The sequence below is a fragment of the Homo sapiens genome, chromosome 9 (assembly GCF_000001405.40).
Source record: "Homo sapiens chromosome 9, GRCh38.p14 Primary Assembly".
Classification (NCBI taxonomy): Eukaryota; Metazoa; Chordata; class Mammalia; order Primates; family Hominidae; genus Homo; species Homo sapiens.
In genome coordinates, this window is record NC_000009.12 from 61,881,050 (window position 1) to 62,025,228 (window position 144,179).

Below are 144,179 nucleotides of genomic sequence, written 5' to 3' on the forward strand. Positions count from 1 at the left end.
CTCTGCCGTGTTTCCTGCTGGCTTTGGGGGATGGGGAAACAGGGGTCTGGACCAGGTCAAGGCTGTCCTCAGAGTTTATGATGCTTATAAGCCAGGCCTCCAATAAAGTTATGCCTTCACTGTACCTCTATTCCTTGGCCAGGCACTTCCCTGCCTCAGGTGAGCTCTCTTCTTGGAAATGAACCATTCTTCGGGCTTTTTCTCAAACAGGAGCCCTCTGCCTCCCCCAGGAAAGCTGGTATTATGTCCCTACCACAGTGGCAGAGCTAGGACTTGAGCTGAGGAAGTCATCTGATATGGATCAGAATGGGGATGTAGAAGATTCTGGGAGTTCTTCCGAGGAAGGGCTTGAATTGGCCCCACCCAGTCTGGAGTGGAGGTAGAGGGATGGATGAATTCACTTCTTAAGGACTGAAAACCTTTTTACCATCCTCTTCCTCCCCAGCCATAGCCAATTACTAGTTGTCCTAATTTGAAGGCTCTGTTGTCTGGACTGGAGGATTTTTACCCATTTTCCAGCCCCTCTCCCGGTCTCATTTATTTGGGCAGTGTCACATTAAAGGCATTGTCAGACTTCCTAGTCCTTCCCAAAGGCCTGACCCAACTCCTTCCCAAATGGTGAAGCACTTCTGCCTCCCTCCCTTTACACCTGTGGACCTACCACACTGGGGAACTCCTAGGTGAGTCCCAGAGAAAGCCCAGGTGAAAGACTATGAGCCTGTCGGAAGGGATCAGGGTAGAACCCAAGTTGGGACAGGCAGGGGAGGCAGTCCCAGTCTTTAGGGGGGTCAAGTAATTCCCCTTTACAAGCCAAATGAAGAAAAAAAGTTCTAAGGGGAGCATATGACTCCATAAAATAAAGGACATAATTGGGAGTGATATCTAATTTATCTATTGAATGCCTCCTACGTACTCTTTTATCACTTAGATGGACAGAATATAATTGGTGTGCTGTGCGCCATCAATCTCAGAGCCTGGGCTTCCTGTGCTGGCTACACATATTACTGTCAGATTATGACACTGTAATACCAAGATCAATGACATTTTAAACGTGCTCCAGTTATGGGCAATTGCTGACAATAAAAACAGTGACAAATTGATGAAACTTGGGCAGCGATTATCTGGTGTCAAAAATAAACCATAAAGAATCTGATTTCCAAACAGAGAGAGGTGCCTGGGACACCAGCTTAGGGAGGAAAGGCCCAGCGAGAAGAGAACTTATCCTGCTCACATGATCTTGGCCACTCAGGAAGCCACCTGCTCTGGAAAACTCCCTCTAGGCTGACCTGCAAGACCCCAGCAGGAAGATGGAGAGGTGGTCTTTGGTTAAGGCTTGGGTTCCCCTTAGAGAGAATCGTCATCACTGAGACTCTGGGAAGTGTCTGTGTGTGACTGCCAAGGTGGGCTCCACACAAACTCACTGAGATACTGGTGGGTTGTCTTTCATGTCCTGCCCACACTGAGGAATTAGGGCAGACTGGTTGAGTCATAGAATCACACTTAGCCAATGTTAAAGCTAAAAGAGACCTTGAGAGTCTCTCTTCATGGAGGGTCAGGCTCTGTCCTCCAAACTGTCCCTCAGCAGAGGGACCTGGATCTTCCCTAACTTGACCCAGGCATTATTTCCCCAGGCTAATCCCCTTCCCCACCCATTGCAGGGAACTCCAGGCCTTCAACCAGCAGAACTATTTTGGCGTACATTAAGAAGGTGGGCCTCCTCCAGCTCCTCTTTTTTTTTTTTTTTTTTTTTTTTAGATGGAGCCTCGCTCTGTCGCCCAGGCTGGAGTGCAGTGACAAAATCTCCACTCACTGCAAGCTCTGCCTCCCAGGTTCATGCCATTCTCCTGCCTCAGCCTGCCGAGTAGCTGGGACTATAGACGCCCGCCACCACACCTGGCTAATTTTTTTGTGTTTTTAGTAGAGATGGGGTTGCTCCATGTTGGTCAGGCTGGTCTTGAACTCCTGACCTCAGGTAATCCACCCACCTTGGCCTCCCAAAGTGCTGGGATTACAGGTGTGGGCCACCATGCCTAGCCTCCAGCTCCTTATTTTTAGTGGATTACCTTAATTTGTAGTATTCCTTTCATACATTTTTCTCACTTTAATAATCACAGTTTTAAAATATGAATACTTTAGTAGCATTGTTAATACTACTTTATATAATAATACTTTAGTAGTATCGCTAATACCACTATTACAAGGATAACTACTATTGGGAAGCATTTATTGTGCAACTACTATATGTAAACTCTGTTCCAGGTGTTTCATGTGTATTATTTTTCATCCCCAGAGCAGCCCTGTGAGGTGGGTATTGTTCTTCACATTTTAGAAGTGAGGAAACAGGCTTAGAGTCGTAGTGATGTGCCTAAGATGACACAGCTGATAAGCAGTGGAGCAAGAAAGGAGCCTGAGATGTGGCTCAACATTCATCTTTTTTCCATTGCCCCTTTCACAGACCTTTATAGTCCCATTTATAGACAGGGCTGAGGGCCTCCCTAAAGAACCTATAGCTAGTCAAAGGCAGAGCTAGACCTAAGCCTAGCTTTTCTGACCCTTCTCGTATTAGACCTGCACCGTATGTATTTTTTTTTAAAGACTGGTCAAGTGCAGTAGTGAGAAGGGGGAAGGAGCAGAACAAGGAGTTTGATCTGTAACTGACTGTGAACAATCAATTGAGATAAGGCACTACCTTCGGAACACCCCCGACACTCTTTCCAGATGCACCACAACAGTCCTTTCCCCAGGTCACCACCACTCACTCAGCCAGGGGCTTCAGCCTTGGCCTCTAAGAGTCAGCAGGGGGTCACAGTTGGCTTTGAAACCAAGCAGACAGGTGTTTGAATCCCCACTCTGCCACCTTACAGCTGTGTGGCCTTAGGCAGGTGGTTGTGAGAATTTAAATGGCATAAGCATATAAAAGCATTTGGCGTAGAGTCTGGCACATAGTAGTGCTCACTAAATGGTAGTCATTAAAGATACAACCTGGGACAGTGGCAGCTAGTTTAACAAACCACCACACCCCATAGCACCTCTCACCTGGGTGCAAGTTCCCCAGGCCACACTGCAGTAGCTGCTCGCTGAGGGTGTCCCCGGATATATAAGAAGCCTCTCTGAGGGCCACAGAGGTTTTTTGATGGCAGATGGTTTAAAACATCATTTTTATATTAAGTTGTATAAAATATACTACGTTATAAAATGCAAAGTTTGCATCATTTTAGAGCTAAAACTTAAGGCCACAAAAGAATCTGCTATTTTCTTATTAATAAAAAATCCTATTTTTATATAATGCAAATAATGAAGATGAAGTAACCTATTATTTAATTAAACATGTCTTTTTTTTAAAAAAAAAAAAAAAAAAGAAATAATTGGTCCTTGCTAATGGCCCTTCAGGGCAATCCCCCAGACTGCTGGGGTCCAAGTTTACCCTCCTGCCTCTAATAACAAAGGGACTTTGGCAGAAAAGTTTGAGAAACCCTGTCAGGAAGAGAGCCTACACAAGGACCAGGAAATCTGACTTCTTCATTCTTTAGAAGAACAAAACAAATAGCAACATTGTGTTTTCTACCTTCCTAGTGTTTTACCTTCAAGTTTAGCATTAAGAACATGAAATGTTTTGTGTAAATTCGTGATTCTTATTTCTGGTTCCTTTCTGTTTAATAATTACTAGCTGAATCATTAATCATCAACCAAGTGAATGGTCACACTTTATAGAAGGCTACAAGGTGGAACACAAGATTAGTTGGATTCTTAAGAAAGAAACTAAAAGCTGCTTGCGACTTAGATGCTCTTAAGTTTTATGACTGTGGTGGGAATTTGAGCATCCAGGCCTTGCTTCTGATGGTCCTCTCATTCCAGTGCCCCAGTTCTAATCCTCTGTGGGTGCCCTCGGTAGTCACAGCCTTGGGGCTGCCCAGGGCTCAAGGCGTCCATGTTTTTAAAGTGCCCAAAAACGGCTTTTGATTCATCAGAAACTCCACAGGACACCCACCTAACTGGGGCTCTGATACCTAATTCAGCAGCACCCACCACCAAGTCTTTCTAAGTTTTATTTTTTTTAATATTACATGCAATATATGTTAATTATAAATAAATGTAATAATTCAGGTAGGTGAAAAGGAGAAGGAAAAATGGCCCAAGTAGTTTCCCCACTGAGGAAGAACCCTGGTTAGCGAGGCAAGTCACGTGACTTTCGGAATCATGTTGAATCTACACCCATTTAAGGTGGAAGTCTATATAGCCTGATTCTTTGATGGTTTAGAGCTCTGCTCAGTTTAGAGTTCAGGGAGGTGGTATCTACAGGGTGTATTGCTCTGATAAAAATTAGCAGCCTGCCCAAGTTCAAGGTATGAGGGGACCGATCACAGATTGGTTTGAGAATCATTATGTTGGCCCTTTGGTGACTCTAAGGATTAGATCCAGAGTACAAGGGGCCCACACTTCCAAGGGATCCCACCACACCTTCAAATAGCAGACTCATGGAAAGGGGATTCAAAGATTCTCCCCCTCCAGCTACGGCATTGCTTTACAATATTTAAAATTCCTTGACTAAAGAGCAAGTCTAAATTGCAAGTACTCCTAGGACAGGGACTGGCTTAGATCCATGACAGCTCCCTCTCTGAAAGAAGGGCATGCCTTACTCCACCAGACCAAACAAAACTAAAGTGACTTCTCTGCTACCCCCAGAGAGGGGCACTGGGGATGGTAAAAGCATTTCTGTCCCTGCACCCAGGGATGAAGTAGAGAAATGCCACTTAACCATAGCCAGGACCCAAAGAATTGTGAGTGGAAAGAGTGACAAAAACAGAGAAGGACAGAACTGTAAGCCACCGCACTTCATTTAGGAAGTTAGTGCTAGGGTAACAGGAAGGATCGGGTGGGCTTTCAGGGGAGTGGAACCTGTTAGAGAAAGAACAAAACTGAGTGGAGACGCAAGGCAGGAGACCATTTATAGGTGAATTAGCAGCAGAGGGTGGGTGGTGGCTGTGCCTGGGGCAGGGGTGGTGGGGTGAGGAAGTGGGGGTGGCAGTGACTTTGAGGGAGCTCTTGCAGAAGGTAGCTTTTTGAGGTGAAGAGCCAGAGCTCTGGGTCTTAAGAGTTGGAAAGCAGGTTATATTTCACATCCTTCCCTGAACAGAGAAATTGAATTTGGTCAAGAATAAGTCCTAAGAAGCAGTTGTGAGCACCCCACTTTTCCATCTTGTTGATGAATATGGAGTGGGAGCAAAGTTGAGTGTGGGCATCTGACAAGGTCTTTATGATCCTAGATGCACTTACTATACCTTCCTCCTCCTCCTCTGCCTTGGCTAATGGGCTGTGGGTACCCACCACACAGAGGGCTATAAGACACTCGCTGTGGCTGATGGAGAAGCTGGGCCCTGCCCTCCTGGCCTTCTGAGGAAAGTGATTATTGTTTTTGGCTTGTTTTTCAACTATCCCTTTGCCCCCAGCAGGACTGAACCTTTCCACTCTTACCATCTCTGGGTCCCTTCAGATCTTTTATAGCCTTGAACTATCCGCTACAAGATTTTTTTCTGTCCTAAGAACGGAAGTCTGGTCTGCTTCCTAACATTAATCCCTTCCACACAGCACAGCCTCGTTTCCTCTAGATCAGAGAGATGGCTTCTGGATTCATCTTTCCCTGCAATCCAGCTTCTCCTCCTGGGGCCCTCATAATGGAGACTGGGATCATCATCCAGGCTTTTGCACTGGGTTAGGAATTTGGGAGTCATCCTGGATCCATCTGCCCCTGTCAACCTTTCTCTGTCAACAGATATTTACTGGGCATCTCCAACAGCCAGGCCCTGTTCATGGTGCTGAAGAACAGCATGTATAAAACAACCCTGCCCTCACAGGGCGATCACCAGTGACCTGTGGTGTGGAGTCTCCTTTTACCTCTGTCTCCTCCTTCCCACTGTCACCATCCTTGGTCCTCCTCTGTCACCTGGAATACTCCACTTGGTAACCAGCATGATCTTCTAACACTAGTTTTACCCTTGTCAGCACTTTGCCGAAAACCTCAAATAAAGACTTTTTTTTTTTTTTTTTTTTTTTTTTTTTTTTTTTGAGACGGAGTCTCGCTCTGTCGCCCAGGCCGGACTGCGGACTGCAGTGGCGCAATCTCGGCTCACTGCAAGCTCCGCTTCCCGGGTTCACGCCATTCTCCTGCCTCAGCCTCCCCAGTAGCTGGGACTACAGGCGCCCGCCACCGCGCCCGGCTAATTTTTTGTATTTTTAGTAGAGACGGGGTTTCACCTTGTTAGCCAGGATGGTCTCGATCTCCTGACCTCATGATCCACCCGCCTCGGCCTCCCAAAGTGCTGGGATTACAGGCGTGAGCCACCGCGCCCGGCCAAATAAAGACTTTTTTAAAAATGTGCGATGGAAAACTAAAGTTATAAATTATATCATAACCATTGGACCTCTTTTTAAAATGCACTGAAGCCTTATAATGTTATCCATGGATATATATCTATGATAAAAATAGAAAAAATATATGATGGTGGTGCTTCTGAAAGGGAGGGGAACGGTACTGGGGAAGGGACAAAGGGAACTTCAACTTTATCTGTAATGACCTGTTTATTTTGAAAACTCAAGAGCAAAATTGACAAAATTTTAACAGTAACTTAACAAAACCTCAAGTCTGGATAGTGAGTTCAAGAGTGTTACTTTATATGGACAGGCAGTGACTCATGCCTACAATCCCAGCACTTTGAGAAGCCAAGGCAGGAGGATCTCTTGAGCCCAGCCATCCTCCCACCTTGGTCTCTTGAAGTTTGAGACTAGCCTAGGCCGCATAGTGAGACCCTGTCTCTTCAAAAAAAAAAAAAAAAAAAAATTGAAAGCAACTCAGGAGGCTGAGGAGGAAGGATTGCTTGAGTACGGGAGGTCAAGGCTGCAGTGAGCTATGACTGAGCCACTTCACTCTAACCTGGATGATAAAGCAAGACTCTGTCTCAAAAAAGAAAATTAAAAAAAGTGTTGCCTGTAATCCCAGCACTTTGGGAGGCTGAGGCAGGTGGATCACTTGAGCTCAGGAGTTCGAGACCGGCCTGGCCAACATGGCGAAGCCCTGTCTCCACCAAAAATACAAAACATTAGCCAGATGTGGTGGGATCAGTCTGTAGTCCCAGCCACTCAGGAGGCTAAGGCAGGAGAATCACTTGAACCCAGGAAGCGCAGGTTGCAGTGAGCCAAGATCTCACCACTGCACTCTAGCCTGGGCGACAGAGTGAGACTCCATCTCTAAAAAAAAAAAAAAAAAAAAAAAAAGGAGTGTTACATTAGTTGTCTATATGTAGATACACTTGTCAAAATTTAAGCCATAAAACCCTCAGTGTCCCTCACTGTTCCCACCCCCTTAGCCTGGCATACTGGGTCTTTCACAAGCTTGTGTCAACCTCCTCTACAGACTCATCTCTACACTGAGGGACTTGCAGTTTCCAAGTCCTCTGGCCTTGGGACCTTTGCCCATGCTGTTCTCTTCTGAATGCCCTTTCCTGCTTTGCTAATTTGTTCTTGCCCTTCTGGATTCAGCTCCTGGGAGGCCCTGTGGATTGAAGTCAGATGGCTCAAGTAGGCAGCTGGTTAGGACCCAGGAGACAGAAACGTGTCTGAGGAGGACAACACTTTCTTGTCCTGGTTTCTATTCAGCTGCAACTAGAGAAACAGATCACCTGTTTCTTGTTCAAAACTAGGATCAGTGAGAGGAGGGTGGAAAGAGTAAGATCCTCCACAGTGCCCTCCCACCTCCCAGCCTCCCCCTACATAGCCTAGCCCCAAGGCAGAAACTTCCCAGCAGAAAAAGGAAAACTGATAACCTCATTCCTTGGTCTGGCTCTGTTAGGATTATCATCTGGTTTCCCCTGCTGGTGTTGGAAGAACTGTGTTGGTGCAGGCCAGTGCTATCCTGTGACTAGAGGGAAGAAGCTCTGCCTGGGCCTGATTTGGCCACAAGCTCCTAGTAAGATGCTGAAAAGGAACACAAACTCTCGGCCCAGGACACCCTCCCCATGCCATCCCACACTTGACTTCTGCGCACCTTGTGAGCAGATCAGATTTGGTGTTGCTTCTTCCACATCATCCTCACATCCCCTTTCACAGACTCGGATAGATCCCCTCATGGGAACCTATGGATCTATGGCATATCTATGGATATGCCACCCCATGGCAACTGTCCTTTCCCCTTCATAGCATACATCACCCTGAATTATAGCTGCCTGTTTATGTATGTGTCTTCTGCACCAGGTAGTACTCTCTGATGGGGCAGGGATTGGGTCTGTCTTGTTCACAGTTGCATCTCCAGCACCTGCAACTCTGCCTGGCTCAGAGTAAGTGCTCAATACTTTTTGTTTTTGATTGAATGATAGAATGACGAGTGAACTCTATTTCCCACTAGACTGTGAGCACCATGTTGACAGGGACCATGCCCTGATCATCTCTGGATCCTTAGGGCCTATATAGTGCTTGCCACATAGGAGGTGCTCAGTAGACACTTATGGATTTGAGTGAATGGACTTCAGTTTCTCCACTTACAATCTGAGTAAGAGGAAGATATTCTTTGCCCTCTCTCCCTCCTTCTCCAGCCACATTGGGGGTTGTGGTTGATGCTGTGAGGTCGTTCCTGCCTTATTCAACTTCATGTCCAAATCTTCTATGGCAAAACACAACATGGTGGCCAAGTCTCAGAGTCCAGGCATCCCTCCCATAGCCCATAGCCAAGTATGGGAGAAGGGTGCTTCAGGGTCTCTCTCCATTCACTTTAGTCTCCAGCATTAGCCAAGATCCCACTGTCTACCCTGAATTCTTCCTGCTATTGCACAAGGTTTCTTTCATCTTACTGTATTGTCAGGGAAAATATAGCCAAGATTATCTGCTCCTCAACCTGAAGTAAAATATAGATTCTGCCTAATTTTAGAACCGGTGTTAGCCAGGTGTGGTGGCTCATGCCTATAATCCCAGCATTTTAGAAGGCCAAGGCAGCAGGGGAATCGCCTGAGTCCAGGAGTTCAAGACCAGCTGGAGCAATATGGCAAAACCCCATCTCTACAAAAAAAGCAAAAAAATTAGCTGGGTGTGGTGGCACACACCTGTAGTCCCAGCTACTCAGGAGGCTGAGGCAGAGGATCATTTGATCCCGGGAAGTGGAGGTTGCAGTGAGCCAAGATCGTGCCACTGCACTCCAACTTGGATGACAGAGCACGATCCTGTCTCAAAATAAAAATAAAGAATAAAACCAGTGTTTCCACATCTGGAACTTTCTTTTCAAGTTTATATCACCTCTCCTTCCAAATCAGGTCTCCCCTCTTCCAGGAAGTACTCCTTGATTAAGCCAAAAATGTTTTAATTTTCACCACTTGTCCTATTACTCTGCATCCCCACAGCACTTGTAGTTTGTACTTATTCCCTATCCTGTTTAAGTGTGTTCATCATCCTAACCATACTGCATAAGCAGGCACTATTTTAAGTAGGCTTGATAGATTATCAGAAATTGACAAGAAAAAATACACACCAAGAAGAAAGTAGAAGAGGATTTTTTTCTTTTCTTTTCTTTTTGCTTTATCATAGAATTTCTTGTCTTGGTGCTTACAAGCTGTGTAGCACAATGAGAGGAGAATGTGATTTCTGCAAAACATTTCAGGAAGCACAAAGAAGTATCTGTAAATACCCAGGAATAATGACCATGTCTTTTATTTGTATTATTTTTCTAATTCCTCCACTCTATAGGGTTTGCCCAAAGTCCTTGATTTAAGCCCTTGAGTGTTGATTGGCTGACTTAGCTTTGGATTGTGGTCCACTGAGATCGCTGGATCTTTTTAAGCTTTAGAGTTATGCCCTGCCATGTGGATGCAGGTGGAGGAAGGACTTCTCAGTGTGACCCATGAGAGGAGTAGCTCTCCTGGGCCCCAGGCCCCAGGCTGCATGTGTATGGGAGGGAGGAGGAGAAGCAAGGAAAGGAGGAGAGACAGAAGTATATACTGAGCTGGTATTTGGGGGAAGGGTTGGCGGGTTGGGAGAAGGGAAGAGAGGAGTCTGGGCCAAGGCCAGATGTGTCTCCCTGGGGAGTCCTCAGAGCGGGCAGCCGGACGTCGCTCCATCCTTCCCGCCTGACGGATGGGTCTGCTGCGCAGGCACAAGCTGTCGGGCCAGGCCCTGCCAAGGCAGAACAGTGGCGCTTCTGTGCGCGCTGCTCCGCTCCGCTCAGGAGGATGGGGCCCGCCCGGGAAGCCAGGGAGTGATGGAGAAAGCAGACGTCCCAGAACAGGAGCCGCGGGGTCACAGAAGCACAACTGCGTCCCGAAACAAGGAGCCACAGGATGAGGTGGGAGGGGACCGGGAATCAACGCGGGGGAGCGTTTGGGGGAAGTGCTGGTCGAAAGAAGAGAGGCAGAAGGACGCGCGCTGAAGGAGCCTGGGGATGAAGAGCTCGATGATTTGGCCACAAGCCCCCTCACCTTTAAGAACAAAGCTTCCTGCATTCAGTTGCAGAGTTTTGTTTCCCGGTCAGATGCTCAGAGACCTTCCAACCTGTCCCCCACCCCTCAGCCTTGCCCATCTCCACGGGCATCTTCCGCGCCCTCGCCCGGGACTCGGAGCCCACCACCCTCCGCCTCCGCCTGGCCTGGCCCGCTAGATCCCTGACGCTCCAGTTCGGAATCTGGGATCCGCAGGCTCCCAGATCCGCCGCTGGCCCGGCTCCGACCCGCCCGTCAGCCGCCTCCCCCTCAGCGTTAATTAAAACTTGCGAGATGGAGAGGCTGGCGCGGGCGGCTCCGTTTAATTTGCAGCATCTTTCATGCTGCTGACGATCGTAAAGGGCTTTAATATTGAAATATGGGCCATTTTCCCAGCTCCAGCCCTCGCCGCGCGCTCCCCGCACCCCCACACCCAGCCACCCCGCGCTTGATGAAAGAGCCCCTGCAAATCCATTAAGGAGAGATAATTGAAAACTCCGGGGTAATATTTAAGACCGCGTGCCGACGCGGGGTGGAGGGCCTGACTGCGCCCGCTTTGCCCCTCAGTGCTGGTGCGTGCCAGTCCCTAGCGCTCTAGGCCCACCAAAGCCCCGCGGACGCCCAGCCAAGGCCCGCCGTCTTAGCGGTGCCTCCTCACTCCCTGCACTCAAAGGGCTGGCTCTGCGCTAACCTGGCTCTTCCGAAGACTTGCCTGGAGACCCGAGTTCCAAAAGGAGCCACAGGGCATGCTGTGTGACAGATGCATTAGGGCCAGAATGCACGGGGGCCAAAGCATCTTGTCCCACTCCTTCAGCTTCGGTTTGATGTACCAGCATCAGGCACTGCTCAAGCTTCTGAGCACAGCATCCCCTCTGCCTGCAAACTTTTCCCTCCAGCACTTTCTACTTGGGGAATTGCTGTTCCTCTTTCAAAACCAACCCAGTTCCACCCCAAGTAATGGTGCAGTGGGGTATGGAACGTGGGTGGGAGTATAGACACGCCAAGATCCTGGTGTGACCATTGTTGCAGTTGCATGATGAGGACACTATACTGCTCTGTTTTCATATGTTTTCAATGTTCCACGACAAACATGTTTAGAAAGCAGCTGAAGCATCTTCTTTTATGCCTCCCTCTCCCATAAATACAGACTACCTGTTATCTTGTACATTGATGTTCCTTAGCACATCGTGTTGCCATTATCTGTTTAAAGTCTTTCTGCCTACTCAGCTGTGACATCTTCAGGACAGGGATCAGGTCTAATTTCACTCCTTAGCCCTTGCTCCAGGCCCAGTGCAAGGCACATAACATGCGCTCAGTAAACATCACTGAATAGGCTGCTCTCTGGGTACCTAGAAGTCTCTAGGGCTTAAGGTTAGGATACAAGCACACGGAAGGAGGGTAGGGCAAAGCGTGGAAGAAGGGTGGGGTCTGTGAGGCTGGGTTGGGGATCATGTCTCTCTCCCACAATGACTGGCTTCAGGATGTTCCCAGAATGGGAAAAGGGTAGAGGACCCTGTTCTGCACTGTGATTTAGGAATCCTTAGGTCTCTACCTGGGACTTTTGGGGATGTTTCTCCACTTCACTCCATTTGGCTTACTCTCCCAATCAGGTTAGACACACACACACACACACACACACACACCACCACCACCACCACCACCACCACCACCACCACCACACACCTTAGACAGGGAAAGAGTGGGAAAGAGGGAAGCAGAAGAGATTATTTGAAGACCTACTTGTGCAAAAGGCATGAGTAGTTCAGGCATTTCCATGGATACCCAGCTAACCCCCTACCACAGGGCCTTTCCTACTTACCCCTGTTGCACAGTCTTCCCCAACACTGTGTCCAACACCCATACAGGGGTTATACTCACAGGATGGCACTATCGAGGAAGAGGGGGCTGTTCTGACTCAGCCCCCCTAAGCGCACATTGGCCCTGAAGCCACAGTTGCAATGATGCCCTCTCTATGGCCAGAATGAGATCCAAACCATTCCAAAGTTCCATTTCCAAATAAGGACTCCTCGTTAGAACTACAAAACATCAGAGCTGGAGGCAACCAAAAGAGCACTGTGTCCCCTCTTAGTATCTGTGGGGCAACTAAGACTTAGAAAGGGTCTGTGATGTGCCCCAGGTCACAAAGCCATTGGTAACTGGGCGGGCGGGGTGGCTCACGCTTGAAATCCTAGCACTTTGGGAGGCCAAGGCGGGTGGATCATTTGAGGTCAGGAGTTCGAGACCAGCCTGGCCAACGTGGCGAAACCCTGTCTCTACTAAAAATACAAAAATTAACGGGCAGTAGTGGAGCATGCCTGTAATCCCAGTTACTCAGGAGGCTGAGGCAGGGGAATTGCTTGAGCCTGGGAGGCAGAGGTTGCAGCAAGCTGAGATCATACCACTGCACTCCAGTCTGGGTGACAGAGTGCGACCCTGTCTCAGGAAAAAAAAAAAAGCCATTTGTAACAAAACCAGTGCTAGAATCCCAGAAAGTTAGTGGTGGAGTTGGAATTAGAATCCCAATCTCTTGACCCACTTAAATATATACAATTGGTATTCGAAGTGCTTTTCACAAACATTATCTCATTTAATTCTCTCTCTCTCGATAGGATCTCACTGTGTCACCCAGGCTGGAGTGCAGTGACATGATCATGGCCCACTGCAGTCTCAAGCTCCTGGGCTCAAGCAATGCTCCCACATCAGCCTCAGGCACATGCCAACACACCTGGCTAATTTTTGTATTTTTGTAGAGACAGGGTTTCAGCATGTTGCCCAGGCTGGTCTTGAACTCCTGGGCTCAAGAAATCCTCCTACCTTGGCCTCCCAGAGTGCTGAGATTACAGGCATGAGCCACCGTACCTGGCCTCACTTAATTCTCACAAACCTATGAGATAGCGTCACAATTCCCATCTACAGATGAGAAAAATGAGGCTCAGGGAGAGCCATGATTTGTCCAGTGTCATACACGGGTGCAAAACAGATCCAGGATTTGAACCCCAGTTTGACTGGCTCCAATTCCAGTGCCCTTTCCACTCACTTCTCCAGTATCTCCCCCTACACCCCACCCAGCCAAGTCAGACCAGTTTCCCAGACACTCACCCTTCATCCCTGGACATCTCCAGCCAGAGGTCTTTTTTCTCCTTAGCCCAGCTTCCCCCACCCAGGGCAATGTTCTTTGCCCCAGATTTGGAGGTGGGGGTGTGGTAGTCTCCGCGGTGGTTCTGGGTACAGGCCTCCATGAACTGAAGCCATGCACAGCCTGGCCTCCTTTGCGTAGCCCTACTCCTGTTCGTGGCCACGGAGGCCTCAGCCATAAATCCCCAGGTCTCGGCTCATAACCATTAGCAAGCGATTGGGCTCATCAGGACTCCTTTATGAGACTCGGGTCAAATAAAATGGATTGCCGGAGGTCAGGAACAAGGGATCTCCTTGCCTTGCCTTGCTTCCGAGATGCTCCCACCGCCCAGAGGTTGGCAGATTCTGTTTGACTCACAGCTGTAGGTGGAAGTGGGGGCATTGTCACAGTGGGATAAAGATGTATCCCCTGGTACTCCACACCCATGGAAGGAAAAGCGCTTGGAGATGCACATCCTCATATAGCCCACAGTCATTAGGGCTGGAGGAACACACACACAGAGGCACATATACACACTCAGACCCCCATCTCTGATTCAAATCCACTCTTCAGCAACCAACCCCCCAACCCCACCCACCTCACATCATCTGATGTCCTCACACTCCATCCCTCCTGTGAGGTATTTCCTGAAACACTGCTTCTCAAACACCACTGTGCATACAAATGACCTGGGACCTGGTTAAAATGCAGATTCTGACTCAGTAGATCTGGGGTGGCACCTGAGCTCTGTTTTCTAACCAGCTTCCAGGTAAGGCCAGGGCTGCTTCTCCAAAGATTTTAAGCAGTGGTCCTCCCACATTAGAAGGGCAGGGGCTTTCAAAATGTAAAAGAGATAGGAGAGTGCAGTTTGGGAAAGCTCCTCTCCCACTCCCATCCCCCAAATGCTGCTGTGCACACCCAGGTGACTGAACTGTTTCTAGAATGCTGTTACCTCACTCTTTACATGGCTCCCTCTCATTCTTCAAACCTCAGCCCAAGTGTCACTTCCTCAGAGAAACTTTCTCTGACCACCCAATTTATTTTATTTTATTTTATTTTATTTTATTTTATTTTATTTTATTTATTTTGTTTTTTTGAGACGGAGTTTTGCTCTTATTGCCCAGGCTGGAGTGCAATGGCACGATCTCAGCTCATGGCAATCTCCGCCTCCCGGGTTCAAGCGATTCTCCTGCCTCAGCCTCCCAAGTAGCTGGGATTATAGGCATGCGCCACCACGTCTGGCTAATTTTTGTATTTTTAGTAGAGACAGGGTTTCTCCATGTTGGTGAGGCTGGTCTCAAACTCCTGACTTCAGGTGATCCGCCCGCCCCAGCCTTCCAAAGCGCTGGGATTACAGGCGTGAGCCACCATGCCTAGCTGACCACCCAATTTAAAGGGTCCCTGCTCCACCCTGTCTGTGATTACCCACTTCACAACAGGTCTCAAAATTGCATGTATCTATTTGCTAACTTGCTTACTTATTTTTTTGTCTGTTTCACTCTCTGAAATGTATGGTCCTTGAGTTCAGGGATTATGCCTGTTCCATTTATTCATGAATTCTTGGCAACCTGTGCCCAGTGCATAGTAGATACTCAGTAAATATTGCTGGATAGGCCAGTCACAGTGGCTCATGCCTGTAATCCCACCACTTTGGGAGGCTGAGGGGGGCAGATCATTTGAGGTCGGGAGTTCGAGACCAGCCTGGCCAATGTGATGAAACCTCGTCTCTACTAAAAATACAAAAATTAGCTGGGCATGGTGGCACAAGCCTGTAATCCCAGCTACTCTGGAGGCTGAGGCAGGAGAATCACTTGAACCTGGGAGACACAGGTGGCAGTGATCCAAGACTGCCACTGCACTTCCACCTGGGTGACAGAGGGAGCCTCTGTCTCAAGAAAAATAAAAAATAAAAATAAAAATAAAAAAATAAAAGATTATCTGAAAGAGTATCTGAATCCAGGACTGAGGCTGTAGGTAATCTGAGAAAGTATCTTGGAGGAAGGAAAATTGGAGGAAAAGAACATTGTGTGAAGGACTTAAGAAAGGTGACTCAAGGAAAGTGGGAAGGCAAGGGTATCCAGATAAGATTGGCCCCATTGGTCCTGGGTTGATATGACAGGGGTGAGGAAGGGTCCTGGAGGGAGAGATCCTGGGGGTAGCAGCAGATGCCGCAGGGTCTCGGAAACCATGGCAGGCACTAAGAAGACACGTGGGCTTCCCTCCACCTCATGGACAAGGACCTTCATTTATTCATTCTTTCCTACACTTGACAAATTCTTACTGAGATCTTATTAGGCGCCAGGCACTGTGTTTGGTGCTGAATATTCAGGAATGAGCACAATGGGTCTGGTTCCTACCCTCCTAGAGATTACAGTCCAGTGGGAGAGACTGACAGTAAACATATTAATATGTTACAGTTGGGCCAAGTCTACAAAGGATAGGGTATGATAACATGTATGATGGGTGGTTCCCTAGGGAGAAGTTTCCCTAGGGAGTGACAGTCACCCAGAGTGCTGATGGGTGGAGGTCTTTTTTGCCAGCCCCCTGCCAAGCTTTCGTCCTGGACTTTCCTGCATTCCTCTGCACTGTCCCTTTAAGAGGAGCATCTCTTCCCTGAGCAAAGGCAGTTCGGGCACACAGCCTGAGCCTGCCAAGGTTGTGGGCCATAAATCAACGCTGGCACTCCCTTGGCAGTGGGCTCTCCTCTGAGCTGCCCAGATGGCAGGCAAGCCTGGGGCTCCAGGGGCAGCCAGGCACTCAGGAGGGGGGAGGCGGGCAAGGTGTGGACACAGCTGGGCCCCAGGCTCCTGATGGCAGCTGCCCACTTCTGTCTAAGGGCCCTAGGCCAGGGAAAATGCCAAAGTCCTTCTATTCTAGTCCCAGGGACCTTCTGACTCCCAAGTCAGTCTAGCATGGGGCTGTTGAGATTATTGTTCCCACCCCAGCCAGGGACCAGGGCCTCATAGGCATCCTCTGAGACCAAGGGTCTTGGATGATCTCTTGGGATCACAGTCTGCTCTAACATTCAACCTGAAAGTTCTGCCTGTGGTTTGACCTTCTTTCCTCTTGCTGTAGCCAAGGTGTCTTCTTTTACCCTGCATGAAAGATGAAAGACAGTAGCTCCCCATTTAGTGGGGGCTTTGGGACTGTGTGATATCTCCCTCCGCCTTCACTTTAAGCCTCCCAGAAAAGCAGGATAAAAAGATGCTTCAAAGTCAGTTGGAGAGATGGAACTCTGCCCTCTTGGGGGTTGCCATCCCTCTGCCACCCTCACAGGTGCTGTGACAGAGGGAACATATGTTGCTCCTACCCCAGAGGATGGAGACAACATCTTAGCAGCCACAGCCCCACAGAGCTGGGCTCAGCAGGCCTTGACAGAACTGAAAAGGCATCCTCTCTCCTGGGCCTGGGCCTGGCCTAAGCCTGGGTTGTGGGCGGAGGGGTGGAAGCAAAGCCTGTAGACCCCTTCCAGAAAGGAATCAACAGGCTTGACTGCTCTCCCCACGCTCACTCCCAAACAGTAGAACAGTGGAAAATTCATGGGTTCCAGAACAATAGAGATTTCCTGGGATGTCCTTGTCCTCAGATTCTCTGTGAGAAGTCAGAGTTTACAAGTCCTTAGAGATTCTTTCTCACACACTCATCATACAGATGAGGAAACTGAGATGCAGAGAAGTTCACCCAGGTCTTTTTCAGGTTGTTTTTACTACACCACATTTGCCACATGAACAGAAACTCCCAGAGCTACCACTAAGCAGGATGTATTAGACTCTAAAGGTAGTAGCATAGATGGAGGTTAGGTAACAAGTAGAACTTTCTCAGAATAGTAGGTCACAGAAGAAGATGAGAAGCAAAGTAAAGAAAGTGCATTCTCTAAAACAGTGGGGTGGGGGTGGGAGGGATGGAGCCAAAGAATCAGGTTAGAATTTTGCAAAAAGATAGAAATATAGAGAACACAGGAGAGGGAGCTGGCATAGAGCCCAGAGCAAGGACAACTGGGGTGTGGAGCTTCTGGGGTTCTTCATTCAGGACCCCTAGATTTCATCTGTCCCAGGCTTCTGGGTATCACCAGTAGTTTAAAGTCAGGACTCATCTGGGCTGATTCTCTTGGCTTTCTCCTTGCTCTCCCGGGATGGCTTATCTGGCTGCCAGAGTCATTTGCCATCTCTGATTTGTGTTTAAATTAAAGTTCCCACAAACAGAGGTTTAATGTGCTGTTACCAAGAACTCCCAGGCCCCCTGCAGCTCTGGGAAGTTGAAGGGGCTGGGGAGAAGAGGTCAGTCTGTGTGCATCCCATCAAAGCTGATCCCACTGGCATTGGACCTGGAGTGGACAGCCCAACTAAGTGTCTCCGTCCTTGCTGCTCCATCCAGAATGGTGATGACAGGGGGCAGGGCAGGGAAAAGCATGCTCACAAAGGGCCTGGGACCAACATGCCCGTTCAGGGGCTCCTGGGTGGCTGTTCACCCTTTTTCAGGATGGTGAGGAGAAGGCAGGGGAGGTGGGCAATGAGAAGAGGGCAGGGGGTGGAAAATAAGGAGAGAGCAGGAGGCTCCATTCTTTAACACTTGTGTATGGCGCTCACTGTGTGCCAGCACTGTTCCTGGGCACCTCACAACTACAAATTCAACCTTCTACACAACCTGTAAGGCAGGTGTTGTTATCATTAGCCCCATTTTTATAGATGGGGAAACAGAGGCATGCCCAGTATCACACAGCCAGTAAGAGGCAGATCCAAGGAGTCAAGCCAGTGCCATCTAGCTCCAGATTCCCAGTGCTATGCTGACACTTAAGCCAAAATTTATCTGTCACCCTCCCAATCCCTTGATCACAAGGTGAGGCTTCTCTTTGCCAGAGCAACTGAGACAAAGTGAAGCTCCCATCCTGCTCCCCAGATCTTTACCTCTCTGGGCCACAGTCTTCTCATCTGTAAAATGAGGATAAGATACTAGGAGGGGTTGAGGGTCTGGGAAGGTTTAATGAGACAGCTTGTCAGTGACCAGCACAGGGTAGGTCCCCAGCAGTGGCTGTTTCCTTCTCTGTAGTCTAACCATAAGCCTTCCTGCTGTGCCTTCCTGCACTGCCTCTTAATTCTGCTTTCAAAGGAGCTAGTGGCAGTGACCCTCGCCCCTTAAAGAAACTCTCAGGAGAGCATTGTTCCTCATTCATTTGTCCAAATTCTCTCTCTTCCTCTGGGAAACCCTGAAAAAGAGGGATAACAAAGCTGAACTGGAGCCCCAACCTGCTCTGTCCCCACCTCCTCTGCACCCAGGTGAGCCAGTCAGGGTGGCAACAGAAAATAAATGACACATTCGAGAGGGTTTCACTGAAGGGTTTAGTGATGTGGCAGTTTCTAAAGGCATAGACCAGATGAAGAAAACTAATAAGGGCTAGTGTGGCACCAGGATAGAAATATCTCTACCAAAGCCCAATGCCAACTGGGCTCACGGGACACAGGAGAGAGGCCACTCAGCAAAACTGTGACCAAGGAGGAAACACAACCACCACCAGAGCTTCAAGCAGGCAAAAAGGGGGGCTGACAGGGAATGGAGGAAACAAATACCCTGACTCCTCTCTCCCCCTTCTCAGCCGGGAACTCTATTGGCCGAGAGATCAGGGGGCCCATGTGACACAGTCTGCAGAGGTCAGCCTCCCTGGGCAGAGCAGCACAGAGAACACAGTGGGGCAAACATAAAACCATCCCCGTCCCATCCCACCCGTGAGTCCCTGCTTGATACCAAAGCCTCCTCTCTGCTGCTTTATTGCCACCACTGTCACTGCCTGCAGCCAAACAGTGACTGACAGGGAAGGAGAGTCAAGACTCCCACAAGCAAATACTCCAGCTCACAAGGAAGGTGGGATCCAGGCAGAGGGCAGCTTGAGGGAAGAGGGCTGTGTCTGAAGGGCAGCAGAGCAGGGACTGCCCACTCCCAGCATGGAGAGACAAAGAGAAGGACTGCACTGGGGGTGAGGATGTCAAACGATGATAGTAAATGACTCTCTTTCCTCAGCATATGATACAAATCACTGTGGATCTCCCTTCCTCCTCCCCTCTCTAGACCGGGAGCCCTTGTGGGGAAGGGATTTTGTCTTGTTCTTCCTTGATATCTAGCACAGTGCCTCTTAGGGGCATAATCAGAATTTATTGAATAAATAAGCAAATAGATATGTAAATGAATGAACAAACCCATTTGCAGCTCATATGCACAGCCCTGGGCCCTGGTCAGGGAGCACTGTTGAATGAATGGCATGCAGCATTCCTACAGAAGTTTTATTTCAATCAGTTCCATCACCTACCACCTCAGGTTTCCTTTCAGCCACTGAGTCACGGGCCACACAGCCCACATTTGCCTCCACGCTGGCCAGAGGCTGTGCTTTGATAGCACCCACTCAAATGTACAGTGACCTCATCTAGCTCCTCCTGATGGAGGAATGAGGGGAGTAGCAAGTGACTTCCTTTCTCACAGCAGCCTTTCTGTGAGCTCTTTCTTTTTTTTTTTTTTTTTTTTTTTTGAGACGGAGTCTCGCTCTGTCGCCCAGGCTGGAGTGCAGTGGCGCGATCTCGGCTCACTGCAAGCTCCGCCTCCCGGGTTCACGCCATTCTCCTGCCTCAGCCTCCCGCGTAGCTGGGACTACAGACGCCCGCCACCACGCCCGGCTAATTTTTTTGTGTTTTTTTAGTAGAGACGGGGTTTCACTGTGTTAGCCAGGATGGTCTCGATCTCCTGACCTCGTGATCCGCCCGCCTCGGCCTCCCAAAGTGCTGGGATTACAGGCGTGAGCCACCGCGCCCGGCCTGTGAGCTCTTTCTTGAGAGAAATCTTGATCCATGGCAAACCGTCTGTGGTATTCTCGGCTGTAGCCCTTGGTGGGAGATGGGGGGAGGGAATGACAGTGCCAAGGATGCAGCTGAAGGATCGTCACCCTGGGAGCCACAGCTCTGGCTTACTTTTTCCAATGGGCCATAAAGACTGAGGGAGGCAGGCGGAAGCAGGGGCACCAGACTAACAAACTAGAGTTTCAAGTGTAGTCCCCAGGCGATGCCCACCTTGCGAAGTGGTTACAGATGCTGGGGCTGGGCTCAAGATGCCTGTTCTACCACATGCTGGCTGTACAACCTTGGGTAAGATACTTGATTACCATGCCTCAGTTTCTGCATCTTAAAAAATGTGAATAACAGTAATGCCTACTTCACATGGTGGTGAAAAAGTAGATGAGTTAATAGTTATGAGATACAGCCAGGCCTGGTGGCATGGGCCCATAGTCCTGCTACTCAGAAGGCTGAGGTGGAAGGATTGCTTGCACCCAGGAGTTCAAGACCAGCCTGGGTAACATAGCAAGACTGCTCCCCCACTTTTTATTTTGAGATGGAGTTTCACTCTTGTTGCCCAGGCTGGAGTGCAATGGCATGATCTCAGCTCACTGCAACCTCCACCTCCTGGATTCAAGTGATTCTCTTGCCTCAGTCTCCGGATTCCAGGGATGAACCACCACACCCAGCTAATTTTTGTGTTTTGCATTTTTAGTAGAGATGGGGTTTCACCATGTTGGTCAGGCTGGTCTCGAACTCCTGACCTCAGGTGATCTGTCCACCTCGGCGTCCCAAAGTGCTGGGATTACAGGTGTGAGCCACTGCGCCTGGCTGCAAGACACCCATCTCTCTAAAAATGAAAGTTTTGAACTATTTAGGAGAGTACATGATCCATGGTAAGCTCTATATAAATTTTGTTACATAAAATTAAGGTTCTAGTCCCATAAACTTTTTTCTGTAATAAGCTGCTCAGCCTTAGATAAATCTCATATTTGCTGTGAGAAGTGAACAAATGCATGTGAAAACTGTAATGTGTTTATAATTTTTATTATTTGTCATCAAGATCATGTAAGAGACCTGATTTAGTAGAGGGTGAAGGGATGCGAAAGAGGCTGTCAGTCATCAACTTTTGATTATCTGCCTTGTTAAGGTCCCCTTCTTGTCAACATAATCAGCTCTTTGGCTTGTTCAAGTCTTTTGTTGACAATATCCAGGCCTCTCATGGTTCCTCCCACACACAACGGGCTGCACAGCAAGGGCTGGAAGGAAAAAGCCTTTGAAGGCAAAACGGGTCCTTCCCTTCCTTAGCCTTGAAGCGGGAATAACCACTAGACAGAAGGCTGTGAGGGAGGACTCAGGCACTTCCACTGTGGCTGCTTTGCCTTTGGGCAGGAGGGGAAACTGATCAGCTCCCTCTGTGGTAGGGCCGCAGGAAGAGATGTTGGCATTTGTTATGAAGTGCTAGGCATAAAAACACATACATGGCCGGGTGCAGTGGCTCACGCCTGTAATCCCAGCACTTTGGGAGGTCGGGGCGGGCGGATCACAAGGTCAAGAGTTTGGGACCAGCCTGGCCAACATGGCGAAACCCCGTCTCTACTAAAAATACAAAAATTAGCCAGGAGTGGTGGTGGGCACCTGTAATCCCAGCTACTCAGGAGGCTGAGGCAGGAGAATCACTTGAACCCAGGAGGTGGAGGTTGCATTGAGCTGAAATCATGCCATTGCACTCCAGCCTTGGCAACAAGAGCCAAACTCCATCCCAAAAACAAACAAACAACAACAACAACAAAAACAGAAAACAAAAAACAACAAAAAAACCCATACACACATACTTATCCCAGTGTCCAGAGCAAATGTTCTGCCACTTACTGCTATGGGTGTGATTTCAGATAGCTACTTAAACCCTGAGTTGCGGTTTTTCTCATCTTCAAAATGGAAATATTGATGCCTAATTCAAAGGGTGAAAATTAATGAACTATAGAAACCCCTTGGTGTATGTCTGGTCCAATAAATGGTAGCTCTTTTTAGCTAACATTTTGTAATATCTGCCCACTATCTCCTCCAAGGGATGGAGAAGTAATGCTGACTTCCAGACTAGGAAAGGTAGCGGTAGCAGAAAGTGATTTACAACTCGACATTTTTCACATTTTCTTTCCAGAGCACATAGTAAGTTCTTGTTGGTTCATTCATTCATTGAACAGTGTTTAGAAGTTTGAACAAGCTTGAACAACTTGCCATCATTTTGTTCACTTGTATTCATCTTACTCTCACCACTAGAACTGCAAGGTCCATGAGGGCAGAGGCAGTGTCTGTTGCTGGGTGAGTGACTGGATTGACCTCAAAGCATGTCTGAAGACTGAAATGGGCCAGGCAAGGAGATGGACACTGGAGGCCTGGATTCTGGGCTCAGTCATACCTCCAAGAACATAACTTTCCCTCGACCCTGGAGTCTTCACAGACCTTCCTTCCACTGTGAGGCACTGGATAATCACTTGAGACCAGACTCAGGGAACTCCTCCCTCATGGGAAGACATTCATTCATCCACTCCATGTCTCTGAAGCCCCAAGAGAAGGATCTGAATCCCCTAGTCTGAAGAGTCAGCAAGTTTCCAACACAGCAATCATGATAAAAAGGGAGAATTGATAAAGGAGGGAGCAGCCCCAACTCAGTAACAACAGAGGGAGGAAAATTCCAGCTAGTACATATACTTAATATGAAAGCAGACATGTGCCAAGACCCTGCTTTCATGGATATTAGGTGTTCCCAAATATAAGAAACACCCATTCTTGCCCACAGGCCTCACTGGATACTATCCAAGATGTCTAGACAATAAGAGGAAAGAGAGAATCATAATATCCAAAAGGTGGAAAAAACCCAAATGTTCACCAATAGATGAACGGATAAACAAAGTGTGATATATCCATACAATGGAATATTAGTCAGCCTTGAAAAGGAATGAAGTACTGATAAATGCCACAACATGGATGAACCTTGAAAACACTATGCTCAATGAAAGAAGCTAGTCACAGTAGGTCTCTTATTATATGATGCCATTCATATGAAAGTCCGGAATAGGGAAATCTACAGAGACTGAAAGTACATTAGTATTGTTAAGGGCAAGAAGGAATATGGGGGGATAGGGAGGTGATAGCTAAAGGTTACAAGATCTCTTTTTGAGGTGATGAAAATGTTCTAAAATTAACTATGGTGATGGTTTGGCATACCTGTGAATATACTAAAACCATTGAATTGTACATTTCAAATGGTGAATTGTATGACACATGAATTATACCTCAAGAAGGTTGTTTTTTAAAAAGACAGCGTAAGGGGTAGGGGGAAGTTGAGATGAAGCAGGAAAACTGTGATCAGAAACAAAGCTCAGGGGCTGTCTGGCCTGGCTGCCCCAAGTCAAAGCCTGCATTTCATACAGGCAATGTTAGGGTAGCCCCCAAGCCATGATTCAGAAAGATAAATTGACCCCAGAAGATATAGGGCTGGGTCCCTTCTCCCCTGACAGCTCCCTTTCTGTGTTTTTTCTGGCACAAGAAACTCTGTCATCTTGTATAAATAGGAGAAATTTATGACAGTTTTCCCTCTTCTTCTCCCTGGTGGGCTACTAGGAAAGGTCCCGGGGGAGGAGGGAGCCTGAAATTCCAAAAATATAAATGTGGAAAGACTGGAGGGGGTTGAAGAGTCTCTTTGCCTGCCTTGACTCTGGCCCCAGCTCTCCTTTCCCTTTGCATGTTTGACCATCTGGGTGATGCAGAGGGTAGAGAGCTGGTGCAGCCCGTTCTCTCTGCAAGCCCAAAAGAGATGGGTCCCAAAGCAGATATCCGACAGGAGGGGCACAAGGGAAATCAAGAAAATAGGCTTGGCTGTCCCATGAAATAATTGGAGGAGACACAGACCACTTGCCCTCCTTCCTGGATTTGGCTATTTTTGTACTTCCCTGTTTGTTGAGGCAGCCTGATACAGTGGGAAGAGAACTCGTCCTAGATTTAGAAAGATTGACAGAGAAACTAAGTGTGTGACCTTAAGCAAGTCATATCTTCTCTCCGGGCCTCACCTGTAAAAAGAGGGAGGGGACTGAATTTATCAGGGGTTTTCAAATGAGTTTAACTCTGGGGTCCTTCCTTCAAATAAAACCGTATGTAGTGACCCAACATGAACACGAGTAGTAGCCTGCTGAGCTTCTTGAAGGTAGGAATGGGAGTCAGGGCCCTGTGGTGACTGGTGAGAGGCTTGTCCAAGCACAAGATGATCTCCATGGCCTTTCCAGCCCTGTCCTCAGGAGGGATTTGCCCCCATGGTGAAAAGGCTCAGTTCTGTACACCCAGTGGGCTTGAAATCCAGCTCCACCCCCTCTTGTGTGTCCCTCAGCACATAACTTACCTTCCTTGAACCTGTTTCCTCTTGTTTAAATTGGAATAGTAACACATATCTCAGAGGATTGTCACATAGATTACACTAAATAATGTGCATAGAGTCCTTTGCATACTATCTGGCCCAATAAATATTATTATAGTTATTCCGTGATCTGATGTAATCAGTTTTTTATTTTGAGACAGAATCTCATTTTGTAGCCCAGACTGGTGCACAGTGGCATGATCTCGGGTCACTGCAACCTCCGCCTCCTGGGTTCAAGCAATTCTCCTGTCTCAGCCTCCCAAGTAGCTGGGATTACAGGAGTGTGCCACTGTGTCCAGCTAATTTTTGTATTTTTTAGTAGAGATGGGGTTTTACCATGTTGGCCAGACTGGTCTCGAACTCCTGGCCTCAAGTGATCCACCTGCCTCAGCCCCACACAGTGCTGGGATTACAGGCATGAGCCATGGCACCTGGCCTGATATAATCTTCTTAATTTGAAATATCTGGTGTGAGAAGGTGAATTGGAAAGGATGACAGCAAAACTTCTATAACACAAAGGCCCCCAAACACAGTAGCATATAGAAAACAGAAGTTTATTTCTCACTTAGTCTGGGAGGAAGTTGTTCCAGATAGCAGGCAGCTCTGTTCCTCCTAGTCAGTCAGGGACGTGTGTTCCTTTCATACCTTTGCTTTGTCTTCTCTTAGGGATGTCTTTTCAGTTGCCTGGTCAAACCTGTCTCAGGCACATCTGCCCAGCTCATGAAAGAGAGAACACAAAGGAGAATTTACCCAATCCGTCAGGCTTTGAGGACATGCTCACCTCACATTCCCCTGTGTCTACACCTGGCAATAAGAGCAGCTGGGAAATGGAGTGTCCAGCTGGGTGTCCCTCCACCCTCGTGCAGCAAGGAAAGAAGAGATTTTAGTGGACAATGGGCAGTCTTAATCCAGGGCTCAAACCCACACCTGAGCTGTCCTCTTCCTCTTCTCTTCCCAAAGGAAGGGAAATAAAGTCTACAGCCCAGAAAACAATGTGACCACCCATCCCCTACCCAATCAGGTCCCTGCCATTTATCCCAAGATCAGCTGTCTTTCTTGGGAAAGTGGCTTGGAAGCCTCTCTCCAGAAAGACCACCCTTCTGTCCATCTTCTTCACATGGGTGGATTTGAGAAAAGTTTCTGTCCCCACTGCCTGCCTGCCACTCCCTGTCTCAGTTTCAGCTCACGCTCTAGCCCTTCGTTCCCAGTCACCAAGAATGACTACAAATGCGGGGGAACAGGAGGACTTGAAACAGTCATGGAAATTGAGACTGGGGCACAGAAGCCATGCTCAGAGGCAGCGTAGGTGAGGGTTCTGATGCCAGGAAATCCAGCTACTACTGTGTAACCTAAAGCGGGGATTAAGCTCTCAGAACTTCAATGAACTCTTTTGGAAATAGGGATAAGAAACCCACTTGTCAGGGCTGTTGTGAACATCAAATGTGATCATGTATGTACCTAGTACATAGTATGCCTTCAATAAATGGTAAGGCAAACCCAAGGCAAATTGAATTCATGTCCATTACTCTGACCCAGCCTTTGCATAAATTGTTTTTTCTTCTCCTTCCTTGTCAATGCATGGCTCCCTCCCTCTTCTTTACTTCCTATCCTCATTCCCCTACCATCTGAACCCTGATGTGGAATCTCTTTTCTCAGGAAATCTTCCATGATTGAAACATTCCTGCTTGGCCACTTCCCACTCCAATACTCTATCTTCGCCCATCTTCCATCTACCCCATGGTCCTGGCCCAAGTTTACACGTGTCCCATTTCTCCCTTCAAAAAGCATGCAGCAATGGAAGGGCTTTAAGTTTGCCATCAAGCAGATCAGAGTTCACATGCCAACTCTGCCAAGTTCTAGCTTTAGGACTTTGTCAGATCACTTCCCCTCTTTGAATCTCTGTCTTCCCAACCCTCTGGTGAGGTCAAGTGTGTGTGGGCTGGTACATAAAGGATATTTAATCTCCTCTGCTCTACCCAACCTCCCCCAACTCACACTCCCAGGACTAACTCTCTACTAAAGGGAGTTATCAGACCAAGAAAGTAATTCTCCCATTACCAGCCCCACCCCAACCCTGCTGAGGGAAAAAGAAGTGACTTCGAGTCTATGGGTCTTGGAGGGACCACCAACCCAAGAGCTAGAGCAGAGGAAGGACTTGGATATCCCAGATTCCAGGGTTATAGGATCTCTCCCCAAGCCCTCATATGCAGCCCCAGTTGCAGGACTAGCTTCAGGGATAGGAGTGAAAGAGTTGATCTGATTCCAGTCTTAGCCTGTAAGTAGTAGCTCACCTGTGCCTCTATTTTCAACCTTCCTAGATCAGAAGAGCAACAATATCAGTGACAACTAATGCTTACATAGTGTTTCCTATGGGATGGGCATTGTTCCAGGCTCTTCGTACATATAACTCATTTAATCCTGACAGCAGCCTTTGAGCTAGGTACTATTAACCCCATTTTACAGACAAGGAAACTAAAGCACAAGGGGTTAAGTAACTTGCCTAGGTCATACAACTCACATAAGGCATGACTGAGATTCAAAACCAGGCCGTCTAGCTCCAGAATCCATCCTGTTAACCACTCTGCCATAAAAAGAGCTAACATTTACTGGCAGGTTCTATGTGTCAAGCACTGTGGAAAACACATGGCATGTATTTCCTCTAATTCCAAATAACCCCCTGAGATAAGTTCTATTATTGGTATCCCTGTTTTACAGGTCAAGAAACTAAGGCAGAGAGAAAAGTTAAGCAACTTGCCCTGAGTCACACAGCTAGATATTAATAGTTTCAGAACTCCTAGCTGTTTTGCCTCAAATCCCACCTCCCCACCCCTGCTCAAAGCCCCTCCCCTTCTAGGTGGGTTGTTTTAGTTCCTATCACCAGTTCTTCACAAATCGGCTTTACCCCCCACAGCCTACAACCCTTGTTCTCCAAAACTCCTGTTGACCTCCGTCCCTTTCCCTTCCCACTTTCTCCCTAGACCCTCTGCTCCCCACAAAGTCCCCCAAACCATTCTGTCCCTCTCCCTCTGCTCCCCACCCACCCTCCCCCACAACTCCTGCTAAAACAGATGAATTTCACCAAAAAAGACCATCAGACCTTCCCCAAGCAGGCCCCCACTGTGCCTGATTGCACACCCCCAGGGGAGGCACCACAGTGGCTAAGCTGGAGAGCCAGAAATAAAATCCTCATTCTACTTCCCTGCCCCTTCTTCCCATCACTCATCTGGGAATCCAGGGCGAAGAAGGGAGCTAAAGTGCAGAGCATTCATTTAATATTAACAAATTGAAATGAATTCTTTTAATGCCAATTAACTTGGAGCGGCCCCTTATTAATAGTAATTTAGATTCATACTTGGGAGAAGCAGGGATGAGGGCTGGGCCAAATGTGCCCAGAATGTCAATGTGACTGGGGAACTGAAAGGGGAGGGGTGGCAGTTTTACTTCTGCCCAGTTGGGTTCTGTTTCCCTGAGAGAAATGGACAGTCACTGGAGGCGGATCTTTGGGAAACATAAATTACTCTTGTAAGTTTATTTTTGTTACTTCAAGGAATCTGAATAGTTTGACGCCATGTCACACCATTTTAAGAGTTTATTTTCACAGTAATGCTAAAAAGAAGAATTTCCTCAGAGCTGGGATTTACTTCAAACTCTCTCCTAAGCCAAACCTTACTGACCAAAGGGACAAGTCCCCAGGCCAGCTCTCTACCCTTCTTTGTTCAGAGCTAGAGCCAGAGATCAATATGGGCTTCCCCAGTCCCTGCCCCTTCTACCTTACCCAAAACTAAAAGGAAGAATCAACACTGTGTGTCTCTCTGAGAAGTCTCCCTCAGGAGATAAAAGACCCAAAGGGCTGACCCCTAAGCTAACAGCTTACATTTAAGGAAGAAAAACAATCTGCCTGCACTTTTCTTAGAATTTAGGGAAAAAATGAGAATTTAAAATTCAATTTCATGTATCAGAGTTCTCCAGAATACAGCCAAGTGGAAAGAACTTAGTCCCAAATGAAAAAGTTGAGCAGAAATTCTTCTCTCACTCGTTTTGCCGGCTTGGAGGTCAGACTGGAGGTGTCCTGAACTAGAACCAGAGCATAGGTTCTGACCCAAGAAGGACACTGTCTACTTCCCAGGCATCCCTCCTTGGCTGGGAGGAGAGGGGAGGATGAGTCCATTGGAAGCTGAGAATTGTGGAAGCTGGGGATGGGAGTTTTGAGATGGAGGAGGCAGGCGTGTGAAGGAGGTCAGGGAAAGGCAAGTAAATCTACTAATCATTGCAGTTTATAAAATAAAAACCTTAAAAATGGTTTAACATGCAAAAGGTTAAATTTTAAAAAGAGGCCAGGTTTTAAAGAAGGTAAAATACCTCAAATTTAGACATAATAAAAATGAGGAAAATACTCAAAACATTTCAAGCAAATTGTTCTTCAGAAGAGGAGAGGTTGGAATTAATCAAGAGACCTTTGTTACACACACATCCCCCAAGAGTTTCCCAAACAATAAATTCATTTACAAAACAAAATAGGAATCAACACAAAACCTCATCCACATACAGAGAAAAATAAATTGTGGTGATTCTGTAACAGCTGAAAAACTAGTGAGGGAGGAGAAAAATGAATAAACTCTAAATCCATTAGGTGATATTTATAAATAGCAAAATTGGAGGATGGAATGGAGAAAAGAGTTGAACTTATCATTAAAGAAGTAACACATGTGAAAACATAAGGTGTAACTCATCCCCAAAGAAAAGTAAACTCTCCATAAAGTAGCAAGTATAGAAATTTATTGAAAAGGAGGAAAGTACCACTCACCCCCCCAATATAAGCGTATTAATTTGAATTAAAATTTTCTCCAAATCCGAGATAGGTTACGCAAAAGAATACAAAAAGATTATTTTTCTTTCAACTAAGAGGAAAAACAAAATCCGATTTAAATTCACTAATGGGACAAGAAGGGAGGCTGTGGTTTGCAGGTGCTAGTAAACGGGATGAGGGTTGTGAAGAGTTTGAGGGGTAGAGGACCAGCTTACCTCGCTTTGGAGCCGCAGCGGCCAACAGGAGTGGGCAAAGGACCCTGCCAGTGCCTGAGTGATAGGGGAAATAAGGAATAGGGGATTCGGGTGCCCCTAGACGAATGAGGAGGATGGAAAGACTGGGGGTGCCCATCTCCCCTCCTCTGCCCGCCTCCCTCCCTCCGGTACCCAGGCCTAGAGAGCTACTGAAAGTTACAAATTGCTTCCATTATTAGCTCATCCCGGGCGGCCTGGTCATTGGCCAGCCCCTGGCCACGTGGTCCCTCGTACCAATCGATCGAATTTCTAGTCGCAATTCTCTGTCTGTCCCTCAGCTCTGGGGAGAAAGTGGGGGCTGTGGCGTGGGGGCTGAGGTCCAGTTTGGGGCGGGGTGGGAGAGGAGTCCTTGAGTATCCTGTCCCAGGGCCAAACCCCCAGGAGTCCAATCTTCAAGACATCCTTGAGCCGACTTCCGCCGATGGAGGGGGATCTTCAGGGTGCCTGCTGGGTTCTCAGGACTCCTCTTCAGATCCTAGTTTTGACCCCTCCGGGTTAGAAAGGATGGGCTCAGCACATCTGGTGAGGCAGGCAGGTCGTCGCTGCAGCACAGAATGATCCCATGGCCCTCAAGGCGTGGTGTCAGCTGAAAGTTCACTGATCTGTGAGCCCTCTGCCTCCCTCCTCCGTTGAAAGAGCAGTGGCGTGCCCCACTTCTAAAAGCCCTGGGGCTCCTGCAAGCGGACACCGCTTTCCAGGACAGGTGCAAACAGGGATGGTGCGAAGCCGAGGTGGAGACAATGCGATCACGCGTGGCACTGGCGTATCCCACAGCAGATGGTGTGAATGTGTGTCACCGGAGGCATATGGGGTGATGGCAAAACCAACAATGGTGTCCAGGCATGTGCCCGGTGGAAAGGGGGAACAAGTGGCCTTTCCCTGAGTGCCAAGGGAACTCAAAGAAGACCTGGGAACCTGGACGGGGCCTTTGCCTCAGTCCAAGCCACATTTTGAAATGCCTGCCAGAGGAGCACAGAGGTTTCTGCAACATTCACCCTACCCCGAAGCCTCCACCGCCCAGGTAGCCCTGATGCAACTTCCCTGCAACCGGCCCCAACCCCATCCCCAGGCCCAGCCCAGTTCCTTTGGTTTCCTGACATTCGTTACAGACAAAAGATTCAGGGAATCAGTCCACCTATGAGCAGAGGAGAGGATATCCCTCATTTGTGAGACAGGACGTGCAAAGGAAATGGGACACCACCTGTCTTAGAAGACAAGGCCAGTCATGATCACCTAGCGCTCATTCTAGGCAATCCACCCACCGATGAGGTGAAACAAGGAGACCAAAGAAGCTTCCCTGTCTGAGACACGCATGGAAGCCAAGTGTTCCAGGCTTATCAGACCTGCCCAATCCAGCAGAAACAGGTTTGGAGAGAGAAAGAGTCATGTCGCGGATCTCCAGAAAGTGTCTCCCTGATGGACTGGGAAGCGATCTTCGTAGAATTTATTCAGCCAGATCAAGAGGCAACTAGGCCCCTCAGAAACAGGGGAGACAGAGCAAGAGGGAGGACAGAGCACAGGCCAGAGCCCAGGCAGGTTACAGAACCTTGCCACCGCCACAGGCATAAGGGGAGGGGTGCGAAACGCATGACTTGTCCAGAGAGGCCAGCATTCCAGGGACAGGGATTGTTGCCGTCTCCCATTCCCGGCTTCCTCTTCAGAATTGTATCGTGGTGTGGCTTCATTGCTCAGAGAAGAGCCGTGCAGGGGTACAACCATCTTCTTGGAGGTGTGTCTGCTCCTCTCCTGCCGGACAATGAGCTGCTGTGGGGTTTTGTCCTGGGTTGGAGTGTGGTCCTCTTGATCCTAGAAAAGAGGCCGCTCAGGATGGGGATGAGACTTCGATTGCTCCGGGACCGACGCATCTCCTCACGTGATCGAGGACTTCACAAACCCAAAGTGGAACCGCCGTGAAAACGATGGACAACCGGCCACGGGACCCAGACAGAGACACAGAAAGAGGCTCAACAAAGACTGGCCGACATGCAAAAAATCGCATTTTGGCAAACAGAGCACATTCGTCCAAAGACACACACACACACAGACATGCACACACAAACACACACACACACAGACCAACAGAGAGAGGGAAAGAAACACACAGAGGGTGAGAGACAGAGAGAGAAGAGAGAATGGGAGACACACACACACACACAGTCCTACAGTGGTGGCACAGAAACACACATTCCCAGGCAACCCCTGAGGTTAACTAATAGTGGAAAATATGTATCTAAGAATACACTTGGAACAGAAATGTGAAAAACCGAAAGTAAGAGATATTATGAAGGAGCAAATATAAAATGACCCAGTGCTAAAGAGGCCACAAAGAAAATTGTAGAAGAAAATGACAAGAGGCATTGTGCCTTAATGAGTTTGTGCTTCTATATAAGAAAATACACTAGGCTGGGTAATTTCTGAAGAACAGAAATGTATTTCTCACAGTTCCATAGGCTAGAAGTCCAAGATCAAGGTGCCAGCAGGATTGGTGTCTGGTGAGGGCCTGGTCTCTGCATCCAAGATGGTACCTTGTGCACTGTGTCTTCAGGAGGAGAGGCACTGTGTCCTCACATGGCAGAAGGCGGAAGGGTAAAACAGGGGAAGCCCACTCCCTCCAGTCCTTGTGTAAGGATCCTACACCCATTTGTGAAGACTCTCCCTTCATGACTGAATCACTACCTAAAAGCCCTACTTCCTAATCCTATGACATTTGTGATTAATTTTAGGGGGACACATTCAGAGCATAGCACCCTATATTCAATTTCTTAAAAATTATTTTGTTGTTTTGCTTTTCTGTTTTTCAAATGGCTTAAGTGCACAAAATTGGATTAATCATAATCCTTGGCTCATAGTACACCTTGGCTCCTATTTCACCCTTGTCTGTGCCTGGGCCTCTGTGTAAATGTATTTGAACAATATGGTAATCACTTGTCAACTTACAACACAACCAAAGAACTAGGGTTCTGACCCTAACATCTGCTCCTCCTCTGTCCTTTTTCCTGATTTTCACCCTTCAGCCCGAGAGTAACTATTACCCTGAATTTATGTTTAGGATTCTCTTCCTTTAAAAAAAACACATTGTTTTATTGCATACATATGATTACCCTAAATGACATGTTACTTAGTTTTTAAGGGTATAATTTATTTACCCATTCTCCTATTAATTTACCCATTCTCCTATTAATGAACATTTGGCTTATTTCCAGATTTTTCCTATTATGAATGGCATTACGTGAGGATTTTTTTTTTTTTTTTTACTACATCTTGTACATATGGGCAAGAGTTTCTCCAGGGCCTATGGTAGAGAAATTACTTTGCCATAACATATGAGAATGCTCAAATTTATAAGATAATCCAAATTGCTTTCCAAAGTGGTTGTTCTAATTTAAACGCTCACCTCCTGTATTAGTTCGAGATGATCTTGTTGATCCACAGTCTCTCCATATATGGTGATATGGTTTGGCTGTGTCCACACCCAAATCGCAGCTTGAATTCTATCTCCCAGAATTCCCACATGTTATGGGAGGGACCCAGGGTGAGGTAATTGAATCACGGAGGCCAGTCTTTCCTGTGCTATTCTCATGATAGTGAATAAGTCTCATGAGATCTGATGGGTTTATCAGGAGTTTCTGCTTTGGCTTCCTCCTCATTTTCTCTTGCTGCTGCCATGTAAGAAGTGCCTTTTACCTCCTGCCATGACTCTGAGGCCTCCCCCACCATGTGGGACTGTAAATCCAATTACAGTTCTTTTTCTTTACACCTCTTTTTCTTCTCAGACTTGGGTATGTCTTTATCAGCAGTGTGAAAACAGACTAATACAGTAAATTGATACCAGTGGAGTGGGGTGCTCCTGAAAAGATACCCAAAAATGTGCAAGCAACTTTGAAACTTGGTAACAGGCAGAGGTTGGAACAGTTTGGAGGGCTCAGAAGAACACTGGAAAATGTGGGAAAATTTGGAACCTCCTAGAGACTTGCTGAATGACTTTGACAAAAATGCTGATAGTGTTTTGAACAATAAGGTCCAGGCAGAGGTGGTCTCAGATGGAGATGAGGAACTTGTTGTGAACTGGAGCAAAGGTAACTCTCGGTATGTTTTAGCAAAGAGAATGGCAGCATTTTGCCCCTGTCCTAGAGATTTGTAGAACTTTGAACTTGAGAGTGATAATTTAGGGTATCTGCTGGAAGAAATTTCTAAGCAGTAAAGCATTCAAGAGGTGACTTGGGTGATGTTAAAGGCCTTTGGTTTTATAAAGGAAGCAGAGCATACAGTTTTGGAAAATTTGCAGCCTGACAATGTGATAGAGAAGAAAATCCCATTTTCTGAGGATAAATTCAAGCTGTCTGCAGAAATTTGCATAAGTAACAAGAAGCTGAATGTTAATCCCAAAAACAATGGGGAAAATGTCTACAGGACATGTCATAGGTCATCACAGCAGCCCCTCCCATCACAAGCCTGGGACCTAGGAGGATAAAATGGATTTCTGTGCTGGGCCAGGTTGACTGTGCTGTGTGTAGCCTAGGGCCTTGTTTCTCTGCGTTTCAGCCCCTCCAACCATGGCTGAAAGAGGAAAACATAGAACTCAGGCCATGGCCTTGAGAGTGCAAGCACCAAGCCTTGGCAGCTTCCATGTTGTGTTCAGCCTGCACATGCATAGAAGTCAAGAACTGAAGTTTGGAAACCTCCACCTAGATTTCAGAGGATGTTTGAAAACACCTGGATGTCCAAGCAGAAGTTTGCTGCAGGGGTGGTGCTCTGATGGAGAACCTCTGCTAGGGCTGTGCAGAAGAGAAATGTGGGGTCAGAGCCCCTATACAGAGTCCTTACTGGGGCACTTCCTAGTGGAGCTGTGAGGAGAGGGCCACTCTCCTCCAGACCCCAGAATGGTAGATTCACTGACAGCTTGCACCATGAGCCTGGAAAAGCTGTGGACACTCAACGTCAGCCCATGAAAACAGCCACGAGGTGGGCTATACCCTGCAAAGCCACAGAGGCAGAACTGCCCAAGGCTGTGGAAGCCCACCTCTTGGATCAGCATGACCTTGATGTGAAACATGGAGTCAAAGGAGATCATTTCGGAACTTTAAAATTTGACTACCTTGCTGGATTTTGGACTTGCATGGGGCCTGTAACCCCTTTGTTTTGGCAAATTTCTCCCATTTGGAACGGCTGTATTTACTCAATGACCTGTACCCCCATTGTATCTAGGAAGTAACTAGCTTGATTTGGATTTTACAGGGTCATAGGCAGAAGAGACTTGCCTTGTCTCAGATGAGACTTTGGACAGTGGACATTTGGGTTAATACTGAAATTAGTTAAGACTTTGGGGGACTGTTGGGAAGGCATGATCGGTTTTGAAGTGTGAGGACATGAGATTTGGAGGGGCCAGGAGCAGAATAATATGGTTTGACTATGTCCCTACCCACATCTCAACTTCAATTGTATTGCTCAGGATTCCCATGTGTTCGGGGAGGGAACCGGGGGAGGTAGTTGAATCTTTAGAGCCGGTCTTTCCCATGCTATTCTCGTGATAGTGAATAAATCTCACAAGATCTGATGGGTTTATCAGTGGTTTTGTCTTTTGCTTCTTTTGCCTCCTTCTCATATTCTCTTGCCACTGCCATGTAAGAAGTGCTGTTCATCCACCACCATAACTCTGAGGCCTCCTCAGCCATGTGGAACCCTTAATGCAATTAAGCCTCTTTTTCTTCCCTGTCTCGGTTATGTCTTTATCAGCAGTGTGAATATGGACTAATACATTTTGTATTGTCAAACTTCTTAATATTTGTGGAGAGAATAGATGTGTAGTATCTTGTGCATTTCCCTGATTACTAATGAGGTTGAGAAAATTTTTATGTTTTGCAGGCTTTCTCTTTTGTGAAATCCCTATTAATGCATTTTCCCAATTTTCTGTTGGGTTGCTATTTTTAAAATTAGAAATAACTGTCATCAATCCAAAAGCTTACACATGGCAGATCCCTTCACACCAGTTCACAGTACAAAGTAACTCCTTGCTTGTAGAAAACATTATTATTATCATTATTATTTTTGAGATGGAATTTGACTTTTGTAGCCCAGGCTGGAGTGTGATGGTGTGATCTCGGCTCACTGCAACCTCTGCCTCCCAGGTTCAAAGGATTCTCCTGCCTCAGCCTCCCAAGCAGCTGGGATTACCAGTGCACACCACGATGGCCTGCTAATTTTTTGTATTTTTGTAGAGACAGGGATTCACCATGTTGGCCAGGCTGGTCTCGAACTCCTGACCTTAGGTGATCCACTTGCATCGACCTTCCAAAGTGTTGGAATTACAGGCAGGAGCCACCACACCCAGACTAGAAAACATTATTCAATAGCAAACAGTAGCAGTATGCTTGGGGGTTTTAGGATTGATTATTTTCAAATCTCTAGAAAAGCTCAATGCATTACCTTAGGCTATAATCTCAGGGCAGAGTCTCATCTGTTAATGTGGGGCTGGTCTAAGGGTCCTTCCACCTCTCAGATTTATGGTTTCCGATGTTGAACTGCTCCCTGTCACCCACCCATCCTCGGTTTTGTTTGTTTGTTTTTACAGAGACGAGGTCTCACTATATTGACCAGGCTGGTCTTGAACTCCTGGCCTTAAGCGATCCTCCTGCCTTGGCCTCCCAAAGTGCTGGAGTTACAGATGTGAGCCTCTGTGCTCAGTCCATCCTTGGCTGTTCAAGTGTAGAGGTAAGTAGTAGATGCCAAGTTTACCTCCAGGTAAGAAGGGGCAGATGCCCCAGGGCAGAATCATAACCATAATCAGGCCTCCCACTGCATGAGACATTATGTTCTGAAGCTTAAACCTGGACAAAGGTCTGACCAGTAGCACTGTGTTCATGAATGTCAGGTCAAAAATTTAAAACTGGGACTATCCAGAAGAACCTGGTAGATGCAGGTGCAGTCCACAGTCCAATGGTCAGCCTTGATAACAGGCCACCTGTACTTTCTCTTTATCATGGAGTCCTTGATGTAAAAATTGATGACACTTTCTTGCTTCTGGTGTGCTTCCCTTTCTTCTTCATTTTCCATAAGTAGTTTCCTCCATCCCGCCTCCCAACAGGCCACAGTCAATTCAGGACATTTTAACCATGAAAATGAGTCTCCATAACACGAATTTAGAGGCCAGACAGGGTGGATCACGCCTGTAATCCCAGCACTCTGTGAGGCTGAAGTGGGGGAATGGCTTGAGCTTAGGAGCTTCAGACCAGCCTGGGCAACATGGTGAAACCCTGTCTCTAACAATAAATAAATAAATAAATAAAAATAAGCCATGTATGGTGGTGCATGCTACTAGTCCCAGCTACTCAGGAGGCTGAGGTGGGAGGATTGTGGGGCCAAGGAGGTCAAGTATGGAGTGGGCCAAGATCATGCCACTGCAATCCAGCCTGGGTAATGGAGTGAGACCTTATATCAAGAAAAAGAAAAAGATTTAAAGGACAGGCTGACTTTCTTGTTACAAGCCAATGCTCATTTGCTATTCCATAAATCCTAGGGCACCTCTTAAGAATTATGCTAAATCTACACTACCCAAGCTCTATAAATGGAACAACAACACTTGGATGATATCAGAGCTGTTTACTGCATGGGTTACTGAGTATTTTAATCCCACTGTTGAGACCTACAGCTCAGAAAAAAAGATTGATTTCAAATACTTCAGCTTTTTGACAGTGTACCTGGTGACTAAAAAGCTCTAATGGAGATGTACAGGGAAATGCATGCTGGTTTCATGCCTGCCAATACAACATCTATTCTGTAGTCCATGGATTGAGGCATCATTTTGACTTTCAAGTCTTATTATTTGAGAAATATATTTCATAAGGCTGTTACTGCCACAGGTCATGATTCCTTTGATGGATCTGGGCAAAGTCAATTCGGAACCTTCTGGAAAGGATTCACTATGATAGATGCCACTAAGGACATTCATGATTCACCAGAGGAGGTAAAAATAGCAGCATTAATAGGAGTCTGGAAGAAGTTGATTCTGACCCTCATAAATGACTTTGAGGGGTTCACGACCTTAGCAGAGGAAGTAACCACAGTTGTGGTGAAGATAGCAAGAAAACTAGAATTACAAGTGGAGCCTGAAGATGTGAGTGAATTGCTGCAATCTTTTTTTTTTTTTTTTTTTTGAGATGGAGTTTTGCTTTGTTGCCCAGGCTGGAGTGCAATGGCGCAATCTCGGCTCACCACAACCTCCGCCTCCTGGGTTCAATTGATTCTCCTGCCTCAGCCTCCTGAGTAGCTGGCATTATAGGCATGTGCCACTGCATCCGGCTAATTTTGTATTTTTAGTAGACAAGGAGTTTTACCATGTTGGTTAGGGTGGTCTCAAACTCCCAACTGCAGATAATCCATCTGCCTCAGCCTCCCAAAGTGCTGGGATTACAGGCATGAACCACCGCACCCGGCCAAATTGCTGCAATCTTAATGGAAATAAATGGAATTAGATGGAAAAAAGTTCAGTCTGGGGCTCAGGATCGGCTCTCCCTTTACTACGACATTCACGTGCAGCGCACCAAGGAATCAGAGAATTCTACACTCGACTTTGACCTTGTGGGTTATTATGGCAATATATTTATCATAATATACTGTGAATATTTATCAAAGTAGGAGAATAGAACATATTTAACTATTTGTTAGCTTCATTTATAACTCATAATTATTTAGACGTAATGCAAATGTGGGCTGGAATTCATGTTCTGATTTTTTGTGGCCTTGAGCTAAGGAAAAGGGACCCAGGGAAATGGGCTTTATATGCTTGGATGGCTTCATGGAATCCCCAACTTCCTTAGCTTCTGTGACAACTCAAGATTGTTACTAAAATCCACTTTGTATTATCTTTAAAAACCAAGGGATATCATTTCTGCTTATATAATATATATTATAATACATATTATATTATGATAAAATATATAATATAATATAATTAATATAATAATATACAATATATAATATTATATAATATAATTAATATAATAATATACAATATATAATATTATATATTATTATATAATGTTATATAATATATAATTTATATTATATAATAATACATATATAACATATATAAAATACTATATTATTGTTGCTTGTTATGAATGAGGAAAGAAAGTGGTTTCTTGCGATGGAATCTACTCCTGGTGAAAATGCTGTGAACATTGTGGAAAGAACAACAAAGGACTTAGAATATCCCATAAACTTAGTTGATAAAAGAGTGGCAGGGTTTGAGAGAATTGGTTCCAATTTTGATATAAATTCTACTGTAGGTAGAATGCTACCAAACTGCATAGCATGCTACAGTGAAATCTTTTGTGAAAGGAAGAGTCAGTCAATGCAGTAAACTTCATTGTCATCTTATTTTAAGAAATTGCCACTCCCTCTCCAGCCCTCAGCAACCACCACCTCGATCAGTCACTAGCTATCAACATTGAGACAAGACCATCCAGCAGCAAAATGATGATGACTTACTGAAGGCCCAGATGATGGTTAGCAGTTTTTGGCAATCACGTATTTTCAAAGTAAGGTATATACATTATATTTTAGACATAATGCTATTGCACACTTAATTGACTACAGTAACTTAAACATAACTTTTTTTTTTGAGATGGAGTCTGGCTCTGTTGCCCAGGTTGGAGTGCAGTGGTGCAATCTTGGCTCATTGCAAACTCTGCCTCCCAGGTTCAAACAATTCTCCTGCCTCAGCCTCCTGAGTAGCTGGGACTACAGGTGCGCACCACCATTTTTGTATTTCCGGTAGACACAGGGTTTCGCCATGTTAGCCAGGCTGGTCTTGAACTTCTGACCTCAGGTGATGCACCCACCTCGGCCTCCCAGTGTGCTGGGATTACAGGCGTGAGCCACCATGCCTGGCAACATAACATTTATATGCACCAGAAAGCAAAAAATATCGTGTGACTTGCAAAAAATTTCGTGTGACTTGCGCTGTTGTGACATTCACCTTATTGTGTTACCTAGAACCAAACCTGCAATATCTCCAAGGTGTGCCTGTATCCCTAGAAGCAGAGCTGGAGTAAGGACTTCGGTGTGGGTGGTTTATTTGGAAAGTGATTCCAAGAAGCAAGAGTCAGAAGTGGGAAGAGTGAGCCAGGCAAGAAAGAAAAGCCAAAATAATGGCATGCTATTGAGGCTCCTGCCATGCAGTTTTTTCTGCAGGACCTTCCGAGAGGCTCCGGAAAGTTATCCAGAAATGCCCACCTGAAACATGAGCCTGGAGCATTTGTCCACCTGTCCCACACTGGTTGAGGTCTTCCCCTGAGGCTGTTAACCTGCAAGTGTTTCTGGGCTGTATTTGTGCTCAGGCAAAATCGTACAATAATGGAGATTCCCTAGGGCAGAAAGTGTATCTTGAGTTTGCTGGCAGCACAAGAGAAGCCTGTGCTTCCATGGAACTTCTCACGGTGTCTGAGACTGAATGAAAGGTGAGCTGAGAAAACATGACGCAGGCGCCATTGCACTAAGCAATCATAGCCATCGATCTGGGCAAGAGGACCCCTGCCCTGAATCCTGCACTTGAGAAGGTGCCTCTCTGGCCCTCCACTGACTGTACCCTGGCCCACTCAGAGCTTCACCCTCTCTTCTAGGGCACATGCTGGGCACTCAGGGACCTGGCGAAATGTGCCTGAGCCTGCATGGCCTCTTCCCTGGGTCCATTTCAAAGTGCAAACTGTGCTTGTCCAAATGGTGCCCAAGGATCTGCTTTCTGAAGGGGTGAGAATTGTGGATGGAGCTTGCATGGGGCCTAGGGAGTTCCCCACACAAGGGTTTGCAAAGCTTCTCAAGTGAGGACAGGGCTACCTACGATGAAAGAAAAAAGTTTAGCCTGGGGCTGATGATCAGCTCTCCCTTTACTACCACATTCCTGTGCAGAGCACCAAGAAATCAGAGAATTCTACACTCAACTTTGACCTTGTGGGTTATTATGGCAGTATATTTATCGAAATAGGAGAATAGAACATATTTAACTATTTGTTAGCTTCATTTATAACTCATAATTATTTAGACATAATGCAAATGTGGGCTGGAATTTACGTTCTGATTTTTTGTGGCCTTGAGCTAAGGAAAAGGGACCCAAGGAAATGGGCTTTATATGCTTGGATGGCTTTGTGGAATCCCCAACTTCATTAGCTTCTGTGGTGACTCAAGATTGTTACTAAAATCCACTTTGTATTATCTTTAAAAACCAAGGAATATTATGTAGATCAGTAGTTAGAAGGTACTTGACTCAAAATATGTATGAACCAAAGGATATAAATGACTAAAAGCAGAAGGATTATTACCTGAAGTGGTGGAAGGTTGATCTCAGGATATGACCTGTGAGATCCTTCCTGCTGGCTCAGTGCTGGCTGAACGGGGGGTAGGAGAGCACCAGGAACAACACACATCTGGGACAGGAGGGAATCCGGGGAGGAAGGAAAGAGAAATAGGCCTTTTTATTTTTATTGATACATGACAATTATACATATTTGTAGGGTACATGTGATATTTTGATACATGCATACAATGTGTAGTGATCAAATCAGGATAATTTGCATATCCATCACCTCAAACATTTATCATTTATTTGTGTTGAGAACATTCCACATCTTTCCTCTACTCATTTTGAAATATATAAGTTATTGTTAATGATCATCACCCTACTGTGCTATTGAACACTAGAAATTTTTCTGTTCCTTCCATCTAACTGTATTTTTGTGTCCATTAACCAACTTCTGGGAAGGGCAAAAGAGTGGGTGGATGAAAAGGGCCCTTTTTAAGGAAAAGTAAATCTTACAAGAAGGGAAGACATCTTAGGAGGAAAAATAAAAAGGTGGACCATGGGCTTAGAGTAGGGACTGCAGAAATTGAATGGCAAAGAAAAAACCAACTTAGCAATGTGAAAATACATCTCAATGTCATTCTTTTCGCAGGTCCAGTGTCTGATTCTTTTGGGAAGCTGGATATGAAGTCAGAATCTTTCTTTGAGTCATACATTTTCATGATTATGATTATTATTGAATGATAGCTGACAATTATTGAGAGCAATTATTGAGGACAATTATTGAGCTTTCACAAGCCCTTTTCAAAGGTCTTTACATATATTTTCTCCACTTCTAACTGTTAGATATTCTTATTATTCCCATTTTGTAGATGAGGGATACACAGGCATAAAGCCTATGTGGAGGCAGAGAGCAGCTACGTAACCTGACCATGGCCCAACAGCAAACAAATGATGGGGCCACATGCAAATCCAGGCAGAATCCTTCTATTATATGAAGCTCAATGTTTTCTTGTTTGCAGCTTGTTATGAATACATCTATTTGCAAATGGGTTTTGAAGCTACTTTAAAACATTTTGTGGCTGTGCGTGGTGGCTGGCACCTGTAATCCCAGCATTATGGGAGACCAAGGTGGGCAGATTGCCTGAGCTCAGGAGTTTGAGACCAACCTGGCCAACATGGTGAAACCCTGTGCCTACTAAAAATACAAAAAAATTAGCCAGGTGTGTTGGTGTGCACCTGTAATCCCAGCTACTCTGGAGGGTGAGGCAGGAGAATCACTTGAACCCAGGAGAGGAAGGTTGCAGTAAGCTGAGATCATGCCACTGAACTCCAGCCTGGGCAACAGAGTGAGATTCTGTCTCCAAATAAAAAATAAATAAGATTGAATTTTGAGCTCCTGACCATGTCCCTAGATTGTACTCATATGTATTTTGATGTCTAATAAGATTTATTCTCAGTGCATTTTTTAAGTGAAAGTATTTATTGAGCATCTACTGTATATCATGTGCTGAAATAGGCACCAGTGGTGCAGGGAACATATGGCACAGTGTCTGACCTCAGGTAACTTTCACTCTCATACATATGTATTAGGACACCAACACATGTGTGAATATAAGATAGTATGATAGATATTGCAACAAGTAATTATTTACTGTAAACCTATTTTATAGGATTTTAAACTTAAACTACTTTCACCCTATTTCCAAAAAAAAGTATTGCATAACTTTAAATAGATTCTCAGTTTGAAATCATCATACAAACTGCAGTAGCATCTGCTGGTGAAATACTGCTTTGTATCTATTAGAATAGTCCAAACAATTGTGAGACAACTGCATTATTAGAGCTGTAAAAGTTATTGTCTAGAAATCTCAGAGAAGAAGAGGAAGTTCTATGGTAGATGAATAAGATGACATCTAAACTGTTCTCTTCAGCTACTGAAGTTCTGTGGATATCTCACAGCACAAAGTTCAAGTGTATGCCCACAGCTCCTCATGCCACAAGATGTGACACCTTTCCAATCTCTTTTTGCAAAAGTTTCCAATTATGTCTCTTTTAAGAGTACTTTTTATACCCACATATTCCAGATTTTGTGGTGCACGCAAAGACAAGATGGGAAGGGGCTTCCATTTATTGATGCCAGCTGCTCCATGGACCAGGCCCTGCCCATGCATCCATGTTGGTTCTTTTATCCCCACATCAGCCATAGCCCATAAGCATTAACTGCCATTGCACAGATGAGGAAATTGAAAGTCTAAGAGAATATGCAATCTACCCAGAGTCATGCAGCTTGTGTATGTAAGGGTTGGAATGAAAATCCAATCTGTGTGAGTCCCAAGTCCCCTTCCACCATATGGTTTCCATTTCATTTTGCAATCAGATTGGCTGGGATATGTCTGCCCTAAAAGACAGTAAGTAGGAATATTTGTCTCTATACCTTAACCTGACATCCATGGGCTTGCTTTTTGTATTTGGAGGTGTCATAACATTATAATAATAATTTGATTTTATTTGTACAGTGGATATTATACTACTCAGTCTAGAGATTTATGACATCCCAGTCTAAACTGGATGATAGCAATGAAGCTTCTTCAAGGAGACAAGTATGAGTAATAAGGTAGTAATAAGCTGAATTTCTATGGAGTTGCTACTTCTGAATTAAAACTAGTTGAGATTAAGTAGATATTCAAAAATATTGCTATAATCTTCACTTGAATAATACAAACATTTATTATTTTTACATATTTATTTATTTATGGAACATAGATGTAATTTTAAAACAATATTTTCAAATTATATTAAAATATATTAAAAACATAATACATTATCACCCAATAGAGTTTTTCAAAGTAACTCAGTGTTAGTTTAAAATGTGAAATTCAATCAACATAATTCACCATAGAATACAGTGTGTATGTCAGTATAATATATATATCAAAATTGGAAAGCAGTAAATTTATCTTTGTTTTGTAATAAGATGAAATTAAAATTTTAATGAATTTCAACTTTCATTTTAGATTTCGGAGGGTACCTTTGCAGGTTTATTACATGGGTGTATTGTGTGATGCTGAGATTTGGGGTATGAATGAAAGTGTGAGTGCCTGTTTTGAACTTGCACCGAGAGCAATCTCCCCTGATCAGCAGAGGGTAAACTAACTTGAATTACACTTGAATTTTTTAGTAGAGCAGGTCACAAAGGGCAAATTGTAGTCCAGAGGCAAAAGTGCTCAGTGGTCTAAAATGAGCCTGCCATATCACTGAGGGTACAGGTCTTCACAGAAATATATTTCAGAAAGACGTCAAACCCTTGTTTAAAGATAAATGTAAGCTGGGTGTGGAGGCACACGTCTATAATTCCAGCTACTCAGGAGGCTGAGGCAGGAGGATCCCTTGAGTTCAGGAGTTTAAGACCAGCCTGGACAACATAGGAAGATCCCATCTCAATTTTTTAAAATGAGAAAAAAATAGATAAACTTAAGCATATTAAAATTTTAAAGAGTTTATTTAAGCAAACAGAGATTCATGGATCAGGCAGCTCCAAACTGAAAGTGGTTGGAGGATCTACTGGAGGTGTTTGTAAGGAAGGCTTTTACAGGGTGAATATAGAAGTAAAGTAGAGAAATTATTTGATTGGCAAAAATGTGGGCAGTTGCATTATTTGAACTATCCTGGTGGTAGGTCTCTCATTACCCAGCTAATACTCAGCAGGCCACCTGTGGGTGGGCTAAGCTTGTTTCATTTTGTCTATGCAGGAACCCTGGCCATGGGAGCTATCTCAGCCTAATGCTCTCCCATTACAAAATTTTACACCTTCTTTCTGTATCAGGGTAAGTGGGGATCTTCCCCAGGAGGGTTCTTACCACCCTGTTTCCCTCAGCAAAATGAAACTGTCCCTTTTGCCTCTGTAGGCAATCTTCTGAACAAGGCATTCCTAATATTCTTATCTCATCTTATTTTATCTTATCCTCTTCTCTGTACCTTGTTTACATGCTTCTGGAACACTTGTGTGTCTTGCACCCATCTCCTCCATTATTTAGGCAATCCTAACAGAAGGCCACTAGGATGGATTGGAAGAGAACTGCTGGCATATTGAGCCCTCTCTCTTTGTATCTGGAACTTTCATAATTACCTTAGTTCTCCATGCCAATTTTGCACTTATCTTTGTTCTCCACTTCAAAATACATTTACCTCTGACAGCAGCTGAGTTCATAAAAGGGAACTTGTCCAGTGGTACTTATGAGGCAGGAGACATGATATAGTTAAAATTATAAACTATAATCACTATATAGTTATATATTATATATAATCACTATATCACTCCAGGGTTGAAGTGATACTCCTGCCTCAGCCTCCTGAGTAGCTGGGATTACAGGCATGTGCCACCACACTCGAATAATCGTATATGTTTTAAAATAGGAATAGATTTTCTCAGCTAAACGGAAGGGAAATGCTAAGGAAAGAGTGAGATTTTACTTGATAATTATGTTTCTGAATGAATCAGCCAATTAATAAAATGAAAACAGGCCAGGACAGTGGTGCATGCCAGTCATCCCAGCAATTTGGGAGGCCAAGGTGGGCAGATCACTTGAGTCCAAGAGTTTGAGACAAGCCTGAGCAACATATCAAAACCCCATCTCTACAAAAAATACAAAAATTAGCCAGGTGTGGTGGCTCATGCCTGTAGTCCCTGCTACTTGGGAGGCTGAGGTAGGAGGATCACCTGAGCCTGGAGATGTAGAGGCTGCAATGAGCTGTGATCATGCCACTGCACTTCCAGCCTGGGTGACACAGTGAGACCCTGTCCCAAAGAAACTAAACTAAAATGAAATGAAAACAAACACAAGACAAAAATTGATGGACTTATTTTAACACTTAGCATGATGAACACACATAGATAACAATACTAACCCAATGGGTTTTTGTCAGTCAAACTCATGGTCACTAGTCTAAAGAAAATAGGAATAATGACTGTGAATTAACAACCATTTACAACATTAGAAATACAAAATACAAATTATCGTCAGATATATCAGACTCACAATTATTTGACCTTTTAAGAATTCATCCTGCTCTCCATAATGAATAAGAAAATACTGATAACTCTTTTTTCCCTTAACTTAATCCTTTGTGCTCCTGAATCTCTGAATTTGTGTTTACATCTTAACACTCTTTTTTGTAATTATTTTCTGCAGCTTTTTTCTCTTCACTTGAGGCATCTCCTATATTCTCTTTACACTTTTCCACAAATGACTCAATTTTTTTCGTAAGCTTCATTGATGAGTTCCATGTATGTGATGATAGTGTAATGATAAATTATCCATGTGGTTTCCCTCCAGTCTTGTTCATTATTCAAGTGACTCTCCTTGGTCTAGCAACAGGCTAGGAGGTAACTATGACATTTTGTTCAGGTTAAGCAGGAAGAAGAAAACAAAATCTACATTCTCTTTTTTATATTTTAAACACAAGCCAACAAATAATTTGGAAAGACCCATGATTAGACAGGGAGGATTTTATGCTCCTTCAAGAGTAATTGAGATTGTTTAATTGTATGGAGGAATGAGCATATCTCAAGGGGAATTGAGAAGGTATAATATTTGGATGACAGAATCATTAAGAACTGGCTTTGCACCCTGGCTACACCATTGCACATAGGAAATATTAGGGTGCAGGGGTGCATGCCTGTAATCCCAGCATTTTAGGAGGCTGAGGCAGGTGGATCACCTGAGGTCAGGAGTTCAAGACCAGCCTGACAAACGTGGTGAAACCCCATCTCTACTAAATACAAAAAATTAGCTGGGTGTGGTGGCACATGCTTCTAATCCCAGCTACTTGGGAGGCTGAGGCAGGAGAATCACTTGAACTTGGGAGGTGGAGGTTGCAGTGAGCTGAGATAGTGTCATTGCACTCCAGCCTGGGCAACAAGAGCGAAATTCTGTCTCAAAAAAAAAAAAAAAAAAAAAAAAAAATCACGGCCCCACCAACTTTTTCACATAGGATGATTAAGGATTCCAGAGCCCATGCTACCTCTAGGGGCTCCTACCCCTGCCACACCACACATATATCTTGACAGGGCCTGTTATAGAGAAGAAAAGGCCCAGTAAATTAATATCACAATCATTGCCACATACCCACCAAAAGACTCAGATTAAAATTTTGACGAAATTAAGTGTCAAGAAGAATGCGAAGATTTGGGAATTATCAGACATTGTAAGACTGTCAGTTGCTGTGTTAACATTGGGATGAAACCCATAATAACTGGTAAAACTGAAGATATGTTTACCCTGTAACCGTGATTTCACCTCTTGGTTTATACTGTACATAAATACACACTAATGGTAACCAAATAGAAATACAAACATGTTCACAACAGCATCATTTGTAACTGATGAAAATGAACACAACCCACATGTCCACCAACAATGAAGGGATACACACTGGTGTACTGTAGTTTTATTTATTTTTATTTTTTTATTTATTTTGTGTATATAAATATAAATTTATATATATTTTTTGAGACAGAGTCTTGCTTAGTCGCCCAGGTTGGAGTGCAGTGGTGCGATCTCGGCTCACTGCAAACTCCGCCCCCTGGGTTCAAGCAATTCTCCTGTCTCAGCCTCCCCAGTAGGTGGGATTACAGGCATGTGCCGCCACTCCTGGTAAATTGTTGTATTTCTGGTAGAGATGGGGTTTCACCTTGTTGGTAAGGCTGGTCTGAAACTCCTGTTCTGAGGTGATCCACCTATCTCGGACTCCCAAAGTGCTGGGATTACAGGTGGCAGGCACTGCGCTTGGGCTTTTTTTTTTTTTTTTTTTTTTTTTTGAGACTATCACTCTATTGCCCAGGTTGGAGTACAGGGCGTGATCTTGGCTCACTGCGACCTCCATCACCTCCCAGGTTCAACTGATTCTCCTGCCTTAGCCTCTCAAATAATTGGGATTACAGGCACACACCACCACACCTGGCTAATTTTTTTTTTTAACAGAGTCTAATTCTGTCACCCAGGATGGAGTGCAGTGGTGAAAACTTGGCTCACTGCAACCTCTGCCTCCCAGATTCAAGTGATTCTCCAGCCTCAGCCTCCTGAGTAGCTGAGACTACAGGCATGTGCCACCACACTTGGCTAATTTTTTCTATTTTTAGTAGAGATGTGGTTTCACTGTGTTTGCCAGGATTGTCTCCATCTCCTGACCTTGTGATCCACCTGCCTTGGCCTCCCAAAGTGCTGAGATTACAGTCATTAGCCACCACGTGGCCTAATTTTTGTAGTTTTAATAGAGATGGAGTTTCACCATGTTGGCTAGGGTGGTCTGGAACTCCTGACCTCAAGTGATCTGCCTGCCTCGGCCTCCCAAAGTGCTGGGATTATAGGTGTGAGCCATCATGCCTGGCTGGTGTACTGTTTTAATAGAATGCAGAAACAATGCTAAGTGTGAATCTTAAATACTTAATATTGAGTAAAAGGTGCCAGATGCACCAGGATACAGACTTTTACTCCAATTATGTAAGAGAAAAACCAGGCAAAATCAGACTTTACTTTAGGCATATAAAAAATGCATAATAAGGCCAGGCATTGAGCTCAGGAGTTCTAAACCAGCCTGACCAACATGCAAAACCCCATCTCTACTACAAATACAAAAATTATCCAGGCATGGAGGCACATGGCCCATGCCTGTAATCCCAGCTACTTGGGACGTTGAGTCATGAGAATCGCTTGAATCTGGGAGGCGGAGGTTGCAGTGAGTCAAGATCATGCCACTACACTCCAGCCTGGGCAACAGAGTAAGGCTCCATCTCCAAAACAGAAAAAAATATATAAAATACATAATAAAATTATAAAGAGAACCAAGGAGAGGATGGCAGATATCCACAGGTAATGTGGATATCTGTTATATCTGTTACTAATAAGGGGAAGGAAGACTTTAGGATCAGTTAGGGGCATACAGAGGACTTCTCGGTGGTGATAGTGCTCTATTTCTTCACCTGGATAGATATCACACAGATGTTTATTTAATAATTGATGTATCCATACCTTTGTTTGCATATTTTAAAATAAGAATGAAATAGAGGAAAGGAAGGTGAATGGAAAGAGATTTCTCCATTCATCAAAATTTTAAAGTCATGTTTTTCCTCAGGTTCTTCTCCAAGCTCAGTCTGAAATGACGAAAGCAGCCAAGCATGGTGGCTCACGCCTGTAATCTCAGCATTTTGGGAGGCTGAGGCAGATGGATCACCTGTGGTCAGGAGCTAAGACCAGCCTGGCCAACATGGTAAAACCTCATCTCTACTAAAAATACAAAAATTAGCTAGGCGTGGTGGTGGGCACCTATAATCCCAGCTACTCGGGAGGCTACAGTGAGCTGAGATCACACCACTTGACTCAAAAGAGCGAAACTCTGTCTCAAAACAAAACAGCAACAACAATGACAAGGGAAACAGGAAAACATCCTCAATAATAGAGGACTTACCAAATTGGGTGCAGCCACTCATACTGTGTCTTGATTTGTAGATAAAGAAAATGATGACCCTCCCTAGGTACTGATTTAGAGTGACATTTCTGTGAAAATAGAGAAATACTTACATATCCATAGAACACATATATGCATTTAAAATTGTATATGAGCATGACATATACATACATATTTGTGTGCATGACACCTGCATCCTTGTATGTTTAAATACGATCTGGCAATTGCATTCTTTGGTATATACCCAAATATTTGAAAACTTATATCCACTCAAATCCTGCACATGAATGTTATAGCAGCTTATACACAACTGACAAAGATTGGAAGTAACCAAGATATCCTGCAATAGAGAAGTGGATAAACTAACTCTGAAACATTCATACAATGGAATATTCTTCAGGAATAAAAAGAGATGAACTACCAAGGCATGAAAAGACATGGAGGAATCTTAAACATGTATTTCTAAGTGAAAGAAGCCAATACAAAAAGGCCACATAGTATAGAGTTCCAATTATATGGAATACTAGAAAAGGGAAAACTAGGCAGATGGAATTATAAAAAGTTCAGTGGTTGCCAGAGGCTTGAGCAGAGGGAAGGATGAATAGGTGGAGCACAGAAGATTTTTAGGGCAGTGAAACTTTTCTGTGTGACCCTATAATTGTGGATATATGTTCTTAAGCATTTGTCAAAGCCCATAAATGGTAGAACACAGAGAGTGAATCTTAATATTAGCCATGAACTTAATAATATCAATATTGGCTCATCAAGCATAACAAATTACCACACTAACAAGATGATAATAGAGGAAGTGTGTGTACTATGGTGTGAGGTGGATATTAGAGCTCAATATACCTTCTGCTCTATTTTTGTGTATACCTACAACTGTTCTAAAAATTAAGTCAGTTATTTATTTATTTATTTATTTATTTATTTATTTATTTATTTATTTTTATTGAGATGGAGTCTCACTCTGTCACCCAGGCTGGAGTGCAATGGCCCGATCTCGGCTCATGGCAACCTCCGCCTCCCAGGTTCAAGCGATTCTCCTGCCTCAGCCTCCTGAGTAGTTGGGATTACAGGCACCAGCCACCACGCCTGGCTAATTTTTTGTATTTTTAGTTGAGACGGGGATTCACTGTGTCAGCCAGGATGGTCTTGATCTGCTGACCTCATGATCCACCTGCCTTGGCCTTCCAAAGTGCTTGGATTACAGGCATGAGCCACTGCGCCTGGCCTTATTTATCTTTTTGAGACAGGGTTTAGCTCTGTCACTCAGGCTGGAGTGCAGTGGTGCAATCATGGCTCAATGCAGCCCCAACCTCCAGGGCTCAAGTAACCCTCCCACCTCAGCCTTCTGAGTAGCTGGGACCACAGGCATGTGCCACCATGCCCAGCACATTTCTTAGACCTCTGAAAAGATGCTCAACACCGTATGTCACTAGGGGATTCAAATTAAAACAACGATGTGATACCATTACACATCTCTTAGACTGGCTTGAATGCAAACACCAACACCAAATGCTGGTGAAGATACGGAGCGACAGGAACTCATCTCTATTTCTGCTGAGAATGCAAAGTGGGTCAGCCACTGTGGAAGGCAGTTTTGCAAGTTCCTGCCAGACTAAACATACGCTTACCATACGATCCGGCAAAAAAATGAAATTTTAAAAATATATTTTATATACTTGAAACATATACATTTAAATAAATATATATTTTATATATATTTTAAAATAATATATATTTTTATTTTTTGTAGAGACAGTCTCTACAGACCATAGCCTGCAGATTCTATTAATTTTAAAAGCATTTTAAACTCTTGAACAAGAAATTATTTGAAGAGTGAAAAATAAAATGATAGAGTATTGATTGGTAAATTCCAAATGTTATATATTACATAATCTGGATTAATTTTAAATTCCAAAAAGTGCAACTTTAAAAAATATTTTAAAAATTTCCTAATCTGAGGTCAATACTAGTTCAACACATTACATTCAAGAGCTGATTTCAGAGGAGACATAAGGTCAACAAGTTCTTAGGTTTTGACTTTGTTTTCTGACTATCTGTGTTTGTGAATGGTGAATTTTTAGATTTTGTTCCTTTCTTCTTAGGGTATTGACTAATATTTTATTAAGCCGGAGAGACAGTAAATTAGAATTATCTGTTTGTCCATTTTATCTGTTATAAGTATTTCCTCCAAATTCACTTATCTAAAGTTTTTGGTTTATTTAGTCAGGTGCAGTGGCTCAGCCTGTAATCTCAGCACTTTTGGAGGCTGAGGTGGGGGATCGCTTGAGTTCGGGGGTTCAAGATCAGCCTGGCCAACATGGCAAAACCCAGTGCCTACTACCATACAAAAATTATTTGGGTGGTGGGTGTTTTGGCTCACTCCTATAATCCTAGCACTTTGAGAGGCCAAGGTGGGCAGATCACCTGAGGTCGGGAGTAAAGAAACAGAGAGTAAAGATTTTCTGAAACCAAAAAGTCTGAGAACAGCTGCTCAATATATTCATTCAACAACTATTTGTCTCCTTACCATGTGCATGGTACAGTTCTAGGCTCTAGGGATAAATAGCATTGAACAAAATTGACAATATCTCCTGCTCTCATCAAGTTTACATTCTAGTGGACATAATGTAAGAACAGAGATGATTTGTCAAAAAGCAGTCCGGGCACAGTGGCTCATGCCTGTAATCCCAACACTTTGGGAGGCCGAGGCAGGGAGATCACTTGAGGTCAGGGGTTCGAGATCAGCCTGGCCAATATGGTGAAAACCTGCCTCCACTAAACATACAAAAATTAGCCAGGGCTGGGTGTGGTGGCTCACCCCTGTAATCCCAACACTTTGGGAGTCCGAGGTGGTTTGGATCACCTGAGGTAAGGAGTTCAAGACCAGCCTGGCCAACATGGTGAAGCCCCGTCTCTACTAAAACACACACACACAAAAAAAAATGTTAGCCAGGCATGGTGGCAGATGCCTATAATCCCAGCTACTTGGGAGGCTGAGGCAGGAGAATCACTTGAACCTGGGGGGCGGAGGTTGCAGTGAGCCAAGATCACACCAATGCACTCCAGCCTGGGTGACAGAGCGAGACTCCATCTCAAAAAAAAAAAAAAAAAAGTTTTAAGTGCTATGGAAAAAAAAGGGAAGTGGTAAATAGTTTCAATTTCAGATAGGATGATCTCTGACAAGGCAAGAATCATGTTAAGACATGAAGAAAATTAATACAATGATCCTTACAGGTATATGGAGGGAGAGCTTCTTTTCTTTCCTTTTCTGTTTTATTTATTTATTTATTTATTTATTTATTTATTTTTTAGACAGAGTTTCACCGTTTTGCCCAGGCTGCAGTGCAATGGCACCATCTCAGCTCATTGCAACCCCCATCTCCCGGGTTCAAGTGATTCTCCTGCCTCAGCTACTCCCCCAAGTGAAAGGTGACCAAGAGAGCCATTGAAAATAGTGAGAGTGGCCGGGTGCGGTCCCAGCACTTTGGGAGGCCAAGATGGGTGGATCATGAGGTCAGGCATTCGAGACCAACCTGGCTGAGAGGGTGAAACCCCGTCTCTACTAAAAATACAAAAATTAGCCAGGCGTGGTGGCGTGCCCCTGTAATCCCAGCTACTCTGGAGGCTGAGGCAGGAGAATCACTTGAATCTGGGAGGTAGAGGTTGCAGTGAGCCCAGATCATGCCACTGCACTCTAGCCTGGGTGACAGAGCAATATTCTGTCTAAAAAAAAAAAAAAAAAAAAGAAAAGAAAAGGAAAGAAAAAGAAAATGGTGAGAGCACCATGTTTGAAAAGTGGTCCAGGCACTGGGGTAAGGGGTGAGTGTCAGCCAAGTCATCAGCTATCAGAACAGGAAGCCATCAGGTAATATATCAAGTTGATATATTGAGAAGGAGCAGGATCTACCTATTATATAATATAGAGATAAGCACTCAGATATATAGATTAGAAATAGTTTAGAAAATTTAGACATTTGATTATTCGGGAAGTAGATCTGGGAGTATTGGAGAAACAGGGTCGGGGAGTAGACTGCATGGAAAGCTCTTTCTTAGTTTGTGATTTTTCATTTATGCACATAGGTTTCTTACATAACATGGAAAATTCAATTAAAGAAGAAACAACATTGTGTTCTGAGGTCCCAAAGGTGTAGTGATTAATTAGAAAGACTCACAAAATCGAGTGAAGCTGTTTTACTCATAGTTTATTACAACGAAAAGATACAGATTAAAATCAGCAGCAGAAAAAGGTGCACAGGGCAGAGTCCAGGAGAGACAAAGCACAAGCTTCCAGTTGTCCTCTCCCAGTGACATCGTGTGGACAGTGCTTAATTCACCCAGCGATATTTGGCAAACAGTATAGAATATACTCCCCAACAAAAAGCTTACCTGAGCCTTGGTGTTGAGCATTTTACTGGAGGTTGGTCACATGGACAAGAGCACCCATTTGGATGACATTAGTTTCTCCGTCTCCACCCTTCCCAAGGTCAAGCTGAGACTGCATGGTCCAAGGTCCCCATAATAAATCACGTTGTTAACTCCCAGATAGGCAGGAGAGTCCGAGGACTTAGAGGTTATTTCCTGGGAACTAGGATAGAGTCACACCATTCTTTGGAGTATGCCAGGTTTGGGCAATTCAGGCCTACTAAGTTTCCTTGACTGCACACAAGTGATAGTATGTAGGAAATGAGTAGTTGCATATATTGCTGGTGAAAATACAGTGTTATATAACCCTTTGGAAAGAAATCAAGTGTGTAGCACATAAACATCATATTTGGTTTGTTTTTGTTTTTGTCTGAGACAGGGTCTCACTCTGTCACCCACACTGGGGTGCAATGGCATGATCACAACTCACTGCAGCCTCGACCTCCCAGGCTCCAGCTATCCTCCCACCTCAGTCTCCTGAGTAGCTGGGACCACAGGCACCTGCAAGTACACCCAGCTAATTTTTGTGTTTTTTGTACAGATAGGGTTTCACCATGTTGCCCAGGCTGATTTCAAACTCCTGGGTTCAAACAATCCCCTACCTCAGCTCCCCAAAGTGCTAGGATTACAGGAGTGAGAGCCACTGCACCCAACCTATATTTGTATATACATTAAATTGTATATGTTAGACTGGGCACGGTGGCTCACACCTGTAATTCCAGCATTTTGGGAGGCCAAGGTGGGTGGATCACTTGAGGTCAGGAGTTCGAGAGCAGCCTGGCCAACATGGTAAAAACCCATCTCCACTAAAAAAACAAAGTTAGCTGGACATGGTGGCAGATGCCTGTATTCCCAGCTACTCAGGAGGCTGAGGCAGGAGAACCAAGCAGTGGAAGTTGCAGTGAGCCGAGATCATGACACTGCACTCCAGCCTGGATGAGAGAGCAAAACTCTATCTCAAAAAACAAAACAAAAAAATTGTATATGTTATTGTATGTATGTGTATATATTAAGTTGTATATACCCATATTAAATATATATACATATATTACACTTTACACACATACACTTGTTTCCTCATGCAATTTGTTTCAGCAGAAGTAAAAACTAACAAAGTTATAAGTAAAAGAATATTTACAGAAGCACTATTTTTGGTGGCAAAAGTACTTTAATATCTTAAATGCTCATATAATGAAAGATACTTTAACTCTTACAAAGAATGTGTCAGCATTTTATCTACTATAAAGGTATCCTAATATCTTTATACCTAAAGTGATATATGTGGCCAATTTTTATATTAAAAAAGGAGAATGCTTTATAATTAAAGAAAAAAGAAAGAAACGTTATATAATAGCCCTCCCTTATCTGCAGGAGATGTGTTTAAGACCCGCAGTGGATGCCTGAAACTTGGGTAGCATTGACCCAATTGCTTTCAATCAGAACACATTTCTGTTTGATTTCCACTCACAAATTTAATGCCTTTTTCATCTTAACTAAGCACTTATCACACATATGGCTGTACTTTTTAGAGCTTGGGGTGCAACAAACAAGACTAACAGAAATTTCTTTTTCCTTCTTACATTTTCACCGCTAGAGGATTTGTTCTTACCATCGATCTTAGCAACCTGAGCACACGACTTCTCTCTTTTTCTTTCTTTCTTCCTTTCTTTCTCTTTCTTTCTTTCTCTCTTTCTTTCTTTCTTCTTTCTTTCTTTCTTTATCTTTCTTTCATTTTTCTTTTTTTCTATTTATTTTATGTATTTACTTATTTATTGAGATGGAATCTCAGTCTGTCATCCAGGTTGGAGGGCAGTAATGCGATATTGGCTCACTGCAAACTTCTCCTCCCGGGTTCAAGAGATTCTCGTGCCTCCGCCTCCCAAGTAGCTGGGATTAAGGCCCTCACCACCGTGCCCAAATAATTTTTGTATTTTTTGTAGTGATGGGGTTTCACCACGTTGGCCAGGTTAGTCTCGAACTCCTAACCTCAAAAGATCCACCCGCTTCAGTCTCCCAAAGTGCTGGGGTTACAGGCATGAGCCACCACGCCTGGCCTGTATATTCTGTTGTTTGCTGGCCAATACTTACATGAATCTTGGAGAACATCATGGAAAGTTGCTCATCATCTTGTTAACTGGTTATTTCAAGAGTGGAACTGGAGGGGGAATACTGCCTTTCCTGTGTATTTATTTGTAATGTTTCATTTTCATTATGAACATGTATTATTTTAATATGTTTAAATATTAATAAAGACAGGTAAATATATGTAATTTTAATTCAAGCTGAAATCCTCAAGGAAATCACATATAATTAAATAGATGGAGGAAAGAAAACATTTAAAATCCCTGAAGGAAAAGGAGGGAAGTCCGGGCAAGGAGGCTCATGCCTATGTCAGCATTTTGGGAGACCAAAGCAGGCGGATCATTTGGGGTCAGAAGTTCGAGACCAGTTTAGCCAACATGGTGAAACCCTGTCTCTACTGAAAATACAAAAATTAGCCAGGCATGATGGCATGCGCCTGTAATCCCAGCTACTTGGAAGGTTGAGGTGGGAGAATCGCTTGAACCTGGGAGGCAGAGGTTGCAATGAACCGAGATTGTGACACTGTGGTTCAGTCTGGGTGACACAGCAAGACTCTGTGTCAATCAATCAATAAAAGGAGGGGGAAAAACACAAGTAAAAAATAAGTGACTCAAAAGTAGCAATTCACCATAATGCCTAAATTTGTGGGATTGGCGGGGTGTGATGGCTCCCGCCTGTAATCCCAGCACTTTGAGAGGCCAAGGTGGGTCGATCACCTGGTCAGGAGTTCGAGACCAGCCTGACCAATATTGTGAAACCCTGCCTCTACTAAAAATAAAAAATTTAGCAAGGTGTGGTGGCGGACACCTGTAGTCCCAACTACTAGGGAGGCTGAAACAGGAGAATCACTTGAACCTGGGAATCAGAGGTTGCAGTGAGCTGAGATTGCCACACTGCACTCCAGCCTGGGTGACAGAGCGAGACTCCCTTCAAATAAATAAATAAATAAATAAATAAATAAATAAATAAATAAATAAAAACACTTTGTGGGACCAATTCCAATTGAGTCCAGGGGAGCACACACTGGCAACAAACATCCTCCATCAGGTCCCTTCAGGGTCGAGAGAGTGCATCTGGAACAGACTGGGAAACTCCAGCAGGCAAAGTAAGGTGTCAGGAATAGACACCACCTGACACATTCTCCATGTTCCCTCCACCCACCCCTCTCCCCACCAGTCTTCCATCGGGCTCCAATTCTGCACTCTCCCCAATAACCTCAGATTGAAACATTGCAAGGAAGACACCGATACTCAAAGTCACAGGCTTAGGAATCTGAGCTACAAAGAAAAATGAGTCCCTGCTCCCCCAACTGCATGGTACTCCCCTCAGCACTGCTGCCCTGCACCTGCCCCCTCCTCCATAATTTGAACTGTCCTCACAGAAGCTGGAGAGATGGCCCGCCTGTCAGGAAAGAGAGGACCAGCATGTGGCAAATGCCTGGGGTATGTAGGAGCAGATGGTGAGATTAGCACAAGGATGTAAGAAACAAGTGGCTCTCAGACCAAAGAAGACTCTGCGGGAGACAGAACATTAAGCCTTCATAGAGGCGTGCGCTGGACAGCAGCTCCCCAGTTACTGAAACAATTATCTGAGAAAGGCTCTGAGCTGACCCGAAACGCCCTTGGATCCCATGGCAACGCCTCAGCGTCTGGCAGTAATAGGCTTCTGTACCCAGAATCTCTAGGTCTGGAGGTCCCAACTCCACCAGCCTCTCACAGCCCAGAGGTACCTCCCATTGGCGCCTGATGGGTTTGGGAGGCTGTTCTTCCAGCTGTGACAGATCCAGCCTAGGAGCGCTCCTGGGTCTTCTCAGTTGTTTCTTCCCGCACACCTGCCACTCGAAGCCACAACCCACTTGCACGCCACCTTGAGGACACCTTAAAATGACCGTCTAGATCTGAACCTCGCTGAGGGAATGGTCAGTTTTACTCCCATTAGATGGCTTGGCCCAAAGGACCTAGCAACCACCCAGACAAAAATTTCTTCCTAAAAGCTGCATGTGTCTGTGGTCTCTAAGAGGCAAAACTAAACCCTAAAGAAAAAGCTAACCCACCCCCACCTCCACTGCAAAACAAAAACAAAAACAAAACCCACCACCAACCCACCCTTCATGTGAGGAGTCCTTGAGAAGGGCCTCCCCAGCCAGGACAAGGCAAGGGAATCTGTGCACTTGGCCAGACCCAGAACACACAGTGTCAGGGACCTGACAGTCACACTCTGACCCCATAGAATTTCCACCACTGACACACAGATCAGGATGTGTCAGCCTGAGAGATGACTCCACAAATCTGGCTTTCACATATTGATTCCACACACATCCCATCACTGACACCAGATTCCCTCATCACTGACCCTAAATACCCACAATCATTGATTCCATGGACCTCATCACTATCCCAAAGACCACCCATCACTAATCTACAGATCGTCATCTCTCACCTCAGGGACCTCACAGATTCCCCATCCCTGATTCCAGGATCTATAGAACTTCATCTCTTACCCCCACAGACCTATTAATAAAAGGATACATTCATAGGAGACTGTGTTGACCCTTTTACACACCCATTGCCTGTGTGTGCCGATTAATGGACTTAGGTAAACTTTAGCGTTTTGGTAGGCAACGCAATTTTTCAATGCCTTTTCTTTCTTTTTCTTGTACATCTTTAAAGGCCTTACTCCAGTAAGTGTGCATTGCAGTTTATTAATGCCTATCCCTTAATGAGTCCTTGTCATGCATTTTTGTTATTAATCATAATTCACAATTCTTATAATTCAGAGACACCAGAGATTCACATAAGAAGAATGGCATTGAGTTTTTATTTATTTATTTGTTTTTTTCTGTAGATTATCAAATTCATTCATTTGTATCAAGTCACTAAGTGTATACTTTGTTTTCTAAAAAAAAAAATTCCAATAATTTTTTTTTTAAGACAGGCTATCGCTCTGTCACCCAGACTGGAGTGCAGTGGTATAATCATGGCCACTGTAACCTCAGCCTCCTGGGCTCAAGTGATCCTCCCTCAGCCTATGTAGTAAGCTGAGACCACAGGCATGCACCAATATGCCCACCTAATTAAAATTTTTTTTGTAGATATGTGTGTCTCACTATGTTGCAGAGACTGGTCTTGAACTCCTGGGCTCAACTCATTCTCCCACCTTGGCCTCCCAAAGTGTTGAGATTACAGGTGTGAGCCACTGTACTCAGCTGATAAAATCTTAAAAAGAGGAAAATACTTTGGGGCCTAATGTAAAATTTCCACTGAGATGATGCGTCAGAAATTAAGGTAGAATAAGATGGCCCTAGGGCATCAAAACAACGGAAACTAAATCTTGGGCTGGGTGCGGTGGCTCACGCCTGTAATCCCAGCAATTTTGGGAACCAAGGTGGGGGACTCACTTGAGGTCAGAAGTTTGAGACCAGTCTAGCCACCATGGTGAAACGCTGTCTCTACTAAAAATACAAAAATTATCCTGGAGGTTGCACTGAGCCAAGATTGTGCCAATGCACTCCAGTCTGGACAACAGAGGGAGATTCTGTCTCAAAAAAAAAAAAAATAGAAGAAGAAGAAACAAAATCTTAATTTCTTCATCAAATGTAAAAACTATGGACTGGACTCTGGAGGAATAATACACAAAAAGACACATAGGCGCTTTTTTTTTTGAAGTTTTATTGAGAAATATTGATAACATACCACAGAAGCCACTGATTTAAAGTGTAAAATTCAATGTTTTTCAGTATATTTGCACTGTTATGCAAACATCACCACAATAAATTTTAGATCATTTTCATTACCCTGAAGTAAACACCATATCCCTCCATTTCCCCCCAACTCCCCTAACCCTGGGCCACCACAAATCTACTTTCTGCTTCTATGTATTGGTCTATTTTGGACATTTTATTTAAATGGAATTACATAACATGTGGTCCTTTGTGACCGGCTTCTTTCACTTAGCATAATATTTTCAAGGTTTATTCAATCTTGCATGTGCAAAGGGGGCACTTTACATAAGGATAAACCTGGGATGGGGGGTACTTACTGATTGATTTGGAAACTTCCCTCCAAAATTGTAAAGGGTTTCAAATAGAGGAAAAACCTATTCAGGCTAAAATCCTGTTTTCAGCAGTTTGTAATGTGGGGTTTTATTGCAAAGAATGGCAAGATTTTTAGGCTTATTTTCTGAAAATTCTCCCTGTGTTTGGGGAACAGTCACAGAATGTGGAGGAATGGGCTTCTAGGCTCTGTGGCTGGAGATTCGCGTCCAGGAGAACTCAGGTCCGAGGGTAGGCAGAGAAAAACAGTGTAAGAGTGCCAACAGAATGCTTTGAAATGGAAAATTTTAAATGTTCCCTCCAAAAGGAGTCCCAGATAACCACACAAAAGAGGACTTTGCTGGGCAGGTCCATTGCAATTGTTCAATAACAAGACACAGACAGACTGGGAAAGAAGGAAGTTTATTTCTGCAGCCACTTACAGGGAGAAGCGCCAGGTAATTCACCAGATCAACTCAAAGTTACAAGTTTTTTTTTTCTAGTGCTTATATACGTCTTAAGCTCCACGTGGGATTGCACCTACAAGTAGGAGTGTTTCATTCAATCAACATCTTATCTTTAACTCGGGTCTAGCGTCTGGAAAGATTTCTCTAGAGTCTTGGAAAGTTTCTGAATCTTAAGACAGGCCGAGGTGAATGTGTACCAATGCTATCATTATTCGATCAGACTTTAGGGTCTGAGAAAACCCAGGTGGGGTCTCAATGGGTTTGTTTTCACATTCCATCCCTGATACTCAGGCACAAGTTTCTCCGTTTCTTTAACGTTAACTTATGCATTCATCAAAATTATAGTAAAGGGTTAGTAGAAACTGTTCTGGTTGCTATTGGAAACCTGGCCTGCCACACTGCCATAGGAACTGAAGCCCACTACAGAACATTGAAAATGCCTGCAAACACTGACTTTACTGACCAGTCAATTAAATTGCAGAAAAGCAAGCTCACGCTGCCTCCCTGATCCTCCAGAATTGCTAGTTAGAAACGTGCACATTGTCCTAGGTTCAGTTTTGCAAAGATGGAGCCTGGCAGTGAAAGCATTTGTTTGAGTTCATGCATTAAGGTTTGCTTTGTCTATTTCTTTTATATTTATTTATTTGTTTTTTTTTTTTTTTTTTTTTTTTTTTTTTTTGAGACAGAGTTTCAATCCTCTTGCCCAAGCTGGAGTGCAATGTGGCGGTCGCCGCTCACTGCAACTTCCGCCTCCTGTGTTGAAACGGTTCTCATGCCTCAGCCTCCCAAGTAGCTAGGATTACAGGCATGCTCCACCATGCCCGGCTAATTTTTGCATTTTTAGTAGAGATGGGGTTTCACCATGTAGGCCAGGATGGCCTTGAAATCTTGAGCTCAGGCAATCCACCCGCCTCAGCATCCAAAGTGCTGTGATTACAGGCATGAGCACCCTCAGCCGGCCTATTTTATTTTAAGATGGAGTCTCGCTCTGTCGCCCAGGCTGGAGCGCAGTGGCACGAGCTCGGCTCACTGCAACCTCTGCCTCTGGGATTCAAGCGATTCTTGTGCCTCCGCCTTACAAATAGCTGGGATTACACGCGCCCACCACCATGCCTGGTTAATTGTTTATTTATAGTAGAGACAGGGTTTCACCATGTTGACCAGACTGGTCTCGAACTTCTGACCTCAAGTGATCCGCCCGCCTCGGCCACTAAAAGTGCTGGAATTACAGGCGTGAGCCACCATGCCCGGCCCCATTTCCTTTATTTTATTTATTATTTCGAGAAGGAGTTTTGCTCTTGCCATCCAGGCTGGAGTGCAGTGGTGCGATCTCGGCTCACTGCAACCTTCACCTCCTGGGTTCAAGCGATTCTCCTGCATCAGCCTCCGGAGTAGCTGGGATTACAGGCGCATGCCACCACGCCCAGCTACATTTCCTTTATTTTATTTTTTATAATTTACTAGCCTGTTTGTTGATAACAAGACTGGCAGTGCACAAGTTTGTGTCTCGGTGCTCACCGGGAGGCGGGCATGGACCAGGTGGGAGGGTCTCCAGCACCTGGTACAACTCTCCAAGAAAGTGCAGGAAACGGCACTAAGGGTGGTAGTAAAGTTTTGGTTTGGCGAGGCGCGTAGGCGTTCCAGCGCAGAAATGCGCAGGAAAGGTTTTGCTGTGCTTGTAGGGAGGTCATCCCCAAGCTCTTCTTATTGGCTTTCAGTGAGACGAGGTCGCGCACTGCACTCCAGCCCGGGCTACAGAGTGAGACTCTGTATCCAAAAAAAAAAAAATAGTGAATGAATATCTATTGATGCATGAAGTGGCTGCATTAAAGGAAAACTAGCCAAGAAAATACAAGGCAAAAAAAAGTCAAGGATCAGTATGAAAAATAAATATATTTTAAAAGATTTGTTTTTAAAGCAACAACACGGGTTTAAATTTTAAAGTGAAAGAAGTAGCTCCAAGATAGAGGAAACAGGATGGCTTCTGAAGAAGGGAATGTTATTCTTTGAAATGGAAAGAAATTATGACAAGAGGGTAGCACAGACTGAAGAGGTGGAGGTAAAAGGGGGTTCTCGGCCAGACACAGTGGCTCACACCTGTAATACCAGCACTTTCGGAGGCCAAGGCAGGTGGATCACCTGAGGTCAGGAGTTCGAGGCCAGCCTAGCCAACATGGTGAAATGCCGTCTCTACTAAAAATACAAAAATTAGCTGGGCATGGTGGCAGGTGCCTATAATGCCAGTTCCTTTAGAGGCTGAGGCAGGAGAATCGCTTCAACCTGGGTGCGGAGGTTGCAGTGAGCCAAAATCGCATCACTGTTCTCCAGCCTGGGTGACTGAGCAAGACTCTCTCTCAAATTAAAAAAAAAATTTAAAAAAGAGTGTGTTTGTTGGGGGGGGGGGTGGTATCTTGACTTTTCTCCATGTGTCTTAGGCCACAACTCTTACGTGGGACCTTGCAGAAGAGATTCCCCAACCAATACCTTTACGGCGCTGCCTCCCTGATGGGCTGGGTTCTAAACAGCAGTGCCTTCCCCATCTGCTCAGTCCTTACTCACCTGGGCACCATCCTCCCGGTACGTCCCTTGAAACCATCCAGGGCTCTTTCCCTTGCTCCAGTAAGGAAATCACATCAGGCTTTGGGATAGAGAGACCTGTTTATAAGAAAAGAAGTAAGGTGGCCAGGCAGGCATAGTGGCTCACTCCTGTAATCCCAGCACTTTGGGAGGCCAAAACAGGTGGATTGCTTGAGGTCAGGAGTTCAAGACCAGCCTGACCAACATGGTGAAACCCCGTCTCTACTAAAAACACAAAAATTGGCCAGGTGTGGTGGCGGGTGCCTGTAATCCCAGCTACTCAGGAGGCTGAGACATGAGAATCGCTTGAACCTGAGATGAAGGTTGGAGTGAACCGAGATCGTGCCATTGCACTCCATCCTGGGTGATAGAGTGAGAATTCATCTCAAAAAAGAAAGAAAGAAAAAGAAAGAAAGAAAGAAAGAAAGAAAGAAAGAAAGAAAGAAAGAAAGAAAGAAAGAAAGAAGGAAGGAAGGAAGGAAGGAAGGAAGGAAGGAAAGAAAGAAAGAAAAAGAGAGAAAGAAAGAAAAGTAAGACATACTCGTGCTGTTCCTGAATTCAAAGTTAGTCCCTTAGTAGTCACGAAGGACTAGAGGAAGGTGTAAAGGTCTGAAGCATGGAGAAGATGGAGGGACCCCAAAGAGCTGCCCATCTATTAATCTACAAAACACAAAACAATTCCCTAAGCAGCAGGTGAAAAGTCACCCAGACAAGTGGAAGCTACACCCAAAATTCATGAGTTATTTGGGGATAGACATCCTTACCTAGTGAGACCAGGCTGCTATAGTTCTCCATCATTACATCTCTGTATCAGTCCTTCTGAGCAGCGTCCAGGCACTCCCATTCCTCCTGAGAGAAGTCTATAGACAGATCCTGGAACATGCCCAACCCCTGAAATGACAAACCCAGGCAGCACTGTTGAAATTAAAGGAAAGATTTTTAAGATGAAGGAAGAGATGGAAGGGTGCTGAAGCATGGAGAGAATACAGTGAGCAGACCAGCTAGGCTGAGAGTGGGGAAGAGTAAAAAAATTAGTGTAACTTCAACAAAGTACCTCCATGTTCATGAATATTCCTGTTGTGGCCAGCAAACCTCCTTCATAGAAAGGGACATTCCCAGTATTCCATGGTTAGAGCTGGGAATGAATAAATACATTGATATATGATTTCCCAAATAAATGAAATAGAGTTGAAAAGCACACAGCAAGCTGTAGGCCTGGCAAGGCTTCAAGAATATTACAGTAAACATCTGATATGCAAGTTACTATTTACAACAAAAGCTTAATAAATAGGCACTTCCCCCTTACCATTTTCTTTCTTGTTTTTTTTTTCTCTTGTTTCATTTTTTTGTTTTTGTTTTTGTTTTCACTTTGAGACAGGGTCTCGTTCTGTTGCCCAGGCTGGAGTGCAGTGGCAAAATCACAGCTCACTGCAGCCTCAACCTCCCAGGCTCAGGTGTTCCTCCCACCTCAGCCTCTGTATTAGCTTTGACTATAGGCATGCGCCACCATACCCAGCTAATTTGTTTTGTATTTTTAGTAGAAACGAGGTTTTGCCATTTGGGCAGGCTACTCTCAAACTCCTGAGCTCAAGCAATCCACCTGTTTGGCCTCCCAAAGTGCTGGGATTACAGGGATGAGCCACCACACCCAGCCTTGTCTCTTTTCTTAAAGGAAGACTGTATCTTTCAAAAATATCTACAAAAAGTTTGAAAACCTCTATTGGCCGGGCACAGTGGCTCACACCTGCAAACCCAGCACTTTGGTAGGCCAAGGCGGATGGATCGCCTGAGGTCAGGAGTTCAAGACCAGACTGACCAACATGGAGAGACCATTTTAGTCTCTACTAAAAATATAAAATTAGCTGGGTGTGGTGGCACATGTCTGTAATCCCAGCTACTTGGGAGGCTGAGGCAGGAGAATCGCTTGAACCTGGGAGGTGGAGGTTGCAGTGAGCCGAGATTGCACCACTGCACTCCAGCCTGGGCAATAAGAGTGAAACTCTGTCTCAAAAGAAAAACAACAACAACAACAACAACAAAACCTCTATTGCACTTTGATAATTAGTACTTCCATAAAATAGTATAGATAGTACTTTGATAATTAAATGTACATTGGCTGGGTGTGGTAACCCACACCTGTAATCAAAGCACTTTGGGAGGCCAAGGCAGGTGAATTGCTTCAGCTCAGGAGTTCAAGATCAACCTGGGCAACATGGCAAAACCCTACCTCTACAAAAACATATGTCATATACAAATTAGCCAGATGTAGTGGGACATGCCTCTAGTCCCAGCTACTTGGGAGGCTGAGGTGGGAGGATTGCTTGAGCCTAGGAGGTTAAGGCTGTGGTGAGCTCTGATCCTGCCACTGCACTCCAGCCTAGGCACCAGAGCAAGATCCTGTCTCAAAAAAAAAAAAAAAAAAAAAAAAGGCCAGGTGTGGTGGCTCATGCCTGTAATCCCAGAACTTTGGGAGGCTGAGTAGGACAGATCATGAGGTCAAGGGATCAAAACCATCCTGGACTACATGGTGAAACTCTGACTCTATTAAAAATACAAAAATTAGCTGGGCATGGTGGTGCAAGCCTGTAGTCCCAGCTGCTTGGGAGGCTGAGGCAGGGGAATTGCTTGAACCCAGATGGTGGAGATTGCAGTGAGCCAAGGTCGTGCCACTGCACTCCAGCCTGGTCATCATGACTGCGTCTCAAAAAAAAAAAAAAAAAAAGAGTGGTATCATGGTAGGAATAAACTGCACACAGGTCAGACAAAAGTTACAAGGCCATCTGCTAGTATAAACAAGTTTCCTGTGAGACACCTGGTCATGGGTCAGATACTTGAGCATTAGGCTGTGGTCCAGAAAAAAGAAATTTCTGGTGAAAGGCTACTCTAAAGACCCACAGGCCCCTCCCCTAGAGCCCCATTAGAGTGAGGTAGAGTTTATAGCCATTCTCCTGAGAGACCTCAAGACCCAATTAGAAGAAAACTATAACATTTGTTATATAGACGGCATTTTCCAAAGACTAGTTCAAAGATGAAAGATATAGTCTTCCTTTGGATATAAAACAAAATCTCAAGATACACCAAAACTGTTTTGCTTTTACTGAATAATTTTTGTGCATATGTGTTTAGCTGCAAGTGGCTAACAAGCTGTGATTTTCTTTCCTTTCCTTTCCCTTTTTTTTTTTTCTTGAGACAGCCTTGCTCTGTCAACCAGGCTGAAGTGCAGTGGCCTGATTTTGGCTCACTGCAACCTCAGCCTCCCATAGCTGGGATTACAGGTGCCTGCCACCACACCCACCTAATTTTTGTATTTTTAGTAGAGATGGGGTTTCACTGTGTTGCCGAGGCTGGTCTCGAAATCGTGGCCTCAAGTGATCCATCCACATTGGCTCCCAAAGTACTAGGATTACAGGCATGAGCCACCATGCCTGGCCAACTCTGATTTTTTAACTTGTCTCGTGTATTAGGTTCATACTAGGAAAAAAACAGGTCAGAGCCATTGGAGCCACGTGTACAGATGTGCAGTAGCTCTGCTAGCAACACTGCTGCTTGCTTCAGCTCTTAAGACAGATGAATTTAGCACGTGTCTGCCCTTGCTCTAGCTGTCTCTGATTCACCCCAACAGATGCACAATCATGCCACTCCGTTAGATTCACTTTGGATATCCCATTATTAGATTAAAACCAGCAGGCCAAAAAGATAACTTGAGGAAATGATTTCACATCCACAGTGTTCTCATAGGGCCAGTATCATTTAGACATGTCAGGACCGTGGTTGCAGGGGAAAGAATGAAGTGTCATCCTTAACTGGCCATCTAATGTCATCAGCATGAACAGGAGGACTTTATAGGATATTATCTGATGTTTTCTGAATATTACCTTACAAATGCTGCTTTATTTATAGCTTAAGAGCAGGGACCCTGTCTTTTAAAGCTTTATACATCCTCAAGTAAAGGTTTTTCATATTAAATCCATTAATAATATCTAAAGGCCGACCTGGAAATTCCATTTCTAAGTATTCATCCAAAGTAAAGATTTTTTTTCTTTTTTTGAGATGGAGTTTCGCTCTTGTTGCCCAGGCTGGAGTGCAGTGGTGTGATCTCGGCTCACTGCAACCTCTGCCTCCTGGGTTCATGTGATTCTCCTGCCTCATACTCCCGAGTAGCTGGGATTAAAGGCACGCACCACCACGCCCAGCTAATTTTGTATTTTTAGGAGAGATGGAGTTTCTCCATGTTAGTCAGGCTGGTCTCAAACTCCTGACCTCAGGGGATCAACCCACCTTGGCCTCCCAAAATGCTGGGATTACAGGTGTGAGCCACCATGTCCTGCCAAGAATTTTTTTTTTTTTTGAGACAAGTCTCAATCTGTTACCCAGGCTACAGAGCAGTGAGGTGATCACAGCTCACTGCAACCTCTGCCTCCTGGGTTCAAGTGATTTTTGTGACTCAGCCATCAAAGTAGCTTGGAATACAGGCACACACCACCATACCCGGCTAATTTTTTTTGGTATTTTTGGTAGAGAGCAGGTTTCACCATGTTGGCCAGGCTGGCCTCAAACTCCTGGCCTCAAGCAAGGCCACTTTGGGAGGCCAAGGTGGGCAGATCACCTGAGGTCAGGAGTTCAAGACCAGCCTGGCCAACATGGTGAAACCCTGTCTCTAACTAAAATACAAAAGGTAGCCAGGCGTGGTGGCAGGTGCCTGTAATACCAGCTACTCGGGAGGCAGAGGCAGGAGAATCACTTCAGTCTGGGAGGCAGAGGTTGCAGTGAGCCAAGACTGTGTCACTGCACTCCAGCCTGGGCAACAGAGTGAGACTCTCTATCAAAATATAAATAAATATAAAAATACAAAAAAGCCGGGCACAGTGGCTCATGCCTGTAATCCCAGCACTTTGGGAGGCCAAGACAGGCAGATGACTTGAGATCAGGTGTTCCAGACCAGCCTGTCCAACATGGCAAATCCCTGTCTCTACTAAAATACAAAAATTAGTCGGGTGTGGTGGATCACTCTCTAATCCCAGCTACTTGGGAGGCTGAAGCAGGAGAATCGCTTGAACCTGGGAGGCAGAATTTGCAGTGAGCAGAGTTCATGCCATTGTATTCCAGCCTGGGCAACAAGAGCGAAACTGCATCTCAAAGAAAAAAAAAAGAAAGAATACAAAAAATTAGCGGGGTGTAGTAGCGCATGACTGTAATCTAGGCTACTGTGGAGGCTGAGGCAGGAGAATTGCCTGAACCTGGAAGATGAAGATTACAGTGATGAGACTGCACCACTGCACTCCAGCCTGGGTCACAAGAGCCAAGAGCGAGAATCCATCTAAAAAAAAAAAGAATTTCTATTTGGGGGACAAAATAAAAGAAATGGAGTGAAAGGGATGTAAAGAAATTGAAAGTCAACAGGCTAATAATGCCAATAAATAATGATGGAGCAAAGAAATCAGTATTGGCCAAATAAAACCAATGTGTTTTTTAATATTTTTTCAAAATTTAGACAAAGCTTTCCAGTACACTGAGACACTTCTAATATCAAGACTTTAATATTGCCTGAGTACAGTGGCTTATGCCTATAATCCCAGCATTTTGGGATGCCAAGGCAGGAGGATCGCTTGAGCCCAGAAGTTCAAGTCAAGCCTGGGAAATATAGGGAGACATAGTCTCTGCAAAAATAAAATAAAATAAAATAAAATAAAATAAAATAAAATAAAATAAAATAAAATAATAAAATAAATAAAATAAAATAAAATAAACAAAATAAAATAAAATAAAATAAAATAAAATAAATAAAATGAAATAAAATAAAATAATAAGCCAGGCATGGTGGTATACATCTGTGAGCTGTGACAACCCCACTGCACTCTAGGATGGGTAACAGAGCAAGAAAGACCCTGTCTCAACAAAAAAACTAGAATATAGAATAAATGACATTTGGGTAAGTGGAATATTAGGTGTTCAATAAACACAGGTTATTCCCTCCCTATCTCCACAGAATCATCAATTTTTTTAAAGGAGAAGTTTTGATTAGAACCTAAAAATATCAATACTTCTCTTTCCAAAAAAGGAAGGAGGATTTAAATATAACAATTTCTTGGTTATTTCTATTTATTTTCATTGTTGCTTAATATTATTCAGTAATGAAAATGCAATTGCTCTCTTTCAAACATAGTTTTAACTAGTTGCACAAAATGCCACCTTGTAGTCTGAAGTACTTCAAATTTCCCTATCTATGAAAGCTAAATTTGGATATTATCATCTCAAGGATATTATAATCTCTGTGTTTAAATCTATCTAGGGTTCTACCTTTTCTGTAAGCCTTAGTGAATCTCACTATAGTCCTCCTTCCCTTTAAAAATGCAGTGATAGGCCGGGTGCAGTGGCTCTTCCCTGTAATCCCAGCACTTTGGGAGGCTCAGCTGGGAAGATTGTTGGAGCTCAGGAGTTCAAGACCAGACTGGGCAACATGGCAAAACCCCATCTGTGCAAAAATTACAAATATTAGCCTGGCATGGTGCCATATGCCTATAATCCAGCTACTTGGGAGGCTGAGGAGGGAGGATCCCTTCAGCCCCAGAGGTCAAGGCTGCAGTATGCCCTGATCCTGCCACTGCACTTTTGGAGGCCAAGGCAGGTGGATCGCCTGAGATCAGGAGTTCGTGACCAGCCTGGCCAATATGGTGAAACCCTGTCTCTACTAAAAATACAAAAATTGGTCAGGTGTGGTGGTGGGCACCTCTAATCCCAACTATTCAGGAGGCTGAGACAGGAGAATCACTTGAACCCGGGAGGCGGAGGCTGCAGTGAGCCAAGATTGCACCACTGCAGTTCAGCCTGGGCAAGGCAGAGTGAGACTCTGTCAAAAAAAAAAAAAGAAAGAAAGAAAGAAAGAAAAAGAAAAAAAGAAAAAGAAAATCAGTGATAGGTGAGACAGCTCATGCCTGTAATCATAGAACTTTAGAGGCAGAGGTGGGAGGATCACTTGAACTCAGGAGTTCAAGACCAGCCCAGATAACATAGTGAGTCTTCTTATCTACTGAAAATTATTTTTAATTATGCCACAGTGCTAGTGTGTGCCTCTGGTTTCAGCTTATTTGGCAGGCTGAGGTAGAAGGATCACTTGAGCATCGGAGATGAAGGCTACAATGAGCTGAGATGGTACCACTGCACTCCAGCCTGGGAGAGAGAGTGAGACTCTACCTCAAAAATAAAAATAAATACATAAATAAAAATTCAGCGATGGAGTTGATGGATTTGAGGTTGAGGACCCCCAATGTGAACCCATTTGGAAAAAACTCAACCTGTGTTCTTCCTCTGCTTCACACCAAAACCACAACAATCTACCCAGAAGACTTCTGTGGCCTCAAAATATGAGATTTCTTCCTATCAGCAAGCAAGGAATCAGTTCTGCAGCAGACAACAGCTGGGTATCCACCAATTCGATTCTGACACTATCTACCATGAGATAGTGTCACCCCACCGATTGAGAGCTCAGCCCCCAAAACTGCCCCCCTTTCAGACACCAGTCACAAGTCCTAGCCTCTGGAACTTCTGACTGACAGATTTAATTTGGGGTTCCTACGATCCCCTCTTTGGGTTTGATTAATTTGCTAGAATAAAATGGCTCACAAACCTCAGGGAAACACATTTACTGTTTGATTACAAGGATATTCCAAAGGATATAGATGAAGAGATGCCTAGCGTGAGGTATGGGGGAAGGGGCACAGAGATTCCATCCCCTCCCTGGGCACGACCCTCCAGGAACCTCCATGTGTTCAGCTCTCTGGAAGCTCTCCGAATCCACTCCTTTTGGGTTTGTAAGGTGGCCTCATTACATAGGCATGATTGATTAAACCATTAGCCACTTGTCATCAACTTAATCCTCAGTCCCCTCCACTCCCCAGGGGTGGGAGGGTAGGGGCTGAAAGTCCCAGCCCTCTAATCCTGCCTTGGTCTTTCTGATGACCAGCCCACATCCTGAAGCTATCGGTCAATCCCTAACATATAAAAAGCCAAAGTCTGGGTGCAGTGGCTCATGCCTGTAATCCCAACACTTTGGGAGCCCAAGGCAGGCAGATCACTTGAGGTCAGGAGTTCGAGACCAGACTGGCCAATATGGTGAAACCCCATCTCTACTAAAAAAGAAAACAAAGACAAAAATTAGCCGGCCATGGTGGCACATGCCTGTAGTCTACTTGGGAGGCTGAGGCAGAAGAATTGCTTGAACCCAGGAGGCAGAGGTTGCAGTGAGTGGAGATTGCACCACTGCACTGCAGCCTGGGTTACAGAGCAAGACTCTGTTTCAAAAAAAAAAAAAAAAAAAAAAAAAAAAGCAAGCCCTTAGGACATTCCAAGGATTTTAGGAGTTGTATACCAGGAAATAGGGACAAAGACCAAATCTGTATTTGACAAAAATCACAGAACCGTATGAGTTTTTAATTCAATACAGACATGGAAACTGGCCCAAGCATTTACTCACAGATGACTGGGTGAATCACTGGTCCTATGGGTACAAATTATTGATCAAACCCCCAATCTCATTCCTACCCCTAAAATATAGCAAAGTGCAAGATCTTATTACCTATTTGGACTGAGATTAACACCATCCCTTAAATTGCATGGCTTTCAATCCCAGGGCTATGGCATGTGATGCCACATAGAATATGCATGAATCTTCTCTCCAGCAATTGAGTTGTTAGGATAAAGGCTCTTGTCTTTGCCTTCTTTCCCTCACAGCCAAGAATGTTAAGGAACGTGGACACAAAGGATGAGGTTGGAACAGAAGTTTAATATGCAAAAGAAGAAAGCTCTCCCCAGCGGAGGGGGGACCCGAAAGAGGGTTGCCAACTAGGAGGCTGAATCTGGGGGTTTTGTGAACTGGGAAGGGGAAGAATGTGCTCACTAGTCTGTGAGCTGTCTTGGAGAAAGCACAACTTCGCTTGGCCCGGGACCTTAGCTTGGGACCAACCAGAGGCTGAAGTGAAATTTTGGCCCAAGAACAATCAGGGGCTGAAGTGAAAGTTTGGCCCAGGACCAATCAGGGGCTGAAGTGATGATTCATAGAGGCTTGGCTCACAGTCCAAAGCATGTCCAGAAAAGGAAAGTGGTCACCAGAGCCTGTTAGTCCAAGCTGCACCGATTTGTAAGCCCCCACCGTTTCACAGACCCTGGTCAGAGGGAAACATTCCACTGGGGTTTGGGCTGCGAGAAACATCCTCCCCAACCGCCTGACTTCCTTATCACATCCTGCTGGGGAAAGGCCCAAGAAACATCCTTATCAACATTCTCCCAGGCAACAAGCTATACTGCCCAGATCCCTCCTGCCCAGGCCTATAATTACTCCAGCCTGTAAGCGGCAGTGGGCTCTGGCATTTAGTTGGTCCCCTCCATAGAGCCGCCAACTCTCTCTCTTTCTTTAACCTTCACCTTCCCTTCAAAATCTAACAGAGCCCACCATATACATGCCCACAAAAAAGCGACTATTTCCTGGAAGCCCGCTGGTCACACAAAGGACAAAGGCATTTCTATGTTGGGCCTCGGTCCCTTATCAATGCAGCTGAGGAATGTCTTTAGGACAACCCCCTTTGCTAGTTTTCCTTCTCTGTGCCTGCAGCCTGATTTTTCAGGCTGTTTCTCTGTTGAAAGGAGTTTTACCAAGGACCCGCTCTAACTCCCTAAAGGGTTTTTTCTCTCAAGGGGACACACAAATTTCCAATCGCACACATGCCTCCCTATATCCACTTACCCTCTGCCTCACAGCCAATCACACTCTCCTCTCTCACACAGACCACGGGGCCACACAAGTTGCACCTGCACAGCCACAGACCTGCAACTCATGCACACACAGTACTGCACACACACGCAAAGTCACACACCCACCCTGGGACACGCAGCCCCCACTACACAGTCACCGGTTGTCCACATCCGCACACACAACGCGGCTCGTCCAGGACACACACATCCACTCCGAGCGCGCACAGTCACAAGCGCCCACCTGATCACCCAGAGTCAGCACCACACAGCCACAGTCACAGACCACGAAGACCCACGGCAACCATCGCAATCACACACGCAAACTCCTCTCCTCAGCCCTCCACACACAAAAGGACCAGAGCCGGATTCCTCATCCTCAGCTTTCTCTAGTTCCGCTCGGGGCCGGCCTGGCCAAGTTACTCCGGACTCCAAGGCGTGGCAGCAGCTAATTGGGCACAGCGAAAGATTCTGCCACCTGGCTAAGAGGAAGCCAAAATCTCGCGAGACATGGTATTGGCCCGCAGAATCCTCCGGGAAATGTAGTCCAGAGCCCGACTGCTCCCCTACTAAAAATATAAAAATTAGCCGGGCCTGGTGGGCGCCTGTAATCTCAGCTTCTTGGAAGGCTGGGGCAGCAGAATCGCTTGAACCCGGGAGGTGGAGGTTGCAGTGAGCCGGGATCGCGCCGTTGCACTCCAGCCTGGGTGACAGAGCGAGACTCCGTCTCAAAAAATAAGTAAGCAGACATGTCTGCTGCCCACATGAGGTTTACATTCTAGTCTGGAGAAAAAAAAAGATTTTAAATTAAAAGGGGAAGATGAAGTAATTTTATATTGTGATAAATACTATGAAATATATCAATAGGTGGTATAGGCAGTAACTTGAGGGATACTTCCCGTAGCATTGATAGGACGGGTGTCTGAGAGATAACCCTCGAGTTTTGGTGGTGAGGAGCCAGCAGTGTGGAAGGGTATTCCAAGCAGAGGCACAGTTACACTGAAGACCCTGAAAAATCAGAGAGCGCTTGGAGCGTTCCGGAAACAGAAAGCAGCCTGGTGTGACTGAAGCTTAGCAAGTGAGTGGGGAATTAGTTTAGATTTAGGATGTAGAAGTCAGCATTTTCCGATTCATATGAGAAAATGATAGTGCTGAGATTACAGGCGTGAGCCACTGCACCCAGCCCCAAACCAAGTTTTTATAGCAGCAAGAATAGATACTCTGGTATGGTCAGCGTCTAAAGATTTTACAAACAATATCTCTTCTTTTAGTTTGCAGTCATTATTGAAATAACAAACATGTCCTATTGTCAGGCCTTACTCTCAGTAACTGATTTCATTGATCTGAATAGGAAACTTACTTGATTAATCAGCTACTCTTTGGTATTACCTGACATCTCATTAATGCATCTTTGAATTGAATTATTGCTCAATAGGAGTGATTGTGAAATAGTGGTAATGTGTTACATCACTATTGAAGTTACCGTCTCTCATGTGAGTCTTGTGACAGTTTCAGCAAGTACAAAGCACTATGGGGTTTTACAATGATTTCTGTAATCTTTTCTTTTTTTCTTTTTTTTTTTTTTTGAGACAGAGTCTCGCTGTGTTAGCCAGGCTGGAGTGCAGTGGCATGATCTCACCTCACTGCAAGCTCCGTCTCCAGGACTCAAGTGATTCTTCTGCCTCAGCTTCCCGAGTAGCTGGGATTACAGGCGTGTGCCACCACGCCCGGCTAACTTTGTATTTTTAGTAGAGACGGGGTTTCACCATGTTGGCCAGACCGGTCTCAAACTCCCGACCTCAGGTGATGCGCCTGCCTCGGCCTCCCAAATTGCTGGGATTACAGGCATGAGTCACCACGCCTGGCCTATTTCTGCAATTTTATAAGGCAATTATTTCATCATAATTTGTTTGCTTATCCTTTTTTTTTTTTTTTATACCGAGTGTTGCTCTATAGTCCAGGCTGGAGCATGGTGCTGCAATCTCGGCTCACTGCATCCTCCACCTCTCAGGTTGAAGCGAGTCTCCTGCCTCAGCCTCCCGAGTACCTGGAATTACAGGTGCACACAGCATGCCAGGCTAGTTTTTGTGTTTTTAGTGGAGACAAGATTTCACCATATTACCCAGGCTGGTCTCCAACTCCTGGGCTCATGTGATACACCCACCTCGGCCTCCCAAAGTGTTGGGATTACAGGTGTGAGCCACCTCACCCCACGGCTTGTCCTTCTTAAATAAGAAGTAACAGTGTTACAGTTCAAAATTCTATTTTAAACTTTTTAAATATTCTGTTTCTTGACTTTATCAGGATGTTTCTTTTATTGATGATCCACAAATCTTGATTTCATAGCCGTTTGTAAAAACAAACAAAAAACAAACAAAAACTATTATTTATAAGAAAAAAGCTGTTTTGAGTTAAATGGGGTTTTCAATAAAACTGTAAGCTAGGCTGGGCGCGGTGGCTCACACCTGTAATCCTAGCACTTTGGGAGGCTGAGGTGGGTGGATTGCCTGAACTCAGGATTTCAAGACCAGCCTGGGCAACAGGGTGAAACCCCGTCTTTACTAAAATACAAAAAATTACCTGGGTGTGGGGGCAAGTACCTGTAGTCCCTGCTACACGGGAGGCTGAGACAGGAGACTTGCTAGAACCCAGGAGGTGGAGGTTGCAGTGAGCCAAGATCATGTCTGCATTCCAGCCTGGGCAACAGAGTGAGTCTCCATCTCTAAAAACAAAAACAAACAAACAAAAAAACAAAACCAGTTGGCCAGATATTCATTCATTCCGATGTAGTCAACACTTTTCATTTTCAACACTTAACACAATTAATGCTAGGTTGAATTACTTTCATAATATAAACTATTTTACATAATTCCCAAAGCACTGAGGATCAATCATAAATACTATCCACAAGGCAGCCAATAGACAGACACACACAGACCACCTCTCATATAACTTTGGGATAGAGCATTCAATCAAGAAAAAGTCTTCCAGGTATAGCCATCAATTTGCCATCATTTTGTAGCACTGATCTTGCAAAGATTTTTTTTTTTTTTGAGGTGGAGGCTCGCTCTGTCACGCAGGATGAAGGGCGGTGGCACGATCCACTCACTGCAACCTCTGCCTCCTGGGTTCAAGCGATTTTCGTGCTTCAGCCTCCCATGTAGCTGGGATTACAGGCAGGTGCCACCACTTCTGGGTAATTGTTTTGTATTTTTAGTTGACACAGGGTTTTACTATGTTGGCCAGGCTGGTTTGAACTCCTGAATTTCAGTGATCCACCTTCCTTGGCCTCTCAAAGTGCTGAGATTACAGGTGTGAGCCACCGTGCATGGCCTGATCTTGCTTGGATTTTTTTATCTTCCATAAAATGATTAATGCTGCCCATCATATTTGAGAGAAATTAAATACCAAGGTGTAAAATTTTGTGCAATAGGCCAGGCATGGTGGCTTATACTTGTAATTCCAGCACTTTGGGAGGCCGAGGCAGGCAGATCACTTGAGATCAGTAGTTCTAGACCAGCCTGGCCAACATGGTGAAACTCCGTCTCTACAAAAAATACAAAAATTAGCTGACCGTGGTAGTGTGTGCCAGTAATCCCAGCTACTTGGGAGACTGAGGCAGGAGAATCGCTTGAACCCAGGAGGCAGAGGTTGCAGTGAGCAGAGATTGCACCACTGCACTCCAGCTTGGGTGACAGAGTGAGGCTCCCTCTCCGGAAAAAAAAAAAAAAAATTGTGGAAGGCCACAAACCATTGCAACAACTATAATTCATTTTACCTTCAATAACCAATGTTCACCCTCTTAGGGGCAATATCACTCCCACCAAAAATGCTTGGCCAGGCACAGAGGCTCATGCCTGTAATTCCAGCACTTTGGGAGGCCAAGGCGGGCAGATCCACTGAGGTCAGGAGTTCCAGACAAGCCTGGCCAACATGGTGAAACCCCGTCTCTACTAAAAATACAAAAATTAACCAGGCATGGTGGCACGCACCTGTAGTGCCAACTACTCAGGAGGTTGAGGCAGGAGAATCACTTGAACCTGGGAGGTGGAGGTTGCATTGAGCTGAGATTATGCCACTGCTCTCCAGCCTAGGTGACAGAGTGAGACCCTGTCTCAAAAAAAAAAAGAATGCTTCCAGTAAGGCTAAATAAATATACAAATTAGGCATGTGGCATGTGTGTTAGTATACGTACAATATATTTCCTAGTTCTGCCCACTAAGAGGGCCTAGAAGCAATGACACACCCATAGCAATGAGCACACGTGTCACCCCGATCTTGGCGATTTTGTTTTTGTTTGGTTTTTAAAAATAGAGATGGGGGTCTCACTGCATTGCCCAAGCTTGTCTCAAACTCTTGGCCTCAAGGGATCCTCCTGCCTCAGCCTCCCAAAGTGTTGAGATTACAGACCTGAGCCACCTCACCCAGCCCAAGATTTTGGTGCTTTGTAAATAATACTTTTCAATGAAAGAAGCCAAGGATCTTTAAATAAATGGTTTATTCCACGTCTGGGTCAGGGAAAATACCAGATGAATCAAAACACTTTATGTGCCAGAAAGTTGGTAATTAGTCCCACACCCCAACCCCCTGATAAAGGCATGCTATAAATAGAACACAGGAGCCAACCTAAAGAAACGCCCAAGGCCAATTTTTTTTTTTTTTTCTTGACGCAGTTTTACTCTTGTCACCCAGGCTGGAATGCAGTGGTGTGATCTTGGCTCATTGCAACCTCCATCTCCTGGGTTCAAGCGATTCTCCCGCCTCAGCCTCCCGAGTAGGTGGAATTACAGGTGCCTGCCACCACGCCCAGCTAATTTTTTGTACTTTTAGTAGAGACGGGGTTTCAGCAGGTTGGCCAGGCTGCTCTCAAACTCCTGACCTCAGGTGATCTCCATGCCTCGGCCTCCCAAATTGCTAAGATTACAGGCATCAGCCATTGCACCTGGCATAAGTTCGTATTGTTTTCAGTATCACAACCACATACATGTTCAATTGCACATATACTATGTTCTCTACAAATGTGCAGTTTGGACCTGCCTCATCTTGGTACTCTACAACAAGAGCATTGCATTGTCACACATGTAGACAATGAATTGACTCAGAATCACAAATACTTGTACTGGGGACCTGTAGGGAGAAGTCAAGCCCTAGGAAGAGTACCAGGTCATCATCTGGGAAAGGAAATATTAGGAGTATTTGGGGTGTGAATAGTACTGTATTGAATTCCAATTCATTTCAAAATATATTTCACAGATTATCACAAACCAGGAAATAAGTTGTGTGTATTTTTCTTTGTTTTGTTTTGTTTGTTTGTTTGTTTGTTTGTTTGTTAGAGAGAGTTTTACTCTTGTTGCCCAGGCTGCAGTGCAATGCCACGATCTTGGCTCACCTCAACCTCCACCTCCCCAAAACCTCTGCCTCCCAGGTTCAAGCAATTCTCTTGCCTCAGCCTCCCAAGTAGCTGGGATTACAGGCATGTGCCACCATGCCTGGCTAATTTTGTATTTTTAGTAGAGATGGAGTTTCCCCATTTTTTTTTTTTTGAGACAGATTCTCACTCTATTGCCCAGGCTGGAGTGCAGTGGTGAGATCTCAGCTCACTGCAACCTCTGCCTCCTGGGTTGAAGCGATTCTCCTGCCTCAGCCTCCCAAGTAGCTAGGATCACAGGTGCCTGCCACCGTGCCTGGATAATTTTTGTATTTTTTAGTAGAGTTGGGGATAAGCCATCTTGGCCAGGCTGGTGTTGAATTCTTGACCTTGTGATCCACCTGCCTCAGCCTCCAAAAGTGCTGGGATTACAGGCGTGAGCCACCGAGCCTGACCAGTTTGGGTTTTTTGAGACGGTCTTACTCTGTCATCCAGGCTGGAGTGCAGTGGCATGATCTCGGCTCACTGCAACCTCTGCCTCCTGGATTCAGGTGATTCTCCTGCCTCAGCCTCCTGAGTAGCTGGGATTATAGGCGCATGCCACCAATCACGGCTTTTTTTTTTTTTTGTATTTTTGGTAGAGATGGGGTTTCACTGGGTTGGCCAGGATGGCCTCGATCTCCTGACCTCGTGATCTGCCCGCCTCGGTCTCTCAAAGTGGTAGAATTACAGGCATGAGCAAGCATGCCCAGTGAACTGTGACCATTTTGAAAGCCATGATTTATGGGAATAGCAGTTATTTCTCTTTGTGTAAATAAACAGAGGCCACCAAAATAAGAACAAAGAGAGGCTTATGCATACAGAACTTGCTACAGAGTAAGGGATCCATTTGTTTATGTTGTCTATAGATTCTGGATATTATTAGGCCTTTGTTGGATACATCGTTTGTGAGTATCTTCTCCCATTCTGTAGTTTGTTTACTCTGTTGATAGTTTGTCTTGTTGTGTTTATGCTTTTATTTTACTTTAATTTTTTTTTTTTTGAGGCAGTCTTGCTCTGTCACCCAGGCTGGAGTGCAGTGGTGCGATCTCAGCTCACTGCAACCTCTGCCTCCTAGGTTCAAGCAATTCTCCTGCCTCAGCCTCCTGAATAGCTGGGATTACAGGTGTGTGCCACCACCACCTAATTTTTGTATTTTTATTAGAGACAGGGTTTCACCATGTTGGTCAGGCTGGTCTCAAACTCCTGACCTTGTGATCTGCCCAACCTGGCCTCCCAGCTTCTGGCTTAATTAGGTACCACTTGTCTACTTTTGTTTTTGCTGCAATTGCTTTTTTGGAATCTTAGCCAAAAATTATTTGCCAAGGCCGATGTTGAGAAGAGTGTTTCCTAGGTTGTCTTCCAGGATTTTTATAGTTTGAGGTCTTATATTTAAATCTTTAATCCATTTGGAGTTAATTTTTGTATATGGTGAAAGGTAGGGGGCCCACACTCAGTCTTCTGCATGTGGGTAGCCAGTTATCCCAGAATCATTTGTTGAATAGGGAGTCCTTTCTTCATTGCTCACTTTTGTTGACTATGTCAAAGATCACATGGTTATAGGTGTGTGAATTTATTTCTGGGTTTTCTAACCTATTCCATTGGTCTATGTGCTGTATTTGTACCACTACTATGCTATTTTGGTTACTGTAGCCTAGTAGTATAGTTTGAAGTGGCATATATGATGCCCATCAGCAGTGGATTGGATAACGAAAATGTGGTAATTATACACCATGGAATACTACATAGCCGTAGAGAAAGAAACCATGTCCCTTGAAGCAACATGGATGCAGCTGGAGTCCATTATCCTAAACAAATTAATGCAGCATCAGGTAACCAAATACCCATGGTCTCACTTATAAGTGGGAGCTAAACATTGAGTACACATGGACACACAGATGGGATCAATAGACACCAGGGTCTGCTTGAGTGGGGAGGATGGCATGAGGCTATGGGTCAAAAAACTATTGGGTACTCTGGTTACTACCTGGGTGACAACATCATTTGTACACCAAACTCCAGTGGCATGCAATTTACCCGTGTAACAAGCCTGCACATGTATCCCTTAAACCTAAAAACAGAAAAAATTAAAAATAAATAAATAAATGAGGTATAAGTCTAATTGTTGAATGTTGTGAATAGTAACCAACAGAGCCATTGAAAATAGTGAGAGTGGCCGGGTCGGTGGCTCACACCTGTAATCCCAACACTTTTGGAGGCCAAGGTGGGTGGATCACAAGATCAGGAGTTTGAGACCAGCCTGGCCAAGATGGCGAAACCCCGCTGCTACTAAAAATACAAAAATTAGCTGGGCATGGTGGCTCATGCCTGTAATCCCAGCTACTCATGAGGCTGAGGCAGCAGAATCACTTGAACCTGGGAGGTGGAGGTTGCAGTGAGCTGAGATTGCACCACTGCACTCTAGCCTGGGCGACAGAGCAAGACTCTGTCTCAAAAAAAAAAAAAAAAAAAGAAGAAGAAAAGAAAAGAAAAAGAAAATAGTGAGAGCACCATATAAGGAAAGTGGTTCAGGCACTGTGGTAAGGGGTGAGTGTCAGCCAAGTCATCAGCTATCAGAACACGAAGCCATCAGGTAATATATCAAGTTGATACATTAAGAAGGAGGGGCCGGGCACGGTGGCTCATGCCTGTAATCCCAGCACTTTGGGAGGCCAAGGCAGGCGGATCACGAGGTCAGGAGATCAAGACCATCCTGGCTAACACGGTGAAACCCCGTCTCTACTAAAAAAAAAAAAAAAAAAATTAGCCAGGCCTGGCGGTGGGTGCCTGTAGTCCCAGCTGCTGGGGAGGCTGAGGCAGCAGAATGGAGTGAACCCGGGAGGTGGAGCTTGCAGTGAGCCAAGATTGTGCCACTGCACTCCAGCCTGAGTGACATAGCAAGACTCTGTCTCAGAAAAACAAACAAACAAACAAACAAACAAACAAAACAGAAGGAGGAGGATCTACCTATTATATAACAGAGATAAGCACTCAGATATATGGATTATAAATAGTTTAGAAAATTTAAATATTTGATTATTCAGAAAGTAGACTTGGGACTATTGGAGAAACAGGGTGGGGAGTAGACTGCATGGAGAGCTCTTTCTTAGTGTGGGATTTTCAATTATGCACATAGGTTTCTTACATAACATGGAAAATTCAATTAAGAAACAACATTGTGTTTTGGGGTCCCAAAAGTTCAGTGATTGATTAGAAGGACTCACAAAACTGAGTCAAGCTGTTATACTCATAGTTATAGTTTATTACAACAAAAGGATACAGATTAAAATCAGCAGCAGAAAAAGGTGCATAGGGCAGAGTCCAGGAGAAACCAAGCACAAGCTTCCAGTTGTCCTCTGCCAGTGGTATCATGTGAACAGTGCTTAATTCACCCAACGATATGTGGCAGAAAGTACAGAAAATACTCCCCAACAAGAAGCTTACCTGAGTCTTGGGGTTGAGGGTTTTACTGGAGGTTGGTCTCATGGAAAAGAGCACCCATTTGGATGACCTTAGTTTCCTGTCTCCACCCTTCCCAAGGTCAAGCTGACACTGCATGGTCCAAGGTCCCCACAATAAATCACATTGTTAACTCCCACATAGGCAGGAGATTCCAAGGACTTAGAGGTTATTTCCCAGGAGCCGGGCTAGAGTCACACCATTCTTTGGAGTATGCCAGGTTTGGGCAATTCAGGCCTACTAAGTTTCCTTGACTGCACCCAAGTGATAGTGAGTATGTAGGAAATGAGTAGTCGCATATATTGCTGGTGAAATTAGTGTTATATAACCCTTTGGAAAGAAATCAAGTGTGTAGTGCATAAACATTATATTTGGTCTGATTTGTTTTTGTCTAAGACAGGGTCTCACTCTGTCACCCATGCTGGAGTGCAGTGGCATGATCACAACTCACTGCAGCCTCGAACACCTGGGCTCCAGCTATCCTCCCACCTCAGTCTCCTGAGTAGCTGAGAGCACAGGCACGTGCCACCACACCCAACTAATTTGTGTGTTTTTTGTACAGACAGGGTTTCACCATGATGCCCATGCTGGTTTCAAACTCCTGGGTTCAAAGAATCCCCTACCTCAGCTCCCCAAAGTGCTAGGATTACAGGAGTGAGCCACTGCACCCAACCTATATTTGTATATACATTAAATTGTATATGTTAGGCCAGGCGCGGTGGCTCACAAGTGTAATTCCAGCACCTTGGGAGGGCAAGGTCAGTGGACCACTTGAGGTCAGGAGTTCGAGAGCAGCCTGGCCAACATGGTGAAAACCCATCTCCACCAAAAAGACAAAGATAGCTGGACTTGGTGGCAGATGCCTGTATTCCCAGCTACTCAGGAGGCTGAGGCAGGAGAATCACTTGAATCCAAGATGTGGAGGTTGCAGTGAGCTGAAATCACACCACTGCATTCCAACCTGGGTGACGGAGCAAAACTCCACCTCAAAAAACAACCAAAAATTTGGGTATGTTATTGTATGTATGTGTATATACACATATTAAATATATATACATATATTACATTTTATACACATACATTTGTTTCCTCACGCTATTTGTTTCAGCAGAAGTAAAAATTAATAAAGGTATAAGTAAAAGAATATTTACAGAAGCACTATTTTTGGTGGCAAAAGTACTTTAGCATTTTATATGCTGATATAATGGAAGATACTTTAACTCTTACAAATAATGAGTTAGCTTTTTATCTACTATAAAGATATCCTAATATCTTTATACCTAAAGTGATATCAATGGCAAATTGTTATATGAAAAAGGAGAATGCTTTATAATTGAAGAAAAAAAGAAAGAAACGTTATATAGTAGCCCTCCCTTATCTGCAGGAGATGTGTTCTAAGACCCGCAGTGGATGCCTGAACCTTGGCTATCCAAGGCTATCCAATGCTATCATTGACCCAATTGCTGTCAATCAGAACACATTTCTGTCTATGATTTCCATGCACAAATTTAATGCCTTTTTCATCTTAACTAAGTACTTATCACACATGTGGCTGTATTTTTAGAGCTTGGGGTGCAACAAACAAGACTAACAGAAATTTCTTTTTCCTTCTTACATTTTCACCGCTAGAGGATTTGTTCTTACCATCGATCCTAGCAACCTGAGCACATGACTTCTTTTTCTTTCTATTTTTTTTTCTTTCTTTCTTTCTTTCTTGGTTGCTTGCTTGCTTGGTTGCTTGCTTGCTTGCTTGCTTTCTTGCTTCCTTTCTCTGTCTTTTTTTCTCTCTTTCTTCCTTTTTTCTTTGTTTCTTTCATCTTTTTTTCTTTCTTTCTTTCTGTTTATTTATTTATTTATTGAGATGGAATCTCACTCTGTCGCCCAGGTGGGAGTGAAGTAATGCGATTTCGGCTCCTTGTAACCTTCATCTCCCAGGTTCAAGTGATTCTCATGCCTCCACCTCCCAAGTAGCTGGGAATACAAGCGTCTGCCACCACGCCCAGATAATTTTTGTGTTTTTTGTAGTGATGGGGATTCACTATGTTGGCCAGGCTAGTCTTGAACTCCTGACCTCAAATGATCCACCCAGTTCAGTCTCCCAAAGTACTGGGATTACTTGCATGAGCCACTGCACCTGAGCTGTATATGCCATTGTATGATTGCAAATAATTATATGAATCTTGGAGAACATCATGGAAAGATGTTCATCATCTTGTTAACTGGTTATTTCAAGAGTGGAACTGGAAGGGGAATACTGCCTTTCCTGTGTATTTGTTTGTAATGTTTCATTTTCATTATGAACATGTATTATTTTAATATGTTTAAATATTAATAAACACAGGCAAAAATATGTAATTTTAATTCAAGCTGAAATCGTCAAGGCAATCATACATAACAGATGGAGCAAATAAAACATTTAAAATCCCTGAATGAAAAGGAGGGGAGGCCGGGCATGGTGGCTCACGCCTACAATCCCAGCACTTTGGGAGGCCGAACCAGGCAGATCACTTTGGGTCAGAAGTTTGAGACTGCCTTGGCCAATTGAGACCCCTTGACTCGATTGGAATTGGTCCCACAAACTTTTTTTTTTTGAGGGAGTCTCGCACTGTCACCCAGGGTGGAGTGCAATGGGGCAATCTCGGCTCACTGCAACCTCTGCTCCTGGGTTCAAGAAATTATCCTGCCTCAGCCTCCCTAGTAGCTCAGACTTCAGGCAATGAAACTAAAGAAAGTCAGGGGATGGCTAAAGGATGGAGGATACCTGGGCTGGGGGAGGAGGGAGAATGCGACGGGTGAACACAGACAGGCTTCCAAAGTGGTGTCCAGGTTGTATTTCTTCACTAGGTGGTGGGCACACAGGCATGCATTTTTCCTTATCTTTAAATTGTACATATTTCATACACTTCTCCATATGTATTATACATTTCAAAATAGTACATCTTTTAAAAAATCACAGTGGTTAATGCAATCAGTACAGGTGCCAGGCACATACCAGAGACTCCAGGTGACGGCATGCTCTCCTCTTGGGCTCCTCATCTAGGGCTGAAAGTTTATTTCTCACCCCTGCTGCCAGCACCCGCCATGCCAGCCCATGTCTCTAAGTGCTGAGGGGAAGGTGTATGAACAGAGACAGATACGGCCGTGGAGGAACCCGGAGGGAGGGCCCTCCACTTGGTGAGGACAGATTGTGAGGCTGGTCAGTGCTGAAGCTGAGTATCTTGCTTACTAGAGCAAAGGGGAACTGTGCTTATAGGACCATCTCTCAGAGCAAAACAAATTAAGTCTCTTGGGAAGCCTGGCATTGAGGATTGTCCAGCTTTCAGAAGTGAGAGTGTTCAGCCTGACTTCAGGGGCACAAGGTTCTTGCTGCCTGGGCCTGTTCTGTAGTGTGGGGCTGTCCCTGACTGGCCAGCTTTCAGAAGCATGCAGCATTGTCATTGACTTATTGGGGTTTCATGCCACCACAGCCAAAAAGCAGTTTGTTTTTGTCCTTGAGTTTGGACTATAGATTGTTATTCTCTCCAGGCAAAGGCAGGAAGCACACGGGAACAGGTAGTGCCAGGTGGCTGCAGGCAGGTGGTCTGGCTGGAGCTCAGTGCAGAAGCACAAGACGGTGGTGAGGAGTGAGGCAGACCCAGGGGACTGAAACACCACTGGAAAGAAGGTTCCACCCAGAGCAGTGGGGGCCACAGAGTGATCCTGAGGGGAGATATACACAGAGATGCGTTTGAGGAAAAGCAGAGACCAGTGGGAATGCTGGTGCTCTCCGCCAGAGGAGAGGCGACGGTGATCGGGACGAGATAGAGACACCGAGGCGGTGAAGATGGAGAGGCCATGTGAAGGTGGAAGGGACAGAATTTGGTGACAAGCGTCCAGACTGACGCCCAGGTTTCCACTTGGGGAGACCACAAGGTGGCAGGGTGAATTCCAATGCCAGGTCTCCGGGGAGAGCACACTCAGGAGGAAGATGAGAGTCCGGGTCCCTGTGGGATGGACGTGGAGCCCTCCAGGGGCATTGAACTCTATAGATCTGCCAGTCAGGGGCAGAGGGGTCCAGGGCAGAGGAGACAGAGATCTGGGCACCACCCACGAAGGCACAGTGGGCAGGGGATGGAGCCCTCTGGAGGGAGCCAGCGCAACGGTGCGAGAAGGAGCTTGCAAAGGAAGCAGAGCAGCAGCCAGGACAAGGGAAGGCACCCGCGAGGAACTTGCCTGCAGACCCCAGGGTTGAGTAGGCTTTAAGGAGGAGTGCATGGGGAGCGTTGGGCCGCTCACAGACTGAACACACAGAGGCTGGCGTGGATGCCTGTGGCCTCTGCCCTTGCAACAACCTCTGTCTTGGGTCAGGTTTCCTGGAAGCAGAGCTGAGATGGAATTCCTGTGGAGGTGATTATGGAGGGAGTGCTCCTAGGAAAGGAGAGTGGGGGTAGAGAGCCGGTGCAGAGACCTGAGCAAGGCTATGACTGCTTCAGCCTGGTTGGATGAAGGGGAGTTCAGGAGCACTGCACCTCACGGCTGTCCCTGCCTTGAGGCCAGGACCATTTTGTGTCTCCTCTCCCTCCCCTCATCAATCAGGCACTGGGTTGTGGGGGAGGGTGTGACCTTCTGGGTGAGGCAGTTTTCCCACTTGGCCTAGGGCAATGAGCCTCCGCTATCCTCAGGCGGCCACCATTGCCTGAAGACAAGTGAGACCCCATGTGCTTGGGCAAAACCAACCCCTTCCCAGCTCCCAGCATTCAGGGAGGGTCTTTGAGTAAGACCACCCTAAGCTGCCTCCTCTGCTGGCAAACTCCCTGTCACTGCTTTCCCCACTGTCTGCCACTGTAGACCCCAGGATGAAGCTCATTATGCTGCTTCTCCCTCTGTATGGAAAGTTCGAGTCCCCCCAGGCCACCCCTTGCCCCAGACAGCTCTGTATAACCCCTTCTCAGACCCCTTCCCCCATCCCCAGTTCCCTCAAACCCTTCCACTCTCGAGCTCCTGACCAGCCATGAGCAATGTCCCCCATATCCTAAACTTTTTGTAAACCAAAAATAAAATTCTGAGGGCCCCCCAGCCATCTGAATGGACCTCCTCCTCTGCCAGGGCACTCTTATAATGTAATCTGAAAGACTGGTTCAGGCCATGATGGGAAGTGGGGATCGGACTTGCATGATTATCGCTCCAGCATTAACATCAACACACTTTAGTCTGATAAGAAACATTTTACAGGCTCTCTGAAGCCTGCCACCTGAAGGCTTCCTCTGCAAATAAGAACTTTGGTTTCCACAATCCTTTATCTTAACCCAAACATTTTCTTTCTATTGATCCCAGGTCTTTAAATCAACTCAACCAATTGTCACTCAGAAAATTTTTAAATCTGCCTATAGCCTGGAAGTCCCCCCTCACCCACCCCCCGCCTTCTAGTTCTCTTGCTTTTCTGAACCAATTTATTTCTTAAATGTATTAGATTGAGGTCTCATGTCTCCCTAAAATGTGTAAAATGAAGTTGCACCCTGACCACCTTGGACATATGTTCTCAGGACCTCCCGGGGGCTGCATCATGGGCCATGATCACTCAGGTTTGGTTCAGAATAACTCTCTTCAAATATTTTACAGAGTTTGACTCTTTTTTGTCAACACTTTGAGCATCCCCTTGACTGTGCTGTAACTGGAGATGGACACCCGCTCGCCCCTCAAGGACCGCATCGCTCTCCAGCACTCCTCCTCTTCTTATAACTTTTGGTGATTTCCGTTTCCAGGGGGTGATCCCTGCAAAACCCTGGCCTGCTCTCCTTTCATGGTCTTGACCTCAAAACTACCCCAGCCCTCCTCTCCCATGGCCACACCCTAGATATTGTGGCCCATAACCATAAAGTCTTCTCTCTCCACGAAGACAATTCCGAGTGGCCAACCAGCAGCAGGAGTATTGCCATCTTGGATAAGCACTGGTCAGCATGACCAAAACCCACAAATAACATCTCAGACCAGAAACATTCCAAACCCCTCCCTCACCAGAGGCTTGCCAGCCCCGAGATAACCTCCCCTCCGGCCAGAGATATGTCAGCCCCAAAGCTGCGTTTTGTGTTTCTTTCCTCTTTCTTTAACACTTACACTCCTGATTGTGTCCAGCTGACTTCTGCAGTGCCTCACCTAAACATTCCTTCAATGGCTGGGCTTACACTCCACTGATCCCTCCACATTTTCACTGTGGTCACCCCTCTGTCCTCCCTCCTCCCTCCCAGGTATTATGGTGGGCACCAAACATTCTCAGCAGCATATGCCAGTTCCTCCAAGTCTTCTCTTCATTAGACCAACGTCCCCAGGCCCCCAGTTTTCCCCAACAGGATATGGACCACAGATCAGCCATGTCCTAGCATCTTCACCTGGTGCTTCTGTCCATCTGTCCATGTCTTCTTGTCCCTGGAAAGCATGTTCTCTGAGAGCAGAGATTGTGTTTCCTGCATCTCTGTCTCCTGTTGCCCAGCACAGAATTGGTGCTCAATGAAGATTTGTCCATCCAGATGAAGAATGGATGGGTGGCTGGATGGGTAGGCAGATGGATGATGAGTGGGTAGATGGGTAGGTGGATGGGTGGGGACAGATGGATGGATGGAGATAGATGGATGATGAATGGTGGATGGATGAGTGGGGGGATAGATGGATGGGGATGGATGGATAATGAATGAATTGGTAAGTGGATGGGTGGGTGGATGGATGGATGGGTGGATGAGTGGGTGGATGGATGGATGGGAATAGATGGATGCTGAATGGGTGGGTGGGTTGATGGATGGATGGGGATAGATGGATGATGAATGGATGGGTGGGTGGGTGGATAGATGGATAATGAATGCATTGGTAGGTGGATGGGTGGATGGATGGATGGGTAGATGGGGTGGATAGATGGATGGGTAGATGGGGTGAATGGATGGATGGGTAAGTGGATGGATGGATGGGAATAGATGATGAATGGATGAGTGGGTGGATGGGTAGATGGATGGGGATGGATTGATAATGAATGAATTGATAGGTGGGTGGGTGGGTGGATGGATGTATGGGTGGATGGATGGATGGGTAGGTGGATGGGTAGATGGGGATAGATGGATGATGAATGGATGAGTGGGTGGGTGGATGGATGGGGAGGGATTGATAATGAATGAATTGATAGGTGGATGAGTGGGTGGATGGATGGATGGATGGGGATGGATGGATAATGTAAGAATTGGTAGGTGAATGGATGGATGGGGTAGATGGATAATGAATGGATTGGTAGGTGGATGGATAATGAATGGATTGATAGGTAGATACATGGATGGATGTACAGGAATGAATGGATAATGAATGGATTGGTAGGTGGATAGATGGATGAGTGGATAGATGGATCGATAATGATTGATGGATGGATGGATGGGGATGGATGGATAGATAAATGGATTGGTAGGTGAATGGACAAAAGGATGGATGGATGAGTGGGTAGCTGGATGGGGAATGAGTGGGTAGGTGGGAGAATGGATGATGGATGGATGGATGGATGGATGGATGGATGGATAAATGGAGGGATGCATGATGAATTTCTCCCTTGTTCCCAGCCTAGTCCTAGAATATGTTGCCTCTTCTCAAAAATAAGGTACCACAAAGCCTCTGGTGACGGTGGAGCAAAGGAATAGATGGTGAATGTCTCATACCCACTTCGGATCCAGAACAGGCCTAGGAGAGACTCAGGTGGGATCTGCTGCTGAGGAAGGGGGTTGGGGCTGAAGTTGGAGGAGGAGGGCAGCTCTAAACCACCTGTTCCTGGCTCTAGGCCTCTCAGGCCAGACAGCCCCCACACGTTTCTGCAGATGCCCGCATCATGGTCCTGAGGGGATGGGGGCTGGCCTGGAGCCTTTCCCCCGTGGTGTGTGGCTATAGCGGGGACATGAAGGGGGTGTGTTGGGGACGTAGTGACCACTCCCTTCTACCGTCAGAGATCCTGCTTCCCCCTGCCCCCTGCCCCTCCTCGGCTGCCCTTCATAACCCCCCACCCACTCCCCACCTGCCATCTCCTGTGCTTGTGCGGATCCAGGAAGCACCTACCTGGGCACAGAGATCATCGCTCGGTGCCTCGCCCCTACACAAGGGCGATTAACTTCTCTGTTATGAACTCCTACTTAGTAATTCTGACATGAAACTCCCACTAGGATAAAACTTGGCGCAGAACAGCAATTACTGAAAACACATTTTTAAAAAGGTTGATGTTTTGTAAGAGTTCATCCTCCTCCACTCCTCAGCCTCCCTCAAGGAGACACATATTTAGATCTTCTCTGTGTGAGTCTAACTTGGAGACTGTGAGTTGCAGTTTAAAAGGGGCTCTGGGGCCAGGTGCGGTGGCACACACTTGTGGTCTCAGCTACTCAAGAGGCTGAGATGTGAGGAACGCTTGAGCCCAGGAGTTCAAGACCAGCCTGAGCAACATAGGGAGATGGGATCTACCCAAAACACTTAACAATAAGGCTGGCATGGTGGCATATGCCTGTGGTCCCAGCTACTTGGAGGCTGAGGCAGGAGAATCATTTAAGCCTGGGAGATCGAGGCTGCAGTGAGGTATGGTTTCAACTGCTGTGCTCCAGCCTGGGAGACAGGGCAATACTGTGTCTCTAAAAAATAAAAAATAAAAATAAAAAAATAAAGGGCTCTGAGCCCAGCCCTCTGGCCAGGGCCTGGTGCAGTGGCAGAGGCTTGGGTCCCTGCCAGGTCTCCTGAAACGTCTCCAGGGTCTGCTGGGGCAGCCACCTGGGTGCTCAGTTGCTCTGTTAAACAGCAAAATTCCCAAGTCCTCATCTCAATGAGCCACTGAGGCCGATGAAGAGGGCCTGTCTCATTTAGGACATGAGTGGCCAGGCGGGTGCCACAGGCCCTTTTCCTGGTGACAACAAAGCCATTGCATGGCTCCAGGAAGGCCACATCATTTCCCAGGCTTCGTAGGCACCTGCGGGGCGGAAACAGTTCAGCAGGGCCCTCCTGATCACAAGGACGAGGTCATACCGGCTGCTGCACGGCAGGGCTGCACTCTGCCAGGGAGCGTCCTGTGAGGGAGGGGCTGCACTGCCACTTTACTGATGAGGAAGTTAAGGTTCAGAGAGATGAGGTCATTTGTTAGAGGCCAGACAGCCTCCTCAGCCCATTTCTAAGGTTGTTTCTGTGGTATTTGCCATAAAGCCATAGGTTCATTGATTTGTTCTTAAGTAGTTCTGAGCCCTTCCTGCATATCAGGCAGGGACAAACAGGAAAGTCCCTGCCTTTGGCAAGTGCGGGGGAAATGAAATGATTCTGCTCAGCCTCATCCATTGGTCTGAACAATCACGTCTCATGACCGCAGGGACACGGCTTCCCCTGAACGCGGATCCTAGAGGCCAGGCAGAAGCAGCATGGGTTTCCACTCACACGGTAGGCGGCTGTGCAATTTCGTCTGGAGTCCCCAGACCCCTCCTCATCCTTCCCAGGGTTGCTCTGAGGCCATTCCTTGTCATCTAGGAGGGGTCTACATAAAAGCATTTATAAACACCTCCAAATGGGAGCCAGGCGTGCCCACCTTTGGAGCACTTTTCTCTACTGCAAATTTATCTACTGCTCGTGAAATCTCTGGATTTAACTCTGATGAAAGACTGGAGGCTGAAGGAGAACTTCAATATCATATATTTTAAAGGTTGATTCACAGTTTGGAGCAAGAATTAAAGAACCACGAACTTCAAGGTAAAACGGGCAACGGCGTTGGGGCAAGCCTCTCTGCATCTGCGTGTCCAGCCTCTCCTGCGTGCCAGAAGTTCCCAGGCAGGAGTGTGGTGGGACATCCGGCTGGGGTAAGGACAGGCACCCTCCCACTGTGTCAGGGCCCAGAGAGTGGGTGGAGAAGCTCTGCAAGAGACCTGTGCAAGGGCGCCTTGCAGGAGCCTGCAGTCCCCACAGGTGTGTTTGTGGATAACACTTGGGGAGCCCTGGCCTTTTGGGGTCACGGAGGGCTTGGCCTCTCACCTCAGAGCTGCAGAGAAGCCGCTTCTACATCAGGACATCAGAAGCTGGAACAGGATGGCCGGCGAGGGGCCTCTTGTTGGGGTCACAGAGATGGGTCGCAGAGATGGCCCGTGTGGAAGGTTGGATTCTCACCCCACCTCTGCCCCTAGATGTCCTGGTGACCCTCCCCTCTGTAGTCTTGGTTTTTTGCAAAACAGTTATGACCTCCTGCCATACTGGGTACTTTGCTTATGTATTGTGTTTACTCTTTACTGTGTGTCTCTCCTGCTAAGGTCTACGAAGAAGGGTCTTTGTGGGTGGGGTTCTTAGAGGCATCCCAAGTACCAGAAGCAGTCCCTGGACTAAGGGGCTCAATAAATATTTTTTATTTATTATTTTTTCTTTTTGAGATGGAGTCTCGCTCTCTTGACCAGGCTGGAGTACAGTGGCACAATCTTGGCTCACTGCAGCCTTCGCCTCCTGGGTTCAAGTGATTTCCGGCTAATTTTTGTATTTTTAGTAGTGACGGGGTATCACCATGTTGGCCAGGCTGGTCACAAACTCCTGACCTCAAGTGATCCACCCGCCTCAGCCTCCCAACATGCTGGGATTATAGACATGAGCCACCATGCCTGGCCAAATATTTGTCAAATTGAATTTGTATTTCCATACAAATTTTAGTCTGGATAAAGTGCTTCATGCCTGTAATCCAAGCACTTTGAGAGGCTGAGGCGGGTGGATGGCTTGAGCCCAGGAGTTTGAGACCAGCATGGAAAACATAGAGAAACCCCATCTCAATATAAGAAGAAGAAGAAAAAGAAAAAAAAAATCAAAAACGAAAACAACACAAATTTTAGAGTAAGTATTTTAAGTTCCACAAAAACCTGGTTAGGATTTGGATAGCAATTTCTTTAGTTCTACAAATCAATTTGGAAAAAATTAATTAATTTGGGAAGAATTCATTTTGAGTCTTCTAATCCATGAACATGGTATCTCCATTTGTTTAGACCATCTTTAATGCCTACTAATAACATTTCTGTATAGTGACCTTGCACATTATTCTTAGATTCTTGATATTTTGTGCTATTATGTCTTTTTATAAATTTTATTTTTCCAACATTGTTGCTAATATATAGTAAGAAAATGGAATCTTGCCTATAGATTTTGAACCCAACAACTTTGCTAAACTCCTCTGAATCCTCAGAATTTCCCTGTGGATTATGTAGGCTCTTCTGCATACACAACCATATCATCTGTGAATAAAGACAGTTTTGTTTTCTTCTTCACAAACTTTACCCGACTCACTGTGCAGTCTGCCACATCCAGGCTGATATTGAATAGCAGTGGCACTAATAGGATTCTTTGCCCCCTTGCCAATCTTGTAAAGAAAGCTTTCAACATTTTCCTGTTAGCTCTGTTGGCAGCTCTGACTTTTTCCATAGATGGCCTTCATCAGCTTAACAATGGGTCTTTTCTTCCCAGAGGGCTGAGCTTTTCCTTAAGAACAGACAGTGAGTGTCATCAAACACTAGGCTGCATCTGTTGAGATGGTCATACGACTTGTGTCTTTTCCTGTGTTTGTGTGTGAACTCTCTGGGTGTCTGAGGGTTCTTGTGACTTTCACAGAAGAACACAATTTACCCTCCGGTGTGGGAAGGGGAAGGAGGCAGAGGAAGAAAGACCCCAAGTCCCCCTCATCCCCACTGACCTTCCTGCTGGCTTCGTCCTTGATCTGTGCCTCCTTAGATCCTGCGTTTGAGTACTTGCGGTCATGATGACAGGGCCAACCTCCTGACCAGGGCTGTTAGCACCTCCCCTGCTGCCCAGAGTCCCTGCTCCAAACCACTTCCTTCATCTTCCGTACCCCCAGCCAATATTTCCCTGCCCAGTGTCAACCCAGGCCCAGAACCAGACCACAAGGGACAGCCCCGAAACCCAGAATCAGACAAATCAGCCCGTCCCAAGCTGTCTCCCCTGCTCTGCCCGGCTTTCACAGGGAAGCCAACACAGGCTGTGGCTTGGCCTTTCCCTAGCTCCTTTCTGCCTCCTGGTCTGCCTGCGGCTTCCCCCTGCCGCCCTGCGGGGCCTGCCACGTCTCTCATTTCTAGCGAATGTTTCAAGAGCGATGTTAGACTTTCCTTTCAATAGAGTTGACCTCTGTTAGGCACCTTTATGGATTAAGACCTGGGCATAGATGGTTTCTTCGGCATCACGACCTGAAGGTGCTTGGGAGAGACGGTGAGGAGGAGAATGCACCCTGCCATGCTCTGCACCGCACATGGATGCGGATTTCACCATGTTGGCCAGGCTGGTCTGAAACACACGGAGCCCAAGCGCCCGGTGGACTCTCTGACGGTCCTCGGGCGTGTGCCTTTGTAAGCAGAGTATTCAGCTCTCATCAGGGCCTCGCCAGAGCAGAAATGGTCTGTTGATAAATGCATCGTATACAATTATAAATGTGCACCCAGCATTGCTGCTTCCTCTTTTTTTTTTGATATAGGGACTTGCTCTGTCGCCCAGGCTGCAGTGCAGTAGGGCAGTCACAGCTCACTGCGGCCTCAACCTCCCAGGCTCAAGCAATCCTTCCGCCTCAGCCTCCTAAGTAGCTGGAACTACACATCCAGCTTTTTTTTTTTTTTTTTTGTAGACACAGGATCTCACCATGTTGGCCAGGCTGGTCTTAAACTCCTGGGCTCAAGTGATCCGCCCACCTTGGGCTCCCAAAGTACTGGCATTACAGGTGGGAGCCACTATGCCTGGCCTGCTTCCTTTTGCAAACAGGAATCTTGTAAATAGAATTGATCAGAACTTGTTGTTTAACGTACACAGACCTCTAGCTGTACTGCAAAGCTGTGTGCACATGTGTTAAGTCATCTGTTCTATGTGTTCTAATTATAAATAAGAAAAAACAAATTTCAATCAACCATGCTGGAGGAAGAGCAATTATGTTTCTATTCCTTCTATCATAGGTGATGTAAAATTCTCAAACAATGAGATAGATAAAAAGTACGCAGCCAAAAAGTTCAAGAAGAAGTGTTATGGAGATGGAGCAGGCCCTTCGTAAAAACACGATGTTGGTTTTCTGGATTTTGTATGTTTGCTTTTTTTTTTCCTCATCCTAAAGAAATATTCACTGTCATACCTAATTTTGTTTTTGTAAGTTTGTATTCTTTCTTTATAGGGAGGCCTCACAAAACCCGGATCAGACTCGCCCACTGCCCTGTGTCTGCCCTCCCGACCGCCTCTCCTGCCCAGCAGGGATGAGGGTGGCAGTGGTGCTGTGTGGAGGGTGGCGGGAGGACCTGGAAGACTGCGACCAGTGAGCCGGGAGGCCTTGGGACAGCCTCTCTCTGAATCATCCTGTGCACTGCCGGGTGTGACAGAGGCTCCTAGAATCCTGTCTCAAGTGGCCGCCTTCACAGAGGGAGTCACTGACGTCCCTGCTCAGCGCAGCCCTGGCATGTGGGGGTCCCTCTACTCATGAGAAACCCCCACCCAATCACCGTGAGGTGTGTGACCCATGCTCACATCCAGGGGCCACTCATTCATTCAGGAAACATTGGCCGAGCCCTCAGCAGGGGGCGGTGCTGGATGCCGGGATGTAGAGAGTGGGGTGGGACAAGGACTTGGTTGTGAGACGTCCCAGTCCGGGGAAGGACTAAGAGAAGGTGACATGGACAGTCTAGACTACCCGTCATTGGTTCTCCACTGGGGGCAGTATTGGCAATGTTTAGGTATAAATTTGTTGTCACAATGAATGCTACCAACGTCTAGTGGGTGGAGGCCGGGGGTGCGGCTCAGCATCCTACCAGGTGTCGGACGGCCCCCACCACCGAGTGCCAGCCCCGAGGGCAGCCCAGGGTGCCCCAGTGGTGAGGAGCCCCGGTGTGGAGTGCAGGGTTCGTTTGGACCACGGCTGTAGAGGCCTAGGGGAGCTCCCGCCATCAGGATGGCCGGGCATCAGGGCTCTGTGAGGGGGAAGGGGGCATCAGTGCAGCGGCAGGCAGGGGTTCGACGGGCTGAGTCCTGCGACGTGTTGCATCCACACCAGTGTCTGGGGCCAGCACCACCGCTCAGTCTCTGAACCCACTTATTTCGCCCAATATTGCTTGAGTGGGAAGTTCCACCTTCCCCAGTCGGCTGCTTATCTCGTCTTTCCAATGCAGTTAGGAAGGGAAAATATTTTCTCCCCATTTTACAGATGAAGAAATGGGGCCTGGCGAGGAGCAAAGCCCAGAACTGCTGCCCACCACCCTCCCTGCCTGGTGCTTTCCTGGGAACATGTGGGAGCCCCTGCCTGGACCTTGGGACCTCCCATCTGTAATTGCAGGCCCTGGTCTGCCTGTATGGATGTGGAATGTGTCACTCGGGATCCTGGAGTCCTCCTGAGCTTGTCCAGCAGGGCTGCATTCACTGATGTGCTGACAGAGGCCTAGGCTCGGACCTCTAGGAATATCCAAGGCATCTCATTATGCAGAAAACCACCCTCATGAGGTCCTGGAGGCCTCTCTCCATCTTCCTGGGGGTGATGCAATAGAGTGTAACTTCCATGCTGCCGAGACAGGCCATGAGGGGTTGCCCCCGTTGGAGGGGCAGAGTGGTATTTGTGGGGTGGTAGGAATCATTCAATGCCCAGCTGCAACCCCCCGGGCTCACAGCACACTCTTAAGGCCAGTGCTACCAGCTCCCTTGGGTGGATAGAGGAGCTACGGCTCAGAAGCATGCCCACAGCTCCCCCAGGACCCTGAGGCCAGCCTGTGGCAGGGCCTGTGATTTGAACCCCTCTACAAGGCTTCAAATCAGTGCTGTTTGTCCTGGCCTCATAAAACCTGGCTGCCCAGTTGGGATTGGTGTCATCTGCCTTGCTGAACTGGGCACTCCTTGGGAAGAGGGTGGGTGCTGCGAGAAGGCGGTGGATCCTGGCTGTGCAACCTTCGCAGGTGGCTGAACCTCTCTGTGTCTCAGTTTGCTCATCTGCAAAGGGGGCTGGGATTCCTGCCTACATGCATGTGCTCAAGAGGGAAAGCCAGCCAGGCATGGTGGCTCATGCCTGTAATCCCAGCACTTTGGGAGGCTGAGGTGGGCAGATCACTTGAGGTCAGGAGTTCAAGACCAGCCTGGCCTAAATGGCAAAACCCCATCTCTACTAAAAAAAAAAATAAAAATAAAAAAATAGCTGGACGTGGTGGCGGGTGCCTGTAATCCCAGCTACTGGGGAGGCTGAGGCAGGAGAATCACTTGAATCCGGGAGGCAAGGGTTGCAGTGAGCTGAGATCCCACCATTGCACTCCAGCCTGGGTGACAAGAGTGAAACTCCACCTCAAAATAAATAAATAAATAAATAAATAAATAAAGTAAAAGAGGGAATGCTGAGAGCTGGGCGTGGCCTGTGGCTCTGTAGCTACGCAGGAGGCTGAGTCAGGAGGATTGCTTTAGGCCAGAGATTCCAGGCTGCAGTGAGCTATGATCATGCCTGTGAACAGCCGCTATATTCTAGCCTGGGAAACACAGTGAGACCCTGTCTCTGAAAAAATAAAATATTTAAAAAAGAGTGAATGGTAGGTCAGGGTCTTCTGTAGTGGGGTGGGTCTGGGCAGGGGTGGAGGCCCAGCCAGAGTCACTGGGGTCAGGGAGGGACTGGTAACAAGAATGCACAGCCCTGACCAGGGAAGCACCCAGGGAGCTTTCCCCGTGAAGGGGGGACCTGGCCTCGCCCTGGCCTCACCCCGGCTGTGAGTTGGAACCAGCATGGAGGGAAGCCAGGCCCGGTGCACTCTGCCCAGGGGGATGTAGTTTGGCCAGTGGGGGCTGCCATCAGAGGCTGTCCTTACTGTGGGATCGCTGTGGATGCTTTCCCTTCTGAAGCCTGGAACCTTGGGTCCCCATGCCCTCCAGCTCTGTGTCTCCTTTGTGGGCATCAGGAAGACACATTCCCTGGCCTCCTTTGCAGTGGCTGGCTGTGGAAGGAGGTGCCTGGGGTCAGGTGGGTGTAGGTGGGTACGTGGCATCACGAGGACATATTTTTTTAGAGGGAATTACATTCTTTCTTCCAATTTTTTATTATAAAAGTTTTCCAATTGAAACCACCCACACCCCAAGCCTGGGGCCGGCCTCCCATCACTGCCTTCTCAGCCCTGGGGGAGGCCTCCTTCTTTCTGCATGGCCTCTGGGCCCATCTGAGCATTCCTCTTCCCTGATGGGAGAAACGCCTGGTGGGGGAGAAGTGGAAGTGGGTGTCCAGGCAAGTCTCAAATCCCAATGGCTGACCCGGAATCCCCTCTGCACACCTCTCCTCCTGGTGCCCGGAGGGGGTGCCCACTCTGCTGCCAGGGATTTCCTGAGTAGCTGCTCCGACCACAGCCAGGGAAGAGTCCTTGCAGGAACTCTGCGGGCTGGGCCTGCCCTCCCCAGCCTTGGCATCTTCTTGTTGGTGTCTGAGTTTGAGTCTGTTCTGTGGGCTCTGTGGGAGGTGGGCCCAGCTTCTCACCATGCAGGACCCCTCACCCAGAGCCTGAAACCCGCTTTGACTAACATGCCTCTGGGTTCCTTCACTGGCCCTGCCCAGTCGCATCCCATGGGAAGAAGGACTGGCTGCTCGGGGTTCTCAGACCCTAGCCTGGGAAAACCAGTCTGAGGGCAGGGATAACCCTTGGCCCTGCCTCTGATTGGGCCCTGAGTTAGGTGGGGTTCTTCCCTGCTGGGGGTCCTGGAGGCATGGGAGGGTTTTGGGGTTCTGTGTGAGAGAGGCCTCAGTCCCTTCAGTTCTCACAGATCCCCCAAGGCTGTGTGTCTGATCCATTGCTTTACATAAGAGAGGAATTGGAGCCAGGCAAAGCCCAGGATTAAAATGGGTGGTGGAGGGGGGAAGCTGTGATTTGAATGTGTCCCTCTAAAAACACGTGTTGGAAACTCAGTCCTCAATGCAACAGTGTTGGGAGGTAGGGCCTAAGGGGAGGTGTTTAGGATGATCCATGGATGATCCATGCAGGTAACAAAAGGCCTCGAGGCTGGGTATGTGTTCTCTCACTCTCTCACACTCTCTTGCCATGTGATGCCTTCTGCCATGTGATGACACAGCAGGAAGGCCCTCACCAGATGCAGCCCCTGAAACTTGGACTTCCCAGCCTCCAGAATCATGAGCCGAATCATCTTCTATTTTTTATTTTTTATTTTTTTTGAGACAGAGTCTTGCCCCGTCGCCCAGGCTGGAGTGCAGTGGCATGATCTCTACTCACTGCAAGCTCTGCCTCCCTGGTTCATGCCATTCTCCTGCCTCAGCCTCCCAAAGAGCTGGGATTACAAGTGCCCGCCACCACAACTGGCTAATTTTTGTGTTTTTAGTAGAGACGGGATTTCACCATGTTGGCCAGGCTGGTCTCGAACTCCTGACCTCAAGTGCTCCACCCACCTTGGCCTCCCAAAGTGCTGGGATTACAGGCATGAGCCACCACACCCGGCCTTTTTTGTCTTCTTATAAGGAGGTAAGTTGTATTGAATCAGGGCCCACTCCAATCAGGTGTGACTGCGTCTTCACTTGATTATATCTGCAAAGGCCCTATTTCCAAAAAGGTTGCATTCATAGGTACCAGGGGTTGAGGCTTTAACATATCTTTTAAAATTTTTATTATTTTTTTGAGACAGAGTCTTGCTCTGTCGCGCAGGCTGGAGTGCAGTGGCGCGATCTCGGCTCACTGCAACCTCCACCTCCTGGGTTCAAGAAATTCTCTTGCCTCAGCCCCCCGAGTAGCTACAATTACAGGCGCCCCCACCCACCCCACCATGCCCGGCTAATTTTTGTATTTTTATTAGAGCTAGGGTTTCACCATGTTGGCCAGGCTGGTCTCAAACTCCTGATCTCAAGTGATCCACTTACCTCAGTTTCCCAAAGTGTAACATACCTTTTTGGGGGACAGAATTCTACCCACAAATTCTAGATAAGGAGGCATTGCTTCTTTTTTCTTCTGGTATTGAATGTCACTTTGGAGAAGTCTGATGTCAAGTTGGTTTTCTTTGCTTTATAAGATACTTGGTCTTTCTGTCTGGCTGCCTAAAGGATTATTTCTTTATCTTTAAAGTCCAGTGACTTTACAAAGGCATGTTTTGTGTTGACTGTTCTGGGCCAACACACACAAGTATACAGCTTGCACTTTTACAGGCAGGTGCAAGTCTGCCTGCATTTCAATAAAGAGGTCTTGAATGATAGTTTCAATCCTTGTTCAGCAGGTGCTGTGGTGCACACCTGTGCTCCCAGCTACTCAGGAGGCCTCCTTTTTAATCTCTTTCCTCTTTCTTTCCATTTGCTCACTTTTTCCTTTTTTACGTGATTTTCATGGTGTCTGTGCTCTCATATTACCTGTAACTTCATTTCTTCATTTCTGAAATGGTTCTGTCTTTTTCTTCAGTTTCCTTCCTGAATTCTGTCATGTCCTACCACAGACTCGGCTGCTGTTTGGCCACCTCTTCCCTGCATTCTTATTCTGTGCTTATTCTCCTCTGTTCTTATCCTGTGCTGTAGTCTCCCTTTGGAGCTGAAGTTCTTGTTGGAATATTAGATCATTATTTTCATCTGGTTTGTGGCAGTATTTGTCTGATGAGATTTCTTCATTTGTAGGAAAATAGCACTGCTTTTATTTTTTTTTTTTTATTTTTTAAGACTGCAGCTTGCTCTGTGACCCAGGCTGGAGTGCAGTGGCACAATCGTAACTCACTAGAGCCTTGACCTACAGCCTGCACTCGAGCAATTCTGCTGCCTCTGCCTCCTGAGCAGCTGGGGACTACAGGTGCGTGCCACCATGCCTGCCTGGGTTTCTTTTTCTATTTTTTTGAGAGAGGGTCTCCCTCTGTCACCCGGGCTGGAGTGCAGTGGCGCAATCTCAGCTCACTGCAATTTCTACCTCCTGGGCTCAAGCGATTCTCCCATCTCAGCCTTCTGAATAGCTGGGACTACAGGTGCACACTATCGTGCCCGGGAATTTCTTCGTTTTTTTTTTGTTTGTTTGTTTGTTTGTTTGTTTTTTGTAGAGACAAGGTTTCACGATGTTGTCCAGGCTAGTCTTGAACTGCTGGGCTCAAGTTACCTGCCCACCTCGGTCTCCCAAAGTATTGGGACTATAGGCGTAAGCCACCATGCCTGGCCTTTTTTTTTTTAAGTTAGGCACTTAGGTCTCCTTATGTTGGCCAGGCTGATCTTGAACTCCTGGCCTCACTCAATCCTCCCGCCTCTGTCTTTCCCACAAAGTGCTGGTGTTACTGGAAAAGGGGGGGCTCTGATCCAGACCCCAAGAGAGGTCTCTTTGATCTCATGCGAGAAAGAATTTGGAGCGAGTTCACAGAGTAAAGTGAGAGCAAGTTTATCAGGAAAGTAAAGGGATGAAGAGGAACTGAGGTCTCCTCCCCGCCCTTTTGAGACCTTATAAGGTAACCTCCAGACATTGCCATGGCATCTGTAAACTGTCATGGTGCTGGTGGGGGTGTCTTTTAGCAGCAAATGCATTCTAATTGGCATATAATGAGCCGTGAGGACAATCAGAGGTCACTCTCGTGGCCGCCTTGGTTTTGGTGGGCTTTGGCCGGCTTCTTTACTGCAACCTGCTTTATCAGCAAGGTCTTCATGACCTGTATCTTGTGCCGACCTCCTATCTCATCCTGTGACTTAGAATGCCTAAACTCCTGGGAATGCAGCCCGGCAGGTCTCAGCCTCATTTTACCCAGCTCCTGTTCAAGATGGAGTTGCTCTGGTTCCAACGCCTCTGGCATTGGGATTTCAGGCGTGAGCCACTGTGCCTGGCCAGCATTGCTTTTGGAAGTGGAGAGCGTGCCCATTTTTGTTACTCGTTTATTTGAATAGGATGGCTGTTCCGGCCAGGAGGTGCTGGGCCACGGCTCCTGGGAGGACCATGTGCTGCCGCACATGTGCCTCCCGGGTCTGTCCTCTGTCCCTGGCTGCTCGGGTCAGCCTGGCCTCCGGTTCTCTCCCTTTCTGTCCCTTTTGCACCCTGGCTCCCTCTCTAGGCTGCGGTGCAGTGAGGACGCTGCTCAGGGCTGGAGGCTGGCGGGAGGTTGGGTGTGATGCGAGGCTGTGTTGCCGGCTGTTCTGGGGATGCTGACAACATTAGCGTGGCTCATGTTTATCGTGGGTCTAGCTCCTCTTGTACAGACATGGTCCTCTTCCCTTCCTCCACGAAAGCAGAACCCTGATGCGTGGCGGGGCATGTAGCTGGCCGGAATGAAAACCTGCATCTCCCAGCTTCCTCCCTGATGCTAAGTGGAGCTGAGCTGCTAAGTCGTGGCCAGTGGGTTAAAGGCAGAAGTGCTGTAGGAGACTTCCAGGAAGATGGCTAAAAACAAGCTGACTCAGCTGGGACTTCTGGGATGGGCCCTTTTCTGCCCTGTACTTTTCCAGCTTCCTTCCACCTGTCCTGTGGTCTTGATGGCTGGAGCACCAGCAGCCACCTTGGACCATGGAGTGGCTTTGAGGCTAGACACCATGCGTGGAGGATGAGGAGCAGGACAGCCAGGATCTGGGTCCCTGAGGACATCGAGGAGCTGCCACCTCACCCTCAATCAGTCATCCCCAGATTCTCCCTTCAGAAAGAAATCAGCTTCTTTCTTGTTTATGCTTCTTTTGCTGGGATTGTCATATGCAGCGAAACCAAACTGTGGAGTCCCGATCAGCTGATAGAAATGAGGAAGGGGTTCCCTCCTCTGCACAACTCCATGGCACCACAGGCCCTAGCTGGCAAGAACATGAACTAGGGTGGGGGAGAGCCATTGTTCTAAGAAATGGATAACCACAAGCAGCCTGCTTGCACAACCTCCTGTTACCAAATACCTAGCTCTGCACGTTAGCTCCAGCAGCATGACCCTGTCTGCATGGGGCCTCTCCAGCGTGACCCTGTCTGCATGGGGCCTCTCCAGCGTGACCCTGTCTGCATGGGGCCTCTCCAGCGTGACCCTGTCTGCATGGGGCCTCTCCAGCGTGACCCTGTCTGCATGGGGCCTCTCCAGCGTGACCCTGTCTGCATGGGGCCTCTCCAGCGTGACCCTGTCTGCATGGGGCCTCTCCAGCGTGACCCTGTCTGCATGGGGCCTCTCCAGCGTGACCCTGTCTGCATGGGGCCTCTCCAGCGTGACCCTGTCTGCATGGGGCCTTTCCAGCGTGACCCTGTCTGCCTGTTGCCTCTCCAGCATGACCCTGTCTGCATGTGGCCTCTCCAGCACGACCCTGTTTGCATGTCGCCTCTCCAGTGTGACCGTTTCCACATGTAGCCTCTCCAGCGTGACCCTGTCTGCATGCGGCCTCTCCAGAGTGACCCTGTCTGCATGTGGCCTCTCCAGCATGACCCCGTCTGCATGTGGCCTCTCCAGAGTGACCCTGTCTGCATGTCACCTCTCCAGCATGACCGTATCCACATGTGGCCTCTCCAGCATGACTCTGTTTGCATGTGGCCTCTCCAGCATGACCCTGTCTGCATGTCGCCTCTCCAATGTGACCCTATCAAACTTCCCCCTGGCCTCTGCCCCTGGGGAGGTGGCCTTCTCTCTGCCATGCTGCCTGCTGTTCTCTTGCAAGGTGTCTTCAGACTTTCTTTACCCATGACTGTCTCGGTAAATTCTTTTACCACCCGTGACACCAGCCCCAGCCAGTTGCACCTGCAACACTGGCTGCAGTGGATTCCTTGTTGTTGATACTCCACATAACCTTGCTAGGTGTCATATATGATCATTCTTTAACAGAGGGGCAAGCTGAGGCTCAGAGAGGTTAAGGCACTTGCTCAAGGTCACACAGCAGAGAGGTTGTGGGTAAGCCAGGCTGCTGGCTTAGAACACTGCCATGGCATTTCTCAGATCACCTCGCTCAGGGACTCCTGGCAGTTCCCCCTGTGTCATAGCGGTGAGTCTGTCCAGGACGAGCCACTCCAGGCTACCGAGGGCCAGCTGGAGGGCCTGCAGACACTTGCTGTGGAGTCAAGGTCCACACCATCAGCTGGAAGAGAGGTCTCAGGAGGGGCATTAGTGTTTGTCCTCGCTGTGATTGCACCAACTGACAAATCAGCTGTGGGACAATGGAAAACACAGCAGCAGCTTGTTACTGAGAAGGGAGGACTCAGGGTGGACCTGACCCCTCTGCAGATGGCTTGGTGAGAACGTGGCCTGCCCTGTTGGCTCCTCCCTCTGGGTATTGGAATTGCTGGGCAGCCAGAGGCTTACCTGGGCTTACTGGCACCCAGGGAGGAGAAGCCCTGAGCTGTGCGGCTGCTGAGGAAGGCTGTCTGCAGGGGAGAGCCCAAGCGCTGAAGGAGGCCAGTGGGCTCAGCCTGATGTCTCCATTCTCCTTCCTACAGCAACCAGGGTTCTTTGGAAAGGGTCAATTGCCCCACCTTACCAGGTAGGGATGCAGGAGGGAGAGCGAGCCATTCCTCTAACGTCAGTGACCATGTCTTGGTTCCAAAACCCCTTAAGCCTTGGGTTGTCTATCAGCAAAAAGAGAAGGGATGTGCTCAGGGGGTCTTCGTGGAGATCCTCTGCTCCCCTCACCTTGAATGTGGAGAGGGCCCAAGACTCCCTAGGGAAGGCAGTTGATACAGACTCCAGGTGTGCCCTGCTCTCTCCTCGGCACCACTCTGCAGCACCACAGGCAGTCTGGGGTGCAGATAACATCTCTCTGGGCACAGCTTTGCACCAGGGCATGCTGGGGGTAGAGCCACACTTGCATGGCCTGTGGATCCCTGCAGCCTGGGGATTGGGCTGCTATTCCCACTGCAGGGAGGGAGGTGGTTGGAGGTAGGGGCTGCTCCTACCTAGGTACTTCTGGCCTCACCAGAAGAAGGGGGAGGGTTTGCACATTGAGTGGCACCTGCTCCATCTTTGTCCCTGTATTTACATCATTATTCTGAAGGCCAAGAGATTAGACCTGCCGGAGCTCCATGCACAGACCCTGGGCAGGTGCATGTGGGCTTCTGGCTTCCTGGTGTGCACAGCCCCTTCTCTCCCTTCTGGACTGTGGCAGTGTACTAGGGACATTGTAGCCACTGTGTAAAGTCTCCCGCTTTCTGGGACAGTTTTATTCACTCATGTGTGTTGAGAGCTCGTTTTGTGCTGGGGTCCCTGGGGAGAACGCTGGGTTCACTCATAGTTCCACAACAAGGGACCTGTGGCCTTTGTTGTGGACAGGGGCCAAGAGCATGTAGAGAAGGCACTGAATGCTCCTTGGCTTCCAGGGGAAAGATCAGGACTGGAAGGATGTGGGAACTGCCCAAAGCTACAGGATCTGCTGTCTCAATGGCTGAGCAGGGTGCAGAGTGCATGCGGCTGTTTGTTCTGTGGCACTGGTAACCTTGGCACTTCTCCAGGTGTGAAGGACAGCATGGGAGTGAGCCTGTGAAGTTATAGGCAGAGTCCAGGCAGCCCCAAGCCTGGGTGGGTTGTAGCTGTCAGAGTGGCAGCAGGTGGACAGAGGGGATGGGCTCGGGGGGAGGCGGGGGGACCCGCTTGAATGGGAGTCAGCCTGGGGGCATCTCAATCCCTCTGATGCCTGGTTTGGGTCCCCAGCACTACTTAGCCCACCCCACTGAGCCTGTCTGTGCCTGGCCTGGCACTGGTGATGCAGGGACTGAGTCAGGCAGGGCCTGACCCAGAGAGCCCATGGGCAGACAGTCTTGGTGCTGCATGCCCGGGCTTAAACCAATAAGCCTGATTCTGAATGTCCACAAGCTCTTGGCTGGTGGGGCCACAGGACTGGGACCCAAGCCTCCTAGCGACATGGCTGAGGCCATCTGTCATGGGTCCTTCTCTCAGGCCACCTGGTTCCCTGTGACTCACTTGGTGTTGACCAGGTGCATGGATGCAGAGCTGAGCAGACAGTCCCTGTGTCCCCAGTCTGGTTGGGGGTGCAGGGGTCTGGAGCCCATGTGAGCCTGGTGAGAGCCTGGGAAGGAACCACTTTTTCCATGGCAGAGCTGAGTGCAAAGCACGCTGTTGCACTGCTCTGGTGGTGGCATTTTACTCTGTAACCTATTCATCCACATACTCATGTATTTCTCCACCCACCCATTCATCTACTTATCCACCCATTCACCCATCCATCCACTTATCCATCCACCCATCTACACATCCATCCATCCACCCACCCACCCATCCACCCGCCCATCCATACATACATCCACCCATCCATCACTTATTTGTTCATCTATCCATCCATTCCCCCATCTCTCCATCCACCTACTCACCCATCCATCCACCATCCATCCATCTATTCATGCATCCATCCACTCATCCATCCATCCATGCATCCATCCATCCATCCATCCATTCACCCACCCACCCATCCACCTATTGACCCATCCATCCACCCATCCATCTACCCATACTTCCATCTATCCACATACCTGCCCATGCACCCACTCATCCATCCACCCACCCACTCACCTATCCACCCATCCACCCATCCATGCATCCATCCATCAATCCACCCACCCACCCATCCATGCATCCATCCATCCATCCACCCACCCACCCGCCTCGTCCCTCCGTCTGAAGGTCTTTACAGAACAGCTGTGAAGCTGAGATGCTGGGGACCCAGTGGTTACTCAGGACAGTCATGGACACTGCCATCTAGGCTGTGCTTCCTGGCAGGCAGGAGCAGCGAACAGGACCCTTTGCAGATAGTGGTGTCTGCTGTAAAGGAGAGAAAACAGTGAGAGTAAAAGAGTTGAAGAGTTACTGGGGTCTCCTGGGACTCTTTTCCATTCTGAGTCCTGAGCCCACCGAGAAGTAAGGCATGAAGGCAGGTGCTGGAAACCCAAAACCCTTCTAACAATGCCAACCCCTCCATCAGGTTGTAAACCAAAGGGTATCTGAGACAGGTCTCAATAAATTTAAAATACTTATTTTGCCAAGGTGAAGTAAGGGCCTGTGACACAGCCTCAGGAGGTTTTGACGACATGTGCCCAAGGTGGTCAGGGTACAGTTTGCTTTTATTTTTATTTTATTTTATTTTATTGAGATAGAGTCTCACTCTGTTGCTCAGGCTGGAGTGCAGTGGTGTGATCTCGGCTCACTGCAACCTCCGTCTCCCGGGTTCAAGCAATTCTCTGCCCCAGCCTCCCCAGTACCTAGGATTATAGGCGCATGGTACCATGCATGGCTAAGTTTTTGTATTTTTAGTAGAGACGGGGTTTCACCATCTTGGCCAGGCTGGTCTCGAGCTCCTGACCTCGTCATCCACCCACCTCGGTCTCCCAAAGTGCTGGGATTACAGGCATGAGCCACCATGCTTTCTTTTATACATTTTAGGGGGACATGAGACATCAATCAATATGTGTAAGATGTACATTTGTTTGGTCAGGTAAGGCGGGGCAGCTTGACAACTTGCGGGGGTGGGGGACTTCCAGGTCATAAGTAGGTAAGAGACAAACTGTTGCATTCTTTCGAGACCTTGATCGGCCTCCCACTGAAACACAATTTAGTCTGGCTCAGGGAATCTGTATTTTTATATCAACAATAGGGCAGAGGAAGCCATCAGATATGGATTTGTCTCAGGGGAGCAGAGGGATGGCTTTGGGTCCTGTCTGTCATTTGTCTACGAGGAATTTCCTTCTGGGCAAATTTTGAGGGAGGTGGTGGCTTTTTAGTCTCCGTAGCCATCTTATTCAGGAGTGGACTGGGAGGCAGGTTTGCCTGAGCAGTACCCAGCTTGACTCTTCCCTTGGCTTGGTAATTTTGGGGCCTGAGATGGATTTTCCTTTCACAGGGTGTAGCAGGCTTAGTGCCAGGGCCCAGAAGACTTTTAGGCATCAGGAAAGTGGTTTAATGCCTTCTAAAATCAGAATAAACACAGTGCAGCCTGGGCTATAGTCATCTTTCTACCAACGCAGTTATGAAACATCATTGGTAATACTTTAGCCCAGAGGAGGGGCCCACAGAGGCTGTAATGCCAGGCTGCCCGCTATTCCCAATGGAGGCTGGTCGGAGGACGTGGCTCAGAGTGAAGGCCAAGGGGGCCTTCCCTGAACCCCAGAGTGGAGGGGCCACCTGCCCAAAGGCGCAGCCCAGGCCAGCCTCCAGGGAGCCCCCACCTGTTCAGCAGAGCAGGCCACCCCTGCAGGTAGCAGCGGAGAGTGAGCTCAGCCTGCCCTGCAGACCCTGCCTGGATTTGCCAATCCCTCCCTGCGTGGGGGTGGGTGACAAATGGTGGGAGAGAGGCAGGGGTCAGAGAAGTCAGTTTTCTCCACGTGGAAGGAGGCTCGGGAGTTGGGGAGGACACCCCCACCTTCCCCGGCCTTTTGTTGCCCTACCCAAGGGCCTCGTGGTCACACTTGTGGTGAGCTGGGGGGCCGCCCCTAGGGAGAGGAGAACTGTCGGGGTCCCCTTCATGAAGCCACTCCCAGGACTGCAGGGGGCCGTTTGGGTTTACCCCCCATGAAACTGCCTTTGCAAAAATTATAACTGAGGAAATGATGACAGTGAAAGAAATCAGACCTAACCGACTCCACATTCCTTCTAACCTTTAAGCTGTCCTTATTCATCCCTGGGCGTAGGCCGAACTAACTTTGGGAAGTAATTCAGTTCATGGTTTGACTCTGAAACAAAATTGGTAACAGCCCTTTCCCGAATAGACCCCCTTCTTGCCTGAGGACCAGTCGGCCTTTGTAGGACTAACAAATTAGCTGCAAGGTTAGAAATTATGGTTTAGGGGTCTTGTGGCCTCCGGCTGTGAGAGTCTGAACCTCCCCAAATTGCTTCTGGGGATCACCTCACTATTGTAAAACCTGAGATCAGTGCTGGGGATATTCTGCAGACCCCGCACTCATGGATCAGCTGACACCACCTAGACCAGTCATCTGGCTCAACCAGTTCCGCCATCCCACCCAGGAACAGAAGACAGCAAGAAAAACTCACTTTGACCCCCTATGAGTCCATCTCCAAACGGACCAACCAGTATTCCCCACTTTCTGAGCCCCTACCTGCCAAATTATCTTTAAAAACTCTGATCCCCAAATGCTCGGGGAGACCCTTTTGAGTAATAATAATAAAACTCTGGTCTCCCGCACAGCTGGCTCTGCGTGAGTTACTCCTTCTCCTTTGCAATTCCCCTGTCTTGATAAATCGGCTGTGTCTAGGCAGCCGGTGAGGTGAACACACTGGGCGGTTACACCAGGATTAATGAAACTGACGCAAAGCTCCTTTGTGCCAAAGCTGGAACTCATGCCTCCCACCCGCCGTCCACGTGGTATCCAGCTGCACAGTCATGCGGTGTCCAGCTGCATGGTCACGTGACATTGCAGCTGTGCCGTGGCGTTGGCAAGACTGTGACACACGGCGGCCCCACGCGGTGTCCACTGCACAGTCACACGACATTGCAGCACTGCCGTGGCAATGGCAAGACTGTGACACACGGCGGCCCCACGCGGTGTCCACTGCACAGTCACGTGGCATTGCAGCTCCGCCGTGGTGACGGCAAGACTGTGACACACGGCGGCCCCATGCGGTGTCCACTGCACAGTCACGCGGCATTGCAGCTCCGCCGTGGTGACGGCAAGACTGTGACACATGGCGGCCCCAAGCGGTGTCCACTGCACAGTCACACGACATTGCAGCATTGCCGTGGTGACAGCAAGACTGTGACACACAGTGGCCCAAACGTGGGGGGCTCTTCCATTCCTGTATTACTTGATCGAAGAAGTCTGTAGGTCAAACGCCCTTGCCAATTACAGTTGCTAGACTTTAAAGTGAAAATGCATTTTCTTGCCCTCACCATTTAAAAGCCAAAGCTCAGAACTTTGAGTTTTAAGTGAAAGTCCCAAATGATGGAATTCAATTTCTTTCCCCCAGGTCACAGCCAAAGGGGCTGTCATGCAGGGAGATGAGGGGCCACACAGGCACTCTGGGGACCTGGGGCTTTCTTTCCTCAGGAGGCCCAGGGGCGCGGGTGAGGTGTCGGCTGCTTTGCACCCAGGCCACGCTGCTTCCAGGGGCCTTGTGGCTGGCAGAGTGGACCTGACGTTTCCCAGACGCCGTTGCTGGGGGCTCCTGTCCTGGGAAGGGCAGATTTTCTCCTGCGTGTGGGTAACTTGTAAGGTGGCAAGGCTGCGTTCCCCGGACCCCCGTCTGCGAGGATTCTCTGAGGTCCAAGTTTCCAACGCCTTTCTCTGGAAAGGTTTTGCCTTTGCTTCTCCCAGAAGCTTGGGTTGCCAGGACTCCCTCAAACTAAATTTTTGGCCTGGGGTTTTTCCAGTCATCCAGTGAGCGTGAGTTCTGGCCACACTGCCCCTGAGGTGGGCTTGTGACTGGAATTTCCTGGGGTGACCTTTTTCTGCTTTTCCCCCTGCTTCCAGAGCCAAGGCGACGCGCCCACTGTCTCCCAGCTGGGTGGGCTTCCCAAGGCCGTCTGTGGGGCCTCCTTGATCCTCCCGTGGGCAGGTCTCACGTCCCCTTTGCCTCTGGCTCCCTGTGTGCGTGGCTCACTCAAGCCAATGGGAAAACCCTGGAAACTCTACAGAGAAGTAGGTAAAATCCATGGACAGAGTGTGTAGAACAAGATTACAAATGGCTCTGAAATATAGGGAAAGAGGCTCGTAGTAAAGAAATGCAAATACAAGCTATGCAGAGATGCAGTTTCTCACACATCAGACTGGCAGCGATTCAAAAGCGCGACTGCGGTGGAGGAGGCCGTGGGAAACTGGCTCCCTCAGACACTAGGAGGGAAACTGTCCTTCACCCGAGGGAGCGGAAGGTGGCAGTAGCTAACAAAATTACACTGGCTTTGCCCCTTGACCCAGCGACTCCATTTCTAGGAATTTCCCCCGAGGTGACACCTCTGCAAATAGGGAACAGTGCATGCTTGAGGGATGCAGCACAGCCTCATTTGTCACAGCGAGACACTGGGAACGACCTGAGTGCTCATTCACCAGGCAGGGCTGTGCAAATGGGAACAGCCACAGCGCGGGGCATCATGTGGCCGTGGGGAACCTGGGGAGCCTAGGGGGCCTGGGGGGACTGGGGAGAACTCAGGGAGTCGGAGCACGGGAGGACAGACAGGCTGCTCAGTGTGGCAGGTGCAGCGCCGAGGGCGTCTGCAGGTGGGTGAGAAGGGGGTGTAAGGGGACACACACACACCACACATGCACATGCAAACCACACACACACGTAAGCCACACACACAAATCACACACATCAGACACACCACACACGCACATGTAAACCACACACACAATCACACACCACACACACGTGAACCACACACACAAATCACACACATCAGATACACCACACATGCACATGTAAACCACACACAATCACACACCACATGCACCATACACGCACATGTAAACCACATACAAATCACACACACTACACACACACTTAAACCGCACACACAAACCACACACATCAGACACACCACACATGCACATGGGGACCACACACACAAATCACACACACCACACACACACATATCACACACATCATACACACACATAATACACACACACACAAATCACGGCACACACCATACACGCACATGTAAACCACACACACACAAATCATATACACGCACACACACCACACACGTCAACTATACACACAAAAATCACACATTCTTTCACTACACAGGCATATATAAACTACACACAGAAATCACACAGGCAGACACACTACACATGCATATGTAAATTACACACACATAAACTACACACACAACCTATACACACAAATCATACATGCACTATACATGCACATATAAACTACACACTATACACACACAAATCACCCACATGCACACACACGGCACATACTACACCTACACCTGTGAACTACACACATACATAAACCACACACACAAACTACACACACATAAACTTCACACACAAACTACACATACATATAAATGATACACAAACTATTCACACACAAACTACACACATAAACCACACACACACATAAACCACACAAAACACACACACATAAACTACACACACAAACTGTTCACACATATAAAAACACACACAAAGTACACCCAAACTATACACACAAACCACACACACATATAAACCACACACACAAAGTACACACACAAACCATACACATACATATAAACCACACACACAAAGTACACACACAAACCATACACATACATATAAACCACACACACAAAGTACACACACATAAACTATACACAAACTACACACACACATATAAACCACATACACAAACTATACACAAACACATAAACTACACACACAAACTACATACACATATAAACCACACACGCAAAGTACACACATGTAAACTGCACACACAAACTATACACACACAAAGTGCACACACATAAACTACACACAAACCACACACACATACAAACCACATACACAAACTATACACAAACACATAAACTACGCACACAAACTACATGCACATATAAACCACGCAAAGTACACATTCATAAACTACACACACAAACTATACACACATATAAACCACACAAAGTACACACATGTAAACTGCACACACAAACTATACGCACACATATAAATCACACACAAAGTATACACATGTAAACTGCACACACAAACTATACACACACAAATAAACCACACACACAAAGTACACACGAACCACACACACACATATAAACCACATACACAAACTATACACAAACACATAAACTACACACACAAACTACACGCACATATAAACCACACACACAAAGTACACTTTCATAAACTACACACACAAACTATACACACATATAAACCACACACACAAAGTACACACATGTAAACTGCACACACAAACTATACACACACATATAAATCACACACACAAAGTACACACACATAAACTACACATGCAAACTATACACACACATATAAACCCCACACACAAAGCACACACATGTAAACTACACACAGAAATGATACACATTTAAACCACACACACAAACTACACATACATAAACTACACACAGAAACTATACACACACATATAAACCACACACACAAACTACACATACATAAACTACACACACATAAATCACACACAAACTACACACACAAACTCTACACACACATATAAACCACACACACAAACTACACACACATAAATCACACACAAACTACACACACAAACTCTACACACACATATAAACCACACACACAAACTACACACACAAACTCTACACACACATATAAACCACACACACAAACTACACGTACATAAACTTCAGAAACTACACATTCATATAAATGATACACACACAAACTACACACACATATAAAACACACACACAAACTACACACACATAAACTGCACACAGAAACTATACACACACATACAAACTATGCAAACTATACACACCCATATAAACCACACACACAAACTATACACACATAAACTTCACACACAAACTACCCATTCATATAAATCATACACACACAAACTACACACACACATATAAACCACACACACAAAGTATACACACATAAACTACACACATATAAACTACACATGCAAACTATACACACATAAACTAAACACACAGACTACACACATATAAACTATATATGCAAAGTATACACATGCACATAAACCACACACACAAACTGTACACACAATATAAACCATACACACGAGCTACACACACATGTAAACTACATACAGAAACTACACACACACATAAATAACCACCAGGTGGGAGGACTGGGTGGAGTGAGAAGTCAGAGAATCCTTTACATATGTGTTGACTTTTGAAACACGTAAATGTTTACACGTTCAGAAATAGAATTAAATTGACAAGCACAAAAAAATTGAACATTGAATTCAAACAGAAATCAATGAACCTAAAACAATTGACAGCAACACCAGATGGAAACAAGAATGGAAGTGGCTTTCGAAGGGGCCTCTGGCTGTGGGGACCCGCAGCTCCGCGTCGCAGGCTGGTTTTGTCGCAGCAGCAGCGCTGCTGTGGTCGTCTGAAACCACTGTCTGTGGATTAAGGGCTGGTCACCCCCAGCAGCTTGGTGGTCCTCCTCGGAACCAGGACTCTTTCTCTCGCTGGGAGGCGGGAGATAGGGATGTGGAACGGGAAACAAAGAGGGTTCCTGGGGGCTTGTGCTTGGACCGGAAGCGGCAGCAATAACTCATAATTCAAAAAAAATCCATTTTCTGTCTCTAACCACTGAAAGGAGCTAACACTGGTGCTACCCAAGCACACAGGCACACGGGTGGTTTCCGAAGCTGTGTGGCACAATGGGGCCTAAGTCCAGATCTGGGTGGAGGTGGGCACAGGATGAGCCAGAGTATGGATCGCGTCGCGCCAGGAGGGCGGATGCACTTGAGGACAGACGGGGATGCCTCAACAGGCCAAAAAGGCCAGGTGGAAGGGGCTCTGGTGGCCAAATTTGAGACAGGATGAAGAGCATTGGATGAACAGTATAGTCCATGGCGGCCCTAGAAGGAGGGAGCACTTCCTCCTAGAACAATCCAGCCAACGTGGGAGAGGCGATGGGTTTGAAAGTCCCCATTTGTGCACTCCCCCTGGAATGAACCCATTCAGGTGAAGATCAGCAGCGGATGTTGAAGTCGGCTGAATAGCATCCCCAAGGCAAGTGCCTATCCTAAGCCCCAGAACCTGTAATCACAGGTCCCCTTGTATGGCAAGAGGGGCTTTGCAAATGTGGCTAAGTGAGGGACCTGGAGATGGGGAGGCCACCCTGGATTATCCAGGTGGGCCCTGGTGATCTTCAGGGTCCTTTTAAGAGGGAGGCAGGAGGGTCAGAGCCTGAGGAGGGGATGCAGTGATGGACGCGGAGCTTGGAGGGATGGGGTTTGGAAACGGAGGAAAGGGCCACACATGTACCCAGGAACACTGGTAGAAGGAATGCAGCCCTGCCGACACCGATCTCGGCCCGGTGTGACCCATTTTAGACTTCCGGTCTACAGAGATGGGAGAGAACACACCTGTGTTGTTTGTGGTAATCTGTTACAGCAGCCACAGGCAACTAACTCGGGTGCCAAAGCCATTGAGTTAAGGGCTGTTGGGGAACAGGATATTCACGCTCCTAGGACCACCAGTTACAAAGGGGAGGGGGACTTACGCAGGAGCAGCTGGCGACAGTCCTTCCCCCATGACTGGATGTAGCATCACCTGGGAGGGACAGCTGACATGTCCCCTGCTGTGACGGGCAGAGGACAGCGTCTCCTGTGAGTGTTGCTGCACAAAACACCACACCCGAATTTCATGCTGGGCCAGTCCGGGTTATGCTGCATCCTGCCGGACAGCTGACCAGACCCTGGAAGCTAGTGGTGTCACTAAAGGAAAAGAGCTCATCTGGTGTAGGAGGCTTAATTGTGGCAGGAGGGCATAGGTGGGGGGTGGTAAGAAGGAAGTGTCAGGAGGGAATGATGCTGCTAGGCATTTGGAGGCGGAGCTCAGGGGCAGGAAGAGGATTTGGAAGAATGATGGATAGAATTGATGACAGGCTGAATTTTAGGTGTCTGAGAAAAATCCAAGTGGAAACAATTCAGAAGATGCATGAATATTCAAGTATGGGCGTGGAAGAAAAGTCTGGACTGGAAATATATATTTAAAAGTAAATAGGGCGGCCAGTTGCAGTGGCTCATTCCTTTATTTCCAGCACTTTGGGAGGCTGAGGTGGGCAGATCACGAGGTCAGGAGATCGAGACCATCCTGGCCAGTACGCTGAAAGCCTGTCTCTATTAAAAATACAAAAATTAGCTGGGCATGGTGGCATGCACCTGTAATCCCAGCTACTTGCGAGACTGAGGCAGGAGAATCGCTGGAATCTGGGAAGTTGGAGGTTGCAGTGAGTCAAGATTGCCACTGCACTCCAGCCTGGCAACAAAGCAAGACTCCGTCTCAAAAAAAAAAAAAAGTACAGGGTATGAGTGATAGTTAAAGTCACGCCTGTGAATTTGTGGAAAGATGTGAAACAGCCAACTCAGGGTCCGAAACGAAATAAGACAGACTCATGTTTCCTGACTTTACTATAACATTGCCTATTGCATTTTCAAGCACGAAGGGGAAAATATATATTTTTTTATGGAGATACTTTGATCTTTCAAATTCTGGACCTGGGATGTGAAATGGCCATGGCCTTAGTTATTTTAACTGGCTAACTCATAGAATCCCTTTTCTGTGTTCCACAAATGTGCCACATTTTGTGCTATTCATATTCCTGTATCTAGTATATCTTCTTTCATTAATCTATTTTAGTGCAGTAATAGTTATATTTTCAGATCTAAGAACTAATTGCTTGACTTTGTTAATGGATAAAACAAACTGTAATATATTTTAAAGAGGTTTATTCTGAACCAATATGAGTGACTGAGGCCTGGAGAAAACACGCAACCAAGAAGGCTTGAGTAAGTGGTTCCGAGGTGGCCGGGTTGGTTTGGTTTTATACATTTCAGGGAGGCAGGAGTTACAGGCAAAAACATCAACACATGGAAGGTATACACTGGTTCGGTTCAAAAAGGGGGATTATCTTCAGGAGAGGTCTTATAGGTTGTAGGTGGACTTGGGGATTCTCTGGTTTGTGATTGGTTAAAGGAGTAAGGCCCTGTCTACAGCTTAGAGTTGACAGAAAGGAAGGTAAGAATGCTCTGTCAGAGTCAGCCACAATAAAATGCCCTGGTTAGCAAGCCTGATGGCCTGCAGGCCTGACTTACACCTGCCTTGCATGGCCTTAGGGCTTGTTCATAATTTGTTATCTTATGGCCACACGGGGTCTGTTCTGTCAGTCTTAGGATCTCTATTTTAACACCGCTGCTGGTTACTTGTTGAGTCCAAACTCCAAAACAGAGGAGGTATGATGAGGTGTGTCTGACCTCCCTTTCTTTCAGGGCCAGAAACAGCTTTTCAGTTTTCTCTGGGGTCCTCTTGGCCAAGAAGTTTCTGTTCAGTTGGTTGGGGGGGCTTAGAATTTTATACTTAGTTTACAACCTAGCGTTGGTCTATATTATATGCTCAGGAAAGTTTCTGAAATAGCCCTGGACTGGTTGGGTGATCTGGGATATGGAAAATGGGCCTGTGTCCTGAATGATGCACTTGAAAATGGAATATAAGACTCCGTAAAACTCAAAGCATCCATGAACACAAAATTCAATTGAGTTGATTTGCCGCAGGCTTTCTCCACTGCTAACAGTTACAATTCAATCTCAGTTATACATGGTGTCCAAAAGAAGCACATTGTGGTGACCAGCAGAAACCAAGTTTTGCTTGAAGAATAAAGGTTGCAATTTTGCAAAGGTCATGTGTTATATAAATTTTCAGTAAGATGAGATAGTTTTAAATATTTATGGCATGGACCTAAAATACACTTGCACTCTTTAGGATGAAGGAATCTATTATTTTGTTGGTAAGTGAGGAATTTAAATGGCCACTAATTTCTTGCACGAATAGCTCTGCACGTTTTTCTCCATGTGTTTGTAGCGTGTACCTTTATCGGTCAAGCAACAGAGTCTCGCTGTGTACCCCAGGCTGCAGTGCAGTGGTGCAATCAAGGCTCACTGCAACCTCTGCCTCCCGGGTTGAAGTGATTCTCCCTGCCTCAGCCTCCCGAGTAGCTGGTATTACAGGTGCTCGCCAGCACGCCCTGCTAATTTTTGTATTTTTAGTAGAGACAGGGTTTCACCATGTTGGCCAGGCTGGTCTCAAACTCCTGACCTCATGATCTGCCTGCCTCAGCCTCCCAAAGTGCTGAGATTACAGGCGTGAGCCACCACGCCGGGCCTAAAATCTTAATTAAAAGATATAATGGAAACATAGACAACATAATAATAAAGCCATATACAACAGTCTTACCATATGGGCAGTATGGATGTAACAATATTGATTCTTCCAACCCATAAACATAAAATATCTTTCCATTTCTTTGTGTACTCCTCAATTTCCTTCATCAGTATTTTACAGTTTTTATTATAGAGATCTTTTACTTCTTTGGTTAAGTTTATTTCTATGTATTTTATTTGTAGCAATTATAAATTGGGTTACATTCTTGATTTCTTTTTCAGATTGTTTGCTGTTGGCATATAGAAATGCTACTGTTTTTTGTATACTGATTTTGTATCCTGCAACTTTGCTGAATTTGTCAATCAGCTCTAATAATTTTTTGGTGGAGTCCTTAGGTTTTTCTAAATTATAAGATTATATCATCTGTGAACAAGAATAATTTGACTTTTCCTGTCCCAATCTGGATGCCATTTATTTCTTTCTCTTGTCTAATTGTTCTGTCTAGGACTTCCAGTGCTATGATGAATAATAGAAGTGAAAGTGGGCATCCTTATGTTCTTCTAGATCTTAGAGGAAAAGCTTTCAGTTTTTTCCCATTCAGAATGTTACTAGCTGTAAGACTGTTGTATATGGCTTTATTATGTTTACATACATTCCTTCCTTACCAATCTTTTTGGGAGTTTTTTTTATCATGAAGGGTGTAGATTTTTATTGAATTTTTTTCAGAATTATTTGAAATTATCATATGGTTTTTGTTGATATGATGTATCATTCTGTTGATATGTTGTATCACACTGATTGATTTGCATATGGTGAACCATCCTTACATTCCTGGAATAAATTTCATTTGGTCATATTAAATGATTTTTTAAATTCGTTGTTGAATTTGATTTACTAGTATTTTGTTGAGGATTTTTGCATCAACATTAATCAGAGATATTGGCCTGTAGTTTTCTTTTTCTGTTGTGTGTTTGTCTGGCTTTGGCATAAAGGTAATACTGGCCTTGTAGAATGTGTTTGGAAGTATTCCCTCCTCTTCAATTTTTTGGAATAGTTTGAGTAGGATTGGTATTAGTTCTTCTTTAAATGTCTGGCAAAATTCAGCAGTAAAGCTATCATCAGGTTCCAGGCTTTTCTTTTTTCATTTTAATCCATTTGCTGCTGCCAGAAAATTTAATTTCATTTTTAGTTAGTAGGCCACTGACTAGTTTAGTGCGTAGACTTCATGTTTCCATGGTTCTTTAGTTTGTTTAATTGTCTCAAAGTGGTAACCAATAAAAGTTTCCAAATTTAAAACCTTTCATTTGTAAATGGATTTCTATGAAACTTGTAAGTACAAAATCTCAGAAAGATACAATTAAATTATACTACATGATATCTACATGTCACAGAATCATGATCAGAAGTTTTCACTCCTGCTCCCAAATAAAATGTTGGCCTGACAGATATTTTCAAGTAAAATACTTGGCTATTCTTGAATCTGTAAGAACATGAGTCTTTTAAATTACAGCATCTGAACAAAAAATTCAGGGAAAAAGAAATAAATAGGCCCTTGACTATGGCCTGCCAGAATCCAGTTTGGAGATAAAAAGGGCTTAATTTGGAGGCACAGATAACATTGTACTATTAATTTCCTAGACTACTTGCCTAACTTTGATTTGTCTCATCCAAGAAATGACTGAGAAGGGAAAGTGTATAGTATTATCTAGTCTTTTGTTTAACTTTTACCTGTTTCTTCATGGAATTAAATGATAAAAGAGAAACAAAAATAGGTTCTTAAATTAAGCATCAAGACTAAAGATAGATATTTAAGACACATTTTAATGATTAATTGTGAAATCACCCTTCAAAAGATGGAAAAGAAATTTTGAAACAATTCTTGGCTTGGTCAGGAAGACAATTAGTGTCTTCAGTTAAAACTATGATAATAGTGTTGTCACCAAAATGGTGGAATAGGGAGCCCTAGGCCTTGTTCCCCAATAGAGACAGCAACTTAACAACAATATATGGAACAAATTACCTTTTTTGGAACTCCAGAAACAACTTATGTTGCAGCACCCCAGGTAAATCCAAAGCCAAGAAGAGCTGTATTGAAGTGGATAAGAAAGTGTATTATATTTACTTGTGATACCCCCTTCAACTAGTGTGCACAGCACAGTATGCTCAAGAGAGAATTTGGAATATCAGAAACATAAAGTGGGAGGCAAGACGTAAAGAAGTAGAGTTTTTGCATGTGATTGAAGTTGTTACCAGTTTAAAATATATTGTTGAAACTTTAAGATGTTTTATGTGATCCCCATGGTAACCACAAAGAGAACAGCTTGTGAATGTACACAAAAGAAAATGTGATCCTTTCAGTAACCACAAAGAAAATAGCTAATGAAAATACACAAAAGAAAATGAAAAAGAAATCAAGGCATATACTACCAAAAAGAAAATCAATGAAACAAAAAGGAAGGATGCCAGAGAAAAAGAGGTACAAAATAGCTACAAGGCATACAAAAACACAATGAATAAAATGTCAATAGCAGTTCTTCCATATTAGTAATATCTTTCATGTAAATAGACTAGTTTCCCCAATAAAAAGACAGGTTGGCTGAATGGATTAAAAAATTCTACTATATGCTGTGTACAAGAGACTCACTTTAAATCTAAGGAGACATATAAGGTGAAAGTAAAAGAATAGAAAAGATACTCCCTGCAAATTGTAACAAAAAGAGAGTATACAAAAACAGAGTATAGGTGGCTACATCTATACCAGAAAAAAAAATAGTCATTAAGTAAAAAATATCACAAGGTACAAAGAACAATATATAATAACCTGGTCCATTTACCAGGAAAATATAATAATTATAAATATATACACACCTAACGTCAGTGTTCTCAAATATGGGAAGCAGACATTGACAGGATTCAAGGGAGAAATAAACAGCATACAATAATAGTAGGATTCAATACTCCACTTTCAATAATGGGTAGAACAGCCAGCAGAAGATCAATAATGGGACAGAGGACATGAATAACATCATAGACCAAATGGACCAAATACACATCCATACAACATTTCACCCAACAGTGGCAGAATACACATTCTTCTCAAGCACAGTTGGAACATTCTGCGAGAAAGACCACATACTAGACCACTAAACAAGTCTTAACAGTTTTAAGCAGATTGAAATAATATCAAGTATTTTTCCCAGTACAATAGAATGAAACTAGAAATCAATAGCAGAAGAAAAACTGGAAAATTCATGAATATGCAGAATTTAATCAACACACTCTTAAATAACCAATGAATCAAAGAAGGAATCACAAGGAAAATTGCAAAATAATTTGTAAAAAAGAAACAAAAATACAACACACTAAAACTTACAGAAGCAGCAAAAGCAATACTAAGAGAGAATTTTATAGTGGAATATGCCATAAAAAAAAGAAAGGCCTCTCGGCAGGGCGCGGTGTCTCATGCCTGTAATCCCAGCACTTTGGGAGGCTGAGGTGGGCGGATCACAAGTTCAGGAGATTGAGACCATCCTGGCTAACACGACGAAACCCCGTCTCTACTAAAAACACAAAATATTAGCCTGGCATGGTGGCAGGTGCCTGGAGTTCCAGCTACAGGAGGCTGAGGCAGGAGTATGGTGTGAACCCGGGAGGCAGAGCTTGCAGTGAGCTGAGATGGCACCACTGCACTCCAGCCTGGGCAACAGAGTGAGACTCCGTCTCAAAAAAAAGAAAAGAAAGGTCTCAAATCAACAAGTTAATTTTATACACAAAGGAACCAGTAAAAGAGAACAAACTAAATCCAAAGTTAGCAGAAGGAAGAATATAAAGATTAGAGTAAGAATAAATGGAATAAAGAATAACTTTTATAAAAGTTAGATTTAAAAAATAACAACAAAATTGAAAATCCTTTAGCTAGATTAAGAAAAAGAGAGAATACTCAAATAACTAAAATCAGAAATGAATGCCTCATTCATTTTTTATCAGATATTATAACTGATGCCACAGAAATAGAAAGGATTATAAGGGACTACTAAGAACAATTATAAGCCAACGAGTTAGGCAAACTAGAAGAAATGGGTGAATTCGTGGTAAGATACAACCTACCAAGATGGAATCATGAAGAAATAAAGAAATCTGAACAGATGTGTAACTAGTAAGGAGAATAAATCAGTATTCAAAAATCTCCCAACAAAAAATGGACCAGACCCAAATGATTTCACTGGAGAATCTACCAAACATTTAAAGAAAAATTAATAATTATCCTTAAACTCTTCCAAAAAAATCGCAGAGAGAAAACACTTCTAAACTTATTTTATAAGGGCAACATTACCCTGATACCAAACCTAGACAAAGATACAAGAAAACTATAGATTATTACACCTGATGAATATTAATGAAAAATCCTCAACAAAATATTTGCAAACTGAATTTAACAGTACATTCAAAGAACTATATATTGTGACCAGGTTTTATTCCTCCTAATGCAAGGATAGTTCAATATATGAAAATCAGTGTAATACATTGCATTAACAGAATAAAAGACAAAAAGCACACAATCATCTTAATTGATTCAGAAAAAGCATGTGACAAAATTGAACACCCTTTCATGACAAAATTAAGAAACGAAGAGTAGAAAAAAATTACCTCAACATAATAAATGTTATGTGTGGGTTTGAATAAGTATGTATGTATATGTATAGATATACACATAAATGTTATATAAATATAATATGTGTGCACACATACAGGGCTAACACCATACTCAATGATGAAAACCTGAAAACTTTCCCTAAGATCAAGAACAAGGCGGGGCGGTTCCAAGATGGCCGAATAGGAACAGCTCCAGTCTAAGCTCCCAGCATAAGTGATGGAGAAGATGGGTGATTTCTGCATTTCCAACTGAGGTACTGGCTTCATCTCACTGGGGCTTGTCAGATAGTGGGGGCAGGACAGTGGGTGCAGCCCACTGAGCATGAGCTGAAGCAGGGCAAGGCGTCGCCTCACCTGGGAAGCACAAGGGGTCAGGGAATTCCCTTTCCTAGCCAAGGGAAGCAGTGACAGAAGGCACCTGGAAAATTGGGTCACTCCCACCCTAATACTGCACTTTTCCAATGGTCTTAGCAAACAGTACACCAGGAGATTATATCCCGTGCCTGGCTCGGAGGGTCCCATGCCCACGGAGCCTCACTTATTGCTAGCACAGCAGTCTGAGATTGAACTGCAAGGCGGCAGTGAGGCTGGGGAAGGGGCACCTGCCATTGCTGAGGCTTGAGTAGGTAAACAAAGTGGCCTGGAAGCTCGAACTGGGTGGAGCCCACCACAGCTCAAGGAGGCCTGCCTGCCTCTGTAGACTCCACCTCTGGGGACAGGGCATAGCTGAACAAAAGGCAGCAGAAACCTCTGCAGACTTAAATGTCCCTGTCTGACAGCTTTGAGGAGAGTAGTGGTTCTCCCAGCATGGAGTTTGAGATCTGAGAACAGACAGACTGCCTCCTCAAGTGGGTCCCTGACCCCTGAGTAGCCTAACTGGGAGGCACCATCCAGTAGGGGCAGACTGACACCTTACACGGCCAGGTACCACACTGAGATGAAGCTTCCAGAAGAGCGATCAGGCAGCAAGATTTGCTGTTCAGCAATATTCACTGTTCTGCAGCCTCCGCTGCTGATACCCAGGCAAACAGGGGCTGGAGTGGACCTCCAGCAAACTCCAACAGACCTGCAGCTGAGGGTCCTGCCTGTTAGAAGGAAAACTAACAAACAGAAAGGACATCCACACCAAAACCCCATCTGTACGTCACCATCATCAAAGACCAAAGGTAGATAAAACCACAAAGATGGGGAAAAAACAGGGCAGAAAAGCTGAAAATTCTAAAAATCAGAGTGCCTCTCCCCTTCCAAAGGAATGCAGCTCCTCTCCAGCAATGGAACAAAGCTGGACAGACAATGACTTTGACAAGAGAAGAAAGCTTCAGATGATCAAACTTCTCCAAGCTAAAGGAGGAAGTTTGAACCCATCGCAAAGAAGCTAAAAACCTTGAAAAAAGATTAGACGAATGGCTGACTAGAATAACCAGTGTAGAGAAGACCTCAAAGGACCTGATGGACTGAAAACCGTGGCACAAGAACTACGTGACGAACACACAAGCTTCAGTAGCCGATTCGATCAGTGGTTGAAGATCAGATGAATGAAATGAAGTGAGAAGAGAAGTTTAGAGAAAAAAGAGTAAAAAGAAACGAACAAAGCCTCCAAGAAATATGGGACTATGTGAAAAGACCAAATCTACGTCTGATTGGTGTACCTGAAAGTGACGGGGAGAAATGGAACCAAGTTGGAAAACACTTGGCAGGATATTATCCAGGAGAACTTTCCCAAGCTAGCAAGGCAGGCCAACATTCAAATTCAGGAAATACAGAGAATGCCACAAAGATACTCCTTGAGAAGAGCAACTCCAAGACACATAACTGTCAGATTCATCAAAGTTGAAATGAAGGAAAAAATGTCAAGGGCAGCCAGAGAGAAAGGTCAGGTTACCCACAAAGGGAAGCCCATCAAACTAACAGAGGATCTCTCGGCAGAAACTCTACAAGCCAGAAGAGAGTGGGGGCCAATATTCAACATTCTTAAAGAAAAGAATTTTCAACCCAGAGTTTCATATCCAGCCAAACTAAGCTTCATAAGAGAAGGAGAAATAAAATCCTTTACAGACCAGCAAATTCGGAGAGATTTTTGTCACTACCAGGCCTGCCCTACAAGAGCTCTTGAAAGAAGCACTAAACATGGAAAGGAAAAACCGGTACAAGTCACTGCAAAAATATGCCAGATTGTAAAGGCCATCGATGCTAGGAAGAAACTGCATCAACTAATGAGCAAACTAACCAGCTAACATCATAATGACAGGATCAAATTCACACATAACAATATTAACGTTAAATGTAAATGGGCTAAACGCTCCAATTAAAAGACACAGACTGGCAAATTGGATAAAGAGTCAAGACCCATCAGTGTGCTGTATTCAGGAGACCCATCTCACGTGCAGAGACACACATAGGCTCAAAATAAAGGGATGGAGGAAGATCTACCAAGAAAATGGAAAACAGAAAAAGGCAGGGATTGTGATCTTAGTCTCTGATAAAACAGACTTTAAACCAACAAAAATCAGAAGAGACAAAGAAGGCCATTACATAATGGTAAAGGGATCAATTCAACAAGAAGAGCTAACTATCCTAAATATATATGCACCCAATAAAAGAACACCCAGATTCATAAAGCAAGTCCTTAGAGACCTACAAAGAGACTTAGACTCCCATGCAATAATAATGGCAGACATTAATACCCCACTGTCAACATTAGACAGATCAATGAGACAAAAAGTTAACAAGGATATCCAGGAACTGAATGCAGCTCTGCACCAAGCAGACTTAATAGACATCTACAGAACTCTCCACCCCAAATCAACAGAATATACATTCTTCTCAGCACCACATCACACTTATTCCAAAACTGACCACATAGTTGGAAGTAAAGCACTCCTCAGCAAATGTAAAAGAACAGAAATTATAACAAACTGTCTCTCAGACCACAGTGTAATCAAACTAGAACTCAGGATTAAGAAACTCAATCAAAACCACTCAACTACATGGAAACTGAAGAACCTGCTCCTGAATGACTACTGGCTACATAATGAAATGAAGGCAGAAATAAACATGTTCTTTGAAACCAGCGAGAACAAAGACACAACATACCAGAATCTCTGGGACACATTTAAAGCAGTGTGGAGAGGGAAATGTATAGCACTAAATGCTCATAAGAGAAAACAGAAAAGATCTAAAATTGACACCCTAACACCACAATTAAAAGAACTACAGAAGCAAGAGCAAACACATTCAAAAGCTAGCAGAAGGCAAGAAATAACTAAGATCAGAGCAGAACTGAAGGAAATAGAGACACAAAAAACCCTTCAAAAATCAATGAATCCAGGAGCTGGTTTTTCGAAATGATCCACAAAATTGATAGACTGCTAGCAAGACTAATAAAGAAGAAAAGAGAGAAGAATTAGATGCAATAAAAAATGATAAAGGGGATATCACCACTGATCCCACAGAAATACAAACTACCATCAGAGAATACTATAAACACCTCTATGCAAATAAACTAGAAAATCTAGAAGAAATGGATAAATTCCTGGACACATACACCCTCCCAAGACTAAACCAGGAAGAAGTTGAATCCCTGAATAGACCAATAACAGGCTCTGAAATTGAGGCAATAATTAATAGCCTACCAACCAAAAGATGTCCAGGACCAGATGGATTCACAGCCGAATTCTACCAGAGGTACAAGGAGGAGCTGGTACCATTCCTTCTGAAACTATTCCAATCAACAGAAAAAGAGGGAATCCTTCCTAACTCATTTTATGGGGCCAGTATCATCCTGATACCAAAGCCTGGCAGAGACACAACAACAACAAAAAAGAGCATTTTAGACCAATATCCCTGATGAACATTGATGCAAAAATCTTCAATAAAATACTGGCAAACTGAACCCAGCAGCGCATCAAAAAGCTTATCCACCATGATCAAGTGGGCTTCATCCCTGGGATGCAAGGCTAGTTCAACATACACAAATTAATAAACGTAATCCAGCATATAAACAGAACCAAAGACAAAAAACCACATGATTATCTCAATAGATGCAGAAACGGCCTTCGACAAAATTCAACAGCCCTTCATGCTAAAAACTCTCAATAAATTAGGTATTGATGGGATGTATCTCAAAATAGTAAGAGCTATCTATGACAAACCCACAGCCAATATCATACTGAATGGGCAAAAACTGGAAGCATTCCCTTTGAAAACTGGCACAAGACAGGGATGCCCTCTCTCACTGCTCCTATTCAACACAGTGCTGGAAGTTCTGGCCAGGGCAATAAGGCAGGAGAAAGAAATAAAGGGTATCCAATTAGGAAAAGAGGAAGTCAAATTGTCCCTGTTTGCAGATGACATGATTGTATATTTATAAAACCCCATCATCTCAGCCAAAAATCTCCTTAAGCTGATAAGCAACTTCAGCAAAGTCTCAGGATACAAAATCAATGAGCAAAAATCACAAGCATTCTTACACACCAATAACAGACAAACAGAGAGCCAAATCATGAGTGAACACCCATTCACAATTGCTTCCAAAGAGAATAAAATACTAGGAATCCAACTTACAAGGGATGTGAAGGACCTCTTCAAGGAGAATTACAAACCACTGCTCAACGAAATAAAAGAGGACACAAACAAATGGAAGAACATTCCATGCTCATGGATAGGAAGAATCAATATCATGAAAATGGCCATACTGCCCAAGGTAATTTATAGATTCAATGTCATCCCCATCAAGCTACCAATGACTTTCTTCACAGAATTCGAAAAAACTACTTTAAAGTTCATAGGAACCAAAAAAGGGCCCACATTGCCAAGACAATCCTAAGCCAAAAGAACAAAGCTGGAGGCATCACGCTACCTGACTTCAAACTATACTACAAGGCTATAGTAACCAAAACAGCATGGTACTGTTACCAAAACAGAGATACAGACCAATGGAACAGAACAGAGCCCTCAGAAATAATACCACACATCTACAACCATCTGATCTTTGACAAACCTGACAAAAACAAGAAATGGGGAAAGGATTCCCTATTTAACAAATGGTGCTGGGAAAACTGGCTAGCCATATGTAGAAAGCTGAAACTGTGTCCCTTCCTTACACCTTATACAAAAATTAATTCAAGATGGATTAAAGACTTAAATGTTGGACCTAAAAACATAAAAACCCTAGAAGAAAACCTAGGCAATACCATTCAGGACATAGGCATGGTCAAGGACTTCATGTCTAAAACACCAAAAGCAATGGCAACAAAAGCCAAAATTGACAAATAGGATCTAATTAAACTAAAGAGCTTGGGCACAGCAAAAGAAACTACCATCAGAGTGAACAGGCAACCTACAGAATGGGAGAAAATTTTTGCAATCTACTCATCTGACAAAGGGCTAATATCCAGAATCTACAAAGAACTCAAACAAATTTACAAGAAAAAAACAAACAACCCCATCAAAAAGTGGGCAAAGGATATGAACAGACACTTCTCAAAAGAAGACATTTATGCAGCCAACAGACACATGAAAAAATGCTCATCATCACTGGCCATCAGAGAAATGCAAATCAAAACCACAATGAGATACCATCGCACACCAGTTACAATGGCGATCATTAAAAAGTCAGGAAACAACAGGTGCTTGAGAGGATGTGGAGAAATAGGAATGCTTTTACACTGTTGGTGGGACTGTAAACTAGATCAACCATTGTGGAAGACAGTGTGGCAATTCCTCAAGGATCTATAACTAGAAATACCATTTGACCCAGCCATCCCATTACTGGGTATATACCCAAAGGATTATAAATCACACTCCTATAAAGACACATGCACATGTATGTTTATTGCAGCACTATTCACAATGGCAAAGACTTGGAACCAACCAAAATGTCAATCAATGATAGACTGGATTAAGAAAATGTGGCACATATACACCATGGAATACTATGCAGCCATAAAAAAGGATGAGTTCATGTCCTTTGTAGGGACATGGATGAAGCTGGAAACCATCATTCTGAGCAAACTATCGCAAGGATAAAAAACCAAACACTGCATGTTCTCACTCATAGGTGGGAATTGAACAATCAGAACACTTGGACACAGGAAGGGGAACATCACACACTGGGGCCTGTTGTTGGGTGGGGGGAGGGATAGCATTAGGAGATATACCTGATGTAAATGATGAGTTAATGGGTGCAGCACACCAACATGGCACATGTATACATATGTATCAAATTTGCACATTGTGCACATGTACTCTAGAACTTAAAAGTATAATAATAATAAAAAAAAAAGAAAAAGAACAAGGCAAGAATGTCCATACTGACCACTTCTTTTTTTTTTTTTTTTGAGACGGAGTCTCGCTCTGTTCCCCAGGCTGGGGTGCAGGGGCACGATCTCGGCTCACTGCAAGCTCCGCCTCCTGGGTTCAGCCATTCTTCTGCCTCAGCCTCCTGAGTAGCTGGGACTACAGGCGCTCGCCACCATGCCCGGCTAATTTTTTTTTTTTTTTGTATTTTTTTAGTAGAGACGGGGTTTCACCGTGTTAACCAGGATGGTCTCGATCTCCTGACCTCGTGATCCGCCTGCCTTGGCCTCCCAAAGTGCTGGGATTACAGGCGTGAACCACCACGCCTGGCCCATACTGACCACTTCTATTCAACATAGTAGTGACAGTCTTAGCCTGGGAAATTAGATATGAGAAAGAAATAACAGCTATCCAAAATGGAAAGCAAGAAGTAAAATGATCTCTGTTTACAGATGACATAATCTTATTGTAGAAAGCACTAAAAACTGTTAGAACTAATAAATTCAACAAAATTTTATAATCCAAAGTGAACAAAAAGTAATTGCATATTTATACACTAACAGTCAGTAATCCAAAAACGCATTTAAGAAAACAATCCCATCAGGAACTTATAAAAGCATAAACAATAGTAACAAGAAGAATAAGATACTTTGGAATAAACTTAACCAAGGATGGGAAAACCTTGCACACTGAAAACTACGAAACAGGCTGGGTGCAGTGGCTCACACCTGTAATCCCAGCACTTTGGGAGGCCAAGGTGGGTGGATTGCTTGAGTCCAGGAGTTCAAGACCAAGTTGGGCAACATGGCGAAACCCCCTCTCTACTAAAAATACAAAAAATAGCCAGGCATGGTGGCACATGCCTGTAGTCCCAGTTACTTGGGAGGCTGAGGTGGGAGAATCACCTGAGCTCAGGAGGTCGAGGCTGCAGTGAGCCGAGATCATGCCACTGCACTCCAGCCTGGGCAAACAGAGTGAGACCCTGTCTCAACAAAACAAAACAAAACACAGCAAAACACAAAAAACCTACAAGACATTGCTGAAAGAAATTAAAGAGACATAAATAAATAGAAAGACATCCTGTACTCATGAATTGAAAGACTTAGTGTTAAGATATCCATGTACCCAAAGTGATTTACTGATTCAATGCAATTCTTAACAAAATGCAAATGACTTTTTTGCAGAAATGGAATAAAACCATTCTATAATTTACATAGAATCTCAAGGGACCCTGCATAGCCAAAACAATCTTAAAAAAGAAGAATGAAGTTAGAGTGCTCACACTTTTGATTTTAAGAATATTTTGAAGCTACAGTAATTAAAGACAGTGTAACACTGGCATAAAGACACATATACAGACCAATGAAACAGAACAGGAAGTTCAGAATTAAACTCTCACATACATGATCTTCAACAAGGGTACCAAGACAAAACAATGGGGAAAGGACAGTCTCTTCAATAATTGGTGTTGTAAACACTAGATATCCACATGCAAAAGAATGAAGTTGAAACTTAACCTTACATCATATATAAAAATTAACTTAAAATTGATTAAAGACCTAGACATGAGACCTACAACTGTAAAATGACTAGGAGAAAAGTGTAAGAAAAGCTTCATGACACTGAATTTGGTAATGATTTCTTGAATATGATACCAAAAGAATAGGAAACAAAAGAAAAAGGTAGACAAATAGGACTACATCAAACTTAAAAATTTTTGCACATCAAAGAAACAGTGACAAAGCAACCTGTGAAATGAGAGAAAATATTTGCAAATTATATCTAAAAGGGGTTAATATCCAGAATACTTGTCTATAGAGAACCACTACAAGTCAACAACAAAAGACAATCTGTTAAAAAAATGGGCCAAGAACTTGAATAGACATTCCTCCCAAGAAGAAGTATAAACATTAAAAAAATGTTCAGTGCCTTTAATCAAATTAAAACTACAATGAGCGATCGCCTACCCATCAGGATGGTCACTACAAAAAAAGACCAAGCAAAACATATTGGAAGGATGAGAAGAAACTGGAACCCTTTTACACTGTTGGTAGGAATGAAAAAATGGTGCAGCTGCTATGGAAAAATGATCTGAGGTTCCCCAAATAATTAAAAATAGAACTACTATATGATCCAGGAATCTCACTTCTGGGTATGTATGCAAAAGAACTAAAATAATTATGTCAAAGAGTTATCTGCATACCCATGTTAATTGCAGCATTATTCACAAAAGTCAAGAGTTGGAAGCAACCCAAATGTCTATTAAAAGATGAATAAAGAAAATGTGGAATATACATACAATGGAATACTATTTGACCTTAACAAAGAAGAAAATTCTGTCACATGCTACAACATGAATGAACCTTGAGGATATTGTACTAAGTGAAATAAGCCAATCACAAAAAGACAAGTATTGTATGATTACATTTATAGGAGGTTTCAAAAATAGACAAACTCATAGAAACAGAAACTACAATGGTGATTGCCAGAGACTGGGGACATGGAGAAATGGGGAGACGTTGTTTAACTGGTTTAGTTTCAGGTTTGCAAGATTAAAAAGTTCTGGAGATTTGTTACACAACACTGTGCATACAGTGAACGCTACTGAACTGTGCACTTAAAAAGTGGTTGAAATGGTAAATTTCTTATGTGTTTTAAAATATATATGTATTTTTTAATTTTTAATTTTTTTTTAATTTTTTTGAGACAGAGTCTCACTCTGTTGCCTGGGCTGGAGTGCAGTGGCGTGATCTCGGCTCACTGCAAGCTCTGCCTCCTGGGTTCACGCCATTCTCCTGCCTCAGCCTCCTGAGCAGCTGGGACTACAGGTGCCCGCCACCAGGCCCAGCTAATTTTTTGTAGTTTTTAGTAGAGATGGGGTTTTTCACCGTGTTAGCCAGGCTGGTCTCGAACTCCCGACCTCAGGTGATCCGCCCACCTCGGCCTCCCAAAGTGCTGGGATTACCGCGTGAGCCACCACGCCTGGCCTGTATGTGTTTTTAAAATCACAATGAGAAATTAAAAAATAAAATGAAAATAAGAAATGCTTAGCATATAAGAAAGTGAAGCATCGAAGCCCACGAAGATACAGCGAGTTTGCTTACTCCCAGCTTGTCTGGCACTGTCCAGATCTTACTGCCGATAGCCCTGCACCCTGAGTATAACCTCAGTCCCAGGCACACCAGGTGTTCGGATATTCTATATGAAAACCAGAGCATTTAAAGAAATGGTGTAAACAGAATAAAGGTATTTTGTTGAAAGTAAAGTATAATGCTATCCTTACTTGGTAATCCCATTGCCTTTAAAGTGAAGCATATTACTGGGATGTAAACCTGTATTTTTCTCTCTTGGCTCTTTAACAGATTCTCCAGATCTGTCTTATTTATATTTCCTTCAAAATACTTCTGTGATTTCTATCTTTTCTTGTTTCCAAGCCACACTTCAGCTTCATTCCTTATGCACAGGAGAGCCTGTTCTTGGTTTCTTTTCTTCCAGGTTCTGATTTTTAATCTGCCCAAATTGTAACTGGGACATTTATTGACAAAAAGAAATTTGAACATGTAACAGCCTTTTTTTTCCTTCTAATTTTTAAGTGGTTTCTAATTAGGTAATTTCCTGAAGGTTAAAGTTCTTAAAGTCTCTGATTTATTAGTTCATCATTCTTAATTTTTTCAGTTTTCTATCATTGTCTAGTAGAGTATGTCCAGTTGATAGGATATCTGAGGACATATTATCTCTCCATCAATTTATTTCTGTATTACACACACTTTCTCTCCATTCTCTTCTTCAGACCTTCTGCACCACCTCCCCTCAACAGTTGTAACAAATAAAAATGTCTCCAGACATTGCTGAATGTCCCGAGGCGGCAAAATTTCCTCTGGTTGAGCACAGCTGATAGAAATAATGCCCAAATTTCAAGATTTTTTCCAAAGTGGTCTTCATATTCAATTCCCAAACGTGTACTTAACATTGTTCTTTCTGAAAAGAGTACTTTCCCCATTTTCTCTACCTGGAGAGAACTCCAGGAAGCTGAGACCGGCCAGACCACAGAGCTTGACCCAGGTTCCACACATTTTTCATGTGCAAATTGGAAAGCACGATGAGATATCTCTCTTGCCTGTCATTATGATTTTTTTTTAAGTGAAAAATAGGCTGGGCGCCGTGGCTCACACCTGTAATCCCAGCACTTTGGGAGGCCGAGGCGGGCGGATCACGAGATAAGGAGATGAGACCATCCTGGCTAACACGGTGAAACCCCGTCTCTACTACAAAATACAAAAAATTAGCCAGGCGTGGTGGCGGCCGCCTGTAGTCCCAGCTACTCGGGAGGCTGAGGTAGGAGAATGGCGTGAACCCGGGAGGCGGAGCTTGCAGTGAGCCGAGATCGCGCCACTGCACTACAGCCTGGGCGGCAGAGCCAGACTCCATCTCAAGAAAAAAAAAAAAGTGAAAAATAAAAATCCTGGTTTCTGGGGAATCAATCACTCATATAGTGCTGTCGTTAACATAAATATCCAAATCTTCACAGAGGAACAGAGGACAATATGACAATAAGCACTACATTTTCAAGTGTCTTTTATACCCATTGAAAATTTGGTAGAAATTAGATATCTAGGAATTTCCCCTAACAGAGTAAATATACAGACCGTGTGCGGTGGCTCACGCCTGTAATCCCAGCACTTTGGGAGACCAAGGCGGGTAGGTCACGAGGTCAGGAGATCAAGACCATCCTGGCTAACATGGTGAAACCCCGTCTCTACTAAAAATACAAAAACAAAATTAGACGGGCGTGGTGGTGGGCGCCTGTAGTCCCAGCTACTCAGGAGGCTGAGGCAGGAGAATGGCGTGAACTCGGGAGGCAGAGCTTGCAGTGAGCCGAGATCGCGCCATTGCACTCCAGCCTGGGCGACAGAGCAAGACTACGACTCAAAAAAAAAAAAAAAAAAAAGTAAATATACAGAAATACCTGGCTATAAAACTGTCACAGCTTATTTATAATAACCTCAAACTGGAAGCAATCTAAATGTCCATCAAAAGGGGACTAGAATAATACTCAACCCTAAACAACATATTGTGGAATATTTAATGACATGGAATGACTTCTATTTTAAGAACAAAACAGGCGGGGCGCAGTGGCTCAAGCCTATAATCCCAGCACTTTGGGAGGCCGAAGCGGGCGGATCACCAGGTCAGGAGATCGAGACCATCCTGGCTAACACGGTGAAACCCCGTCTCTACTAAAAATACAAAAAATTAGCTGGGCGTGGTGGCCGACGCCTGTAATCCCAGCTACTCGGGAGGCTGAGGCAGGAGAATGGCGTGAACCCAGGAGGCGGAGCTTGCAGTGAGCCGAGATCGCGCCACTGCACTCCAGCCTGGGCGACAGAGCAAGACTACGTCTCAAAAAAAAAAAAAAAAGAAACAAAAGATGTCAAGTCCTTAGTCATTATAAAAATGATGCTTAATCATTTTCTTGGATTTTGCAGATGAATTGGTGAATAGCTTTGTGACAGACCTTTGTTCAAGATCCATTCAAGGATAGAAGACAATTGCATTGAATGGTTGAATAGGGAGATTTCTCAGGAGAATGTTGCTGGGTGCGGTTGAATATTTACTCTCCCACATCCTTGCCTGGCAGGAGGGCCTGTAAGGAGGCTATTCTATGAGCTTGTATCATCTCCCTGGATTCTAGGAGCAAATTAAGAAGCAAATGTTGGACCTCTGCCTGTGAAAACCACAGGTCCAAGACACTGAGAGGAACCAGGAACCACGGTAAGAAGAGAGGAAAGTGGTGTGAGTGCCTACACTTTCATCATTTGCATGACAAGGGGGTCCCATGAGTCAAGTACAGTCTAGGAGGTAATTGAGGTGGAGCTGTGCAGAAGGGACCCTGACCAAGAGTTGAGGGGCACCAGCGGAGAGGCTGTGGGTTGCACCTCCAGGGGCGGATGCTGGAAGTGGTGCCTGAAAGGAGTCAGCAGGAAGAGCCACATTGCTTGTATCTTGAGACATAACTGGGTGTGCAAAATGGGAAATCACTGTGGATCTCTCAGTAGGAATCTTTCAGGGATAGAGCCGGTTGTGAACATTCTGTAACATCAGATTAAATAGGGCCTTTTCTGTTCTTCATCTCTCTTTCATGCCTTTCTTCCCCCAGATAGACATACTCAGTGAGCTCTCTTCCCAGTTTGAAGCAGGTCTGAGGTGGAGAAGTAGAGAAAATCAAAGTTTTGACTATTGCATGGAAGTGGACATCCTAATTATTGAAATAATACTGTTGTGGCCAGGGCTGATGTTTAGCTGAGATGTACTGGTGTGGTTGCACTGGTTATTAAAATATTAAAATACTTTAATATTGGTTGGTAAACAGTCCTGATCCTAGGCCCCTTGAGGGCCTCCCCTGGGCCCTGGAAACCCTGTGGGCACTGCTATTCCTCCTTCCCACCCCCTCCACACACTTCCTATCCCTGAGACCAGTGTCCCCGGCGGTGAGGCTGATGCTCCAGTGGGCTGTACCCAATGTCTCTGGTTTTGCAGCCGGGCTTCCTGGGATTGTCCTCATGTGATCCTTATGGGAACAGCAACTTCCTCAATTGTCACCTCTTTTAAATGTCACCCAAGATCAGTTATGAACTGGCTCAAGTTTTATGCAAAAGAGTCTCCCAAAATCGGCCTCAAAAGCACTTTTGTTAGGACATTTTTGAGAAAAAAATATATGATGCTTTATGATTTTATTCTACTTTTTCAATGTCACATTTACAAATGTTTATAATTAAGTTAAAAGGGTGAGGCAGAAAACCAGGCAACTCTGTACTGATTTTTGTAATATAATCTGTCTCAAAATATACCATTAGAAGTTTAAATATTTAAATAGTTATAACCATTTCTAGGGGATGGTAACATGGCTAACTTTTAGACTTTTATTTATTAGTTTTTTTTTTTAGACGGAATCTCGCTCTGTTGCCCAGGCTGGAGTGCAGTGGTGTGACCTCAGCTCACTGCAAGCTCTGCCTCCCAGGCTTATGCCATTCTCCTGCCTCAGCCTCCCAAGTAGTTGGGACTACAGGTGCCTGCCACCACACCCATCTAATTTTGTTTTTGTATTTTTAGTAGAGACGGGGTTTCACTGTGTTAGCCAGGATGGTATCGATATCCTGACCTTGTGATCCACCCGCCTCGGCCTCCCAAAGTGCTGGGATTACAGGCGTGAGCCACCACGCCTGGCCCTGGCCAGTATTTCTTAAGTTTCATTAAAAAAAAAAATACATATATATATATAGTACTCTTTTGACTATTACTATTTTGAATGAGAGGAATAAAATAATACATGCAACTAAATGGGATTTTGTATTTTTCCTTCACATACATTGACCTACGTTTAAAATGTAAGCCTCTCACCCTCCTGACAACTCCATATCCCCACCCCCTGCTCTATGTGGTCAGAGTTGGTGCATCCCAATGCCTTGAATAGGGTCTGACACATTTGCTGTTGGAATCACTTGAATCATTTCACTTAGCAGGAACATAGTAAAGTATAAATGATGCTGAGGTATATCTCCCCAAGGAGGAGGACACAGAACAGGTTCTCTGTGGGGACAGGAGGAGGGACTGGCCCTGTGTACCCACTGCCTCCCCACGGCTTCCTCAACTTTTGCTTGATTTTTCCTCGATCAGGAACATGACATCACATTCATCCAGACCTTGAACCTATCTTATTAGGTTTATTCCTAGGTATTTTCTTGTTTTTCTGACATGCAAATATAATCTTTTTCCTTATTTCAATTTTCTGGTTGATTATTTCCATCATAAAGGAAAGTTGCTCTGTAAAATTTACCTGTTTCTAGCCACGCGATAAAATTTTCTTATTAGTTTCAATGGTGACTGTATACACACACACACACACACACACACACACACATACTTTAAGTTCTGAATACATATGCAGAACGTGCAGGTTTGTTACATAGGTGTACACGTGCTATGGTGGTTTGCTGCACCCTTCACCCCATCATCAACATTAGGTATTTCTCCTAATGCTATCCTTCCCCTAGCCCCCCACCCCGACCCCCACCGACAGGCCCTAGTGTGTGATGTTGCCCTCCCTGTGTCCATGTGTTCTCATTGTTCAACTCCCACTTAATGACTGAGAACATGGGGTGTTTCATTTTCTGTTCCTGGGTAAGTTTGCTGAGAATGATGGTTTCTAGCTTCATCCATGTCCCTGAAAAGGATGTGAACTCATCCTTTTTTATGACTGCATAGTATTCCATGGTGTATATGTACCACATTTTCTTTATCCAGTCTGTCACTGATGGGCATTTGGGTTGGTTCCAAGTCTTTGCTATTGTGAACAGTGCTGCAATAAACATACATTTCCATGTGTCTTTATAGTAGAATGATTTATAATCCTTTGGGTATATACCCAGTAATGGTATCGCTGGGTCAAATGGTATTTCTGGTTCTAGATCCTTGAGGAATCGCTACACTGTCTTCCACAATGGTTGAACTAATTCACACTTCTACCCACAGTGTAAAAGCATCCCTATTTCTCCACATCCTCTCCAGCATCTGTGGTTTCCTGACTTTTTAATGATTGCCATTCTAGCTGGCAATCTCTTTGTGGTTTTGGTATCTCATTGTGGTTTTGATTTGCATTTCTCTAATGACCAGTGATGATGAGCTTTTTTTCATATGTTTTTTGGCCACATAAATGTCTTCTTTTGAGAAGTGTCTGTTCATATCCTTTGCCCACTTTTTGATGGATGGGGTTTTTTATTTTTACTTGTAAATTTCTTTAAGTTCCTTATAGATTCTGGATATTAGCCCTTTGTCAGAAGGATAGATTGCAAAAATTTTCTCCCATTCTGTAGGTTGCCTGTTCAGTCTGATGACAGTTTCCTTTGCTATGCAGAAGCTCTTTAGTTTAATTAAATCTCATTTGTCAATTTTGGCTTTTGTTGCCATTGCTTTTGGTGTTTTTAGTCATGAAGTCTTTGCTCATGCCTATGTTGTGAATGGTATTGCCTAGGTTTTCTTCTAGGGTTTTTAGGGTTTTTATGGTTTTAGGTCTAACATTTAAGTCTTTAATCCATCTTGAGTTAATTTTTGTATAAGGTGTAAGGAAGGGATCCAGTTTCAGTTTTCTGCATATGGCTAGCCAGTTTTCCCAACACCATTTATTAAATAGGGAATCCTTTCCCCATTGCTTGTTTTTGTCAGGTTTGTCAAAAATCAGATGGTTGTAGATGTGTGTCATTATTTCTGAGGCTTCTGTTCTGTTCCATTGGTCTATATATCTGTTTTGGTACCAGTAAATGGTTACTTTTTTTAAAAAGCAAACTCTTTCGAATTTTATATGTTTATAATACAGCAAATAATTTTGTCTTGCTTTTAGAAAAAAATTGAGGTAAAATTCACGTAACATAAAGTTAACCATTTTACAGTGAACAATTCGGTAACACTGAGCATATTTACAATGTTATAGAAGTACCACCTCTGTTTAGTTTCAAAATATTTTCATCACTGCAAAATAAAACCATGTAAGCAGTCAAATCCCACCTGTCCTCTCCTCCTGTCTCTGTCAACCACCGATCTGTTCTATGGGTTTACCTATCCTGGATATTTCATATAAATGAAATTATACAATAACCCTGTATAATTTTTTGTGGGCCTGACTTCTTTCATTTAGCATAATGTTTTTGAGGTTCATTCATGTTATAGCATTTATCAGTACTCCACTTCTTTTTATGGCTGCATAATATTCCACTATATGTGTATATCATAATTTGTTTATACATTCCTCTGTTGACGGACATCTGGGTTGTTTCCAACTTTTGGCTGTTTTGAATAGAGCTCTTTCGAACATGTATGTACATGTATTTGTTTGAGAACTCGTTTTCATTTCTTTGGGGTATATACCTAGGAGTGAAATTGCTGAGTCATATAGTAATTCTATGTTCAACTTTTTGACCACTGCCAAACTGTTTTCCGCAAACATCATCATCACTAGCCATGTATGATTTACTCCACATCTTCACCAACACTTGGTGTTTAATATTTTTTTTTAATTATAGCCATCCTGGTAGTGAAGTGGTATCTCATCGTGGTTTTGATTTGTATTTCTCTAATAACTAATAATATTGAACATCTTTTCATGTGCTTGTTGGCCATTTGTAGATCTTCTTTGGAGAAATACCTATATAAACTCTTTGACCATTTCATTTTAATTGAGTTGTTTGTCTTTCTATTGTTGAGTAGTTAAAGTTCTTTATATAGACACATCATTTAGAGATTTGCAATTTTTTTCTCCCATTCTGTAGGCTATTTTTAAACTTTCCTAATAATATCATTTGGTGTACAAAAGTTTTAAATTTTGATGGAGCCCAATTTATATATTTCTTAATTTGTTGTTGATGCTTTTGGGGTCATGTCTAAGAACATGTATGTACCTAATCTGTATCTGAGAACCTAATCTCAGATTCAAGATCAGGAAGATTTAACCATAGGTTTTCTTCTAAGAGTTTTGTAGATTTAGCTCTTGCATTTAGGTCTTTGATACATTTTGAGTTAGTTTTTCTATATGGTATGAAATAAGGGTTCAACTTCATTCTTTTGCACGTGGCTATTTGGTTGTCTAAGCACTATTTGTTGAAGAGACTATTCTTTCCCCATTGAATGGTCTTTGCACCCCGTCAAAAATTAATCACCACAAATGAATGGGCTTATTTCTGGAATCACAATTCTATTTTTCTCATCTATATGTTTATCCATAAGGATAAACAGTGCCACACTGTTTTGATTATTGTTAACTTTGTAATAAGTTTTGAAATTAGAAAGTGTGAGTTCTCCAACTTTACTCTTCTTTTTCAATAATACTGTCTTAGCTGTTCGAGATCTTTTGCAATTCCTTACATATTTGATAATTAGCTTTTCAATTTCTGCAAAAAGGCTATTCAAATTTTGACATAGATTGTATTGAAACTAGATCTGTTTAAGTATTGCCATTGTGGCAATATCAAGTCTTCCAATCCATGAACACAAGGCATATTTCCATTTATTTAGGTATTCTTTAATTTCTTTTAGCAATGGTTTGTAGTTTTCATTGTGTAATACTTTCACTTCCTTGATAACATTTAATTTGAGGTTTTTTAAATCATTTTTATGCTATTATAAATGGAATTGTCTTAATTTAGTTTTTAAATTATTCACTGCGCCTTTCTAAGAACACATGTGATTTTTGTGTTCAGCTGTACCTTTGCTGAATTTGTTTATTAGCTGTAGTAGTGGATTCTTTGGGATTTTCTATATCTAGGTTTATCAGTGAATAGAGATCTTTCGATGCTTCTTATTTATTTTTCATTTCTGATTTCTCTGGCTAGAACTTCCAGTACAATGTTAAATGAAAGTGGTAAAAGGGGTCCTCCTTGTTTTGTTCCTGACCTTAGGGGAAAGTTTTAGTCTTTAACCAGTGAATATGATTTTGACTATGGGTTTTTCATAAATGCCCTTATTTTATGTTAAGGAATTCCCCTTCAATTTCTAATTTTATACGAGGATTTTTTTTTTCTTTTGAGACGAAGTCTAGCTTTGTCGCCCAGGTTGGAGTACAGTGGCTCGATCTTGGCTTACTGCAACCTCCGCATCTCGGGTTCAAGTGATTCTTCTGCCTCAGCCTCCTGAGTAGCTGGGACTACAGGCACCTGCCACCAAGCCCAGCTCATTTTTTTTTTTTTTTTTTTTTTTTAGTACAGACGAGGTTTCACCATGTTGACCAGCCTGGTCTCAAACTCCTGACCTCATGATCCACCCACCTCAGGCTCCCAAAGTGCTGGGATTACAGATGTGAGCCACCATGCCCGGCTTGAGGATTTTTATCATGAAAGTGTGGCAGATTTTGTTGAATGCATTTTCTGCAGTTGAGATGATCCTGAATTTCTCCTCGCCCCCACACACCTTTATCCTATTAATGTCATATAATACATTGGGTTTCTAATGTTGGACCATCCTTGCTTTCCTGGGCTGAATTCCACTTAGATATGGTATAAAATCCTTTTAATATGCTGTTGGATTTTATTTGCTAGCATTTTGTTGTGGATTTTTGTATCTTTATTCATAAGGGATATTGGTCTGTAGCTTTCTTTTCTTGGAATATCTTTCCCTGGTTTTCATATCAGGGTAATGCTGTCCTTATAGAATAAGTTAGAAAGTGTTCCCTCCTTTTCAATTTTTTGGAAGAGCTTGAGAAGGATAGATATTAATTGTTTTTTAATTTGTATTTTTATTTCAATAGTTTTGGAGGTACGGGTAGTTTTTGCTTACATGGATAAGTTCTTTAGTGGTAATTTCTGAGATTTTGGTGTACCTGTCACCTGAGCAGTGTACACTGTACCCAACATGTAGTCTTTTATCACTTATGCCTCTCCCACTCTTCCCCTGAGTCCCCAAAGTCCATTATATCATTCTTATGTATTTGCATCCTCATATCTTAGCTCCCACTTAAAAGGGAGAACATATGATATTTGGTTTTCCATTCTTGAGTTACTTCACTTAAAATAATGGCCCCCAACTCCACCCAAGTTGCTGCAAAAGACATTATTTTATTTCTTTTTATGTCTGAGTTGTATTCCATGGTGTATATATACTACATTTTCTTTATTCACTCATTGGTTGATGGGCACTTAGGTTGATTCCATATCTTTGCAACTGCAAATTGTGCTGCTATCAACATGCATGTGTGTGCATGTATCTTTTTTCATATAGTGACTTATTTCCCTTTGGGTACTTACCCAATAGCAGGATTGCTGGATCGAATGGTAGTTCTACTTTTGATCCTTTAAAACTGTTTTCCGGCCTGGCGCAGTGGCTCACGCCTGTAATCCCAGCACTTTGGGAGGCCTAGGCAGGCAGATCACGAGGTCAGGAGATCAAGACCATCATGGCTAACACGGTGAAACCCTGTCTCTACTAAAAAATACAAAAAATTAGCCGGGCATGGTGGCGGGTGCCTGTAGTCCCAGCTACTCGGGAGGCTGAGGCAGGAGAATGGCGTGAACCCTGGGAGGTGGAGCTTGCAGTGAGCCAACATGGTGCCACTGCAGTCTAGCCTGGGCAACAGAGCAAGACTCTGTCTCAAAAAATAAATAAATAAATAAAATAAAAAACCAAAAAAAAAATCTGTGTTTTCCGCAGTGGAAAACTAGTTTTTCCATACTGTTTTCCATAGTGGTTGTACTAGTTTACATTCCTACCAGCAGTGTAGATGTGTTACCTTTCCACCACATCCACGCCAACATCTATTGTATTTTGACTTTTTAATTATGGCCATTCTTGCAAGAGAAAGGTGATATCTCATTGTGGTTTTAATTTGTATTTCCCTGATAATTAGTGATGTTGAGCATTTTTTTCACTTTGTTGGATGTTTGTATATTTTCTTTTGACAATTGTCTATTCATGTCCTTTGCCCACTTTTTCATGGAACTATTATTATTTTTTACTGTTGATTTGTTTGAGTTCTTGTAGATTTTGGATATCAGTCCTTTGTCAAATGCATAATTTGCAAATACTTTCTCCCAATCTGTAGGTTGTCTGTTTACTCTGCTGATTATTTCTTTTACTTTGTAGAAGCTTTTTAGTTTAATTAGGTGTCATGTATTTATTTTTGTTTTTGTTGCATTGCTTTTGGGGTCATAGTCAAGAATTCTTTGCCTAAGCCAATGTCTAGAAGACTTTTTCTGATGTTATCTTCTAAAATTTTTATGGCTTCAGGTCTTAGATTTAAGTCTAAGTTTTCTTAGATTTAAGCTATTTTGAGTTGACTTTTGTATAAGTGAGAGATGAGGATTCAGTTTCATTCTTCTATGTGTGGCTTCCCAGTTTTCCCGGCACCACTTATTGAAGAGAGTGTCCTTTCCCCAATTTATGTTTTTGTTTGTGTTGTTGAAGATCAGTTGGCTGTAAGTATGTTGGCTTTATTTATGTGTTCTCTGTTCTATTCCATTGGTCTATGTGCCTACTTTTATACCAGTACCATGCTGTTTTGGTGACTTTAGCCTTGTAGTATAATTTGAAGTTGGGTAATGTGATGCCTCCAGATTTGTTCTTTTTGCTTAGTATTGCTTTGGCTATGCAGGTTCTTTTTTGGTTCCATATGAATTTCAGGATTGCTTTTTCTGGTTCTATAAAGAATGATGACGGTATTTTGTTGGGAATTGCATTGAATCTGTAGATTGCTTTGGACAGTATGGTCATTTTCACAATATTTATTCTACCCATCTGTGAGTGTGGGATGTGTTTCCATTTGTTTGTGTCATCTATGAATCTTTCAGTAGTGTTTTGTAGTTTTCCTTGTAGAGATCTTTCACCTCCTTGGTTAAATATATTTGTAAGTATTTTGTTTTACTTTTGCAGTTGTAAAAGGGATTGAATTCTTTTTTTTTTTTTTTTTTTTTTTTTTGAGATGGAGTCTCATTCTGTCGCCCAGGCTGGAGTGCAATGGTGCAATCTTAGCTCACTGCAACCTCTGCCTCCCAGGTTCAAGTGATTCTCTTGCCTTAGCCTCCTGAGTAGGTGGGATTACAGGTGCCCACCAATGTGCCCGGCTAATTTTTGTATTTTTAGTAAAGAGTGGGTTTTTCCATGTTGGCCAGGCTGGTTTCGAACTCATGACCTTAGGTGATCTACCTGCCTCAGCCTCCCAAAGTGCTGAGGATTGCGGACATGAGCCACCATGCCTGGCTGAATTGAATTCTTAATTTGATTCTTAGCTTGGTCACTGTTGGTGTATAGCAGTGTTACTGATTTATGTACATTTATTTTGTATCCTGAGACTTTATTGAATTCATTTGTTAGGTCTAGGAGCTTTTCAGATGAGTCTTTAAGGTTTTCTAGGTATAGAATTATATCAGCAGTGAACAGCAACAGTTTGACTTCCTCTTTTCCAGTTTGGATGCCCTTTATTTCTTTCTCTTGTCTGATTGCTCTGGCCAGCACTTCCAGTACTGTGTTAAGTAGAAGCAGTAAAAGTGGGCATCCTTGTCTTGTTCCAGTTCTCAGGGGGAATGCTTTCAGCTTTTCCCTATTCAGTATGATGTTGCATATGGGTTTGTCATATATGGCTTTTATTACTTTAAGATATGTCCCTTCTATGCTTATTTTGAGGAAGGTTTTTATTATAAAGGAATGCTGGATTTATATATAATGATAAAAGGATTAGTCAAACAGGAAGATATTATGATCCTAAATTTATATGCACCTAGCACTGGAGCTTCCAAATTTATAAAACAATTACTACTAGACCTAAGAAATGAGATAAACAACAGTACAAATATAGTGGGGGACTTCAATACTCCACTGACAGCACTAGACAGGTCATCAAGACAGAAAGTCAACAAAGAAATAATGGACTTAAACTATACCCTAGAAGAAATGTACTTAACAGAAAATTGCAAAACATTCTTCCCAACAACTGCAGGATATACATTTTTTTTCATCAGCACATGGAACGTTCTCCAAGATAACCTATGATAGGTTACAAAACAAGTCCCAACAAATTTAACGAAATTGAAATCATATCAAGTATTTTCTCAGACCATAGTGGAATAAAACTGGAAAGCAACTCCAGAAAGAACACTTAAAATGATATAAATACATGGAAATTACATAATCTGTTCTTGAATGATTTGGTGGTTAACAATGAAATCAAGATAGGA

The 144,179-nt window shown here is 44.9% G+C and overlaps 2 long non-coding RNA genes across 10 annotated transcripts, besides 1 other annotated feature; one reads left to right on the plus strand and one right to left on the minus strand.

Annotated features, from left to right (window-relative positions):
- Positions 9,750-10,498: an enhancer, noted in NCBI's record as "H3K4me1 hESC enhancer chr9:45762061-45762809 (GRCh37/hg19 assembly coordinates)". NCBI's record gives its function as "activates a minimal SCP1, AML or CMV promoter by ChIP-STARR-seq in primed H9 embryonic stem cells {active_cell/tissue: H9 hESC(primed)}" and the evidence as "EXISTENCE:reporter gene assay evidence [ECO:0000049][PMID:30033119]".
- On the minus strand, positions 25,328-30,003 carry FAM242E (family with sequence similarity 242 member E). Of its 2 annotated transcripts, none has more exons than NR_184154.1 (2): positions 29,812-30,003; positions 25,328-25,498 (listed from the first exon to the last, which is right to left on the minus strand). It is a non-coding gene; the product is annotated as a family with sequence similarity 242 member E (long non-coding RNA). The 2 variants fall into 2 exon arrangements; NR_184153.1 differs by having other exon boundaries at positions 25,328-25,506.
- Positions 30,004-30,020: 17 nt separating this feature from the next.
- LOC107987007 (uncharacterized) lies at positions 30,021-100,572 on the plus strand. 8 transcript variants are annotated; one of them, XR_007061537.1, is made up of 5 exons: positions 39,035-39,386; positions 91,141-91,621; positions 94,742-94,863; positions 94,954-95,281; positions 95,974-100,572. It is a non-coding gene; the product is annotated as an uncharacterized LOC107987007 (long non-coding RNA). The 8 variants fall into 8 exon arrangements; XR_002956859.2 differs by lacking the exons at positions 91,141-91,621; positions 94,742-94,863; positions 94,954-95,281; positions 95,974-100,572 and adding exons at positions 30,021-36,558; positions 44,896-44,970; positions 55,981-56,295 and having other exon boundaries at positions 39,233-39,386; XR_007061534.1 differs by lacking the exons at positions 94,742-94,863; positions 94,954-95,281; positions 95,974-100,572 and adding an exon at positions 30,021-36,558 and having other exon boundaries at positions 39,233-39,386; positions 91,141-92,008.
- Positions 100,573-144,179: the final 43,607 nt, after the last annotated feature.